The 143,246-nt window shown below is 48.0% G+C and overlaps 4 protein-coding genes and 1 long non-coding RNA gene across 9 annotated transcripts; 3 read left to right on the top strand and 2 right to left on the bottom strand.

Annotated features, from left to right (window-relative positions):
• The first annotated feature begins 8,081 nt into the window (after positions 1–8,081).
• LOC135912930 (uncharacterized) lies at positions 8,082–13,953 on the top strand. Its single transcript, XM_065445543.1, has 3 exons — positions 8,082–8,168; positions 8,722–10,606; positions 13,510–13,953. Exons 2-3 carry the CDS (start codon positions 8,727–8,729, stop codon positions 13,814–13,816), a joined length of 2,187 nt encoding a protein of 728 aa, XP_065301615.1. The 5' UTR covers positions 8,082–8,168; positions 8,722–8,726; the 3' UTR covers positions 13,817–13,953.
• A 3,263-nt stretch (positions 13,954–17,216) lies between these two features.
• On the top strand, positions 17,217–18,875 carry LOC139048519 (uncharacterized). The gene is made up of 2 exons (XR_011507748.1): positions 17,217–17,360; positions 18,750–18,875. It is a non-coding gene; the product is annotated as an uncharacterized lncRNA (long non-coding RNA).
• Positions 18,876–33,569: 14,694 nt separating this feature from the next.
• On the bottom strand, positions 33,570–128,510 carry LOC135912931 (uncharacterized). 4 transcript variants are annotated; one of them, XM_065445546.1, is made up of 16 exons: positions 128,438–128,510; positions 72,885–72,914; positions 71,960–71,989; positions 69,718–69,747; positions 68,330–68,359; positions 60,564–60,683; positions 57,558–57,677; positions 54,548–54,667; positions 53,579–53,698; positions 52,785–53,004; positions 50,886–51,051; positions 49,606–49,712; positions 48,388–48,532; positions 40,811–40,987; positions 38,495–38,626; positions 33,570–33,848 (listed from the first exon to the last, which is right to left on the bottom strand). In XM_065445546.1, exons 1-16 carry the CDS (start codon positions 128,439–128,441, stop codon positions 33,627–33,629), a joined length of 1,773 nt encoding a protein of 590 aa, XP_065301618.1. In that variant the 5' UTR covers positions 128,442–128,510; the 3' UTR covers positions 33,570–33,626. The 4 variants fall into 4 exon arrangements, with proteins under 4 accessions (XP_065301618.1, XP_065301617.1, XP_065301619.1 ...); XM_065445545.1 differs by lacking the exon at positions 128,438–128,510 and adding an exon at positions 73,859–73,932; XM_065445547.1 differs by lacking the exon at positions 71,960–71,989 and having other exon boundaries at positions 128,438–128,456.
• LOC139048881 (uncharacterized) lies at positions 33,724–81,680 on the top strand. The gene is made up of 2 exons (XM_070523790.1): positions 33,724–33,857; positions 81,336–81,680. The coding sequence occupies exons 1-2, from the start codon at positions 33,802–33,804 to the stop codon at positions 81,640–81,642; spliced, it is 363 nt and encodes a 120-aa protein (XP_070379891.1). The 5' UTR covers positions 33,724–33,801; the 3' UTR covers positions 81,643–81,680.
• On the bottom strand, positions 83,492–122,829 carry LOC135912934 (uncharacterized). Of its 2 annotated transcripts, none has more exons than XM_065445551.2 (9): positions 122,370–122,828; positions 118,730–118,870; positions 117,938–118,166; positions 116,016–116,178; positions 108,786–108,892; positions 107,546–107,690; positions 96,719–96,895; positions 86,499–86,630; positions 83,492–83,738 (listed from the first exon to the last, which is right to left on the bottom strand). In XM_065445551.2, exons 1-9 carry the CDS (start codon positions 122,419–122,421, stop codon positions 83,529–83,531), a joined length of 1,356 nt encoding a protein of 451 aa, XP_065301623.1. In that variant the 5' UTR covers positions 122,422–122,828; the 3' UTR covers positions 83,492–83,528. The 2 variants fall into 2 exon arrangements, with proteins under 2 accessions (XP_065301623.1, XP_065301624.1); XM_065445552.2 differs by having other exon boundaries at positions 83,729–83,856; positions 122,370–122,829.
• Positions 128,511–143,246: the final 14,736 nt, after the last annotated feature.

Genomic DNA, 143,246 nt, shown 5'->3' with positions numbered 1-143,246 from the left:
GTAACCAGCTCCGCCCCCCTTTCATCCCCCCAGCGCTAGCAGCGACCGACTGATACCGCTTTCGTGAGTCCGCTACCGCACTCACGAAAGACGTCGTGCACTTCCTGCAACTCGCATTAACCGTCCATCGATCCACACCGATGTTAGTAGTGGGGGACTTTAATGTTGACATAAAGACAAACAGCAATTTCCTAACACTTATGCGGGAGAACATCCCGTTCCTCTCGCTCGTAACGCGTCCCACGGCTGTGACAGCCTCGCGAGGCACTTGTATAGATCTCGTCTTTGAGAATCAAGCATTGGTGTACCAAGTCGAACATATATCAGTCTATTTCTCCGACCACAAAGCTTCCTTCATGACTGTCAAGAACTGTTAGTGGAGTCTTTGTTAAAGGAATACGTGTGAAAAAAAAAAAAAAACTTCTGTGATACCGCATACATGTGTTGCTCGATTTCTTTGCCTCAATCTATCGAAAAGGTGAAACAGCTTATTTGCTGCGCTCAAATTTCGCATTAGGAAGTAACGTAATCGTCGGTAATTTTTTTCTTTCTTTTCTTTATGTCGCAGCGTTAAGAATCTGTGCTTACATTTTAGGGGAATTTTTAGTAAAAGCTAAATCACAAATATGCTGCCCGACTCGCTCAAATATCCCTTTCTCTCTCAAATACAACAAATTTTACTGAAATCCGTCCGGTGGTTGTCTCAAAAAAGCATTTTTCGCGTTTCGCATGCATTTGAATAGGGTAATCGCAGTTGGCTTCCTCATGCATTTTTCATGTAGCCCTATGTACCTACATCGGTATTCTCTCTGACCAATTTCATTTATCTGTTTAAATTGTTTCTAATCGCTGGTAACGCTACCAATCGCTACTAATCATCTACATTTAAACTACTATAACTATTAAATGTCAACTCCGCAAAGTACGCATTTTTCTGCAGACACAAGGCATTAATTACACTTTTCGCGTGACGCGACGTGTGTGTGTGTGTGAAAACTTTTATTTTAATGAGGTCTGGAGGCTCGACTTCTCAAGCCAAGGCGGGCCGCTCCCACGTTGGTACTGTCAGGCCAAGCCTTTCAGCGACATCATGGGCCCTCTGGACTGCCCTTAGTTTGTCCTGAAACAATGGGCTTTCAATCCTTTTCTCCCACTGTTTTACTCGTCGAAGAATAACGCACTGATAAACTCGAAATCTTAAGCCACATCAACAGGTCCTTACCCGCTAGTACCTAATGACCGGTACATAAGCGCTCTTGCGCTTAAGTCCTATTACAAGCAGACACAGTGCACTCTGAAACAAATGCACACCCTTTCGCTCGTATCTTGCCACACAACAAAAGTCGTCGTCTGTCTTGCTTGCGTTCCCTGAAAATTCAGTGCCCGCTACTTCTCCGTCGAGAATGCTCTGTCACGCTGATACGGCATACAAACGGCATGCGCTGATCGCGCATGCCGTTCGTGACTTGGAAGTATACCGGGCTCGCAGTATTAAAGGACGATTATCGGTGTGCGGCAAGACCAGAGGGGCGTAATATTGCTCAAGAGTGTACGACCCAAAGTGTGTGATATTGCTTAAGAGTGTAGCGTACGGACGTTTCTTTTCAAGAGGGGGCGCCGACACTTGTACTAGTTGATATTTTTTGGGCGACCGCTTTTCACTGTCTAACAAATGTTATCGCTCAACGCGGGACGCGCCCGCATCTATCGGAAGTTTCCCGAATGTTATCGAGGTTTCTACTTGTTGTCGGTTGTCACCGAGCCGAACTCGAAAGTGCTGCGAACTTCCCAGCGCAACCGCGTACAGAGAGGCACCAATGAGTATTTAGAGCGTAAATTTAACATCGAGGACACGCGTAATGTAGTATACCATGTACAGGGTCGTCCTTTTTGAAAGGGAACACGCGAGCGCGTGGCCTGTGCTCTGCGGCGGCTGCCTAGAGCGCCGGTCAGTGGCAGCAAGAGGAAGCACGTCCGCTTTTGGCGTCATCTATTGACGGTCAGAATGACTAGGCATGGCCGATTGGAAGCGCCTACTGGACTCCCTTACCCGTATTACTGATTCGCAAGGAGCGGGGCCTGCAGCTAGCAAATCGCGCTCGCGCTGCAGGCCCCACTCCTTGCGCATCAGTAATACGGGTAAGGGAGTCCAGTAGGCGCTTCCAATCGGCCATGCCTAGTCATTCTGACCGTCAATAGATGACGCCAAAAGCGGACGTGCTTCCTCTTGCTGCCACTGACCGGCGCTCTAGGCAGCCGCCGCAGAGCACAGGCCACGCGCACGCGTGTTCCCTTTGAAAAAGGACGACCCTGTACCTGCACCTTCCCAATGGTTCCCAACAGAAGAAAACGCGCACCACACTAGAATGAACCATACAGGCAGGCAGTCGTAAGCAAACAAAGATAAAGCTGCGTACTTACGGGTGAAATGTTATTCCCGGCGTCTTCTCAAGACGATTTGTGCAGTCGAAAGCAATGCATGATTTCACCATGGCCTACTGAACAACTGCAATGCTCTAGAAGAGCATGTCACGATGACTAAACACCATTACCACAGCTACGCGGCAGCGCACTCCAAGATGGCGGCGACCAGCTTCACTTGACTTTTGGTGAGCCACCTGAGGCCCACTTCCACTCCAGAAGCTTTAGTAAACGTCTTTTCTCTTAGCTGCACCAAATTTTTAAAATTTGAAAAATATAAATCACGGTAACGTTATGTTTTCCATTCGAATGTACAGATTGGCGGCCTCTAGACATACAGGGTGATTTCCGCAATTACGGGCGTAATTAGCGAACTTACGGTAATTAACTTTCGAATTATCAACAATAGCAGGCTACAGCAAATGAGTACATTGAAGCCCGTCCTCGAAATTACGCATCCCAGCGGTTAAATCTTGAATAGCGCATTTCATGTGGGAGCTACGCGAACAATTTCGCCTTTGCAGGCTCCTTGAAACCGAAACTGGCTGGAAAAAGAACGTCTGTATCGTCCATGTCGCCCCCCCCCCCCCCACCCCCTTGCCTTTCGTCACGTCTCCGAGGTCACCACCGGTACGGCCCCGCGAGCACTGCAGCTTGCGTTATCTCCTTGCTGTCTGCGGCGTCGGCCTAGCGCTTCAGTGCCGCCAAATTTACTTCGTCATTCCGTTGGGCGCCACGTGTCCACTTCCGCCGACGAAATGCCGTTTCAGGGGCCCAAAAGGAATGACGAAGTAAATTTGGCGGACCGCCGGCACTGAAGCGCTAGACCAACGCCACAGAAAGCAAGGAGATAACGCAAGCTGCTCGCGGGGCCGGTTGAGTTGAGTTGAGTTGTTGTAGGCTACTGGTGGGATTAGCCTTGCAGTTGCTGCCGGCAATTGCTCCACCGTAGCGACACTTAAATAAGTCACATAATCCGACACAGACCTCCCAATTACAAATGTTCACTCCTCAGTTCACCATGTGGAAGCCAAATCCGTGTCCTGTAGGTAATATTTTAACAGATAGGTGGTGAACTCGGAGACGCGACGAAAAGTGGGGGTGGGTGGGGGGGGGGCAAAATCGACGATACAGACGTTCTTTTTCCAGCCAGTTTCGGTTTCAAGGAGCCTGCCATGGGGAAATTGTTCGCGTAGCTCCCCCACATGAAATGCGCTATTCAAAATTTAATCGTTGGGATAGGCAGTGTCGACTACGGGCTTCAAAGTACTCATTTGCTGCCGTTACCTATTGTTGATGATTAGAAACTTATATTACCGTAACTTCACTAATTACGCACGTAATTGCAGAAATTTCTCTGTATCTAGAGGCTGCCAATCCGTACACTCGAACAATAAACATGACGTCAGCGGGATTTACATTTTTCTAATTTTAAAAATTTGGTGCAGCTAAAAAAAAAACACCCTGTATAACCTCCTTAGTGCAGCCAGCAACGACGACCAATGACCTGCAGCTTACGACGCCCACGAGGTAACTTCAAATACAGTCTCTCTACAACTCTCTTGGCGACGCGCACGGAACACATCGAAAACGAAGCCGCGCCGAACTCAAGCGGAACTATTGAAGTCACGATGCCCGGTACAACGCTACAAACGATGGCACGCCTTCTAGAAAGGCAGTTGGGAACACCACCGAGCACGTTGAATGACAAAAGTGGTACAAGCGTTTCACTGCAAATAACGACAACACCGGACCTAACAGCAACTTTGCAGACGTACTCGAGAATCAGGTCGGACAGTTTTAAACAGTGAAAAACCAAGGTGGAATCGATGCGCCATCGCCTGTGCATGGACGGAGGCGGAGCGACGCAAAACGCAGGCATTTCACTGATTAGGAGCAGTGGCTTGGCATCAAACTACAGGTAACCAGTACAATGACTGGAGATCGCGAAGGACGGCGTTGAAAGATGAATTCGACAAGCCGCTACTATTTAGTCAATGGGTTGGCTTCGTTGACGCAAGAGCACAGAGAGAAAAGGAAAGTGTGACCGACTATACATGTATACAAGCCTACAACGCATAAGACACGGTTCATACAAACTGTCCGACGACGACGTGATCGACTGGCTCATACAGGGAGTGCTTTCAACAAGTGCAAAGCCTGTGTTGCCAGCCTTTCACGATCTCCGACGCGGAACCATGTTCTTGCGTTACGTGCAACAGGTAGGCCGGCGAGATGTTAGACTGAACGACGACAGAAAACATCCAACGCTCAGCAAAACTCGGAATCCGACCGAGAGAAATACAACTAAGTGGAAGTAGACGTCGAAGAGCCCCAAGAAGACATTGACATGGCCAGAGAAGAAGCGTTTGATAACAAAAATGGCATGACGGCCAAGCACGACAAACAGCACCCACCGCAGCACCATGAAGTGGGCGGTCAACTATGGTACGAGACTTGGGCAAAAGCTGGGAAGTTTGATCCTTGGATATGATGGATCACATGCAATAAGTAACCGTAACAAGGAAGCATTCACTATTGCCAGAACGAACTGCAAACGAAGAATAATCGCACAGAAACAAGGTTGGCTACCGCAATGCAATTAAAGTGCATAAAGACGACGCCACCCTAGCTACTCAAGCCTAGACGGTTGCCTGTGGCCGGCCTAGACGAAGAAGGCCACTTCGTTGGCCCGAAGATTTCGTGATAGATTAGCCATAGATCAGCGTAACGAACAGACTAGCGGACAGATAAGCCCGGGCTGCGTCTGAACTGAACCTGTCACCGTACCCTTTGTAACGGGTGAGTAGTATTCAAATCTACTCAGGCCAAAGAAAAAAGAAGAAAGAAAGAATGAAAAAGATAAAACAATGGAAGGATGGATGTTATGAGCGTCCCTTTTGGAACGGGGCGTGGGGTTGCGCCACCAAGCTCTTGCTATTATACTGCCTAATGTCCTACCTAGGTTAAACAAGAAAAAAGATACACTATGAACTCCCACAACCAAATTTTCTGATCCCGTATTGCGAACTATACTTTTGTACGTCTCCGTTTTTTGTCGTTTCCCTACTTCAACCAATCCTCCAACCACCTCTAATCCTTATTGCGGACATGTTTACATTTCCCTTGCTCTCGCTGAACACAAGGCATGGAGGAAGGAAACTCAGGAGAGGCCCTGACGTCACGCTTTGTGAAGCTAAAGTGAAGCCGGAAGTTGGCGTTGCTCACGGCGCTGCTTTGCCTATCGGGACAGCTCTCCTCTCTCGTTTACATCTCTCGCGAAACCACGCCCCGCTGCCCGCAACGGCGCTGCTCGGACGCGCGCGCACCACAGCAGTACTAAACAATCGCGATGTCTCATTGCATTACCGTAGCCGAAGTCATGTTGAAAGAAGTTCATCATGAACTTCGCAAATTGAGCCGTTAGGTCGAATTGGTTGCTTTTACCGGCTTTTATGAAAATAAACATGCCTTATAAGACCTGCCAACTGAACTGTTCTCATCAACCGCAGGTACCGGCCGCTGCCCAGTTCTTGCGTGTTTCTTTAAAAAAAGGTCGCCTTTATCGCTGCCTTCTACTTGCATTTCTCTGCTTTGGCTTCCTGGAGCTCTCAGACGGTCTTGCGAGCTAGACGTCTGGCGATACGAAAAGAATGTACGCATTCTCACTGCACTACAAGACCGCACTGGAGACACGTACGACACACCGACCCGTTTGCGATCCATTTGGAGTTTATGAGCACAAACACATATTCTCGCTGTGTCTTGAGGAATCGTCGTGCTTTATTGAGCAAACTTCTGGTGGCCGCACAGACTACGACAGTGTGCTGGCCAGGAGGCAGAATGTCATTTCTGACTCCGCGTTTAGATTCATAGACTGCGACGTGAGGTGCTTTCTTCCCACGGTAAGTGAAGCTTCACGGAACCAAAGTTTTGCGATAGCCGGCGCACGGTGCAAAACAGTACGCGCGTAGAACCGGCCTACGGGCGACCACAGAACAGCCGTTTCATGTGCTCCCGGGCGTACGTTCTCTGGAGCCTTGCTCACTCTCGCAGCGCATCCGCTAACCTTCACTTTCCTGCGCTTCTCGCGCGCACAGATAACATACGCCTGCGGTAGGGAGGACTCGTTCCTCAAGTCAAAGCAGCCGCTTCTTTCCCATCTACCAAGATAAAACATCGGCTGACCGGCGCACGGTGCCGAGGGCAGCAAATTGCACATATTCTGCGTAAGGCTCTATCAGCACGTGTATTGAGGTACACCTGTGCAGGTGTGCATGAACCTCGAACGCGTTCTGCTTAAAAGACTTCGTGCTCTCGCGAGTACTGCGAGGAACAAGCAACCGTTAAGCAACATGTGTTCTAATATTGTCACGTAGGTGACGGTGAGCTACCTGGCACGGAGGCAAACAGAAAAGGACACTGCGTCGGCGGTAGACTTAGAGTTTAATGGGCGAACTTGTGCTTGCCCTAAATCAAGCGAACAACTCGGTGACGGCAAAAGCAGCAAGCGCGTCTGGGACGTTCGTCGGACTGAGCGAAAGCGGTGGTCCCGTATTTACACATTTCGCGTCCGTGATCGAAACGCGTAAAGCAACGCCGCTTGCGTCGCAGCGACGCCGGTCGTGTCACAGCGACGTCAGCTGCGTCGCTACAAGCCGAAATGCACGTAGCAATATGCACAAAAGCAAGTCGTTACTGAGCACGAACTGTGCATTCATAACGCAAGTTATACGTGCCGCAAATGCACCACACGCTGTCAAAAGCAGGAATCAGTGGCCTGCAAGGCGTTCATTGTACAGATTCTGAAACGCATATGTTTCGGCCTGCGATGGCACGTTAGCACGATTCCGCCAAAGAGGGCAAAATTTCCCGCGGATGTTCCTTCATCCGTTGCCATTGCTGTGGCGCGGTACACTGCGTACAACGTTGCACGCGCGTTCATTTCACGAACTTTAGTTCCTCCTGTCCCACCTGGCCACAGCAACACCCGGGATAGCCCGGTCCAGATAACACAGCGCAACAAAAGACGGAGACCAACGCAGACCTGCCCGCACGGTGCCTTTGCCAAGGTACGAAACCTACGGAGCAACACCTGTCAGCGCACAGAACCATAACAAAGCCGCCATTGCGGCCCGAAAGGCGTGGCCGCTACAGCAAAGAAATGAAAAATAGCAAAAAAAGGAGAACCTACTACGTCATTTCTTTTTACACTTTTCTCCTAGCGCGCAGAGGGGGTAGGGCCTCTCCTCAGTTTCTTTCCTCTATCATGATGATGATGATGAAGCCTCCGTTAATGGCACAAACCCACTGTGGGGGATAGGCCACGAATCGGGTGGTAATATGATTCAATAAGTGAAATAAAATAAATTCGTTAATAAAAACAAATAAAACTATGCCTGGAACCAAAGTTCGCTCGCTTCACTTCGTCTTCGGTCAAACGAGCAACGTGATCCGCCCATACTTTACCAATCTGTCGTCGCTTTTAACGTGTCACGTAAATTGGTTTGGCGGTTAGAGGAATCTCCTCTGTCACACTCACAATAAATCCAACTCTTTCTTTTTTCTCGCTTTTCTGAATCACAAGTTTACAAATTAATCATGGGGCGAAACCTAGCTGGGCGACTCGGCAAGAGGGCTCATAGAGAAGAATACGACGAGGAAGAAGAATATTTCCTAGCACTTGTGTGGTCTGCCATTGCAAGTGGTTGCAATTACTGACGCCCTATTTTTTCGTGCTGAGGCAGGTAAGGGTCACTGTATCGATCTTACGTTCTTAATGCAGCAGGAGCAACATTGTTTTGAAATTCCCGGAATTCTCGCGCCTGTCAAGGATGTTACAACCAATGGCCCGATAGCACGAACTTAGCTTACTATCCGTCACAGCGCCATAAGAACTGTTGGGCAAAAGGAGGAAAGGGAGTCATGGTAAAGTGCAGCTTACATTCAACTAAGCGTTCCACTCACATGGATACAAGCCTCCATACTGGTAGCAGGCTGGAGCGCTCTTTGTCAGGCTGACCTCAGTGCCACCCTTGGAGCAATTCTACCCTTTCTCCTTCCTTCTGTCCCTGGATATCAACAAATCTGGGGGGGGGGGGCTGCAGTCACGTGATGCTTACATAACGCTGTCCAGGAAGAGCAAGCTATGATCGAACAATTAACGTTGCGTTGTGACTTGCCACCCACGAGCGTATGTCGGGCTGCATCCCTCCCACCAACTATAGCAGATGCTACCCGCTTGTTTTTTTTTTGCTGTTACACTAAATTGACGAAGCTTGACGCTCTTTCTGAACGTAGCTAAGATGGTCGACACCACTGGAGTTGCAAGAGAGGCAGTGCGACCAAACAGGGCGATGCCGAGCTTGCGCGGCGTTCGCCTGGCCGACCTCGAAGGAACGAGGGGCGTCTTCACCGGCTCAACCATAGACTACAGGTCGCCCTGTACGGCGGGCGAGCACCGGACATGCCGCATCGTCTGCCAGCTGTCCGTCTGGAACGACGTTCTCTCCGACGCGTACCTGGAACTGCGCAAGGATCCAGGCCGAGCAGGGTTCCTCTCTCTGGTGACCCTCGAACAGGCATACCCGTCCGCCGCCGAAGACCGCAAGCTGCACCGGTGCGCCACGCTCGTCTACTGGCTGCTCAAGACGCACCGCTGCGTCGCCAGCGTTGACGTCAACTTGCGCAGTCTCGGCGCGCACTACGCGCTCGTCTTCGCGGCACTTCGAGTGAACCCGTCCATCAAGCACCTGAAGCTCGGCCTGTGGACTTACTGGAGCGATCACCAGGAGCCCCGCGCCATCGCCTCCTGCCTGCAGAACATCGAAGAGCTCGAGTGCCGCCTCTTTCCCGACTGGCCGTCGCAAATTCTTTCTGTGCTGACGATCCTGCTCAGGGACGCGACGTCCTGCTCGCTGACCTCCATCAAGATTCCCAAGCTACCTCTGCGGAACCACGACGCCAGCGCGCTGTTGGAGGTGCTGGTGACGAACAAGGCGCTGAAGAAGCTGTCGATGCGCGGCTCCGACCTGACCACAGCTTGGATCAAGTACCGCCACAAGTTTCGGAGGCACCTGGTCAACACTGGCTCCTTAACGGCGCTGAGCGTCTCGGATATGGTCGAAATGCGCAAGGACGTCTTCAAGTGGCTTCTCGAATGTCTGCGGGAGAACCGGACGCTAACGCACGTCACTCTGCAACGCATCGTCGTCGACGAAGACAGCGCGACCGTCGTGGCGAAGATTCTCGCCGAGAACGGCGTACTGCGCTGCTTCAACATGTCAGAAATGCGAGCGGATTCCGAATCGCGGCGGGTAGACTTCTTCGACAGTTGGCTGCCGGCGCTCACCGATAACGAAACGTTGGAGGAATTCACGCTGCCCCTGAGCGCCTGGAATGAGCAGCTGTGGAAGCGGTTCTTCGGTACGTTACCGACGAGGAGAGTCACGAAGAAAATCACGATCGAAATAACTCAGGACGACTACCATTCCATGCCTACGGTGTACGGAATCCTCGAAGAAACGCCGGGAGTGGGGCGCTTGGTCTTCTTCAAGCGCCTGAACCCGCTGAGCAGTTCCGACACGATGTGGAACGAGCCTTCTCAGTGTCACGCCTGGTTGTTCCACAACACTCGGGACGTCTTCTCGGCGATTCTGCGGCAGCTGCCGTCGCTCAGTCACGTGACCTGCGCGCAGCTCCGCATATCCGCCGACCTCCTCGATCAAGCCACGTCTGCGACGATAACGTCCTACGTCCGGACGACCCACACTCTGAAGAAGCTCTGTCTCGGCTGCTTCTCCCTCGAAGCCGGCGCCGACAACGCGGTGGGCTTCTGGAGCGACGTTATCGAGTCGCTCGCCGCTAATACGAGCTTGACGACGGTGGCGCTGAAGCCCAGGTACATTACGGAAAGCGCCATTCAGAGCCTGGCGAACGTGATCAAGTCGAGTCGCAACATCCACACGGTGCAGATAGACTTCGAGGAAAGCGCGGACGCTGACGCCTTCGTGCGAGCTTTGTCTGCCGGACTGGCGGAAATGTACGTGCTGCTCGGCATCATCTTGAGCGGCTACTGCGACAGCCGAGTTCCGAGAGAGTGGTTCACCGTGCGTGACACTGTTCGCCGGAACTCCTGCTTGGTGGCGCTAGCTGCCGAATTCGTGAGCGGCCATCGACGCGACAGGTACGTGAAACGCGGGAATCGGGAGTAGCTTTATTTTTATGCGAAGCATATTACTAGAGCTCAACCCAGCTCCTCAGGCGCGGCGGTGTCGCCTTCAATACCACGTGACACCGTGACGTCATGACAGAGGAGAAACGGGGCTCCAACTCGCGCTGAGGTTAGCACTCGTTCATATGCTGTGTAACAGACGGCACAGTTTTAGTCCTTGAGCTTCGTTATACCAGAAGAAAAACAAAGCCGGAAATCGCACGAGAAAAATGAACTAGTCGTTTGTACAATATTATTTTAACGCTGTCGCGTTAAAATAAAGGCTAGTATGCTTCGCATCTTGGGCTTAACCTTAGCTAAGCCACAGCCAGTTTTTTTTTTTTTTTGCAGTGGAGCTGTTAAAACCGTGCCGAGTTTTTCTTGACGTCAGCAGTTCCGCCGAGCTGAGGGAGAGAGAGCTGTGAGAGTGAAAGCAGACTATAAAAATAGCCTCGCGCAGTACAGCGACACGGCGAGGGTGGGTGGAGCCTAGCGGGGAGAAGGAGGGACGCGTGCACCAGTGAGGAACGTGGCCCGGATGTGTGCCCTCTCCTGTGGGGGGCGAGGCAGGGGCGTCCGGTGAGGGAGGAGGGGCGTTCTCCAGCGGCTACTTCCACTCCGTACAGAGTGGAGACAACCGCGGAGTCTGCAACGGTGTTGGCCACGCCAATCGTGGGCGCCGTAGGGACGCGTTGCCGGCGCTCGTGTGATTTGTGTGTGATTTGGCACTATTTTACTGGCGTTCCTCCAGCTCCGCTCGTCTCTGGTGTTTGCGATAGCACAGCCGCGCATAATTTGTTTACAAATCTAAAGAAAACCAAGTGAGTGGGGATAAAATGGTAGTTTTCGCAGAATCACGTTGCACCACGCATTGCCTTTGCTATTATGTCGACCGGAAGGTTACCGTACCTTGCACATATGTTTGATAAGTTAGTGGAACTCCTTTATCAAGAGAACATTGCATCTAGAAACTATGCAAGTAGTATATTGTTCAACGAAACTTGAAGGGACCGAGGAATACGTTCCAATTAAAAAGAGTTCTGTTTACTGAGAAGGATGTGCAGAGGTGCAGCGCAATATGTCCTGCACCCTAATAACATTGTTAGACATGTTAGGAATAAAGAAAAGAACGTAACAGGGAGTTCGTCGCTTCGATTAAGCGCGCTAGGTGTATTCTGAATTGGCTAGGCTTCTCTGGTTTGGATTTCTACGACAAAGCGGCGACGTATCAACGCAATTACGTCACTCTTAGGGCTCGACTCGATGGCTGAATTAGCACGAGGTCGTATTGATGGAGTCGAAATTATCTAAAGGCGCACTGTGAGGTGTCCGAAATTTCAGGCTTTGTCATTTGGGGCTGTATAAGGCCGCCAATCTGTCGACACTGCAAGAACTTTCTATGCAGTGAATATTCACGAAATTCTTGCTTGCTCGAACCTTTGCCACTACTTTTTAAGGGCGGCTTCCTGCTTAGAATACATGTGATATAATATAAAAATATCAAATTTTAGTCTTTCCAGCAAAAATATTAAGAGCTTGCTTCTGTTGTTCCAGGTACTGAGAGCTCCGATATTTTTGGTTCTCATTAACGGGAGTTCCTTTTTTTCAATTTGTTTGCATTATCCAAATACAAGACCACCCAATATAAAAACTGTTCCGTTTAACCGGCAATTCAGTTCAAGCGACTTCAGCTTACTAATGTTCTACTTATGTGGAAGGGATGTCATTAAGTGTCGGCTTAATTCGTCACATCTCGTAGCGTGGGTGCACAAGAGAACATATACGCGCGATATTTCTTAACGCCAACGACCCCGGAATGAAATGGGCGAATTTATGACATTCAATCAACCGTTTTACGAAACTGTTGCTTCACTTAGATTCCAGGATTGAATGTCTTGATATTGGTGCCCAGTGACTTCGTTTCTCGAAATTGGTTCCTATAGTGGATACGGCTCGCGAAGTTGCCAGGTGCAAATCGTTAATTACAGCATATACCATGCAGTATTTAGCCAAAACTTAAATTATACAAATGAGCAGTTAATTTTTCTCGTGCAATTTCCGGATTTTTTTTCTTCTGGTATAACAAAGCTCAAGGACTAAAACTGTGCCGTCTGTTACACAGCATATGAACGAGTGCTAACCTCATTTAACGTTCTGACGGTTTTCCCTTATTCAATGGGTCGCGGGAGGCGAGCTGCTGTGTCCACGGGCCCCGAGCAAGTTGTGCGCACTCTCGCTGTTTTCAAACAACAACAACAACAACAACAACAACAACTACTACTACTACTACTACTACTACTACTACTACTACTACTACTACTACTACTACTACTACTACTGCTACTACTACTACTACTACTACTACTACTACAACGAGTACTACTACAACAAAACAACAATTACTACTACTACTGCTGACTACGACTACTGCTGCTACGACTACTACTACAACAACAAAACAACAACAACAACTACTACTACTACTACAACGAGTACTACTACAACAACAAAACAACAATTACTACTACTACTACTGACTACGACTACTGCTGCTACGACTACTACTACAACAACAAAACAACAACTACTACTACTACTACTACTACTACGAGTACTACTACAACAACAAAACAACAATTACTACTACTACTACTGACTACGACTACTGCTGCTACGACTACTACTACAACAACAAAACAACAACAACAACTACTACTACTACTACTACTACTACTACTACTACTACTACTACTACTACAACGAGTACTACTACAACAACAAAACAACAATTACTACTACTACTACTGACTACGACTACTGCTGCTACGACTACTAATACAACAACAAAACAACAACAACGCGTGCAACTCCTGCAGGTACTGCGCCGGAGCCCTGGAACGCGTGCACAGCCACCCCGCGCTGCTCGGACAGGTCGCCCAGCTGGCGTCCGTCGGCGACGTCGACGCAGCCGCCTTGGTGCGCGAGGCCCTGGAGAGCATCCAGGGCATCCACGCGTTCATGAGGCTCGCCGGTGTGGTCAAAGAGCGGGTGCGGTGCCGCCCCGGCACGGAAGCCGGCGGCGCACAGCTGGACGGCCTCGACGACAGCTGCTGGAGGCTCGTGAGGCGATACCTGAGGCTGGACGACGTCGTGGACATTGCGCTGTTGCCGTCGAGTTCGTAGGCCATCGTTCAAAGCCCAGCGGCGAGCGTCCGAGCTGGCACTCCCACCGGGCGCGTATTCTATTGGCTTACAGCTCTCTCACCCCTTCGTGTTTTTGTTTGTTCGTGTATAATAAAAGACAGACGCTTTGACCGACATTTACGAGTGTCGTGTACGGAGAACGCCTCGGCTACCGAAGGACTTCAGTCTCAGATTGTACGAAACCCTATAGATGTGGCATCCAAGGGGCACGCATTCTGCAATCCGCCCTGTTTCAAAGGAGATGCCAAGAAGCCGCCTTATCATCGCTGTCAAGAGCACGTGATGAATTGCGTGTCTTCGTCAGACGCGGGAGCCTGTACCATCTTGCAGCTGCTTCGCCGAATAGGAGACATCCGTGCAGAGCACGGGTGTCTCGTGCAACCTTTTGGAACAAAACGGTGCGCACCCTGTGGTGGAGAGGCGCTTGTAAATAAAGAAAAAGAAACCGAGCACCGAATGAAATAGCCCCCGCTATTTGACTCGTACTCAATTCACGAATTCCGCATTTGAAGCTGTCGGATATTCGTCTAGGATAAAGTCGCCGATGCCGCATCGTTAACAGCCGTAATTGAGTCGCTGAGTACGCATGTCTCATTTTGGGTAGCCTATAAATTCGCTCTCTCGATTTTGAAAGAAAGACGCAATCGATTTTTTTCCGAATCTCATCATGCTTGGTCTACATCTAAACGAGTTGCGGTGCTTTAGTATTGTCCTTAGCTCTTTCAACAGCACGATATGGTACTGCATGCACCTGAGACGTGCGGATCCTTTTTTTTCACTTTTTGTATTACTGTCATTACCACCGTGCTACAGACGTGATCGTACTTGGCTTTGTTTCTCATTTACAAGCTTCTCAGTTCACCTGACATCTAAGTGCTAGCGGCATTACACACGCATCACATGATGTAAGAACGCCTTTTGTGTCAGAGCAGACCCCGCAACACTTTTCAGTTCCCTTTCTTACTTTCATTTTTCAAGAAATCGAGAATATTCAATTCGATATTGAAAGGCTGGTTTTGTCAAACATTCGTGCTTGATTTCATCCCATGGTATTGCTATTAGAACAGTCCTATTTCTGCACTTTTGCCCGTGGACGGTATGGCTGACAGGAAAAGAACACTCCGGAAGGAGGAAGCGAAAAAAAAATTCACCGACGATTACGATACTCTTTAATGCGAAATTTGAGTGCAGCTGTATACGTATTTTTGTTTCGCGATATATTGGCTGGAGCGGACAATCTGTCTCGTGCGGCACGTTGAAAACAGAGCGATGTGTGGCGCGACTGCCTCACTAATAGTGAGACTCCGAGAGGTGGTGCGTGGGTGACTCGAGGGCGCAATTCACAACAGCTGTCGCAGACAGACGGCCGCTTATGCAGTGCTTCGTTTCTATATAGACGACGCGCGCTACTCTGGCGCCATCTCGTGCCCATAGTCGCCGCAAAGCCTGCCTTGCGAGGCACTACGCTTTTCTTCTCACGCTTTCGCCATACCTTCCTCCTCCGCTTTCCTCCTCACACTCTGTTCAATATCGCCAATCTGCCGCTGAGCTCTGCGTTGGCTTTCATCGTTCGCTGTGCTCGTTCGCTCTGTTACAAGGAACAACGCCGACGGTCTCCGCAGGAACGGGCGGGTAAGAGCTGCGATCTAAAACTTGCTTTTCAGGCTTTTCATTTGGGTCTTACTCCCAAAATTTCCTATTTTCCTGCGAGGTCGAGTTTAGCGTAGTTGAGGGAGGCGGCGCGAAGAGGTAGCCGCAGTAGCCATGGTTTATATAGACCGCCCAGCCACGGCGTCACTGGATCTCTGAATCGCCCGATTCCGTGGCCGCTCAGGTCGAGCCTGATCGTGTGTTGTTGCCTCAAAACCAGGCTAGCATGTTCTTTTCTCACACTACATGCAGATGAGCCCATCTTCTTTACCGGCTCTGGAAAGAGAGAGAGAGAGAGAGAGATAATGAACGTTTATACTGAGCCCTTAGCAACGGTTGGTGCGTGCTGGCACCAGATAGGGTGGAACCTTCTTCTCGGATCCCATATGTGCCCAGCAGTTCCTGGCCCCTAGCCGCCAGCGCGAGCTGGGTCGGTAGGTCGGGGCTGGACAACAAGGTCTCCCATCGCTCGGGGGTGTTGGGGCTGGGGAGGGTGGGGGGTAGGGATGGTGGGGGGTTCTTGAGCTTAGTGCACTCTGCAAGGATGTGTGCTAGAGTGCCTTTTGATCGTCTGCAAAACGGGCATGAAGTGTCATGCTCTGTTGGGAACATCTTGTGCAAGAGCACGGGATGCGCTAGCGACCCCGCTTGCGTGCGTCGCACGATCGTTTGCTGCATTCGGCTGAGTTGCGGATGCGGACGGGGAAGCCTACATCTGGCGCTTCTGTACATTTGCGTGACTTCTTTGTAGCTTGTCACGGGGTGCGGTAGCTCTGGCGCGTCCTCGGGCCGGGTAGACAGTTCTCGGGCATAGTGGTCGGCGAGTGCGTTGCCTTCCACTCCTCCAACCCATGACCTTGCCCACACAGGACGTGAGCGAGATAGGGCGGCGATAGTCGCGGCGCTACAGTAGTGTTTTGTGTCAGCATAGCTGATTAAGACAGTCGTTCGTCATCATGCAAGTTAATATGAAATGCTGATGTACGTTCGTATAGCATAAAGCACATTTCCCATAAGGGAGATGTGCTTCGTGGTTTTTGTGCTTCCCCATCTATAACTCCTTCGTCACTCAGTTTCGTCCTAAGGCATGAAAGTTGCTTTATCTCTCCATTCGATCTATTGATTTTCTTTCCTGGAAGCCTTTCTCTTTCCTTTAAGCGTATCTCTGTCCGCCCATTCGCTATCTGTCCTAACCTTTAGATAAGCTGTTCAGCTAGAGTCATTGCTGCATAGAGGAAATTTGGCTCGGAATAACCTATCTAAACGCATGGGAACGCGTAAATCCTTTTCTTCGACGACCAATTCGCAGATAAAGCGAAAGCTTTACTGGCGGCGAACTTGCGATTTCGCACGCCATGGCGGAGCTCCGAGGAGCCACATGACGTCACACCGCGTTCCTCTTCACACCGCCTTCCTCGTCGTTGCGCTCGCCTCCGCTCGCTTCGCCATGCTGCGTCGCATGCCTGATAGCATGTCGGAGGTTCGAAAACGAGAGCTCTCTAGCATAGAGAAGGAAAAAGACTAAGAGCGGACACTCCGAGAAATCTGGCCTCAGGAACTACGTCACGGCTACGTAACGAACTAATGCTCTCATCAAACGCCAGGGGACGCAGTCGCAATAAAAGAAAATGTTGTAATGAATTCTGCTCAATCGCTTTGCAAAATAATAATTATACACCCAAATTTGGCGTGTTTCTGATACATAAAAACAGAATTTATCGAAGACACCTTCCGTGCTTTTTGTTCTTCATTCGTACTGCCATCAACACCAATCACCATTCGTCCATCGAGAAGAAATCAACGACACCAGCGGCGTGCCAGCGGGAACGTCTCGTGAACGTCGGCTGCGGCGGTGTTCTTGTGTGTGAGAAAGGTGAGTCACGTTTTTAAGCGAAGCTTGGAGTAATTGACTTGTGAGCGCGACGAGGTTCGCTAAAAAAAGCAGTTTGCGGCTCTATATGAGGCGGCTAGACGCGAACAATGCGAAAAGCATGCCCCCTCAAGAAACGCGTAGCAAGAGGGCTGTACTAGCTGTACTTTCTTGCTATCCCCGCCGAGAACGGCATAATCTTTGTTGGTTGCGTTCCATGAATATAATCAAACGACGCGAAGCTGCCATTAACTTGCACCGGTTCACGGCTGTGCACTGCACTGCGATTCGCAGCTTGTCAGACGCCATCGAGACGCTGCGTCTCGGTTTGCGAGGGTAAACCGTTCTTGCCCAGCGCTGTTTGCGATAACCGTGGTATCGGCGTTCCATTGAAATAGTTCGTTTTGGCGGATTAAAAACGATCTGCTGGACAACGCTTAAGGTCAATATCATGAATTGCACATTTCAGGAAAATTCCGGTTTCGAGAAAATTGAATTCCTAAACCGCGTTTAAATGCTCGCTTCACGGTTGACGGTCTTTTCGTTGGCCCGTTCTAGAGGCTGACGAACGCTGGAAAGAACATAAAAGACGCCACGCTGATTCAGACCGAAAACGGCGTTCCGGGGACGGGCGCTACCTAAATAAAGAAAGCAGGACGTTAGGCACGCTGTAGCCAAGTTTTGCTTGCTCGTTTCCCTTATAGAGTAAGGGCTCCTGAATATTTTAACGATATTGCGTGCAAACAATGGCATGTGACATAAACAGCGAGCATAGCTTATTGCGTTTGGTACTTTAGCGAGGTGTGTATCTATGGCGCACGGACGAACGCTGGTGTATGCGTCCGTGCGGATTGTTTACACAGAAAAGTAACGGTGGGGAAAAGTCACCAATGACTACTGCATGTACTTATTGCGGCGGCCGTGTTGGGAAGTACTACGCATTCTAATAATTTTCGGTTCCTTATCATTTTTTGGTGGCGAAGACATTGCACAACGTATTGTCGCGTAGGCGTGGCGTGGCGCGCATTTCAACAAAGGCCTCTTATTTGGACGTTTCGAATGTATCTTTATCACGCTTATGTGAACTGCTATTTTGCCTACCAATGTACTCCTTATACTAAGTACGTACAGGGGTGTCCAAAACTTCACAGGCCGCGATGCCCTCCATGGGATTAAATAGGATGGCGGCCTGGGAACTTTTGAACACCCCTGTACGGGGTATTAACATTTCTCCTTGTAAGTCCGGGTTATATGGGTCAGAGGTCAGGATGTGTCGGTCGTTTTATATTGTGCATCGGTTCGCTATTCATTCAAAGCGGTTTCCTGGTACAGTTATGACGTGTACATATGTTTTTGGTAATTAACGAAGCGTGCACTTATCGATATTTTCAGACCGTGCTGATGCCATGCCGTCCGGCGGTCCAAGCCACGGCAGCTACTGCTGTGTGTCGTGGTGCTTTGACAACGGCAGAACCCAGAAAAAGCCTATCTTGACTTGGAATAAAAACATTGCGGAAACTCTGTCTCTTTGATACATATGAGCGCTTGTACCAGAACACAGAAGACAAGCGCGATGGATAAAGCCGTAGTGAATTATGATTACCTCTATCTCCATCTGTTACAACTTAATCGAAATAAAAATTGCGTCACTACCTCAATTCACACCAAATATTGAACTAGTCAAAAGAGTGAATCGCTAAATCAAAGCGAGAAATAAAAGCGTTGCCATTTGGGTGACGAAAAGTGGTCTGAAATGACAAGCTTCCGCTAAAGCCCAACGTCGGTTACGGGGGGTAATCCAAATTTCGCGCCAGCGAAACCGTAACAGGAAGTGCAGGCCAGTTGCTCTCATCAACCGCCAGGCGCGCTAGGGTCGATTGGGCCGCTGGGGGTGTATGGGAGTGTCCACTCTTAACTTTTTTTTCTTTCTCTATGCTCTTAGCACGATTTACTTTGGATCTAGCATTACGCAGCTACATTCGAAGCACATGGAAACGGATAAATCATTCTGAATGCGCAAGCATTGTTTGGGGAACGCCCCAGAAAAAGGTGTCCGCCACGCGAAAATTGTACTGCCTTGTATCTGCAGAAAAAAATCCGTAGCAGGCGAAGGCATTTACTGGTTATAATAGTGTAAATGGTGATGATTGGAAACTTTATAACCGATGAGCAATAATTGACACAAAAAAAATTCCCCGACGATTACTACAGCACCTAACAAAAATTTGTAGCGCAGCTCCATACATGTTCTCATTTCGCGATGTTTTGGCGGGCGCAGATGATCTTTCTCGTACGTTACGTTGCAGACGGAGCGAAGCGTTGAAAAACAAGTAACATTCAAGCACAACGGCAGCGGCGACCAGAGTCGGCGATCGTCGACAATCTAATCTGCGGGTCAAGCGCGTCGGCTTTAATACATTATTCGTCCGAGGTTCCAGTGTAATGGGAAGTGTCCGCTTGGCTTCCAGAAAGCACTACGCAAGGCGCGTCGCGGGCGTGCAATCAGATTACAAATACAACCGGCGCCATCTCGTAGCCTCCTGTGACACGCCGCTTTCCTCCTCGCTTTTTCCCCTTTCTGTCACTGAAACTTGCTCATCCACTTTCCTTCGCCCGTTCTCTTCCTGGTAGTCTCCTCCTGCGCTTTCCCCTTCTTTCACTGAAACTTCCTCCTCCACTATTCTTCGCCCGCTCTCTTTCCGATACTCTCCTCCTCCGCTTTCCCCCTTCTTTCACTGAAACTTCCTCCTCCACTATTCTTCGCCCGCTCTCTTTCTGATACTCTCCTCCTCCGCTTTCCCCCTTATTTCACTGGAGCTTCCTCCTCCACTATTCTTCGCCCGCTCTCTTTCCGATACTCTCCTCCTCCGCTTTCCCCTTCTTTCACTGAAACTTCCTCCTCCAATATTCTTCGCCCGCTCTCTTTCCGATACTCTCCTCCTCCGCTTTCCCCCTTCTTTCACTGAAACTTCCTCCTCCACTATTCTTCGCCCGCTCTCTTTCTGATACTCTCCTCCTCCGCTTTCCCCCTTATTTCACTGGAACTTCCTCCTCCACTATTCTTCGCCCGCTCTCTTTCCGATACTCTCCTCCTCCGCTTTCCCCTTCTTTCACTGAAACTTCCTCCTCCAATATTCATCGCCCGCTCTCTTTCCGATACTCTCCTCCTCCGCTTTCCCCTTCTTTCACTGAAACTTCATCCTTCACTATTCTTCGCCCGCTCTCTTTCTGATACTCTCCTCCTCCGCTTTCCCCCTTCTTTCACTGAAACTTCCTCCTCCACTATTCTTCGCCCGCTCTCTTTCTGATACTCTCCTCCTCCGCTTTCCCCCTTATTTCACTGGAACTTCCTCCTCCACTATTCTTCGCCCGCTCTCTTTCTGATACTCTCCTCCTCCGCTTTCCCCCTTCTTTCATTGGAACTTCCTCCTCCACTATTCTTCGCCCGCTCTCTTTCTGATACTCTCCTCCTCCGCTTTCCCCCTTCTTTCACTGGAACTTCCTCCTCCACTATTCTTCGCCCGCTCTCTTTCTGATACTCTCCTCCTCCGCTTTCCCCCTTCTTTCATTGGAACTTCCTCCTCCACTATTCTTCGCCCGCTCTCTTTCTGATACTCTCCTCCTCCGCTTTCCCCCTTCTTTCACTGGAACTTCCTCCTCCACTATTCTTCGCCCGCTCTCTTTCTGATACTCTCCTCCTCCGCTTTCCCCCTTCTTTCATTGGAACTTCCTCCTCCACTATTCTTCGCCCGCTCTCTTTCTGATACTCTCCTCCTCCGCTTTCCCCCTTCTTTCACTGGAACTTCCTCCTCCACTATTCTTCGCCCGCTCTCTTTCTGATACTCTCCTCCTCCGCTTTCCCCCTTATTTCACTGGAACTTCCTCCTCCACTATTCTTCGCCCGCTCTCTTTCTGATACTCTCCTCCTCCGCTTTCCCCCTTATTTCACTGGAACTTCCTCCTCCACTATTCTTCGCCCGCTCTCTTTCCGATACTCTCCTCCTCCGCTTTCCCCTTCTTTCACTGAAACTTCCTCCTCCAATATTCATCGCCCGCTCTCTTTCCGATACTCTCCTCCTCCGCTTTCCCCTTCTTTCACTGAAACTTCATCCTTCACTATTCTTCGCCCGCTCTCTTTCTGATACTCTCCTCCTCCGCTTTCCCCCTTCTTTCACTGAAACTTCCTCCTCCACTATTCTTCGCCCGCTCTCTTTCTGATACTCTCCTCCTCCGCTTTCCCCCTTATTTCACTGGAACTTCCTCCTCCACTATTCTTCGCCCGCTCTCTTTCTGATACTCTCCTCCTCCGCTTTCCCCCTTCTTTCATTGGAACTTCCTCCTCCACTATTCTTCGCCCGCTCTCTTTCTGATACTCTCCTCCTCCGCTTTCCCCCTTATTTCACTGGAACTTCCTCCTCCACTATTCTTCGCCCGCTCTCTTTCTGATACTCTCCTCCTCCGCTTTCCCCCTTCTTTCATTGGAACTTCCTCCTCCACTATTCTTCGCCCGCTCTCTTTCTGATACTCTCCTCCTCCGCTTTCCCCCTTCTTTCACTGGAACTTCCTCCTCCACTATTCTTCGCCCGCTCTCTTTCTGATACTCTCCTCCTCCGCTTTCCCCCTTCTTTCATTGGAACTTCCTTCCTCCACTATTCTTCGCCCGCTCTCTTTCTGATACTCTCCTCCTCCGCTTTCCCCCTTCTTTCACTGGAACTTCCTCCTCCACTATTCTTCGCCCGCTCTCTTTCTGATACTCTCCTCCTCCGCTTTCCCCCTTCTTTCACTGGAACTTCCTCCTCCACTATTCTTCGCCCGCTCTCTTTCTGATACTCTCCTCCTCCGCTTTCCCCCTTCTTTCATTGGAACTTCCTTCCTCCACTATTCTTCGCCCGCTCTCTTTCTGATACTCTCCTCCTCCGCTTTCCCCCTTCTTTCACTGGAACTTCCTCCTCCACTATTCTTCGCCCGCTCTCTTTCTGATACTCTCCTCCTCCGCTTTCCCCCTTCTTTCATTGGAACTTCCTCCTCCACTATTCTTCGCCCGCTCTCTTTCTGATACTCTCCTCCTCCGCTTTCCCCCTTCTTTCATTGGAACTTCCTCCTCCACTATTCTTCGCCCGCTCTCTTTCTGATACTCTCCTCCTCCGCTTTCCCCCTTCTTTCACTGGAACTTCCTCCTCCACTATTCTTCGCCCGCTCTCTTTCTGATACTCTCCTCCTCCGCTTTCCCCCTTATTTCACTGGAACTTCCTCCTCCACTATTCTTCGCCCGCTCTCTTTCTGATACTCTCCTCCTCCGCTTTCCCCCTTCTTTCATTGGAACTTCCTCCTCCACTATTCTTCGCCCGCTCTCTTTCTGATACTCTCCTCCTCCGCTTTCCCCCTTCTTTCACTGGAACTTCCTCCTCCACTATTCTTCGCCCGCTCTCTTTCTGATACTCTACTCCTCCGCTTTCCCCCTCTTTCACTGGAACTTCCTCCTCCACTATTCTTCGCCCGCTCCCTTTCTGATACTCTCCTCCTCCGCTTTCCCCCTTCTTTCACTGGAACTTCCTCCTCCACTATTCTTCGCCCGCTCTCTTTCTGATACTCTCCTCCTCCGCTTTCCCCCTTCTTTCACTGGAACTTCCTCTTCCACTATTCTTCGCCCACTCTCTTTCTGATACTCTCCTCCTCCGCTTTCCCCCTTCTTTCACTGGAACTTCCTCCTCCACTTTTCTTGGCCCGTTCTCTTTCTGTTTTCGTCTCCCGCTGCCATCCGCGTTCGCTTTCATCGTTCGCTGTGCTCGTTCGTTTGATTACGCCGAGGTACGATGTCAAGACACGCCGACACTCAACGCAGGAACTGGAGCCCAAAGAGCTGCACTCTAAAAAATGGATGTTTTGTACTCACATGCTGGTTGCAGCACTGCCCAACGGACGAGGCGTACACAGTATATTGGCGGCGAGGAGTTACGGAGTCGCCATCTATCGGAAGCGCCTCGCTGGCGTAGTATGAGGGATCACGTGGCACGCTCCTCATAGGTTTTGCTGTCAGCGGTCACTGAAAACACCACTCGCGAGCTCTCCCGGACATTTTTGTAAGTACTTTCGAAACGAGAGAAGTTTCTTAGTGTCTAAATAATAATCTTGGGCAAACTGAAAGCACACAATCGTTTACAGACGCTATCTCTTTACCGAATACGTACAGTGAACGCCACTGCGCGTGGTTGCCGCGATGGAGTCTCCCGAACCGGCTTCTTGCGTGAAAGGTAGGTAAACGCCGAGAGCAAACTATGTGAAATAGGTTCTTATAGTGTTTGTATAACTAAATGGAGCGTAATAGAACGAAGCCCCAATGCAGCGATCGCGCAGATTCGCAGCGACCGACTGCGCGTCTGCATGCTTGTCCGCGCACTGTTTCAATTTCTCCGCACGCGCGTTTTCTCACCGTGCCATGAGCTTTAGGCCGCAGAATATGAGCATTTGACAGTATACAAGCAACCATTGTTGCGTGGGCGCTATCAGAGCTGTTCAAAAATAATTTCATTGTAGGGACTTCGACGCCTACGGGGACTGTAATGTGCCGTCGCGACGATTCAATCTTTCTTTCTTCTAAATTCTTTGACCTTTCAATATTATTCCTCGAGTTGCGTCGCACTGTATGTTTATCGGTGTTCTCAGCGTGCAATTTCCCGCTGCTCCTTTTTTGTAATCCAGTGCATTAATTCATAACACAAACATGACCATATGCCATGCTTTTTTTAAATGTGCTTCTAACCGCTGCCTTTCCACTCCACTGAACTTGCCAGTATCTATAGCATCGACAAGTTCATAGACCAAACCGTCATGACATTAGTCGGGCAGCGGACTCGGGCGAGCGTCTCAGTGCGCGTTTTCAGAACATCGCAGACCCGGCGCCGTAGCAGAAATCTTCCTCGCGTCTGTGCTTGCTGCATACCCGAGTTGTAGCCGATGACTGTTTACCGGTTTTATGTTTCGCGAGCCAAGCTTCACGCAGCTTCTTGTCCTGCGGCTACGCGTGAATAAGGCTGACACCGGCCTCCGTTACGCGCGTTCGGCCCTGCGGCACTGAGCAGTAGCCTACTATGTTGCGCGCCTTCAAAGGCAGCCACTACCTATTGTAGTGCTTTGAAGTGTTGTGAAGGAGACACTCGAAGCGGGGAAATTTCGCCACTAAATGAGGACCGCAGCGTACGAGGGAATTTAAAGTCGTTTTCAGTTCGCTTCGGCGCGCCCGAAGCAGCCGACGCGGCCGCTATGTCCACGTGATCCCTCCTAGCACGTCACGCCGACGGTGGCGCGAGCTTCTCCAGTGGTGGAGCTCGAGGCCAATAGTTCCGGGCGTAACTGGCTGATTATTGGCTACAGTACAGTGTTTTATTCTTGCTCGCTACATGATACGGTACAGCGATAGGTGGCGTGTTAGGACCTTCGCGCATAGACGGCGTATACCGAGAATTACTGTGACAGCTACAGCCGCGGTAACCGTAATGGCCACCTTAACCGTGGCAACATGGCAGTGTCCATAACGCTCCCACTACGCGCTTAGATCTGAATTCGCGTTTGTTACTGGCTCTCCACCCCGTCAACAAGAAACAGGCGGAAAAATCCGTAAAAGCCTCATCTCAAGCTGAGGTCAAATCATTAGGCACGTTTTGTCGTAATTATTTAGATCGGCTGTTTGTTTTCACGCTCTAGGACTACAGACACGGCACCGAGCCGTAAAAGTGCTTTGATTTCTAGTTAGCAAATGACACCACAGAATTAGTATTGGTGATGCGTTGACGATGCGGAATGCTATAGATGCCCGATTGTTCAGTGGATGATTAATTTAATTCCCCACTCTAGCATGGTACGGGATGATGAAAGCGAGCAAACGCCAAAAAGACGCCGAACAGACTATGTGGCGCAGGCGAGCATTTGTAAGGGCATTCGCCCGTGCTACTTGCTGAGGAGGCGGCAAGGTAACTGCAGGGAAAGGGTACAGGTAACGCGAAGCCCTGCTGTCGCATGCGTGTAAACGCAGCTTATTGTTACGGCGTCAAAAAATTGTCTGGCTATGGATGGCAAGAAAGCCGTCGGCAGTCACGTTCTTTACTTTGTTATTGTGTTCTTGTAGCCGGTCATTTATGCATCTGCGTGCTGCCATCCATTGGCAGAGGTGCAAATACAAACCTAGATTTAAAGTAACAGTCACCATGAGCAGAAGCAGGTGTGAGATTACACGCTTGATAATAGAAGCTAGACACATATCAACGTTTAGTGACACATGCGTCAGTAAACCTTCCGTTTGATTATCCACAAAAGAGCTCGATTTTCTTTGTTCGCGTTGAACGTGTACATGTCTGTTAATCTGTGCGGCAAAAAAGTGCTTGCGCGTGGTTCCCTGTTTTTTGTTCATGTTTACCAAGATTTTACACGTGCTGTATGAAGTTTCGAGGGTGTATATATTGTCACGCAGTAGTGGCGGTGAAGAAAGCAGCAAAACTGTAAATGACGAAACTAGCGTTTTATTTGGCGAACTTGTGCCCTCAAAAACAGGCTGCACTCAAAGAACGGCGACAGCGGGGAACACAATCGGGGATCATCAAAAATCTGATCAGCGGGTCAAGCGCGTCGGCTTTTATACATCATTCATCGAAGGTTCCAGAGTAATCGCTGATGCCCGCGTTAAAAAAGTTCTACACCATTCGCGTCGCTCAAACATGAAATCAGATTACACAAGGTTTGGGGACAACAGACGCCGGATAGAAGCATCGATAACACTCGAGAAACTTCCGATGCACGCAGGCGCGTCCTGCGCTTTGCCGTAACATTTGAGGAAATTATGGTAGGTCAAAAAAGAACCGACTGCTTCGTTTGAGGTGAACAAAACAACTAAACTTTATTTCGATAGGGATGCCCGTCGCCGAGCGAGTTCGGAGGAGTACAGGGTTGCCCGTTGACGAAAAGAATGAGGCTAAAGTTGGCAGTTTCTTCATACTCCCTTCGGAATGAGCTTCAGGTCATTCGTCCATGTATTCCATTGGGTACAAGAGTTGAATCGGTCTTCTCAATGTGGTTCCATTAGGCATGCGCACCATGCAAGCTCTGATTCTTCCATCTCGTCCGAGAAGAACTTCTGACACTTGTCCAGTTTTCCAGAGTTGCCTTGGTTGATACTGTTCATGGACCAAAACGAGAGTTCCTTTCTTCAGTGCGCTTGACGAATTTGGAACAGCGAAATGTGCTGACCGAAGACTCGTCAGATACTCCTTTTGCCAGCGACGCCAAAATTGGTCGACCATCCTTTGTCGGTAGTGCCAGCGACGAGTGAGTTGACCAGGGGGCTGAGCCACCTCTGTAGCGGAACCACTGTCAGGAAGAGTGGTCAGTCGCTTTCCCACTAGAAAGTGCGATGGTGCTAGAGGTTCGGGTTCGCTCGCCTCCGTGTAGACGTAGGTCAAGGGTCTAGAGTTGATGACAGCTTCGATTTCAGTTAGGATTGTCGTGAGCTCCTCGAAGTTGCAGTAGCTGTTTCCCAAGACCTTCTTCAACGATGTTTTTACGGACCGAACCATTCTTTCCCAGAATCCTCCCCACCAAGCAGCTTTCTCAGCTATAAATTTCCAGCGGATCTGGTGGCTTGTGAAGAAGTTGCGAATTTCTTCTCCTCTTATTGTTGTCCATAGTCGCCTTAGATCCTTAGAAGCGCGCTGGAATGTCCTGGCGTTGTCAGAAAAGATCACTCGACAAACTCCTCTTCTCGAGATAAATCTTCGGAACGCCATCAGGAAGTTTGAGGTGGACATGTCGGTCACCAATTCAAGGTGTATTGCCCTGGTCACTGCACATGTGAAAATAACTATGTAAGACTTCCGGTTATTTCCTTGATCCTTTGTGTTCAGTGGGCCAGCAAAATCTACACCGGTAACATCAAAGGGTGGAGCTTGTGTCACCCTCTCACGAGGCAGAGGAGCGACTGGCTCAGTAGCAGCTCGGCTGTTGAAACGGTTGCAAGTCACACATTTCTTAAGCACCCTTTTCACCATTTGCCTTCCCCGCACGATCCAGTACATTTCCCTCAGTTCGGTAAGAGTCTCCAGTGCGCCTGCATGCAGGAGACGGCGGTGGGTTGCGCTGATCGTTAGCTCTGTGAAGGGATGTCTTGACGGTAGGATGACAGGATGCTTCACGTTGTAGGACAAATCGGCTGCACCAAGCCTTCCTCCCACTCTCAGCACTCCATCGTCGTCGTGGATGACGCTGAGATCACGTATCGGGGAATCGCTTGGCATGCGTGTCGAGCGGCGAAGACACTGGAGTTCCTCTTGGAAGGCCTCGAACTGTACTTGAAGAATCAAACAAGTATGCGCCTTTTGAACTTCCTCGGTTGTAATAGGTCCCTCGTATTTTTGTCCGGCGTGCTTGGCGTTGTGGAAAAATCGCAAAACCCAGGCTGTCACTCGAACCAGTCTAGAGAGGGAGCTATATTTCTGCAGAGGCAAAACAGATTCCTTTACAGTCACGTTGTGAACGCGAAGGGTTCTTTCCTCCTCTGCGATGATCATGTCAGCGGTGCCTTCATGCCTTGGCCAGCAAGTAGATGGCTTCGAAAGCCAACCAGGTCCATTCCACCAAAGTGAGCTCGACTTGAGTACCTGAGGTGTGACTCCCCTTGTCAAAAGGTAGGCGGGATTTTCGATCCCAGAACAGTGATTCCAGATGTCTGGATCCGATCGCTGCTGAATTTCCAACACTCTGTTGGCGACAAAGGGTTTCCATTGTTGTTCGGTACCTCGCACCCAATGCAGCGCAATAGATGAATCAGTCCACAGATACCACTTGGCTATTGGAAGGTTCAGTGACCGCTCCAAATATTCCTTCAGTCGAGCACCTATCACCATGCCCATCAATTCCAGTTTTGGAAGAGAAATTCTCTTAATTGGCGCTACTCGGGACTTTGAGAGGACCAGAGTAACCTTTGCTTCCTTGACCCCGGAGATGCGCAAATATGCAACTGCGCCGTAAGCTTTGGGGCTGGCATCTGTGAAGATGTGTACTTCATTCCAGCTATCGTTGGGTAAGCTACCATATCGTCTTGGCACCGTTATGCCCGTTAAATGGTGTAGCTTGGTGTGCCACTGCGTCCAAGCTGCTTTGACTTCTTCAGGCAGAGGGGCGTCCCACTCAATACCCAATTCCCACAGTGTTTGAAACATCAACTTGGTTGTAACTGTGACCGGAGAAATGAGGCCAAGTGGGTCATATATACGAGCCGATGCCTGAAGAATGAATCGTTTGGTGTTGCTGTTTCGGTCTAGGAAATCTAAGATGGCCTCCATGGAAAATGCTAGGTGATCTCTGTCCTTATCCCATACAAGTCCGAGGACCCGTGAGACACTTGTTGTTGGACATTCCACGTAGCCAAGGGCGCATCCGGTTCCTTCGTCGTTGAACAGCTGTTGCAGCTTCTTGGAATTTGAATTCCACTTACGCAGTGTCATGCTTGCTCGATTCATGACATTTAGTGCCCCTCGGTAGAAATCTGTAGCCTCCTCCACTGTATTCGCTCCTGTTATGAGGTCGTCCACGTAAAGGCTCTCACTGATGGTTTTTCTTATTTCTGGATAACCTTTTGTCCTGGACAGATGGTGGCGCACGGTGGCTGCGAGGAGGAATGGACTACTTGTCACACCAAAAGGGACACGTGTCATTCTCCAGACTTCAATAGGAGGTTCTGGGTCTTCCTTCGTTGGAAGATGTGCATACCAGAGAAATCGGAGGGCATCGCGATCCGCTGGTTGCACAGAAATTTGCAGAAATGCCTTTTCAATATCTGCACTTAATCCAATACGATGAATTCTGAAGTTCAGCAATACCTTAAGTAAATCTGGATTCAAGTTCGGTCCTGGTTCTAGGGCTTCGTTCAGAGATATACAACCTGCATCGTGAGAAGATGCGTCAAAGACGACTCTAATCTTGGTCGAAAGGCTGTCAGGCCTAAAAACTGCACGATGAGGCATGTAGTATAATCTGCTTACATCGTTGTTGCTTTCTTGCGATGGAAGTCGTTCTGCGAACCCTTGTTCCAGGTACTGACGGATAGCCTCGTCATACTTGATCAGTGTCGACTCATTTTTCATTAACTTCTTTGTGAGGTTAGTCAAGCGCTTCTTTGCAACAGCTTTGTTGTCGGCGAGTTGCATGTTCAAAGGTTTCCAGGGCAGTGCTACCTCATAGCGCTTGTCCATTTTCTCTACCGATGCCGAAAATGTGCTCATGACTTCTTCGCTTTCTTCGTTCGTTTGGGCACAAGAGTCGATAATTCCAATGCTCTCAAGTTCCCAGAACGATTTAAGCTCCTTGGACAAGCTGCTGGTGTCGGCGAACACTCCGGCACGAAGCACTGCCACGGTTGAGCAGTAGGCAGCTGAGCTACTGCTGGGAATCGCTCCTTGTAGAGTCCAGCCAAATTCGGTCTTTATAGCAACTAGTGCACCTTGCAGCTTCTTGACTTCACCACACACCAAAGTCCAGTAATAGTCAGCACCGATAAGAATGTCGATCCCGGTTCCCATCAAATGGGCTGGCGCAACAGTCACGTCTGCCAGTTCATCCATGTCCGCTTGCACTTCTTTTAGGATGTCATCAGGAACATGAAGCCGATCAGAGCAGATCTCCGGTATTTCCAGAGCTTCGATAGAGTGCTCTTTACGGTCGTATTGACTTCTTAGCCAAATTTTTACTCTTCTGCGCTTCTCTTTGATAACGTTTCCTGCTCCTCCGAATGGGTAGATCGTGATGTCCTCTTCACCTACAACCTCTAGTTGCAGTTCCCGTGAAAGTCTTTTAGTGACAAAGCTTCGTTGGCTACCTCCGTCAAAGAGTAGACGAGTGAGCGCTCTTCTTCGTCCCTCTGCCCATACTTCAGCGGTTTGGAGCAGCACAGTTGGTATCTTTTTAGATTTCTTTTCTGTCCAAGAGTGCAACTCTGTGGCTTTGTTCTCGAGTGGCTTCCATGTCGGGTCACACATCTAAGTCAGATGTCTTCTGCCACATTCCTTGCATTTTACTCTTTTGTTGCGGCATTCCCTTGAAGTATGCCCTTTTATGCAGCATCGGAAGCACCGGCCAGCTGCAGTGAGCCTTTTCTTCTTTTCATCCAATGAGAGCTTCGCCTGACAATTTTGAGTCGCATGATCTTTTGCAGCACAGAATGCACATGGATCGGACTGCTTCGAAGTACCCGCAGAAAAAAGAGAAGCTGCTGACCCTTTTTGAGGTTTGCTCTTTTCTTTGTCTCGATGTTTTGATTCTCTGGCTGCGAGATTACCAGGTTGCAGTGCCTTTTCCCGGCTCTCAACTTCTGTTTTAAGAAAAGCTTGCAAACTCTTGATGCTGATCGCGTCATCTTTGCTTGCAGCAGAAAGTCCCTTATGGTATCCGACAACAAGATCGGTTGGCAGCATTCGCAGGAGTGCGGAGGAGAGCAGGGCGCCGTAACTGTCTGTCTTGACTCGGAGCGCCGTGAGACCAGCGATATTGCGTTGCAGGTGGTCATAGAGTCGACGTAGGCCGATGTGCACCTTTTCGTTCTGTACAGTTGGCAAGTCGAGTAACTGAGTCAGGTGTTCTTGAATCAGCACGTCTCGTCGACCGAAGCGCTCTTTCAAAAGTTCGATGACAGTGGTGTAATTTGCCCCAGTCACATGAATGCCGGCAATGGCCGCTGCGGCTTTTCCCGAAAGCACCGATCGCAAGTACAGAAACTTCTCTGCTTTGGAGAGGCCGTCGTTTCCGTGCACCGCTTGCTCGAACTGCTCCCAGAAGGACTGCCACTCCGTGGCGGCGCCGCTAAATCGTTGTAACTCGAGCTTCGGCAGTTTCACTTTGCACTTTGCCCCCGCCGGAGGGCCGTCGGTCTGCGCCCGCGTCGCCGCCATTTCTGCTTGTTTTGTTAGCAGGTCTTTTTCTGCTTCTTGGCGGAGTTTTGCCATGTGTGCGACGATACGGTCGTTGTATTCTATGGTCCGCTCATAATTTAGCTCTGCGTCTTGGTCTTGCACTAGGGGCTCGATGGCGGCGTCCACCTCGTTTAGCTGTATTTGGAGGGCGCTAAGCCTTGCAGACAATACATTAAGAGCTCCTTCGTCTGCATGACTCTCCAAGAATAAGTCCGCTTCAGAAATCAGTTTAGTGACTTGAGCTCTCAATGCACTTCTTTTCAGTTTGAGCCGTTCCATCGTGGCATCAATGTTTAGAGTTCGCTTACCGCGATGGGGCTTGAGTCGTGGTGTCGGTTTCAGTTGGGTGTGGCGTCGTTAGGCCCAGTTGTTGAAGGCGCGCCTCGTCGACCGTTTTCTGCCCGAGGATCGTTGCTGGTTTTCCCCGAGCTCGTTGTGGTGTCGACGTCTGTTGACCTCGTTGCCTCAATGGTAAGTTCGATCGTTTCTCCCGGGTTTCGGCACCAAATATTGAGGAAATTATGGTAGGTCAAAAAAGAACCGACTGCTTCGTTTGAGGTGAACAAAACAACTAAACTTTATTTCGATAGGGATGCCCGTCGCCGAGCGAGTTCGGAGGAGTACAGGGTTGCCCGTTGACGAAAAGAATGAGGCTAAAGTTGGCAGTTTCTTCAACATTTGTTAGGCGGCAAAACGTGGTCACGCGATAAATATAAACAAGTACACGTGTCAGTATAGCGACGAGAACTGGAAATAAACCTGTTGTTGAAAGTTGGCGCTGTGTGTGTCAGATGCGCCTTTCTGTTGCCTTGTCGTCCAGCTTGCGACGTGCCATACCAACAAGCCCTATACCTTTCCTCATCGATTTCTTGGACTTCGCGCTTTCGTTTCCGGAATCTAGCCGTCGTGGTGTGACATTTTTTTTTCAACAGCGAATCTGTTTACGGCTAGGGTTCCGTGCATTTTTCGTGTCTGTCAAAAAATCTGCGTGGGCAAATATTATCATCATCTGCAAGGGTTCGTGCCACTGCTCGCGCGTTCTTCGTTGTCGTCGTCTTATTCCCCAGCCGGCTCCGTTGCCGCTCATCGTGCCAGCGTTCCCATAGCTGCCCCTCCCTCTGCGAAGACGCTGGCGGCACTGGCTCACTGCCAGTCGGCCTGGTGGTCTCCGTCTCAAGTTCTTTGCCTCAATACATCGCGAAACGAAAACACGAATGTATCTAACGTCCTTCACCAGCGAACGGGACTGGGACGAGGCCACATCTAGTACGGAACTCAAGCTCCAGTCCGTGGCCGTCCGGAGGGCCCGTGAAAGAGCGGAGAGGCTTGGCCTCCCGATTCCGACATGGGAGCAGCCAGCGGCGAGCCGATGGCCCCAACGGGTCTCCGCCAGCTAGTCTCTCAGGGCCTCAATAAAAGTTCATTGTCTGTCTGTCTGCCTGTCTGTCTGCCTGTATCTAACGAATGTATTACATGAATGAAGGCGGATATATAAAAAAAAATGTGCGCATGTACCTTTCGTCACGATGCTCAGCGATAAAGACAGCAAATTGGTTCGTACCTTTGTTCAAAATTCTGCGTCACTTCTTTGTCACGTGCTACGCAGCTTCGCCGGTCATCCACCTTCACAGAGTGGAATGGCTCATGATTTTTCTTGCGATAGTAGTGTAAGGATAGCCCCGGCGCAGGCACCAGCTTGGAGCAAGCCTATAGGTGTCCTCCCTTTTATTCCGACCAGCACTGTCGGAACAAGCAATGACAACGCTTAGAGCCAAGGTTTTGTCAAGAGCAACTGCCTTTGATGTGCGGGCTCTGAGGAAGGCAAGTACAGCTTGGCGCCAGGCTGCGGCTTCCCTTTTACGTCCTGTGTTGATCGATTCGAGTATGTAGCGCCTGTGAGACCTTTGTCTTGTGGATAAGTGTTGACTTGTCTCTTGAGACCTCTAGCCTAAATTTCAGCGACAGGAATATTCCTGCTGTAAAGAACTTTCTGCGCAACACGACAAGGTGCTCATGTACCGTGACAAGGTGCTCATGTTTTAGTTTCTTATTTTTTTGGCGGGTAACGTTTTTTAAGGAAAACGGTCACAGGTTGCCGCTCGCGAAAACGAATGTAACGAAAACTTTTTATAGCATTAAGCCCTCATATCTTTGCAATCTTACTACCCTCGTACCTTACCTAGGTATCGCTGTGTAGAGGAGAGAAGCGATTGCGCAGAGTCGTGCACGTATCGCGTCTACCGCAGCTGTCGGACCACCTTCGTGCACCGACCGTTCCTATCTTTTATTCCCATCTCGGCGCGCATACGTTCGCCGAAAATCACGAGACGCCGACGCAGCCTTCGTGTATGCTGTCATCCGGGTGTACCCGGTGGAGGAAATCGTGCAGCCTCAGCAGGAAGCGCAACCGAGACCAGGTACCGTTGATCCACTCGGGGTCGCACTTCGTGGATCTGCGGTCGTAGTTGACGTCGTACGCGGCCAGGCCCAATCTCATGTCCGCAGCTGAGGGCGTCGCAGGCGTCGCCCAGGCGTCGCAGATCTGCGCAAGGTATGTGCACGTGGTTCTCTCGAATCGCTTCTGTCCCTCAGACGTCGCCGACATTGCTCCCAATTCTGAGTGCTCTGTACGCAGCTGGCTGCGTGCCCTTGTCACGTCTCTGTGAAGAGCAATTTTTATTCTTGCACAGGCTTCTCCTTCCTTTGTGTTAATTGGATAGTTTTGTTATTATTATCATTATTATTATTTTATTGGCGTCGCCGACACCAATGTTGCCTGGTTTCAATATGATTCAACCGGTTCAACGTCACAAATCAACACAGAAGCTATCAGCGACGCCCTCCGTTTAATAGCATTTTTCGGCTTTGTAGCCAGAAAGTGCTAATTGGTGTTGACCTCGTCTAGCTTCTTAACAAACACTGAAATATCAACTTGTACTTAGTGTTCGCGCTGGTTCGTCAAGTCTGTTTGGTCTGTCGTTTGTAGACTCGAGATGTCTATCGCCACGAAAAGCTTTACCTACCGCGGGAAGTCGTATTTAGCGTTGGTACTCGCTTCAGAACGTAAGTAACCTATAACTATAACCTATAACTGCTTCTGAAGCCTCTCGTGTACGACATACTACGGAGGCTTCAGAAACAAACGTTACCAGCGAGTGCTATCACCATGTACAACTTCTGTCTAATCTGATCAAACTGTTTAATCAGTGAGAAAGTAAATTGATGAACAAGAAAACAAAAACGAATACGCGGCGACTGAAATCTCGGAGGCAACAGCCATCATTCACCGACTGTGTAAGAGATGGCGCTACAATGCGGGCTCTCTTAGAGTTACTGTATGTGCTACCGCAGGTAGCATATACAGTAACTCTAGGCTCTCTAAATGCAGCATATATTAGCCTGCACAGTAACTCTAAAACCGCGGTAATCACAGAAGCATTAAGGTAAACTGCAACAAAGTTGCGGGTGGTGTAAGAAGTCTCGTTTCAGATAGTGTAGTTACAGCGCAGCCTCGGTGCTAAACTTTACGTTCGAAGTACGAGTGGCTGCTTTAAAAAAAAGAAAACTGAATAAAACAATACCGCAACTGGATATCGAAACTGGATACCGAAACTGGATACCGAAACTGGATACCGAAACTGAATACGGAAACTGAATACGGAAACTGAACACGGAGACTGAATACGGAAACTGATACCGAAAATGATACTGAAACTGATACCGAAACGGAATAAAACTCCGCCATCACTGCTCGCCGGAAGTGACGCACGAGCGAGAAGGTTGAGAAGCAGCGCGGCTTCTCGCTACGACTTCGGAAGTTGGCTTGCGCTCGGTGCGCTGAAAAAAAATTTTCAGCGGGAGGGCGGGGGGGGGGGGGCCTCGCTGGGGTTCACGTAACATTCAGTAAATACATGGAGGACAACAATCTTTATCCATCAGAAATGGTAGGTTTTCGAAAATCTCTCTCATGCCAAGATATCATGCTTCGAATGAAGCATGACATCATTACACCTAATAACAGTCTAGATACGCAAGCAATTCTCAGTCTGGACCTCCACGGAGCTTTCAATAACGTTTCACATTCCGCCATCCTCCGAGAGCTTAATCTCATTGGGGTTGGCGGAAAGACATATGACTACATATGTACCTTTTTATCCAACCGTACCGCAACGATACACATAGGCACAGAGCAATCCCTTTCATACGATTTAGGTAGCTACGGCACGCCCCAAGGCTCTGTGCTGTCCCCTTTTCTTTTTAATCTTTCTATGATGCCGATGGCGCAAGCATTTCGGTCTATTCCCGAGCTCAAATTTTCACTCTACGCCGATGATATCACTCTTTGGACGACTGGCGGTTCTGATGGAGAGATTCAAGACACCCTACAGGCCGCAGCAGACGCCGTCGTGGCTCATGCCGGGGCTATGAATCTCACATGCTCCCCTCAAAAATCCGAGCTGCTGCTTCTACCATCCCACCGGGGGGCAGGAAAACACATGTCTAGTATAGAGGTAATCCTAAACCACATCCCTGTTACTAGAGTGGACAGGCTCCGGGTGCTCGGTTTACACATTCAAAGCAACCGGCTCAACACATATACCCTACATACACTCCACACCACAGTCGATCACACCCTGCGCCTTCTAGGGCGAATCTCCAATAAACATGGCGGACTAAAGGAGGCCGAACTTCTCCGCTTGATTCAGGCCTTCGTCATCAGCAAGATTACATTCGCAACACCATATCTACATTTCCTTAAATCAGAATCAGATAAGATCGACACTCTTTTACGCAAAATATATAAATTCGCTCTGGGAGTCCCCATACGTACCTCCACCGAAAGGCTAATGCTTACTGGAACTTTCAACACACTTACTGAACTCACAGAAGCCCACCTCACATCCCAATATAGCAGACTTTCTAACACCGCAACAGGTCGACACATTCTACAAACTCTTTCTATCACTCCGGCACCCATCATCAAGACTAAATACACCATTCCACATCACATACACGAAAAACTCTGCATCCCCCCACTTCCTAAAAACATGCACCCTGTGCATCACAAACAGCGCAGGAGGCAGCGAGCAAAGGCTCTCCAAAAACAATTCTCCACCTCTAAAGACGTGCTCTATGTTGATGCCGCCGAATATGGGAACAGAAATCATTACGCAATATCAGTCATTAACTCTCACGGCCAGGTCGCTGCGGCCGCCTCCATTCCTGGCTCTTCCTCGGAGGAGGCGGAGGAAGCGGCCATAGCCCTGGCCCTCACAATTCCAAATTCATCAGTTATCGTTAGCGACTCCAAAGCAGCCATACATAACTTCGGAGCGGGTAGGGTCTCTAAGCCAGCCCTTTCTCTCCTCTTGGCCCATCCTTTCCAGCAAACTGTGGCATTAATCTGGACTCCCGCGCATGCGGGCCTTGCCGGAAACGAGGCGGCTCATGCCTGTGCCCGAGGATTTACTGTCCGGGCTCAGGCATCAGATGTGTCGGACCTCGCCACGGAGGAGGCACCGTTTACAGCGCGGGATCGACTTATTACTTACCACGACATCTGCGCACACTACCGATTAGACCGCTTAACCTTTCCGCCACTCATGGGCAAATCCCCGCGTAGGTGTGAAGTTCTGTGGCGACAGCTGCAGACTCGCACCTTTCCGTCCCCTTACCTCCTCCACCGCATTCATCCCGCCATTTACCTTTCTCCCTCTTGTAAATTCTGTGTCTCTCCCAAAGCAGACTTAAACCACATCATGTGGGGGTGCCCTAAGCACCCCCTTCCCCCTTTCCTTAAGCAATTAATATCTAGTGAGGAGCAGTGGGAGGCTGCCTTGCGCAGCTCCAGGCCCGATCTTCAGGAGGCCATCCTGGAGTGGGCTGAGAGGATAAAGGAGGCCTACTTCAAGTAGTTCCTCCCCCACCCTCTTTTCCATTGCCCCCTTCCCTTTAAAGAGGGATAAATAAAGTGTTTCATCATCATCATCATCACTAACCACCAGGTGCACAGGTCGTTCGCTTAGGCGCTGTTTAAAGGTAGTTAGTAAAGAAATTTCACAATAACCACGCCCTGCAGCAGCGGCAAGATTTATTTAACAGGTTATCCTGCGCCACACATTCACAACAAATTTAGTGAAAGGGAAATTTAATTGCAGTCGACTTGTGTTAACTTATGTAACTTTATTAACTTGTGTTTGACGGCTTCACCGTCTAACACAAGTTAATAAACATGCACATAGTGCAGCGATTGACCAGCAAGAACAAGTGCATTCGGCGGTACCTTGTGCAAAAAGGTACCTCAACTTCTTTAGACGTGTGCTTATTACTATTTTTTTAAAGAGTTCGGTTTTCGCTCCTCTTTACTAAGTTTTTCTATTTATTATAACTGGGGCATTTAGTATAACGTGGCCATCGGGTAACGTAAAGCGAGATACAGGGGGTTTACTTAGTGTTTGGTAGTCGTAAAGATTGATCTTCGTTGAATTTCTCAAAGCTGGTAGTATTTGCAACTTTCGTTCCAAGTTGACCTGCTACAAAAACTCTGCCTGGGCTAACCTGCCTAGAAATTCACATTCAAACAAGAACGCAAAGAAAACGCACAAAGGACTATTCTTAAGTCCTCGAACGAATGTGAATTTCCACCCTGATTACTTAAGATGATTTCGCAATTCCATCTCACACTGTTCAGTACTTGATAGCCCACTGGCATGGATTCGTTAGTCTCAACAGCTGTCAGAAGGAGATTAGCCCAAGGCTAATGAACTACTTCTAATTAGTTAAACCTTAAGTGCTACTTTTTTGTGCAAGTGGTATCAACTTTCTCTTTGAGTCCACATCATGCACTAGAATCGCGCTGTCTGCCTCAGGCTAGATTTAAAATTACACGAGTTACATCGCCTGTGGCTGTTGAGCTGACTACAGGCTGGTGTGTTAAATCCTTGGTAAGCCATAACATCCAACTGGGTGAGAAATTAAAAGTAAGCAACTGTCATTCTCAAACATCCAGATGTAGTGCGTGCCGTGAATGCCCCGTGAACCATACCACACAGCCGAAGAACAGATAGGGTGAGAGCGCGGAATAGCCCGCACACTTTTGACAAAGACTGTAGTACATATCGGTGCCACTCTTCGACGGTGTGTAGCACATTCTAGATGGTCCACTATACACGGCACCGTTATACTCACCTTCTCACGTAAAGACACTCGGTTCTCAAACGTTATGGCGAAACCGTCCGCATGGTCGTAAGTGATCGGGGACTGCAACGTGTCGTCGTAGTTTATGTTCGTACTGTACCCAGAATTCGGCTTCTCGCAGATCTAGATTTAAGAAAGGAAAGAAAGTATGTGGTCAAGATAAGTAGTTAACCATAGACCTGAAATGATTAAAGTCAAACATTGTTCTACGCCCGCATCGCATATTTGTTACTCAACTCTATGGATGAGTCACGCGCTATCGCACACCTGCACTTGTTTTGTCTAATTGTGTTCGACGGGACATTTAGTGAATGAGACAGGGAATGTTGACTTGGTGTAGGCGGTTCTAGCATCGGGTATCGCTGGCAGTTGTCGAGTTTATGAGGAACCAATGCAAGAAAACGAAAGGGCGTTAACAATAGATACTAAGAAAACCAATACTAAGATTATGTATTGAAAAGAAAGCCCACGTCAACTTTAATATGGTAATGGCAACATGAGGGACTCGATCTGCTGCGGCAAGTTAATAAAAAAAAATAAGATGGCAGTTAGTTGAAGCAATACTAAACCACATTTCGAAGGGACATGTGATTCGGTCACAGTTGAGAAAAACGAAACTTGGAGGATGCTTAAGCTTCACCTTCAAGAGTGAAACGCGATAGCGTTATCGCACCCCGTTCGCACCGCCCACTCATTCGCTGGGCATGCTCTTGAGTCACACAAAGACGAAAGTGCGCCTGAGCAAGCGGAACGAACCAAAGAACTCGGCGTCTCAGAGGGAGAAACGATCTACGCGAGCCAAACGTCTTGATCGGCACGGTCAGCCGGGCAGTGACGCGCCATGAAGGCGGACGCGATCATGGGGCTGACGCCTCGATGGGATCGTCCTCTATCTCACTTGGGAGCACCACGCAGACGCACGAATTCTCGCCAGAAGCACGGCACACATCGTAGGGGACGCTTCCCACCAGACGCGCTACGGCGCAGCGACCACACCAGAGGCATCGGACACTGCACCTAGGAATCGCGCTGTGAGCGGAAAGAGGAGCCGCGTCGCCTAAACACGAGGCTTCGAGTGACGCACGCTGGAAGTTGGAAGGGGAGAGAGCGAGAAAACTTATTAAACGCAAGGTTATTGGGACATCCTCGCACCGGTCCCAGCACGGCCCCAATGCGCTCAAACGAGACGAAGGGGAGAAGCGGGCGGGTGAGAGGCGTAGCGGGATAGCACCTTTCGGGGTAGCACCATACATTGCAAGGAGCGGTCTTCGGTGTTTGTCGCAAGATGGCTCTGCGTGTGCACCAAGCGCAGAAGAAATGTAGCGGAAACGTACTTCGCTACGTATTTAACTGCGACTTCTGTAATTTACATACTCATAATTACCGATATACACCGCAGTATAACTTTCTACGGCACGTTTCTAAGGCAACACCGCATTCACTAGAGGTGTTTATGTCGCAATTTGAACCACCGAACTCATGGCTGAATAGTAGCGTCTCCGTCTCACACTCCGGAGACCCTGGTTCGATTCCCACCCAGCCCATCTTGCAAGCTGTTTTTATTTATGAATTGTCTTCCGCCATGTTTCGCTCACGGCCAACGCCGACTACACCGGCTTTTCTGCGACACGATCTCCCTAACGCTGTCGCGTTAAAATTGCCGCCGAAGGTACCGCTGCGGCCTTAAGTTGAACTACCCACGCCAAGACCAACGAGTTGGCGTAATTAATCCCCCACGAAACGTTCTTCATTTGCCGCAGTCAATTATTGGGCCAGTGTCGACATCGCATGAGAGTTACTATAGTTAAACAACAGTTGGCGTCACATTCGATTTTTTTTTCAGTTTGGTCGTTTTCTTCCTCGAAAAAGCTCTGTTCATGGCTACCAATTCATCCTAACAGAAGCCTATAATATTTCGATCTAGTTCGTCCTAATATTTTCTGTTGGTGTCACATTAATTAAAAGGTGCCAGCTTGAATATTCAGTTTTCAAAATATTTACAATACTCAACAATTTCTGTAGAAAAAGATCCATGGCCAATTGTTAAAATTCGCCCACAGATAAAGTTAGGTTTAGATTCTTTTTTTTTTTCTCTCGAAACGTACACCTTCAAATTGGGTGCAATGGCTGCAGGGGAAAACGATGTCACCTTCCACGCGTAATTCAGATGGCAACTCCCGAGGTTGTGCAACCAATTAATGCTTACTTTTCGTTCTGGATTGCGTCGATCGCGTTCAGAGAGTGGGCGTTGATTGCCTACGATACGAGAGCTATCGCCGTAGAAGCAGATACACAATGCGCGCCTACCTCTTGAGCCGTAATCCGTTGTTCGTACGCGCCAGTTTCGCAGTCGCTGTAGAACTGCGGCTCTCCCTCGATGCCGTCTTTAAGCTTGTACCGACGCGCTTGCATGGTGACGGACAGGGACATGCTGATGCGGACGTTGCGTTTCCACAGACAGGCCGCAGCCTCCACGGCGTCGCTCTGTGCAACGAAAACACCGCGCGTGCTGATCAGAAAATTAATAAAGACTACAGAGAACCAAATCAAAACTTATCTCTGCCACGGAGTAAAGGCAGTTCTCTTCTTTTTTAAGAAAGAGAGAGGGAATATCTTAGTAGCTCTTATCAATGAACAAATTAAGTTTCTTTTTTTTTTGAGGAGCTGAAATTATTCGTGCTTTCCTAACGCGGAAGAACGAAAACTTCTTTAAGGTATTCGCAGCCCTAACGTACCCTCGAGCAGATTACAACTTATGTTTTCTCCCTTTCTATAATATTATTCTCCCGCCCTCAGCACAGATGAAGAAAGATTTTTTCGTGAAATTGATTTAAACATCTCGATAAACGTGACAGTCAGGAACGTATTGGGTTCAGGGATGAAGTGGCAGTTTGTGTTACAGTTCTTTACCAGTAAGCACGTTGCCTCCATGACGAGTCTGGGATGCTGGTATGCCACAAACATCGCGAGAGCGAAAGGTTGCAAGCGATATGCTAAACCATATTTCGGGCGCTAGCTGTCTTCCACGCTACGAATTTTGGGAGCGTGGTATCGGTACTGTAGTCGGGCATTTGTCAATGGGAGAGGGCGAAACCCTGCATTCTATACCATGCGAGCTCTTAACCATAACCTGTGGCTAGCTTTTCCCGCATGAAAAAAAAAAGGAGGGCCGAGCGATATACCGAGAATAGGCACAAATAAATCGCTGACGTCAATAACACCACAGTGGTCTTTGTTTGGGCGGAAAACCGAAACGTTTCTCTAGGCGTTTTCCCGTTCATTTTCAACTTCATTAATTCAATTAAACGTTGATGAAGTTCTGAAAGAATACGTTCTTAAGCCGCATAACCGTATATAAAGTTGTGAAAAGAAAAGAATATATTACGGGTATTTCTAGAAAGATTGTGTGCTTTTCTAAGCTCTCGCTTTGAAACAGATGCTCAGAATTTAACGCTCTATACAAATAAGGCTATGGCTTAGAAAACGCCGTTTACGGAATGCTGGAATGCTGGAACGCCGGAAACGGAAGCATCAGCGGTCGTAGCGATATCTTGCGGCGTTTTATTTAACTACCATGCGTTACAACATCCCTAGGTAGCAACAAAGTAGCACATTCTTATGGAAAGAAATTGGGGCGTCTTCGGCACCTTAGTCTGGCGACGGCTTCTCCTTTTGGCTGATCAATAAAGAAGCGAAATATTTAAATTATTCACGCATTTATTTAAAGAAAACATACCAATAGGTAGCGATGCATGAAACCAAAGCTTTCGCGAAAACTTGCAGCTGAATCGAAGTGGATGTCGTATAGATACACAAGTACGCATCACGCAGACGCGGGAATGGGTGTTGTCTCGAAGAAACGCCACTTGCACAGACGGGTATTTGCATGGCATCCGAGATCAGCAGCCAACCCCGGAGGTCATGTCGTGAGTGGTGTGGCTGAGCTCAGTGTCACAAGATGACACAACCAGCGCAACCGACCCTTTTATGCGAAGCATACTAGCCGCACAACCGCGCTCTTCCATGCTGCGCCGCGCGCGGCCGCGTAGCTACCATTGAGGATATAAGCCATTGTTCATTGCTGCACGTCTCATATGTGGGTCTATTCTCTTTTAAGTTTGCTATGTTTGTTCTTAAGCTGCTTCTATTATGCGAAGCATACTAGCAGCACAACCACGCCGCCGCGTAGCTACCATATGACGTCATAACAGCAGCAAAAGCGGAGGCTCAACTCGTGCGCTCGCTTGCGGCCGCGTAGCTACATAGCCGGGTCTCAGCTCGTGCGCTCGCCTGCATGAGTTGTTTCTTCGTCTAGCCGAACCAAATATAGCCAAGCAACAGCAGTTCGCCAGGCTAAACAGTGGTTCAACAACTAAAATAAAGGCTAGTATATGCTTCGCATCCTGGGCTTAACCTTAGCTAAGCCACAGCCATTTTTATTCTTACCAACAGGCTTCGCAGAAGAATTCGGATGAAGCCCTCTGGAGAAACACAAGTTACAATAGTCTATAAATTTACAGAACCTTCCAGCTGGCATCAGTTTTGCTGCAAAGTTGGAATGCTCGAAAAGTGAATGTTATTGCCCAGTGCAAAAAAAAATAACAACAACACATGGTGCGCTTTCGACACATGGCGCACTTTTCCTTATATCTGAACACCTGAGGAATATGTGCCTCCAATAAACTATGCGACAAAATACCTCCGTTTTCTTGGCTAACTTGACTTTCAAAAATACATGACCGGAAGTTTTCGGGGGTCATGAATGCACTGCTGCCACAGCGCGGACAAAGATGGTCTTGTAATAGGATATGCAAACAAGCTAGACCCTCGAAAACAGACCGCTAAACAAAATTGTGCTGTTCCCACGCACTGCGGGAATCAACATTACTCGAAGTATGCTTTGCGGTTCCGCAAAGCGATACCAGGCGGAGCTTTATTTTTGTGTCACTTGAGTAAGTGTGTGTGTGTGCGTGTGGGTGGGTGGCGAGCGTACGTCTGCGTGAGCACAGCAGCACGATGATGACTGCGATGAAGGCGATCGCACGGCGACAACGGCGCGATTTCAACGCCGGCCGTTCGACAGCGAACTTACGGCAAGGCGATTGTCGGATCGTGCGAAGGTTGGGGACGAGTCGTAAGCGAGACAAGCACGGACTGTGACGTTGACGCGCGACAACGCCTTGCATAGTCGTACGCACCTAAGGGCTATGTCACGCGGGGTACGTTGAAACGACGACGGGATTTGTACTCCGGCGAAGAGCGCGATTAAAGCCCAAACCCGATGAGCGAAATTTTGTGCGCGACAGCGACGAGCGACGGCTTGGCACGACGGATCGGGCCGTCGCTTGAACCGATCGCTCGGTTTTGTCGCGCGATCGCTCGGTTCTGCAAATCTAGAATTCGTCGCTCGTCGACCGGAAGTGCTATGAGTGACTAGCCAATAGTAAGCTGCCGGAACGGGATGTACATTAGTGACGTACTACCGGCTTGCGCACGTGCGCGCTTCTCAGTATGCAAACGGAACGAGCAAACTACCAAATTTTGATATGTAAACAAAATAAACCTATTGCGAGACCTTCAGAAATACTTTGTGTTACTTTTCTTTTATTTATTTATTTATAAATACTGCGATCTTAAACAAGATCTTAGCAGCGTGGTACACGAATAAGTTCACGAAACAATATAAATACAACAATGGGGAATTTCACTCAAAAATTCCTCAAGCCAGCGTTTCACACAAGCGCAGAAAACAGGCGCAGAAAACACAGGCGCAAACAAAAAACACAGGCACAAAAAAAACACACAAGCGCAAAAAACAAGCGCTTCAAGGTTACATCGGTGATCTTTCCCAATCATACAGTAAAACAGTGCTATCACTGACAATCTCAGCATATGCCCCCCCAAAAAGTTAAAGATATGTTTCAAAAAGTGATAGTGAGTCCTGTGTTACAGTTTTATCGGCCAGCTTATTCCAATCTACTATAGTTCTTGGAAAAAAGGAATACTTGAAGCAGTTGACACGTGTTGTAAATGGTGTTACAGCTAGTGAGTGTCGCTGTCTGGTAGCGTAACCTGTTGCATAGGTGATAATGCGAGACGTGTCGATGTTGTAGTGACCATTTATTATTTGGAAAAAGAACTTTAAACGACATGCACGATTTCTGTCACTTATAGAAGGCAAGCCGCTCCGAGATAAAAGGTTAGTAATAGAACTACGCCCATATGTATTGTAAATGAATCGAACTGCTTTTTTCTGTAAGCTTTCTAGCTTTCCAATATCGCTTTTAGTGAACGGGTCCCATATAACTATAGCATATTCTAAAACGGGGCGGACTAGTGTTTTGTATGCCAATAGACGTACTGTTGGTGTGGAAGATTTTAATACGCGTCTTAGAAAAAACAACTTGCGGCGACAATTTGCTATTACTGTGTCAAGGTGCTTTGACCAGGAAAGATCCTTTGTTATGTACAAGCCAAGGTACTTATATTGTGTTACCTCTGCCAAAAAAGCGTTTTCTGTGCCATAGCGATATACCAGTGGCTTCTTTTTTAATGTTATCCGCATATATACTGTCTTTTCGAAATTAATGCTCATTTGCCACTGTCTACACCACTCAACTACCTTATTAAAGTCCGTGTTTAACCTAAGTTGGTCTTCTTCCGTTGTTATTTCATCGTACAGAACGCAGTCGTCAGCGTAAAGCCTGATTTTAACAGAGAGGTTAGTGACAATATCGTTTATATATAACAAAAAGAAAAGGGGGCCAAGAACGGATCCCTGTGGGACACCAGAATTTACAGCAGCTATATCAGAGGTTGTTTTATTTACAGTAACAAACTGATGGCGGTTTGTAAGGTAGGCTTTAATCCATGCTAGTATTTTATCATTTTTAAGCACAGCTCTTAGCTTATGAAGCAATTTAACATGAGACACCCTATCAAATGCCTTGCTGAAATCCATGAATATCGCGTCTGTTTGTTTCCCTTTGTTTACAGTGTTAGCAAAGTCATGTATGATTTCAACTAGCTGAGTAGTCGTCGATAGGCCACTTCTAAAACCATGCTGCATGTTTGTGAAAACGTTATGTTCGTCTAGAAATCCAGTTATATGTTTATGAATTATATGTTCTAAGAGCTTACAAGATGTTGATGTCAGTGAAATCGGTCTGTAATTATTGATGCGTGATTTATCCCCCGATTTATGTAAAGGTTTTATTCTAGCAATTTTCCAGTCTTCCGGTAGTGATCCTTCGTTAATTGACTTCGCAAATAGAATGTACAGATATTTTGCACACCATTCAGCATAACGCTTTAGAAAACAGTTCGGAATATCATCTGGTCCTGGAGACTTCTTAATGTCAAGCTTTAACAATAAATTTAGAATACCCTGTTCCGAAATAACAATGTCGGGAAGGGAAGGCAGTTCAGCAGAAAACCATGGTAAACAGCCATCATCACTTGTGAATGCACTTTTAAAGTGGTTATTAAAAGCAGAACACACAATTTTCTCATCCCGCACACTTTCACCGTTAATAAAAAAGGTGTCGGAAGACGAAGAGGAGGGCGTCACAACCCTCCAGAATTTCTCGGGAGATGATCTGATAAAGTCTGGTAGTAATGTGCTGTGATAATACTCTTTATCTTTGACAATCTTTTCGTGAAGTTTTTCAGACAAGTTATCAATATCGGCTTTAAGTTCTTCGCCGTCCTTCATTAGGGCGCGTTTCTTTTTTAATCGCTTAAGTTTCCGCCTCATCTGTAACGTCTCCCGCGTAATCCATGGATTGCGGCGCTCCGACTTCTTCACTATTTTAGGAACGAAGCGTTCCACGCAATCAAAAATGAGGTTTTTAAAGAAAAGCCAGAGGTCGTTTACACTACAATCAAGGCCTTGAAAGTGATCGTAGTTAAAAGCTAACGCATCTATTATAGAGTCATCCTGTGCTCTTGAAAAATTTGGAAAACGTTGAACGTTATTGGTTCGATTTATTAAAGCACTTTTCAACGTCAGGACAACTGCTTTATGATCAGAAATACCAGATGTTACTGTATGTGAGATGCAGTCTTTAATGGTGCCACTTACAAAAAACAAATCAAGAATGGACCTTGAATCATTTTGAATTCTTGTGAAATCCTGCACAATTTGCAGTAGATCAAAAGTAAAAGCTATATTAGTCATAACACTTTCTGCACTTTGAATTGGATACGAAGAAAAAGTTTCCCAATTGATATTTGGTAGGTTGAAATCACCGGTTAATATTAATTTATCTTCTTGCGTTACATATGAATGCATATAAGTTGACAAGCGCTCCAAGTAATCAACAGTGGAGTTAGGAGGTCTGTACAAACCTGCAAGGATATATCTAAAATTATTGACATATAATTTACAAAATATGCTTTCTACATCCGGAACATCAGGCATTGTCTGCAGCATAATGGAAGATTTATACAGTATAGCAATACCTCCCCCTCTTCTATCCCGGTCCCTACGTAACACTTTATAATTCTTTGGTACGAATTCACTGTCAAATATATCATCGCTTAACCAAGTTTCAGTTAGTACGGCCACGTCGGGTTCTAGTGAAAAAAGCATGCTCTCAAGCTGGACAGTCTTATTCACGACACTGCGGCAATTCATGTTAAGAATTGTGAAAGGCCTGCTGTTTATCTTCTCAATTCATTTCTTTTTAGTAATTTTAAAGCGCTTATCTTTAGCTTCGTCCCAGCCAAATATTACGCCGTCCACGCTTAACTTATCAAAGAACAACTTCACCTTAGCATTATTTTCTTTTTCCTGTTTCGCACTTAGCCACAATTTTTTTCGTATTTGACGCACTCTGAATGAAAAGTCTTCTGTTACGGAAAGGTTTGTTCCTTTTAACTTTGAACAAGACCTGAGAATTGTTAGTTTCTCACGATAATCCAAGAATTTAATTATCACTGGGCGGCCTTTTCTGCTCTTTTTGCCTAGTCTGTGACATCTCTCCATGCCACTAATACTGAGTCCCAGCTTATCCTTGAAAAGATCGTCTTGTAGTATTTTTGTTAGGCTATCCGTTGTTTCATTGTCATGTTCCTGTATCCCGTAAATGATCAGGTTGTTCCGTCTACCTCTATTTTCTTGGTCATCTAACTTATTCTGTAAATATGACACCTGTGTTTGCAAAGTAGCGACAGATGACTTCACGTTTTTAAATTCTTGTTCTAAAGATTGCAGAACAGACGAGTTACCCTCTAGACGAGTCTAGTTACCCTAGACGAGTACAGCCAGACAAATAAACTTAAATAATTATAGCAAGTGCCACGCCAGGTTTGGCGCTAACTCGACCCCTAATACCGGCAACACTGGAGAGCCGTCACGCGAAGCGGTCGCTCGCTTGGAGTTTGACTTCTGGGCGACGAGCGAGCGCGACAGCCATCTCCATCGCATCGCTTGTCGCTGTCGCGCAAGAAATCGCTTGCATGGAGTTTATACTTAACTCGAGCGGTCACGAAGTTGGCATCGAGTCGCACAGTTTCTGCGTGGCGTGCTACGAGGAAAGTACCGAGGGAAGTGTGCCGATCCCGGAGGCAGTGCACTCTGACACAGCGCCTCAGAGCGCGAGCTCCCGCAAGGAAAGGTGACGAGGAAGTGATGCGGGGCAGGGGCAGCTCTGCTCGACGGTTTCATTGTCGGTGACGTATCTTCCTTTTTTTATAAACTAAAGCAAGGCAAGGCAGGAACCTACCCAGCCATAGCTACCTAACTGTAACAAAGTGGCAAGAATGAGGCAAATAACGCTTCGCAATAGAAGGTCCTGCAGCGCTTGTACTCACAGGGAGTTTTCACTGTGAAGCTAAGATGCGAAAACAGCGCGTGCCCTGTTGCTTGGTGCGCGGCTTACCATGCAGTGACCGTATAGGATGCCGGGATTCTGACCGCGTGGGTTGAAAAGGTTCACAGGCGGCATGATGACACAATCCGACCTGGTGTTATCGCTGTAAGACAGGTGCCCCAAGAGAACAATACCAGTCGGAGTGAAGATGTTCCTGCGAAGCGGAAGAGAGTGGCGTAGGGGGGAGGGGATGTTGCGGATATGTATATGGATAGACAGCCTATATGTGCTATTGTATCCTATCAGTACCCACTGCTCGAAAACTGCTGCGCCTTTTCGCAAAACGTTTTCTCTGTACATTTGCCAAGCCCATAGGAGGTGTATAAGGGAAGTCACTGACATTACATTGGGTGGGCTGTTGCGATTCATAAATTTATTAGTTGGATTCTAGCGTGAACTCAGTAGACACATTCGTAAAAAAATATGGAAGAAGAAAGAGAGAAAGCGGCAGGCCAGATGCTTCTTACGGTCAGTATACTAATGAGCCTTCTGAAAAAATTTGCACAGAGATATTCAATAGAATCGTAGAGTACCAGATCTCTGTTGTTTCTATAAAATGTCTGAACAACTTGGAAAGGCTACGTGCGTGACCCGAAGAGTATAAATTTAGTAGAGACAGAGCTCGTTGTCGCAATACATTTCTTAGTTTATGACTCGAAAATTGAGCTTTAGAAGGGACGGTCACTTTTTGTTTAGGACAATGACACAACAAACAAGCACAAACACACACAACCAACTTGTACGGGATGCACGTTGAAAACTCTGTTGCGTTGTATGAGCGCATGCATTAAGCTGTGTCGAATACACATGTAAGCGACCTGGTTTCTTGGCCTTTATCGCGGACTAGAGACTTGTAAAGAAATTGCGAACATCATTTGGTCCTGCCTTTTTCTTCTTTCCCGAATTCTTTTGTAAGGCTTTTATGGTCTAAGAAAACCATCCAGTATATGTAAAAACTTCTGCTTTCTTATACTTTATTTGAAATTCATGCAGGTAAACTTGCGTGAACTGCGACGAACGATACGTTCGTCTATGTTTATGGCACATGAGGCAGAAGAAGCCTCATAACTCACACAATCGCATAGGACGCGCTTACGGGCATCTTACGTTGAGCTCGATAAGAAGCCAAGCGCAGTGAGTGACAACATTCAAGTGCCCGAAAACTCTTGTCATTACGCTTCCGGCCCGCGTATCGATATTAGCGTACAAGATGGCAGCCACCCTCACTTGATATAAGTCGAAATTGCGTCGCAGACTGGCTCGTATCTCTGGTAGATTCCCAAAAACGTGCGGGGCCACTGGACATTCTTTGACATTGCGTATTCGTGCATCTCCTGAGGTGAAACGAAGCAAAAAAAAAAAACAACGAATGAATGTTTAGCACATCTGCGCAAAACTCGAGGTAAGCATTCAACGAGCAGATCGTCATGCGAGGGCAAGCTCCTGAATACCTTGAAATATTTCCAAAAAAAAAACGCCGGTATCAAAGAAATATTTGTGAACTAACCGATGCTCTGAACACTAATGAACGTCCATAGAAAGTCGTAAGAAACTAATCTAAACCAATACTAAAAAGAGAGATGAAACGAGAGCTCGAGGTATTTTCGAAAACATAAATAGCATGGCTCGAAGATGCTCTCTGCCTTAGTTTTGGCTCTTTTATATGGCAGCCTGTATTTTGCAACGTTTTTGTATTGAGCAGTATTTTCTGTTATGTATCGTTGTTGGTTTCATCGTAGGCTACTTATAGTTTACCGGTAAGTATGTATGTACTTTGTGTGTGTGTTTTTAATTTGCGTTATGCTTGAAGTAGGAACTGCTCTAACGAACGCGTTCCCCTGCGGGGCTTGCTTTTTTCCATACAGCCTCTGGCTACGTGTCTGAATGTAGCGATGCATGTTTTATATATTGTACTAGAAAACAACATGCAGTCAAAAGCTTTGTGACAGTAAACATGGGAGCTCGTGTGGCACTGTAGAGGCACAGCGCTCTAGCGCGAAAGAAAGAAAGGAACGAAGAAAGGGTGAAAACGTGAGAAAAGAAAAGCTAGAGAAACAATAAAATTGGTAGAAAAAACAAACGTCAGGATAGGAAAAGGTGTTTCGATAAATAGATGAAATATAGACAAATGTGACAAAAGGACAACGAGAAATCAAGACGGACTGACTGACAGACAGACAGACAGACAGACAGACAGACAGACAGACAGACAGACAGACAGACAGACAGACAGACAGACAGACAGACAGACAGACAGACAGACAGACAGACAGACAGACGGACGGACGGACGGACGGACGGACGGACGGACGGACGGACGGACGGACGGACGGACGGTCAGACGGACGGACGGTCAGACAGACAGACAGACAGACAGACAGACAGACAGACAGACAGACAGACAGACAGACAGACAGACAGACAGACGGACGGACGGACGGACGGACGGACGGACGGACGGACGGACGGACAAAAATAAATGAAAATCTTTTCTCCTAAGCGCTCACGTTGAGGGTGGTCAGCGCGGAGATGACATCTTTGCCCAGCCTCGCTCCGACCTGGAGCTCGTCCATGGAGAGGAAGCCCCAGTCGTGGACGCTGTATGTCCAGTAGCTCTCGTAATCCGCCTTACCCTTGGGTGTGCGGAACGCATCACTGAAGTTCTGAGCATCGCTGCGATATAAGGGGATGTTTTTCCATAAATTTACATTATTACACTCATCGCGTAGTTAGGAGCACGTAGTTATTGCTGCAAGCACCTAGAAAAGTGTGTCTGCAGATCTCACTGCAACGCACAGGATCGAATTCCGCGAGAATGTTTGCAGCTGCAATCCGGCAACCACGGCTGTACGTGACGTACAGCGTAGGCCATTGTTGAGGAAAAAGTATTCTGGTGCCGATTATCGCCAAGCTACAGAAACCTGCTGAAATTCGTTTTCTTTACGGATAGCGCATAATGTATCAGAACAGCGAGCTTTTACCCTTTGGGTTCGAAGAAATGCTGCAGTTCTGTCGGCTTTATTACCAGTTGACTGCCGTAACACTGTGGCATTCTGATCGAGAATTGACACATACGCACCGCTGAAAAAAAGCCACCGTCCTTGGTTCCCCCTCGCACTCTTTCAGTCGTACCTATAGCGCACGACGCAGGGCCACGGTGTTATCGCATTTCAACTTTATGCCGAACATCACGGGCGACGGCGACGGCAGAAATGCGCCTAGAGTGTCCATGCAATTGGCTATCGCAATAAAAGCGCGGAATTCGCTCATTAGCAAATGACCGTGCTTGTGTGATAAATATGAGAGAAAACACCGAGTTTCTTTTTTCGAAGTGATCACACGTCACAGTCGAACTTGACACGCGAGTGTAACGCACCCTACATATTGAATGCTGCGTTTAATGCTGAGTGACAGGTATACGTGACACGCCCAGCTACAGCGCTGGCTCGTTCGCCCTCCAATTTCGCACGGAGGTGCAATATCGCGACGCATGAAGTTTAAGGAAAGTTTGGAGGCAGAAGTTAGCCGTCTCGTCAGGAATAAACCACAATATCGTGTCGTGTACGGCGATGCTAGGACAAAGAGTTTTGATTTTTCTTTAGCCAAAGCCGCCCTTCCCCCGCCGCCCAAACTTCGTAAAAGAACAACGCCCACAAAAAAGAAAAGAAAGAGACATTTCGGTGAGAAGTATCTCTACACACCAACATTTTTCCCTTCTCCACGATCCGTGGCACCCCTATTGGCCAACTGGCGTCACGTGGGAAGGGCGCGCGGTCTTCGCTTGTTCACTCTCTCGCTGCGTCGCCATTTTCGCGGTGAAATCGTGAAAATCGTTAGTGTTTTGCACGGCACGGGTTGCGCGCCTCGTGGCTTTGATATTTCATGACGACAACAACCGTGGTCGTTCTTGCCGCGGTGTTAATGTGTTCGTGCTGTTCCTATAGTCGTCGTGACCTGCACTCTACCTTCACATGCCAGAACCGATTCGGCGGAAACAGGAAGCTCTTCGCGATACCACTCAGCAAGCGTGATACTGCGAGAATGATTACCTCGGATACACCAAACTGACCGGAAAAAACATCAAGCTCTGACACACGTCGCGAGTGTGCGAAGTAATCGTGCGAAGTAATCGTGCGATTACTATGAAGTAACAGTATATTTGTCGGTTGGAATTTTTAGCTGTGCGTTATTACCTTTTGGTTGTCATGCCGTTGTACGTTTAGCATGTTCCTTACAACGATACCATCTGCGCGTTCACAGGAAGAAAGCGTGTGAGCATGTTACAGCGTACGCCGAACAAGGCGACGAGAACCTGCCCAGTGAAGGGACATTTCAGTGAGAATATCGTACCGCCGGTGCTGCCATGTATGTGCACGTACACCATGTGTATAGTGCGAGCTGCTCACCTGAAGGACACGGACATGCCGTATCGTGTTCGTTGGCCAGCTTGTCCCTGTTTGACGAAGCTATGCACGGCGGAACTCTGTCGCTCGACCGCGAAATCGTTGTTTTCGGGAGACACTCCCAGCGAGTCGAAAAACACGAAGTCGCAGAGGCCGTCGTCCGGGAAGTACAAGGGTTCTGGACCATCCACCACGGTGCACACCGTCAATGATCGGCCGTCAACTGTAACAGCCGACGTTGATGACAAATCAGGTGAATCCGCTCTGCGGAAATTGGAAAAGCCGATGTATGTTTTACAAAAGCGAAAAAGGGAATGGGCCCAGATCATAGGAGGACAGTGGCCGGAGTGAAGCGATAGCTTTCCGGCAAAGCTGCTTATGCTCCACCGATGCCTGGTTACTCTATCGCTACTCTTGAAATCAATTTACGCATTAGATGCTTGTGCCACGAAAACTTATATAACATCCCGATTTTGCAAAAAATAATTGTTCGTTGTAAATGAACAAAACCAGTAGTATGTTACATTTCATATTTCTGTCATCAGCGATGCTGAAATTTACTACGCAATCATCCAACGGAGGTTTCTCTCAAATCGTCATTGAGTCTCGTGAGGTAAGGTTCCGTTCCCGATCACTTAATCACAGCTCGGCTACATTCTTGACTATATTATGTTTTCTGCGCGCTTGTCTGCCTTGATCATGGCCACTTCAAGGAATCTTGCGAGTTTTTTTTTCATTTTTTTTGGTACGTGAAAACCCTCGTGCGATGACACTGGGGGCAGAGAAGATGTGCCTACCGGTTGTGGTCGACGGTGTCTTCGCTGTGTAGATGACCTCCGTGACGACGTCTCCTTGACCACTGCCGCCTCTGTCACCACTTAGCACATCGTCGTCGTGGTCGTTTCCATCACCCGTTGCTGCAATAACGACCGCGAGAGAACGAATCCAACATCCAAGTTCGCATTCACCAAAGGAACCTTAATGACCACTCGAAACCACCCTAATAAAAAGTGATCAAGAGAAACGCTCAATATATGAAGCTTTGATAGATGTTCACCGCTCTGAAAACCTCGAAGGGTTATTCCTTCTTCTCCTTCGTTTTTTTTTTTGACTGCCAGGAACCACTCGGTCTAAGAAGCGTTTGTACTAATACAGGCTCACTTTTTTTTGCCTTTCGGCAATGTTGTCTTAACTATTGAGAGCCGTCAGTTGGAGGCAACAAACCACCGAATCTCTGAAGGCTTCAATACAGTAAGTTCAAATAGTATGGATCGCGGTGTTATTTCACTGTGAATTTGTCATTTCTTTCAGCTAGGTAGCTTTCCGGCAAAGCTGCTCAGATACGGTGCTGCTCCATCAATGCCTGCTTACTCCATCACTACTCTTGAAATCAATTTACGCATTAGATGCTTGGGCTATGAAAACTTATATAACATCCAAATTTTGCAAAAATAATTGTTCGTTGTAAATAAACAACACCAGTAGTATGTTACATTTCATATTTCTGTCATCAGCGATGCTGAAATTTACTACGCAATCATCCAACGGAGGTCTCTCTCAAATCGCCATTGAGACTCGTGAGGTAAGGTTCCGTTCCCGATCACTTAATCACAGCTCGGCTACATTCTTGACTATATTATGTTTTCTGCGCGCTTGTCTGCCTAGATCATGGCCACTTCAAGGAATCTTGCGAGTTTTTTTTTTCATTTTTTTGGTACGTGAAAACCCTCGTGCGATGACACTGGGGGCAGAGAAGATGCGCCTACCGGTTGTGGTCGACGGTGTCTTCGCTGTGTAGATGACCTCAGTGACGACGTCTTCTTGACCACTGCCGCCGCTGCCACCACTTAGCACTTCGTCGTCGTGGTCGTTTCCACCACCCGTTGCTGCAATAACGACCGCGAGAGAACGAATCCAACGTCCAATTTCAATTTGATTTGATTTATTGATTTCCATTTACGCCACACATGTACAGAGGAGTGGTAAATGGAGGTGGGTGAGGGAAAAAAGCCGCACAGACACGGCTTGAGGTAACCTCATCCCCTTAGTTACAATATGGCTGCATGGGGTAACACATCAAGCGCGATATAAATTACATTTATCTAGTTGCCATAAAACATTGCAGTTATACAATATGTGAAAGAACAGTGAAACATTTCCACAATAACAGTGCAAAACACACTGCGGCGTTGAAATAAATAAATGATATACACTTGGTAACATAGACAAAAAAGAGGAACATAACACACATTATTGATCCTTCAGAAACGTGCTCTAAAGAGGTGAAAGCAATAGAGATTTAAATTCTGACAGTGATAAATCCTGTAAATTGAAGCCTGCTCTGTCGTATAAATTCAGTAATCTTGGAAGGTTGTTATACAACATTTGACAACCATAGCTAGTTCTAGAGCGCGGAACCTTCCAGACTTCAGGTGTACAAGTTGAATAACGGTATGAATTGACGGATAGATTTGCAAGTTCTACAAGTATTGTTACGTTTGGTATTACAGTAACACTCGCGTAACAGGCTGCAGTTATACATATTATGGGCTGTCGCAATGTTGTATTTCTTGAACAGGTTTTCAGTACGGGCGGGAAGTGGTACATTTAGCGATGACACGTATTATTTTCTTCAGCATACGAAATCATTTACTCAAGTTACATTCAGTTGTGGTGCCCCATACAAGATGGCCATAATGTATGTGAGACACGAATAAGGCATTAAAAATTAATAATTTTACAGAGACGGGTAAGGTATATCTGTAGCGATTTAAAACACCTGTTATGCGGCTAAGTTTTTGGAGTACAAAGCTTACATGGTCGTCCCATTGCATGGTACTCGTGAAGTGTACCCCTAACACCTTAGCAGAAAGAGTGAGTTCTATATTTGTGGATCTATACGCTAATGTTAGATCTGGAGGAAGAAGACTCATGCCTTTGGTATGAAACATTACGGCCTTATTTTCGCTGTATTTACTTTTAGACAGTTCTCAGTGGACCAATAGGATAGGCTGCGCAAGAAGTCATTTGCCATACAAATTAATTGGTACAAAAACCGGACTAGATGAAAACACTTGTGTCATCTGCGTAAATTATAAATTTCGCTTTTTCGTAGATGGAAGTAATATCGTTAGCATATAAGTTAAATAGCAACGGGCCCAAAATGCTACCTTGTGGGACACCACAAAGTATTTCTTTGGTTACCGATGTATTGTGGCCTACAGAAACAAACTGGCGTCTTTTATTAAGATAAGATTTTAATAATTGAAGTGGAATGCCTCTAATCCCATATTTCTCTAGATTGTAGAATAAAATGTTGTGAATAATATGATCAAACGCCTGTGTAAAGTCGAAAAATATGCCTATTGTTAATAGCTTATGTTCGAAGTTCTGCAATATAAGTTCCTTTTTGTCGAGGAGAGCTAATTCAGTCGACCAGTTTTTACGGAAACCGTATTGAGCATTTGAAATTATCTTGTACTTTTCACAGAACGAAGACAACTGAGTTCGAATAACTTTTTCAAGACCTTTTGAAAAAACAGGCAGGATCGAGATCGGGCGATAATTTTTTATATCTAGTTTATTACCCTTTTTAAATAATATTACTACCTAAGCAACCTTCATATTTTCTGGAAATACGCCTGTGGAAATGCACAAATTATCAGTATGTGTCAAAATGGGGGCTCTATTATATATAACAAATTTTATAGGTGGAATCGGAAGACCATCGGCATCGCAGCTGCGAGATGTCTCGAGTCTTAGGTACACAGAACATACATCCGAAGGCATGAGTGGCTGAAAAAATATTGTGTTTCCGTTTGGAGTAACGTGCACATAGTGCGGCATGGGATGATTGAGGTCAACGTCTGTGTGTACAAAATAACCATTGAAAGCGTTTGCCAAATCCTCCTTTACCAACAATCTTTACCAACAATAACGACCGCGAGAGAACGAATCCAACGTTCAAGTTCGCATTCACCAAAGGAACCTTAATGACCACTCGAAACCGCCCTCATAAAAAGTGATCAAGAGAAACGCTCAATAAATGAAGCTTTGATAGATGTTCACCGCTCTGAAAACCTCGAAGCGTTCTTCTTTCTTCTCCTTCGTTTTTTTTTTGCTGCCAGGAACCACTCGGTCTAAGAAACGTTTGTACTAATACACGCTCACTTTTTTTTTGCCTTTCGGCAATGTTGTCTTAACTATTCAGAGCCGTCAGTTGGAGGCAACAAACCACCGAATCTCTGAAGGCTTCAATACAGTACGTTCAAATAGTATGGATCGCGGTGTTATTTCACTGTGAATTTGTCGTTTCTTTCAGCTCGATAGCTTTCCGGCAAAGCTGCTCAGATACGGTGCTGCTCCATCAATGCCTAGTTACTCCATCGCCAGTCTTGAAATCAATTTACGCGTTAGATGCTTGTGCTACGAAAACTTATATAACATCCCGATTTTGCAAAAATAATTGTTCGTTGTAAATAAACAACACAGTAGTATGTTACATTTCATATTTCTGTCATCAGCGATGCTGAAATTTACTACGCAATCATCCAACGGAGGTCTCTCTCAAATCGCCATTGAGACTCGTGAGGTAAGGTTCCGTTCCCGATCACTTAATCACAGCTCGGCTACATTCTTGACTATATTATGTTTTCTGCGCGCTTGTCTGCCTAGATCATGGCCACTTCAAGGAATCTTGCGAGTTTTTTTTTTTCATTTTTTTGGTACGTGAAAACCCTCGTGCGATGACACTGGGGGCAGAGAAGATGCGCCTACCGGTTGTGGTCGACGGTGTCTTCGCTGTGTAGATGACCTCAGTGACGACGTCTTCTTGACCACTGCCGCCGCTGCCACCACTTAGCACTTCGTCGTCGTGGTCGTTTCCACCACCCGTTGCTGCAATAACGACCGCGAGAGAACGAATCCAACGTCCAATTTCGATTTGATTTGATTTATTGATTTCCATTTACGCCACACATGTACAGAGGAGTGGTAAATGGAGGTGGGTGAGGGAAAAAAGCCGCACAGACACGGCTTGAGGTAACCTCATCCCCTTAGGTACAGTATGGCTGCATGGGGTAACACATCAAGCGCCATATAAATTACATTTATGTAGTGGCCATAAAACATTGCAGTTATACAATATATGAAAGAACAGTGAAATATTTCCACAATAACAATGCAAAACACACTGCGGCATTGAAATAAATAAATGACATACACTTGGTAACATAAACAAAAAAGAGGAACATAACACACATTACTGATCATTAACAAACGTGCTCTAGAGAGGTGAAAGCAATAGAGTTTTAAATTCTGACACTGATAAATCCTGTAAATTGAAGCCTGCTCTGTCGTATAAATTCAGTAATCTTGGAAGGTTGTTACCCAACATTTGACAACCGTAGTTAGTTCTAGAGCGCGGAACCTTCCAGACTTCAGGTGTACAAGTTGAATAACGGTATGAATTGACGGATAGATTTGCAAGTTCTACAAGTATTGTTACGTTTGGTATTACAGTAACACTCGCGTAATAAGCTGCAGTTATAGATGTTATGGGCTGTCGCAATGCTGTATTTCTTGAACAGGTTTTCAGTATGGGCCGCAAGTGGTACATTTAGCGATGACACGTATTTTCTTCTGCATACGAAATCATTTACTCAAGTTACATTCAGTTGTGGTGCCCCATACAAGATGCCCATAATGTATGTGAGACACGAATAAGGCATTAAAAATTAATAATTTTACAGAGACGGGTAAGGTATATCTGTAGCGATTTAAAACACCTGTTATGCGGCTAAGTTTTTGGAGTACAAAGCTTACATGGTCGTCCCATTGCATGGTACTCGTGAAGTGTACCCCTAACACCTTAGCAGAAAGAGTGAGTTCTATATTTGTGGATCTATACGCTAATGTTAGATCTGGAGGAAGAAGACTCATGCCTTTGGTATGAAACATTACGGCCTTTGTTTTCGCCGTATTTACTTTTAGACAGTTCTCAGTGGACCAATAGGATAGGCTGCGCAAGAAGTCATTTGCCATACTAATTAAATTGGTACAAAAACCGGACGAGATGAAAACACTTGTCATCTGCGTAAATTATAAATTTCGCCTTTTCGTAGATGGAAGTAATATCGTTAGCATATAAGTTAAACAGCAACGGGCCCAAATTGCTACCGTGTGGGACGGCACAAAGTATTTATTTGGTTACCGATGTATTGTGGCCTACAGAAACAAACTGGCGTCCGTTATTAAGATTTTAATAATTGAAGTGGAATGCCTCTAATCCCATATTTCTCTAGATTGTAGAATAAAATGTTGTGAACAATATGATCAAACGCCTGTGTAAAGTCGACAAATATGCCTATTGTTAGTAGCTTATATTCGAAGCTCTGCAATATAAATTAATTTTGATCGAGAAGAGCTAATTCAGTCGACCTGTTTTTACGGAAACCGTATTGAGCATTTGAAATTATCTTGTACTTTTCACAGAGCGAAGACAACTGAGTTAGAATAACGTTTTCAAGACCTTTTGAAAAAAGAGGCAGGATCGAGATCGAGCGACAATATTTTATATCTAATTTATTACCCTTTTTAAATAATATTACTACCTTAGCAAGCTTCATATTTTCTGGAAATACGCCTGTGGAAATGCACAAATTATAAGTATGTGTCAAAATAGGGGCTATATTATATATAACAAATTTTATAGGTAGAATCGGAAGACCATCGGCATCGCAGCTGCGAGATGTCTTGAGTCTTAGGTACACAGAACATACATCCGAAGGCATGAGTGGCTGAAAAAATATTGTGTTTGCGTTTGGAGTAATGTGCACATAGTGCGGCATGGGATGATTGAGGTCAACGTCTCTGTGTACAAAATAATCATTGAAAGCGTTTGCCAAATCCTCCTTTACCAACAATCTTTACCAACAATAACGACCGCGAGAGAACGAATCCAACGTTCAAGTTCGCATTCACCAAATGAACCTTAATGACCACTCGAAACCACCCTAATAAAAAGTGATCAAGAGAAACGCTCATTAAATGAAGCTTTGATAGATGTTCACCGCTCTGAAAACCTCGAAGCGTTCTTCTTTCTTCTCCTTCGTTTTTTTTTTTTTGACTGCCAGGAACCACTCGGTCTAAGAAACGTTTGTACTAATACAGGCTCACCTTTTTTTTTTGCCTTTCGGCAATGTTGTCTTAACTATTCAGAGCCGTCAGTTGGACGCAACAAACCACCGAATCTCTGAAGGCTTAAATACACTAAGCTCAAATAGTATGGATGGCGGTGTTATTTTACTGCGAATTTGTCATCTCTTTCAGCTCGATAGCTTTCCGGCAAAGCTGCTCAGATACGGTGCTGCTCCATCAATGCTTGGTTACTCTATAGCTACTCTTGAAATCAATTTACGCGTTAGATGCTTGTGCTACGAAAACTTATATAACATCCCGATTTTGCAAAAATAATTGTTCGTTGTAAATAAACAAAACCAGTAGTATGTTACATTTCATATTTCTGTCATCAGCGATAATGAAATTTAATACGCAATCATCCAACAGAGGTCTCTCTCAAATCGCCGTTGAGTCTCGTGAGGTAAGGTTCCGTTCCCGATCACTTAATCATAGCTCGGCTACATTCTTGACTATATTATGTTTTCTGCGCGCTTGTCTGCCTAGATCATGACCACTTCAAGGAAACTTGGGAATTTTTGTTCATTCTTTTGGTATGTGAAAACCCTCGTGCGATGACACTGGGAGCAGAGAAGATGCGCTTACCGGTTGGGGTCGACGGTGTGTTCACTCTGTAGACGACCTGAGTGATGACGTCTCCTTGGCCACTGCGGTCGCTGCCGCCACTTAGCACCTCGTCGTCGTAGTCGGTTCCATCACCCGTTACTGCAATAACGACCGCGAGAGAACGAATCCAACGTTCAAGTTCGCATTCACCAAAGGAACCTTAATGACCACTCGAAACCGCCCTTAGCAAAAGTGATCAAGAGAAATGCTCAATAAATGAAGCTTTGATAGATGTTCACCGTTCTCAAACACTCGACGCGTTCTTCTTTTTTCTCCTTCGGTTTTTTTTTCTGCCAGGATACCACTTGGTCGAAGAAACATTTGCAGTAATACAGGCTAACTTTTTTGTTGCCTTTCGGCAATGTTGTCCTAACTATTGAGAGCCGCCAGTTGGAGGCAACAAACCATCGAATCTCTGAAGGCATAAATACATTAAGCTGAAGCGGCCCGGATCGCGGTGTTATTTTACTGTGCATTTCTCCCTCCTTTGAGCTGAGATTCCAGCTGAGTCATCTCTATAGTCATCGTACAGGAAGTCTCGACATTTTGCCAGCTGCCCCGTAAACAGCTATCGCTCTAACAACTATCTCTGTAACAGCTATCGCTGTAACATCTGTCTCTGTGAAACGCTTTCCGCGATGTTCCCGCAGGTAGCGCATACTCACGCACCCAATATGTTGCTACACCATGGCTGGGCACCGCGTCAAGTTCCGAGCGTGGAACAACGGAGACATTCGCAATAGCGAACGAGGAGCCTTGCAAGCACTTCGAGGGACCCAAACATTCCCGTGATCTGAAGAATCTTGGCTTACCATACGGGAACACCAGCGCGAAGAGAACGTAACTGTACCTTGTGCCATCTGGTGTTTGTATCGTTTATGTCCAAGCCGAGGCAATCCATTGGAACCTAATGCATCGCTTTCATAGCAGCTTGCCAAACAATGTTGGAAATTGGCTTAGGGACTTGCCCAAGAATTGTGGCTCAATGGAATTGCGAGGAAGCGAAGGACTACAACGCTATTCATTCACGATCCGTGATAGCATGAGTGCTGCTATAATAGGTAAATAGAGAAATAAGTGATACTGCACCGAAGGCAACAGACGACGCTATCCGTGCAAGTCATTTTTTATCTCCGACGGCAAGTTATCCCTAGGGTTTTTACTGGTTTGTCAAGAATCTTGTCTGAAGCTGTTTGTGTGTCATATGAGCCTTAGAGATGTGCCATCAGTTGGAATTTTATTTGCGATAAAAATAAATATGTAATGATAGCACTCGCTCATGTCATGTTATCCGAAGGATCTTTGGCTGCTTAACCGATTATTTATGTGCATAAGCATGTGTGCCAGGGCTACCACGTGCAAGAAAATTATTTCAGTCGCACTTTTATGAGAAGAGTCGACTTTCGTAGAGCGTGGATCCTGTTAAAATACGGACGATATACAGTGCATCCAATGTCTTTATATAAGCAAATACGACGATTTTTTCTGCGTATGATATCCTAAATCTGTTTAATAATTAGCGTAGCACCGAGTAATTAAAATGTCGTCTTTTATAGTTCTTGTGAGCGTAGCGCAAAATGTGTTTGCTCTCAACTTTTTTTTTGTGGCTGAATAAATTCTTACAATAGCTCACACGGTTTCACGAATATTCAACACGACAGCAAAGCAAGGCGTTGTGGTGTGCGTTTATTCAACATGTCTACTTTAACTGTCAAACCTACCCATGGTTTCAAGGCCGTTGAAAACAAAACAATTCATTAGGCCCAACGTGGCGTTTGCATGCCAAGGCGCCTATTGAGGCTTGTGGAAGCCACGATTGCCGCGAACGATCTTGGAAATTGGGTCTGCCAGCCATTCGTAACTTGCGACTCAAGTACGTTGAGGGAAGGTGGAAGATTTATTCACAATTATTCGGCGATGAGCGACAACCAGAGCGTAGCAACATCGTGTATTCCCACTAAAGAGGCAGCCATGGATGACGACATGTTTCACAACGCTGCTTCTTGGCTTACGTTAACAATAAGTACGTACGCTGAACTCGGCAAATATTCTGTTACACGCTCGTTACAGATATCGCTTTATCCGAACTATTGCTTTATTCAAACATTTCTGGTTTTCATACCAGGGGCATGCACTTCACTTCGGATTACTCGATGTGCATTGGCGGTGGACTGCGCTTAATTGAGAGTTGTACAAAAGCATTTCCGACCCAACGTAAGTGCATTACGTATGTAAAGAAATAGTTTTGGCCTCACTGCGTATGTTCCGTACGCGTTATTGATTTCTGCGAAGTACGCACGTTGTGCTAACCTACGTTGTTTGACGAGTTTAACCAAATTGGCTGAAGTTATGCTTGACAACATAAGAACTAGTGTTGTCGAACATGGAGGACACCCATGGCTCCCACTACAGCTTGAATTCCCGTGATGGTTGCGCTTTCGTTACCGTTTCTCATTAGTAAAAGTTCAAATGAGCTTTCTTTTCCTCTAAACTCACCCTAAAAGTTTTGAGTGCATAGCGCATCCTATTTCCGAGATCATTTGACCATTCCGGCATCTGTAGGATTAATGATATGCGCCGACAAGAAAGGGCTAATGGATTGTCCTGCTTTGGATATGTCTAGCACGAGACACCAGTTCGCGGCCCGCATTTTAGGGCCTTCCTTATAATTTCGCTCCTGTACCTTAAACTAAGTGTCTTGAAGGGACGCGAAGCCCTGAGGTATAGCAAAGGCACTACCGTTTATCGTACCAGGCGACAAACGCTAATCTGAAACTGTCAAAATACGAAGTGCGAAGCCGCAAAACACGCACGACAGTGCACGGGGCAGCACACACGGTAATTCTTCGCGTTGTTTCGTTATCCACTCGGAGAGGCAAAAACCGCTGTGATGCCTACACCAAATCTTGCAAGATATTTTTTATTCATGAAGTCCCCCGCGGGGATTTATCACTCACGGCCAACGCCGCCGACGACACCGGCTTTTCTACGACACGAGCTCCTTAACACTGTCGCGTTAAAACGGGACGGCAGCTCCTTGAACCTATCTTACACGTGACGAGCCCCGACAGACAAGGAAGCTGCGCTCACGGGCGTAATCAGAAGTTTCGCTGATATCCTAACTGCCGAGCGCGATGCGTTTCCAACATGCGTCTTGCGAACTCCCACACTCTCGGAGTGCCCTCTGCCCTACTTTGGTTCCTGTGAACCCATGCGAGTTCAGCAATACACCACCTATGACGATGTAGTACATTTCAGGTCCCGATGACTTTTTTATGACGAGCGTTTACTCTACGGGTTGGTACGACACAGTCGCTGATGTCACAAAAGAGTAGCGAATCACGTGACACAAGATAACACGAACCCACACCGCGCAGCTCGGCGTGTGTGCCTCTCTTCTTTTGCCTTAGTGTACGTTCGTTTAGCATATGTGGTCCAGGGAAAGGAAGCAAGCCCGACGCATGCGCGTTGAGGTCGACGCGCTACTTCTGCTCGCAAGAAAAACATTTGTGTTTGCTTGCCTATAAGCGCTATTTTTAAAGAAGGAAAGCCCACTAATCGGCAGTGTTGCTGCTTACGTTCAATGCTGAAGATCACCATGGAGAAAATGGCGGCTATCAGCGTGCACATGGCGAGGGTACCAATGGCTGCAATCAGCCACCACTTGCGATTGTTCTGCTTGGAGCTGGAGGAACACGAATTGAAGGGGGTGTGTTCTGAAGGCCTCTCGTTATAACACGTGAGAGAAACATATAAGATAAACAACCAAGAGCTTGCAGCAAAAAGTGCGTCACGACAGAAGTGAATGCAGGTATACTTACTCCGCATCTGCGCAGCGTAGAGGAAAAAGGGAACGCCATTAGTGATGCGGTTTCTGCGAGCCACACTGTACGCTCGATTCCGTTTCTCTGCAAGCAATCAACGCATGTAGAAACGGTCGACAAGACATTCACGGCTTGTATGTTGTCGAGCATTTTGTCGATCAATTTCAGTCCTGCGAAGATGGGCTGCCATTTTCGTGAAGCTTGACGCTTCTTAGGAGCCTTCTTTAGGCGCGTCTCGAGTGGACGTAATCGACGACGACTGTAGCGACTATGCTGCCCAAGGGACGCCAGGTTTTCCTACTTCGCTCCAATGTGGCTACATTTGAGATCTCTTAGATAAAATGCCTTTTTGACTTCAGTAAGAGATTAATGTTTGGAACGCTTCCGGTATCAGCAACGAGTACCTTCTCTTGCGACTGCGGGTCCGAAGATGCTGTATATTCTTTCCGGTCCACGGAGGAGTAAGGGAACGTGGGGCTGGGCCCGGATATCCAGGGCGCTTTACGCACAAGTCTATGCCACATATTTAGAAGTTTCAGAGAAGTACAGAAAGATAAGTTCACGATGAAGTTGCAGCAGCCGATGACTCCAGCAGGCCGTCGCTGTTTTTATGCCCTGCGTGGTGATTGTTCAGTCGCCTCCCCCAATCCGGCGTCAGGAGACCGATCACCTCAAGGTACTCCGAAGGGAGCTTTGTCGGAAACATACGCAAATCACTGGGCACAAACAAGGGATGGGGGATAGCACACTGACCACGTCTCCGGCGCGGACGCGCCAATTCGGCTGGCTGAGAGGTGAAGAACCGTCGCCTCGCTAATTGCCCAAGCCTCTCCTGACAGGGGCACTCCAGTCGTTGCCGTAAATCATCCCATTTGAGAACAATTTTGACGAGGCCAACGGCCCTGCCCGTTCCCCATAATCGCACTATCCGTGACCGGAGGTTGTCGCGGGGTGAACGGCCGATTATAACACTTCCTATTACAAGTAATTCCTTTTACTTCCTATTACACTTCCTATTACAAGTTTGAGTGGACCTGAGCGATTCTTCGTCACTGTGTGCGGTCACGTGAGCTAGCGGCCGTCAGGGCGAACTTGTTGCCGGTGAGCGTGTGTGGAAGCGAGTGGGGACGCGAGTGTGGTTGTAAACGAATTGGTCAGTGCCCGCTTACAAATTGCAGAGATGTATGCCGAAGTCACACCAGCGTTAGCCGGCACGGATATAAAATATTCCTCCTCTGTAGTGAATGGCGGCAGCTTGCCTGATTAGCTACTTGGCTATGTCTCCTTCAATCTCTATTCTGCGCGGACTAGTCTTTTCTTCTTGGTCATTATCAGAGATTATGTAGACTAGTCTTTTAGCTTTGCGTATATGAAAACCCTACCGCTTCCCTTTCTTGTGTTTCCCACTGTTGACATCCTGCCCATTCAACGCTCGCGCTCACGCACTCTCGTCTCTTTTTTTAAAATATAGCGGGCAATGTAATTTAGAAAAGAAGCTTACCGAATGTTTCATCTGGAAACAGACAATGGGGAACCACCGGTTTATAGTTGTCCATGTTGTTTCGCAAGAGACAAGACAATCAAAATGGCGGGTAGGAGGTGTTCCTGCCTTTCCACGATTCCGAGTCTCTGAACTAAATCACTGTGGGTGGCATTTTCTAAACATGCACAAGTAACCAGAAAATGCGAGAACGCCACCAAACTGTAGTTGGAGACCTTTGAACTGACCAAGCTGCCCCAACCCTACCCCAACCCGTTCAACAAGAAAAAACCTGCAAGTTGGAACAAAGCGCCTTCCAACTATGCAAGCGTGAAATACGTTCCTACAGTGCTGAGTAATTTCCAAGAAATATTAAAAATGTGTTAAACTTCAGAGCGAATGCCCAAGCCAATGAAGAGCGACGGAAGTACTCTGCCCATTCTCGAGGTCATTGCACTCGTAGGGGGTCGCCTTTTCGTGGGCTTGCGCGATTGCATCATCTCCTGTGTGGAGTTCTAAAAGAAAGCAGGCGTTTTGCTCCAAAGCAGATCCTCGCTGCATCGCACCCACATTGCCAGAGCCCTCGCTTTCCATTCGCGCACAGCCCATAACACTGCGACGCGAAGGCAATCCACCAATCACCGAGCGACGCGCCCATGACGTAGCTAGGCTCGGCGGGGTGACACTGGCGGCGAGTGTTGTGTGCGGAAACAGCAAGCGGTCACCCTCTGGCTCAGTTCTTGGCTGGTTAGAACCCATACTCACAAAAACTAACGCCCTAATCAGGGTTTCTTCACGAGATGGCAACTTTTAACTTTATCGGGGCAAAATTTGCTTGTCGACAATAGACGCCCAAGACAATTAAACGCCGGCGTTTATTGTCTTGGGCGTCTATTGTGGACAAGTTGTTTATTTATTTTACAATATGTACCACATAGCGAATACTATAAATGATTAGCCCTGGTCCAGAAGATAAATGAACTAATCAAGGAAGATAAAGAAAGATACAAATTTTAAAGGATATTTTCAACACGGATTAGAAAACTCCAACAATTTCCCGGGGAAGAACATTCCATTCAGAAATCGTGCGAGGTCGGGAAAAGGTGAACATTAAAATGCGTTAATGCCACACTTGTACGCACACTTTTTTTTTTTTACTACTGTCCCTCCTACTGGAAATATAATGTGCGGCTTTGAAATATTTGCTTTTCTCGACGCCTGTTTGGTGGTGGTAAGATCATAAACAAAAGTTTTAGGCGAAGCATCTTCCGACGCTATGCCAACCGAGGTCCTGGACGATGTCACAGCTTCTAACGCAAAAAATTACAATTGCCAGTGACGAACCTTGCGGAGCACTTCTGAACCCTTTCTAGTTTGTCTCTAGGGATTCCGGTACTCGGGTCCCATCTACGCATTCATATTCAACTATTGGCCCTAGTAAGAGTAAAATGCACTGTCTCATTTTTCTACACCACGCCCTTTCTGGTAAGATCACTTAGACGAAACTCTGGTCCTTCCTCGTAAGCAAGTGCTCGCACGGCCGCAGTGCCACGTTGGGATGGATGCAGCTGAAGATACGGGTGATTCGGTGGAATTGACAATGCCTTGGCTCGTATTGCCTTCAAAATTACATCGCGAAAGTTGCATTCTCGCCCGAAAGGTGAAGCATCGATTACGATAGCAGATCAGTGGAGAGCTTTACGAAGTAACGATAGCGGTTTTATCTGCTGTAGAAACTTGCAAACTGAAGCATAACAACTAAATTAAAAAGCGTGGTGTAACGCGCGCACGAGCAAACACGAACAAATCTCACTCGATGAGCGCGGAAAGTCGGCTCAAAACGCCGGAGCGAGGAAGCGCGGCAGCAGCAGCGAGCGAAGGGACCTTCGTGCTGCGTCTCACATCAACGTGAACTAAGCCGCGGAAACACAGCACGCGCCGGTCTCTGTGCCCGTCGCAGATGGCTTTCATGATACATCGGTACGGGTGTCGAAGTGGAATGCGCCTCCCCCTCCCGGCGCTCACCGTGGGGCCTTGCGCGCGACGCAAGACGGCGCGCTTGCTCGCCGCTTCCCTCCCTTGCGTGTGCGGGGTTAAGCCCCGAACGCCGGCTCACCCTAGCAAGCTTTCCTTCGCACACAGAGCAGACGGCGCTCGGCGACGATTGTATCGCCCTTGGACTTAATACGGTACCTGACGGCGACGGCGACGGCAGAAATTCGCCTCGTTTCGCCATATATTTGCTATCGCAATAAAAAAACATCTCTAAGCGAAAGCTGTCTTACAACAAATTATTCGCAAATCTTTTGGTTCTTGGCTTACTTGCTGTTTAAATAAATAGGTGCGAGGACGCGCGAGAGAATAATTGGAGTCCGTGGTCTTGTAGATCCGACACGCCTTTTCAACAAATCTTAGCACAGGACAACATTCTTGCCACTTACTCTCTATTGGGGTCGGTACTGTCGCGGGATCTGAAAGATGAACAGTATTTTGCAGATCGAAGCAAGCAACTTCCAGTAGAGTCGGTCAAATAAAGCTTACGTGGAACCAGAACACACGGCTAAATACACTGATAAGAGTGCCCAAGCGTTGGTGAAATCATCGGAACAAAACCTAGCTTGTGCTTGACACGACAGACTGGACAAATATAAAAATGAAACCTATAACACAAAGGAACCAAACATGCCGTTTAACGTTTTTATTTTGTCATCATCATTTCAGCTCATAAAGGGGCACCACAACATTGATACATCGCGCTTTATCACTTTCTCTACTGGTTATGCTACACGTCATCGACACTCAGACAATACCACCGTTAATTACTAAAAAGAATTGCTTCAAATTTTCCTTTTTCCCCAGAACTATTGTTGAATGGAATAATCTTATTGATGACTTTGTAACTCAATGCTCGTTGCCATTATCTGAGTCGCACCTATGTTTGTGTAGCGAGTGATTTACTGTGTGTTATTCAGTAACTGCTTGCATTTGTACATCGCGAGTGACCTATATATGTATCGCTGTATATTTACTTGGATGTTTTTCACTTTGTATGCACCCTGCTAAGGTCCTGGAAACAGGACCGCAGTATCAATAAATAAATAAGCAAACAAATAAATAAATAAAAAAGAAACCCGGTAGATAAGCTATTTTCAAGCTGCCACGCCAACACCACTTCACCTTCGCGGCGCCGCAGCTTTGGGAGCGTCGGCGCTTGTGGACGAAATGAAAAACGATGGTGATGAATTCAAAACTAAGTAATAGATTGCGCCAGAAGCTTTTCTTCTGAAACTGCCGGCATGAAACATGCTCGAATTTCCGAAAAATACTGCTAATTCCGCGACACCGGCTCGATGTCATCAGCACTTTGGTTTATGCACGATATCAAGAAAAAATATGTGAGACCTTTGTCCCTAATTCTCTCCCTTGAAAACGCCTAAAAATGTGCAAACATCCCCATGAACGAATCATCTTTCGGTTGACGATCACTATGCTTTCACGTGAGATTCCGTATGGAGGCCCACAATACCCGCAATTTAGATACCCCATTAAAATTTTAGAAATGAACACCGCACTGTGGCCATTTACACATCGAACTGGTCGCTCCGCCATACTGAGCTGAAGATTGAAAAAAGAGAAAGCAGAGGCGGCACAGTTGGTCACAGTGGAGAAATCATGATGTGCGTCAAGCCTGCGTTTGAATGCGACTCTACAGCTCTACGCCACGCAATCATAAAATATCCCTGCGATTAAACGCCTCTGCCCCAGTGTGCATTTAAATAGTTGCTCGTAATAACACTGCTGCACTACAAGTATTGAACGATTTACTTACTCGGGAACCCAGTGGGGGCGTAGGGGGCATCTGTAAACGAAAAGGCGGGGCGAATCGTTAAAGACATGCGTCATAGAAATGTATTTCCTTTTCCTAACTTCTGCGAACCTTGTTTGCAGCATGTATATATATATGGTACGTCCACTCTCATAGGAAACAGTGTGTTGTTAGCTTACCTCCCTCAGGCTACATTTGATGTTACATCGGAAATATTCAGCCCTCTTTCTTCAAAAATTCAGTGTGTTTTAGGACGAAAGGAAAGGACAGGTGAGGAAATTCGTAACTTTTGAGGACTTCCTATACGGGGGGGAGGGGGGAGGGGAGGTCGTACCATTATGGTCTAACTTTCATCCTGCCGTCGACCTGCTGCAGTGGCGGCTCTGTGAAAAACCACTTTCTACTTCGGAACACAAAGTCGGTGGTTCGATTCCCGACGGTGGTAGGCAGTTGTCCGACGACAAACAGTTTTATAACTGTGCAAACAAACGTCTACGGAGAAAGGGCTCACAGGGACAGACGCAGTGTCCTTCAAGGACTGCGTCTGCCCTTGTGTGCTCTCTCTCTCTCTGTAGTAGTAGGTTCTCCTCTTTTTTGCTGATTTTTTAAAATTTTTTTTGCCGTGGCGGCTACGCCTTTCGGGCCACAATGGCGGCTTTGTTTTGGTTCTCTGCGCTCACACGTGTTGCTCCGTAGGTTTCGTACAGTGGCAAAGGCGCTGTGCGGGCAGGTTCGCGTTGGTCTCCGTGTTTTGTTGCGCTGCGTTAGCTGGACCGTGCTCTCCCGAATTTCGATGTGGCCAGGTGGGACACGAGGAACTAAAGATCGTGAAATGAACGCGCATGCAACGCTGTACGCAATGTACCGCCCCACGGCAATGGCAACGGACGAAGTAATATCCGCGGGAAATACTTCCCTCTTTGGCGGAATCATGCTAACGTGCTAACGATTGTTTAGTACTGCTGCGGAGCGCGCGCGTCCGAGCACCGCGGTTTCGCGCAGCGTGGCGTGGTTTCGCGAGAAATGTAAACAAGAGAGGGGAGCTGGCCCGATAGGCGGAGCAACGCCATGAGCAACGCCAACTTCCGGCTTCACTTCAGCTTCACAAAGAGTGACGTCAGGGCCTCTCCTGAGTTTCCTTGCTCCGTGGGTACGGGTGTCGAAGTGGAATGCGCCTCCCCCTCCCGGCGCTCACCGTGGGGCCTTGCGCGCGACGGAAGACGGCGCGCTTGCTCGCCGCTTCCCTCCCTTGCGTGTGCGGGGTTGAGCGGCGAACGCCGGCTCACCCTAGCAAGCTTTCCACCGCACACAGAGCAGACGGCGCGCGGCGACGGTTTCTATCGCCCTTGGACTTAAAGGCCAGAATACATGGAGCGAACTTTCACGACGATATTCGGGCGGCAGAAAATCAGCCGCGGCGCGACACCGTATGTTCGTTGGGCTGCGCTACATGGAGCGAAGACACGGCGGCCGCCGCCGGCGAGCCGCTGCGTTGTTATCAGTGTGGCTAGATGAGGCAAAAGCGCTGTAGTGAAACACATGACAAAAAAAAAACTTTAACGACAACTATTCTTTCTTTTGAATTGCGGAACACTCTAAAAACGCGTAAAATTTTGTTTAGAAATGTCCCACAGGATGGCACGCTTCTGAACAGCCGAAATTAATTTGTCGTTAAATTCCAGCCGCGCCTCTTTGGATACCACGAACACGAAAAGCGGGAGACCAGCGCGAACGATAGAGCGGGATCGGGATACACGGACAAGCGGGGAAGCCAGGTCGGAAGTCGGGGCGGATAGTGAGACCTGATTGGCTCGCTTTGGGGCGCCGCTCGTTTGCCGCTTCCGGTATCGCCGACGCCCGACGAACTTTTCTGCGCCAGCTGGATCGGCGGCGAACGACGATTTCTCCGCCGCCGCGCGTCGCGCGTACGCCGCCGGGCGTCGAACGCCGACTATTCGTCGCATATTCGCTCCATGTATTCTGGCCTTAATACGGTACCTGACGGCGACGGCGACGGCGGAAATTCGCCTGGTGTCGCCATATAATTGCTATCGCAATAAAAAACATCTCTAAGCGAAATCTGTCTTACAACAAATTCTTCGCAACTATTTTGGTTCTTGGCTTACTTGCTGCCGAAATTATTAGGTGCGAGGACGCGTGAGAGAATAATTGAAGTCCGTGGTCTTGTAAATCAGACAAGCTTTTTCAACAAATCTTAGAACAGGACAGCATTCTTGCCACTTACTCTCTATTGGGGTCGCTCCTGCCGTGGGATCTGAAAGATGAAAATAATTTTGCTGATAGAAGCAAGCAACTTCCAGTAGAGTCGGTCAAATCAAGCTTACGTGGAACCAGAACACACGGCTAAATACACTGATAAGAGTGCCCAAGCGTCGGTGAAATCATCGGAACAAAACCTAGCTTGTGCTTGACACGACAGACTGGACAAATATAAAAATGAAAACAAGAAAGCCGGTAGAGAAGCTATTTTCAAGCTGCCACGCCAATACACCTTCACCTTCGCGACGCCGGAGCTTTGGGAGCGTCGGCGCTTGTGGACGAAATGAAAAACGATCGTGATAAATTCAAAACTAAGTAATAGATTGCGCCAGAAGCTTTTCTTCTGAAACTGCCGGCATTAGGGAGGTTCAAATTTCCGAAAAATACTGCTAATTCCGCGACACTGGGTCGGTGTCATCAGCACTTTGGTTTATGCACGATATCAAGAAAAAATAGGTGAGACCTTTGTCCCTATATTCTCTCCCTTGAAAAACACCTAAAGATGTTCAAATATCACCATGATCGAATCGTCTTTCGGTTTACGATCACTATGCTTTCACATGAGGTCGTATGGAGGCCCACAATACCCGCAATATGGATATCCCAATAAAATCTTAGAAATGAACACCGCGCTGTTGCCATTTACACATCGAACTGGCCGCTCCGCCATACTGAGCTGAGTATTGAAAAAAGAGAAAACAGAGGCGGCACAGTTGGTCACAGTGAAGAGATCGTGATGTGCGTCAAGCCTGCGTTTGAATGCGACTGCATAGTTCTACGCCTAGCAACCACAAAAGATCCCTGCGGTTAAACGCCTCTGCCCCAGTGTGCATTTCTATAGTTGCTCGTAATAACACTGCTGCACTACAAGTATTGAACGATTTACTTACTCGGGAACCCAGTGGGAGCGTAGTAGGGATCTGTAAACGAAAAGGCGGGGCGAATAGTTAAGGAAATGCCTCATAGACATGTATTCCTTTTTCTTAACTTCTGTGATCCTGGTTTGCAGCATGTATATATACATGGTACGTCCACTCTTATAAGAAACAGTGTGTTGTTAGCTTACCTCCCACAGGCTACATTTGATGTTGTTACATCGAAAATCTTCAACCCTGTTTCTTCAAAAGCTCAGTGTATTTTAGGACGAAAGGAAAGGACAGGTGAGGAAATTTGTGATATTTTATGACTTTCTATAGGGGGCGGGGGAGGGCATTATGGTCAAACTTTAATCCTGCCGTCGACGTGCTGCGGTGGTGGCTCTGTGAAAACCACGTTCTACTTCGGAACACAAAGTCGGTGGTTCGGTTCCCGACTGTGGTAGGCAGTTGTCCGATGCCACACAGTTTTATAACTGCGCAAACAAACGACCATGGAGAGAGGGCTCACAAAGACAGACGCAGTGTCCTTCAAGGACTGCGTCTGTACTTGTGTGCTCTCTGTCTCTGTGATCGTTCATTCGCGCAGTTATAAAACTGCTCGCTAATATGCACCAGGTCACCGAACAATAAGTTCTTCTAGGCTACATTTGTCCGATGACGTTGATTCGACTCACTGAGCGCGCGCCATCCTGACGTCGCAAGCTAAAGAAACCCATCCCAGCTTGTAGAAATGGATCGGGAACCTTCCAATTACGCGTGTCTAAATATAGCCTACTGTCAGCTTGATACGTCACAATCCTACTCAACCTCCGATGAAATAAACGAACTAATCAACCAAAAGTGCCAACGCACGCCCTCAACGAAGTCCCAGTGACAGCAGTAAAGAGGCGTCCCCGACTACGAGACGTGTGCCCGAAAACAGCCTGAACTGTTTCAAAAAAGGGTCTTGAATGACAAACGGCTAATATTGCGAAAACAGCACGTACCCATCTCGCTGAATGAAAGGCGGTTGTAGCAGGCTTGGCTGACTCGATAACAATGGCTTCCGCTTCTTGGCCCTTCGTCTTCGTTATTGTCGTTGGGTTTCTTTTAAATTTGGCACGTGCCCACGAGACATGGTTTTGCCAAACGTTCGCCATCGAAACAGCATAAAATTATTTTTCTTTTTGCCGCCAGCTTGATCCTAAATAGTACAATTGGGAAAAGAAAAATTTGAAAATAAACCTGAATGTAACGGACAAACGCTGCTACTTTGGGATGGTGATGACTGTTTCGTCGGTAGGTTCAAAGTGAAACCAAATGCAGCCCACATTGAGGGGATGACCAGGACAGGGGATTCCATGCATGATCTTAATCCCTGCCACTGTTTCCAAAACTCTCGTTTACCGCACACCTGAATAGAAACAGCATGGTTGGACGTGAAAAGAAGAAAACAAGGAAAGCTATGGAAAGGTTGGCAATGAGCCCTGGTGAATGTATCTCACAAGCCGTTTCTAGTCATTTATCTCATTTGATGTAAACCAACTGCCCAGCTCCTGTACCAACGCAAACACTTGATCCTGAGCACCAAACTAACCATGAAAGATCAGACGCCAATCCTTGCAATAATGATATTGGACTTTCAAATCCCTCTTCTTTGGGCCCTACAACATGTAATCTGATTAATACAGATTTGGAGATGACAGAGGTAAAACAAAATGCTCGAGCATATGAAAGAACCATGTCGTCTATTAGTGAAGACTCCTCCCCCGGTCCTCACTCAAAAGCGAAGAAAAGTCAGTCCAATGTTGTGCTAAAGGATAACATTTCGCAGAAGGCAGTTTCGACTGCGGCACTTTCCAAAAAATAGGATCACTAAAAGTGCTTCAGTGGAACTGCCGCTCTTTATATTCTGCATCAGTAGATTTAACTTGTTTAACTTCTCAACTTAATCCTGATTTAATTATGCTACAAGAAATGTGGCTAAAACCTGAGAAATCTTTTCAACTGAAATTCTACAGGTCGTTTCGATTAGACCGTTCTACAAGAGGTGGCGGGTTGCTTACAGTTATCTCATCGAAAATTTGCCATAAGGCGAAAATTTCATTTCAAGTTTCTACTCCAGAGTGTGAAATCCTAGCTATAAAACTGGTTCTCCCGGGATGTTGTCCTTTTACCGTAGTTAAAGCATATTTTCCATCTGGCGTACAGGACACTAGCACACTGGATAGTGTTATTAACTCTGTGGACGTGACATTGTAATCTCAGGTGATTTCAATTCTCACCATATTTCATGGGGTTTAAGAACAGATTTGTGCGGCACCCGATTGTGGAACTGGTCGTTGGACAATCGCCTCACGTGTGTAAACTCCGGATCTATTACGTTTGTTAGAGGCCGATCTTACTCTTCACTAGATCTTACATTCTCTGGCCCGAGTCTATCCGTAACATCTTGGTCGACTATTGATTGTTCGACAAGCAGTGATCACCTTCCAATAGTATTTGACGTTGCACGTCCCGTAATATATATAAGTGATCAGGTTCGAACCTTCATAAATTACAACATTTTCAAAAAATGCTTACGAAATGTTCTTTCATCTCTGTCTGATGCGCCTACAGAACAAAAAACTACGATTATCTGTTCCGCTTTGGAAAGTTCTCAAAAAAGGCTCAATTTGAGATTGGATTGAATAAAAGAAATTCTTACAGTCCTTGGTGGAATGAAGAATGCACACGAGACTACAGAAAGAGAAAAGCTGCTTGGAAAAAATTATTGCATAACCAGAGTCCCCAAAATTGGAATGACTATAAATTCTTTCGAGCTGTCTTTAAACATACAGTTTCTAAAGCCAAAGATGAATTCGACTGTAAGCAATTTGATTTCTTATCTAACAATAAAAATAAGCGTGCATTGTTCCGCTTTCTGCGCAGTAGAAAAATTCTTCCACGTCAAATTGATATTGACTCTATAATCTTAAGTAGCGATGAAATGAAACAATCACTAGAAGAAATCGTGAAGGGATTAGAAATTAGATTTTCTTCTGTCTTGTCAAGTGGTTCTCGCTTATGAAGGGCATCAGATGATTTTACAGAAATCTCCATGTTAGAATTGGCTGAAATCGTGGAGCGACTTCCAGATTCAGCTCCTGGTGTGGATGGGGTAACATCTACTATGATAAGAATTTTATTTAAGGAACTCCTGATGACCTTTTAGCTATTGTAAATTACTCAATTCGCTTCTCATGGATTCCGTCTGCGTGGAAAATTGCTAAAATCATCCCTATTCTTAAAAATCATGGGGAAGGATATACAATAGATAACATTAGGCCAATTGCGCTAACTTCAAATTTGGTTAAATTAATTGAAAGAATTTTATATGCCCGCATGATTAAATATATACAGAACAAGGACTTGCTTAGCCCCTGCCAAATTGGATTCCGACCATCATGTTCAATTTGGCATGCTCACGTGGACCTAGAAAGTAGAATAAAATTAGCACGGCGACAGAGGCAAATAGGTGCTCTTGTGACATTACACATTTCCAAAGCCTACGACAGTGTATAACACTTAATTTTATTAGATATATTGCGAAATCTAGAGATTCCAAATTATTTTACAAACGGGATTGGTGAATTTTTAAATGGAAGAACATTTTACTGCAGTCTGAGAAGCGTTTCCTCGAGTATATATAATCAATCACGAGGTGTTCCTCAAGGAGCTGTCACTTCACCATTACTATTTAATATTCTGATGTGTTCCATTCCTCTTCATCAAGATGTACAAACATACGTATACGCGGATGACATTGCTTTCTTCGCATCAGACAGTGATATTCACTCTCTATATTACCGACTACAAAACTACCTCAACGCCATAGAAACCTGGTTAAACGAAATTCGCCTTTCACTTAACGCTAGAAAATCCTCGATATTGGTTTTCCCTCTTAACAATCCCGTTAATATATAGATATCCTATCGCCTCGAGACTATACCTCAAGTGGAGTCGGTGAAATACTTAAGTGTAGTATATGACGGTTCCCTGACGGTGCAGTATATGACGGCACGGGGGTCAGGCGAGGGAGGAGGGGAGTTCTCCGGCAGCTACTACACTCCGTTTCAATCAGGGGGGTATTCTGTAAGAGTCTACCTAGTGGACTGTCCATTTCGGTCGCTTCTGATTGCGTGGGGCCGTTTGTCTCCTCCGCGCTCGTACAACTGCATCCAATCAGCAATGGCAGAAATGGATAGTCCACTAGGTGGACTCTAACAGAATACCCCCCCCCCCCCAGGTGCAACGCTCTGGAGGGTACGGTAGAAGTTCGGTGGCCAAAATGTATCACTACGCGCGTTCTGTCCATGCCTCGCTGGACGCCAAAGGCGTATGCTCGAGCGAGCGTGCACATGAGACTGCCGCATGGGGTTGGCAATAAAAAAAACCCGAAAAGAAACGCAGTTAAAGACAAATTGATCTAAAACGATGCATTAGATAACCGTATACCACAGTTTTTTTTTCGAAGTATTAAAACATTTTTCATTCAATGCTGAGCCACATTAAAGAACAGTTTCGCAGAATTACGATCAAGAACGTCAAATTATTTCTCAGTGGGCCTCCACAGCATTGCAAGTGATGTCTCAAACGGAGTAGAGTGTGCCTTGCCGGCACTCCGTACAGAGTGGAGACAACCGCGGCGTCTACAGCGGTGTTGGCCACGAGAATCGCGGATGCCGTAGGGACGCGTCGCCGGGGCCCGTGTGTCTTATGTTTGGTTTGGCACTACTTTACTGGCCTTCGCCCAGCTCCGCTCGTCTCTGGTGCCTGCGATAGCACAGCCACATAATTTTTTTTTTTGCAAATCTAAAGAAAGACCATTGGGGGGGGGATAAAATGGTAGTTTTCCCAGAAGCGCGTTGCACCACGCATCGCCTTTGCTATTATGTCGGCGGGAAGGTTATGGCACGTTGCAACCGTTATCATACGTTGCACATATTTTTGATAAGTGAGCGAAACACTTATCCATTAGGAATAGTTAGGAATAAAGAAAAGAACGCAATAGGCAGTTCGCCGCTTTGATTTAGCGCGCTAGGAGACTTCTGAATTGGCTAGGCTTCGCTAGGGTGGATTTCGATGACAAACCGGCGACGTGTCAATGCAAGGACATCGCTCTTAGGGCTCGACTCGGTGGCTGAATCAGCACGAGGTCGTAATGGTGGAGCCAAAATTATCGAACGGCGCACTGTGAGGTGTCCGAAATTTAAGCCTTTGTTATTTTGGGCTGCATAAGATAGTAGCGGTGTTGCCAAGCTATCGGCACTGCACGAACGTTCTGTGCATTAAATATTTACGAACTTCTTGCTTGCTCGAATCTTTCCCGCTGCTTTTTAGGGGCGGTTTCCTGCTTACAATACAGGTGATACAAAATGAAAAATCAAAGTTTAGCCTTCCCTGAAAAAAAGACAAAAAACTTGAGCTTCCTTTTGTTGTTCCTCTTACTGAGAGATCCCACCTTTTTGGTTCTCATTAACGGGAACTTCTTTTTCAAATTGTTTGCATTATCCAAATACAAAAGCAAACAATATAAAAACTGCCGTTCCGTTTAACCGGCAATTCAGTTTGAGTTATTTCCGCTTACTTATATTCTACTTACGTGGAACGAATGTCATTAAGCCTTGTCTCTTCCTCGTTCGTAGTATCTTGCTTCTGCTGTTATAGCCCATATACCATCTCAGATCGCATTCCATATAGGTTCCACTGTATGTGTAGTATACTCCTCCAAAAATGTGCCACCCACATAGTCGCACCTATGTGTACCTAGGACAGCAGTGTTTTACGAGGCTTACGCCAAGGTTGAAGTGGCTAGAGACCTGAAGAATTAATTTTTTTCATTTGAATCCATAATTACAAAGACATGCAGGATGCCGTAAACAGATACTTGTGACAAAACAGCTCACAGTCTACGCTTACTTCACCTAAATGTAATCAATCAGGGGGGGGGGGTAGGGGGGCACGGCGGTGCACTGAGACGATGTCGCTGCAATAACCACTAACGTCATCTAATGTTTTGCAACCTAACTGCCGTAGTAGGAACGCACGCACAACGGTGTATTGCAGTATTTGCAGTATGCACAGTTTTGCAACAGTGCGGGATGTGAACCATTCACGTGTTTTCGTGCGATTCGTCAAAATGTGGTTTTTGTCATCAAGAGCGCGATTTTGACCAATCACGTGAGGGCAAACGAACGTTTCGGCTTCTGAACCATCACAAGATCGAACCGCACGTTTCTTCGCCTACTGATGTCAACAGCGTTGTGTTACTTTCTTTTAGACTGGAGCTTTGCTCGCTCATCTCTAGACTTAGTAAGCCCGCACTCGGCAGTCCTGTTCACGAACGTTCACCATTAGTAGCATCGCCCTTTACTTTCGACATCTGATCTTGTGGTTATAGGCAAGGGTGCTTGTTTATAAGCTGTAAACTGAGTTGCCCGCTTAAGAGTTCTTTCTGACTGTAACTCAGACCCTTACACTCTTTACGGGAGTAAGAGCGGGATACATAGGCCGAATTGCCCCCTTGAGGACCCTTAAGGATGAGAATAGGTGTGACAGTGTAGTCTTCCATTTGTCTCCTCCTACCTCATGACATCGTACCTGACTTGAGTCGCCGTTCGCTGTCAATAATGCTTGGAGCGTATACACATACATCCTTCAGGCGTAATAACGGTTCACGTTGCATTGCGAATGGTTTGTCGAATTGCGAGTATTGACTGTTTACCTAACCACTTCCGTGGCGACTCATACTTAATTGTGGGTCCAAATTCTAGACCTGGTAGCTTCGCAAAAGCTGCCAAAGATATTCCTTATTCCACTGTGGCAGATAAGACAATTCCAGTCCTTGAGCTGGATTTTTCGTGGAGGTGGACATTACTTGCACCCGAAATCGAAATACATATTGCACGGATTAACACAGTTTCACTAACTAAGCTTTTGACTAATTACTTTACGGTGCATATTGGGATTTACGAAAGGTATCAGGTGATATCGCAAGGCGTACAAACTTGGAATGAATTCCGACGATGATACCTATTTCTGTATATGCCCCACTGCTCAGAATTTCGCGTTGCTTATTAAAGCGCCACTTATACCCGCCGTGGTTGCACAGTGGCGATGGTGTTGGGCTGCTGAGCACGAGGTCGCGGGATCGAATCCTGGCCACGGAGGCCGCATTTCGATGGGGGCGAAATGCGAAAACACCCGCGTACTTAGATTTGGGTGCACGTTAAAAAACCCCAGGTGGTCAAAATTTTCGGAGTCCTCCACTACGGCGTGCCTCATAATCAGAAAGCGGTTTTGGCACGTAAAACCCCATAATTCAACGCGCCACTTCGGCATTGAAGCACAAAAAAAGAAACAAATATTCAGGTGAACCCATCTCACGATCGCTGTCGACAATATTCAGTTTAGCATTGAAGCAACCTAGCAATACACCGTATTGGCAGATTCGTCCCATCTGTGTCACCGTTTGGTTCGGTTTTCTGTCACCGCCATTTTTTTTCACACTCTTTAGCAGCTCTACACAGTCCGATCCCACTTCAATCCGCTTCGTTCACCACACTTGGCTGCTGCTTGTCGTGTACGCTTTCATAGTCTTTTGGAACCCTCCCGCATTTTCGTGGCTGCCGTCGCTGTCTTGACGAATAGCTAGCTCACGCTTAAAACAAACTGAACTGAGGCAATTACGTGCGCAGAAGTGGTTTTGAACATCCGCCGCAATCACTCGTATACTTCTGTCCTGCCAAGGCCAACCAGATCCTATAAGGTGATCGCCGCATGCGTCACATTTCGTAGCATGGGTTCCAGGAAAACATACGCGGGTTTTCTTAACGCCTACGACACCGGAATGAAATGGGTATATTTGTGACATTCAATTAACCGTTTTACGAACGCGTTGGCTCACGTAGATTTCAGGACTGAATGTTTTGACATTGCTGCCTTGGTTCGTCGTACTCCCAATTGGTTCCTATAGTGGATACGACTCGCGAACTTGCCAGGTACAATTGGTTAATTGCAATATATGCCATGCAGTGTTTAGCTAAAACCGTATATTATACAAATGAGCAGTTCTTTCTTCTCGTGCTATTTCCGCCTTTCTTTTCGAGTATAACCAAGCACAAGGAGTAAACTTCTGTTACACAGGAGATAAACAAGTACCGACTTCATCTCATGTTTTCCCTACATACAAAGGGTCACGGAAAGCGAGTTTCTGCGTCCATGGGCCCCGAGCAAGTTGCGCACTTTCGCTGTTTTCTAATAACGACAACAACAATGACGACGACGACTACTACTACTACTACTACTACTACTACTACTACTACTACTACTACTACTACTACTACTACTACTACCACTACCACTACTACTACTACTTTACTACTACTACTACTACTACTACTACTACTACTACTACTACAACAACGCGTGCAACTCCTGCAGGTACTGCGCCGGAGCCCTGGAACGCGTGCACAGCCACCCCGCTCTACTCGGACAGGTCGCCCAGCTGTCGTCCGTCGGCGAGGTCGACGCAGCCGCCTTGGTGCGCGAGGCCCTCGAGAGCATCCAGGGCATCCACGCGTTCATGAGGCTCGCCGGTGTGGTCAAGGAGCGGGTGCGCTGCCGCCCCGGCACGGAAGCCTGCGGCGCACAGCTGGACGGCCTCGACGACAGCTGCTGGAGGCTCGTGAGGCGATACCTGAGGCTGGACGACGTCGTGGACGCCGCGCCGTTGCCGTCGAGTTCGTAGGCCATCGTCCAAAGCCCAGCGGCGAGCGTCCGAGCTGGAACCCCTAGCGTGCGCGTATATTCTATTGGCTTACAGCTCTCTCGCCCCTTCGTGTCTTTGTTTGTTGGTTTGTAATGAAAGGTAGACGCTTTGATCGACATTTACGAGTGTTACGTGTGTCGCGTACGGAGAACGCCTCGGCTAATGAAGGCCTGTAGTCTCCGATTGAAGGGAACCCTCTAAATATGACACCCAAGGGGCACGCAATCCGCAATCCGCCCCGTTTCAAAGGAGATGCCAAGCAACCGCCATCATCATCATCGCTATGGAGAGCATGCGAGGAATTGCGGGTCTGTGTGACAGACGCGGGAGCCTGCACCATCTCGCACCCTTTTCAGCATGCCACCAGTGAATGGCTACATCTTCACGGCAGATTGAAAAATCCTGATAAAAATCGTCGACCCTTCCAGACCGGAAAGATGATCGAGCAGCGAAGCTGTGTTAGTTACACCGAGTGTTACACCCTGCAAGTCAAACTTCGCAAGCAGTCTACGTTGTAAATCTTTTGTTTCACCATTCTTTCACCTCATTTTCGCTTCTGCGGTAGGCAGATTCTTTCTCAGGAGCATGCACTACTCGAGGTGTGCACATAGTTGTAGCTTCGATGAAATGTTCGGATGCATTATTATTCAAAGCTCCATATTTTGGGTGCAAGGCCCACCACTACCACCGGATATGCGGGGTGCTGCAATCGTTTTGACGATTGGTTGGATTGGTTTGACGATTGACGTGGCTACCAGCTAGGGCTTCTTCGGCCAGCAAGAAGATCCGTTCCATGCAAAGAACAGACGTCCCATGCAGAGAACAGACGTCACAAGCAAAGAACAGACGTCACAAGCAAAGAACAGACGTCACACACAAAGAACAGACGTCACACACAAAGAACAGACGTCGCCAACCTGCACGGTGTGCAGCGCGGCATCGAACACAAAAGTAAAGGACGCGAACGCGGTCGCGGGCGCTGATTTGATCTCGATCGTGCAACGGCGCTCTTCTTTGCCTGTTCAGCAATATGCGCTTTCCCTGTGGCACACCAGGCGTCGCATCATCGATTCCAACGTATATATCTGCGCTTACAAGTTGACATAGGCGGCTTTACGCTCCCGGCACCGCTGAGTCCGCTACCTTGTATTCTAGTACACTGTAGCTTGCTGCTAGCAACAAACAAATTTCGCCGCCGTCTATAATTTCTGCACCGCCAAAGCATCCGGACGCTTTGACGAAAATCAAAGCATGCATCAGCTGCTTCCTCGTGCTGCTTCATTTCACCAGCTTGGAGCAAGCCTAGGTGTCATCGTTATTATTCCAACCAACATTGTAGGAACGCAATGGCGACGCTTCAAGCCAAAGTTTTGTCAAGACGAACTGCCTTCGATGCTCTGAAGAAAGCAAGTACAACTTGGAATCAGACTGCGGCTTCCCTCTTACGTCCTGTGTTGATCGATTCGAGTATGTAGTGCCTGTGACACCTTGGTCTTGTGAGTAGGTGTTGACCTTTCTTCTGATTCTTCTTGCCTTGGTTTCAGTGACAGGAATACTGCTCCTGTAAAGAACTTTCTACGTAAAGCGACAAGGTGCTCATGTAACCGTTTTTCTTTTGCGGGTAACTTTTATAAAGAAAACGTTCACAGGTTGTCCCTCGCGAAAAACCATGTAACGAAAACGTGTTATAGCATTATTCGCGCATATCTTTTCAATCGTACTGCCCACGTACATTTCTTAGGTCGGTACCTAAGATATTTACCTTTTCGATCCTTTATTTATGATTTAAGATTTATTTAAGTATAAGATCTTTACCTTGAGACCTTTTCGATCCTTTATTTCCATCTCGCCGCCCATACCGCAAATCACGCGATGCGGCTGCATGCATCGTATATGTTGGTCACGGGGCGGTGCCATTCGAAGAAATCGCGTATCATCAGCAGGAAGCGCAACCGAGTCCAGCGACCGCTTATCCACCTGGAGCTGCACATAGTGGACCTTCGGTCGTAGTTGACGTCGTACACGGCCAGGCTCAATCTAATATCCCTAGCTTCGGGAGTCCAGGTGTGGCAGATCTGCGCAAGGTATGTGCACGTGGTTCTCTTGAAGCACTTTTATCCTTCAGACGTCGCCAATGATGCTGTCAGAGCTGAGTGATCTGTACGCAGATGGCTGCGTGCTCCTGTTGCGCGTCTGTGAAGAGCAATATTTAATCATGCACAGCCTTCTCCTTCGCTTGTGTGGGATAGTTTTGTTATTATTATTATTATAATTATTATTATTATTTTGTTGGCGTCGCCGACAGCACTGTTCCCTAGTTTCAATATGATTGAACCGGTTCAACGTCACAAATCAACACAGGAGCTGTCAGCGACGCCCTCCGTTTATATGGCAGTTTTCCGCTTTATAGCCAAAAACTGCTTATGGGTGTTGACCTAGCCTAGCTTCTTAACAAGCGCTGAAATAATAATGAAGGGAAAATCAGACATCCACCCATTCGTAGGATTTGCTACAAGGAAAACCCATACGGGTTCCTCGAAAGAAAAGCCTCGCAAGAAAAATTCATCCTGGTCAGGGACTCGAACCCGGGACAACCACCTTTCCGGGGCAGCCGCTCTAGCATCTTAGCTAACCAGGCGGTTAGCAGACAGCAGGGCCAAGTCGAATTTTTCAACAACTCGACGAAAAGGCAAGAGTTTGACGTAATAGTTCTGCGGAAGCCCGCAAGGTGGAGTCCAGGACCAGGACGAATTTCTCTTCAACTGCGAGACTTTTCTTTCAAGGAACCCGTATAGGTTTACTTTGTAGCAATTGCTACGAAGGGGTGGATGTCTGGTTTTCCCTTTATTAATTACTTCCCTCCACCTTGCGGGTATCCGCAGAACTATTATTACGTCAACCACTGAAATATCGGCGCGTATGTCCTTTTACTTCAAGTTGTACTCAGTGTTCGCGCTGGTGCCTCAAGTTGCTTTTGCCTGTCGTTTGTACACTCGAGATATCTATGGTCACGGAAAACTTTACGTACAGCAGGATGTCGAATTTAGTGTTGGTACTCGCTTCATACCCTAACAGTTTCTGACGCCTCTCGTGTACGACATACTATGGAGGCTTCGGAAACAGACAATACCAGCGAGAGCTCTCACAAAGTACAACTTTCCGTCTAATCTGCTCAAATGGTTTGATCAGTGAGAAAGTACACTGGGGAACAACTGAAATATCGGAAGTAACAGCCGTCATTCACCGACTGTGTACGAGATGGCGCTACAATGCAGGCTCTCTGAATGCAGCATATATTAGCCTGCACAGTAACCCTCAAGCCGCGGTAATCACAGAAGCAATGAGGTCAACTGCAACAAAGTTGCGGACCATGTAAGAAGTCTTGTTTCAGATAGTGCAGTTAAGCCACCGTGCCTAACTTTGCGTTCGAAGTACGAGTGGCTGCTTCAAGAAAAAAAAAGAAATCGAATGCAACAATACCGAAACTTAATACCGAAACTTAATACCGAAACTAATACTGAAACTGAATAAAACTCCGCCATCACTGCTCGCCGGAAGTGACGCACGACCGAGAAGGTTGAGAACCAGCGCGGCTTCTCTCTACGACTTCGGAGGTTGGTTTGACCGTGGTGCTCTGACAAAAAATTTCGGTGGGGTGGGGACACTGGGTGGGGAGGGCACTCGCTGGGGCTAACGTAACATTCACTAACCACCAGGTGCACGGGCCGTTCGCTTAGGCGTTGTTTAAAGGTAGTTAGTAAAGAATTTGACAATAACCACGCCCTGCAGATTTGGCAAGATCTCTTTAACACGCTATACTGCTCCACTCATTCATAACCAATTTAGTGACGTGCAATTGGCTTCGCCGTCTAACACAAGTTCGTAAACTTGCACATACCGCGGTTACTGATGAGCAAGAGCAATTGCGTTCGGCGGTATCGTGTGCAAAAAGGTACCTCAACTTCCTTAGACGTGAACTTTCTTTCTGATAAGAGTTCGGTTTTTGCTCCTCTGCACTAAGTTTTTTTTATCGAATATAACTTGGGCATTTAGTGTTACGTGACCGTTGTGTAACGCAAAGCGAGATAAAGGGATTTACTTCCTGTTCAGTAGTCGTAAAGATTGATCTTCGTTGAATTTCTCAAAGCTTGTAGTAATTGCAAATTTCATTCCAAGTTTATCTGCTTCGGAAACTCCTCCTGGCCTAACCAGTGCAGAAATTCACATTCAAACAAGAACGCAAAGAAAACGTACAAAGGACGATTTTTAAGTCCTCATATGAATGTGAATTTCCGCCCTGATTAGCTGATTTTGAAAATTTCATCTCACACTGCTCAATACTTGATAACCCACCGGCATGAATTCGTTAGTCCCAACAGATGTGTCATGAGGCGATTAGCCGAAGGCTAATGGAATACTTCTTATTAGCTAAACCTTAAGAGCTACTTTTTCGTGCAAGCGATATCCACTTTCTCTTTGCGTCCACATCATGCGCTAGAATTGCGCTGTCTGCCACAGGCTAGATTTAAAATTATGCGGGTGACGTCGCCTACGACTGCTGAGCTGACTACAGGCTGGCTGTGATAAATCCTGCGTAAGTCATAACATCCAACTCGGTGGGAAATTAAAAGTAAGCAACTGTCATTCTCAAACATCCAGATGTAGGACGTGCCGTGAATGCCCCGTGAACCATACCACAGAGCCGAAGAACATATAGGGTGAGAGCGCGGAATAGCCTGCACACTTTTGACACGACTAGCATATATCGGTGCCAATCTTCGACGATGTGTAGCGCATTCTAGATGGTCCACTACACATGGCGTCGCTGTACTCACCTTCTCACGTAAGGACAGTCGGTCCTCAAACGTTACGGCGAAACCACCAGCATGGTCGTAAGCGATCGCGGACTGGAACTTGTCGTCGTGGTTTATGTTCGTAATGTACCCAGAATTCGGGTTGTCGCACATCTAGATTTAAGAATGAAAAGAAAGTATGTGGACAAGATAAGTAGTCACCCATAGACCTGAAATGATTAAAGTCAAGCATTGTTCTACTCGCGCATTGCATAATTGTTACTCAACTCTGTGGATGAGTCACGCGCTATTACACGCCGGCACTTGTTTTGCCTGACTGGGGTCGACGGGACATTGAGTGAATGAGAGTGAATGTTGACTTGGTGCTGGCGGTTACAGCATCGCGTATCGCTGGTAGTTAAGTGTTGTGAGGGATTCCTTCGCGGTATACTATGGTCTAACAAGTGACGAATTAACCCGAAGCCTAGCACGTGACAAGTGATGAGTCTCCTTCTCGAAACGTTGGTTCCGAGCTGCCTATTGCGTGTGGTACAGACTATATATATATATTGCGAGCATTATATTCTCCTTCATCTTCTTAATCTATATATATTCATCATCACGGCCAGCGTCATCGTCTTCAGCGCGCGAGCTGCGAAATAAGCCGTCCAGGCTTAACAGCTGTCTCGCAAGTGGAGGAGGCTGCTTTCGATCCCCTTGGTCCTCTACGCCTTCGAGTTTCCCTGGAGCTTAGTTCAGGCCGCCGCTTGCTCAGCCTTTCCGCCAGCATGCCCCAAGAGGATCCTCCAGGAGCCTCCGGCGTCATCGTCTCTTCCCCACCGGCCGTTCCTTCATGGACCGTTAGCACGCGGCAGCGCGATCCCACCATGTTTGCTGGCCTTCGAAGTGACGACGTTGATGACTGGCTGGATAATTATGACCGCGTGAGTGAGTCGAACCGGTAGGATGACACGCACAAGCTTCGCAACGTCGCATTCCACCTCACTTACGTTGCCAGGACATGGTTTCTCAACCACGAGAGCACCTTGCCTGACTGGGCGGCATTCAAACACCAGCTTCGGCAGATTTTTGGCGCTCCCAACGTTCGCTCTGAGGTCGCCAAGAAAAAGCTTGATGGACTCACGCAACTTCCCGGGGAAACATACACCTCTTATATCGAGGACGTCCTCGCCCTTTGTCGCCGTGTTGACACCACAATGACAGAATTTGATCGTGTTCATGACATGCTAAACGGCATTGCCTACGTCGCGTTCAACGTACTGGCGATCAAGAATCCAAATACCGTAAACGATGTGATCGCGACTTGTCAACACCTGGACGCATGGCAGGCCATCCATTTACAACCTCTCGCCGGTGACGCGCCTCCTTCATCGGATACCGACCTGCGTCTACTGATTCGGACTCTCATACGCAAAGAGTTCCAAGCGTGTGGCCTGCTCAGTCCTCCCGTTCTCCAGTCTCAGCCTTCGGTTGCTGGCCTGCGCGACATCATCAAAGAGGAGATGTCCTCCATGACCTGCGCTGCGAGCTGTGGCCCTCCTTCGCCATCCACCTCGTATGCTCAGATTGCGGCTATGCAACCAGCGTCCGTTCGGACAGCGCCTCCTGCTCCTTTTACTGGCCCCAACCATCTGGTGACGCTACCACCCCGTCCGCCTGCCACATGATTTTGCACTACCCGGCCTACGCCCTTCCCCATTTGTTGTTGCAGTATCCGGGGGCACATATCGCGTTTTTGCCGAAGACGACAAGACGAACGCCGTGGCTACGATATTTATGAGAGAGACCCTTTGCTTCCTCCGAGTCCTTACCAGCACCGGCTCTCCCCACGCTCACTTTCTCCACCTCGCGAGCCGCCTCGCCACTACTGTCCAGGTCGCCCCAGCTCGCCCTCCCCTCTACGACGCTCGACATCAGCCCTGCAACTAGCCACCCGCACTCCTGACTACCGTTCGGAAAACTGCAGGTTTTCCCGCTCAATTTAATCCAAACGCCATTGAAAATAATCCAGGTGCCAGCCAATTTAATCTGAGCGCCAGCATTTTTACTCCAAGTGCCAATAATTTATACCAGGCGCCACCACATTTAATCCCAGTGTCATCCGAATTAATCCACGTGCCAACTCATTTAATCCTTGCGCCAGTCATTTTAATCCAAGTGCCACACATTTTAATCCCAGTGCCAGTCAATTTAATCCTGTTGGAAATTGATTGAGAAACAAACAATTCTTGCAGAATTGGTCGTAATAGGCGTCATGGATGCCGTCTATTCATTGATGTGATCACTATATAGGAGTCAGCACTATAGGAGCACAGTTTCCTCGCTACCGGTGTCGTCAGGGCTGCTTAAGAAACACTTCCGTGTCTTACACCGCTCGCTCATTTCCTCATTTTCGAGTCGCATTTCCGAGTGACAAGAGTGACTCACATAAGTGGGTCAGAATCGTGACGGATATTATGCGACCTGGGTTGCAATCACGACATGCGATTTCCTTCCCTATTGTCTTGCATATCGATCGACATCGTTCGCAAGGGTAAAAACTTTCTCACCATTACTCAGGCACTTGACATAATCACTAAGCGATTCAATATAGCTCACTAAGCTTGTATCTTTCATGCACTCTTATGCTTCCAACATGCATATCAAACAAAATGGTTCTGAGACTAACAGCTTATTCTTGAGGGACATGATTAGGTCACTAGTGACCTACTTGCCATCGCACCTCTCCTAACCTGCCAACATATTGACACGTGTACTTATCTTTATCTTTATAACAAATGTTATCGTGCAGCGCAGGACGCGCCTGCATGTAAAAGAAGTTTCTGGAATGTTATCGATGGTTCCGTCCACTGTCTTTCACCGCAACTTGTGTAATCTGATTGCATGTATGCGCGACGCGAATAGTGTAGAACTTTGTGGAAGACACGTGGGTCCCATCGGTTAATCTAGAACATTCGACGACTGCTCTGTAAAAGCCGACGCGCTTGACCCGCTGATCAGATTTTCGACGATCGCCGAGCGTGTTCGCCGCTATCGTTGTGCTATAAGTGTAGCCTTTTCTGTGGGCACAGCTTCGCCCAATAAAAGTTAGTTTTGTCGTTCACAGTACTGCTACTGTGTTATTCAACGTCACGACCACGTGACATCTGGTGGAGGTGCTTGTGTGTTCATGTACCGAACGCCCCCGCAAAGTCGAGATCCAAGCCCGAAGCCCGAGGACAAAACCAACGTCGCCCAAGACCAGCGAGCTAGCCGCCGGCTGCAAGGACTGCCCCCAGAGCACGGACTCCTACCTGAGACGAGCAGGAAGATTGCCACCAAGTCCTCCCCAATGGCAGCCCCAGCATCCCCCATCGTGCTGCAGCAGCCCAGGGAGCCCCCCACGTTCCGCGGTTCAACATTCGAGGACCCAGAAACCTGGCTCGAGACGTACGAGAGGGTCGCTGCATTTAACAGCTGTAACAGCGACGACAAACTGCGACATGTCTTCTTCGCATTGGAAGACGCTGCCAGGACGTGGTTCGAGAACAGAGAAGCCACGTTAACGACCTGGGACCTTTTCCGAAGCGGCTTCCTGCAGACATTCACAAGCGTCGTACGCCGAGAACGAGCCCAAGCACTACTGGAAACCCGAGTGCAGCTACCCAACGAGACCACCGCGATTTTTACAGAAGAAATGAGCCGCCTAATTCGCCACGCCGACCCGGAAATGTCAGAGGAAAAGAAAGTCCAGCTACTAATGCGTGGTGTTAAGGAGCAACTTTTCGCCGGTATGGTACGAAACCCAACGAAGACTGTCGACGAGTTTCTTCGCGAGGCCACTAGCATCGAGAAGACTCTCGAGATGCGGAACCGGCAATTCGACCGCCGCTCCAACGCTACAAACTATGCCGGAGTTCAATCACTGGCCTCCGAAGACCTGCGCGAGGCTATCAGGGCAGTCGTACGAGAGGAGCTTCAGAAGATCTTCCCGTCGTCGCAGCCTCAAGTGGCCTCGATCGCTGACATCGTCAAAGATGAGGTTCAGCGGTCGCTTGGAGTTCCGGAGGTGCAACCTCAATTACCGCAACCCCAATCCGAAGCGATGACCTACGCCGCCGTCGTACGCCGTCAAGGCCCTCCTCCGCGACCGCGCCAGGGCCCTGTAACGCCGCAATTCCGTCGACCACCGCCGCAGCCGCCGACAGTGCGCCCACCCATCGCCCAGCGGAGCTACCCGAGGAAGACCGACGTTTGGCGCGCTCCTGACCACCGCCCGCTCTGCTACCACTGCGGGGAAGCGGGTCACGTCTACCGACGATGTCCATACCGGGAAATGGGACTGCGAGGTTTCGCCGTCAACGCTCCGCGCCCGCAGCAAGGTGAACGCCCTCGCGATATCGCTGACTACCTCGCGGCTACTCAGTGGAGCTCTCGACGACCGTCGCGTTCACCATCACCAGGCCGCTACCTCTCGCCGCAGCGCCGACCATACACTGGCCCAGCTCGGGGCCGGTCAGCGAGCCCATATCCGGAAAAATAAAAGCAGCAACCGATAGAGGTGCGGTTGCTGTCCGTCGAACTGTCGAAGATCCTCCGCCGCCGACGAAGACGCCGAAGAAACTACCTCGACGACATAACGACACGCCGCCGTCCCGATGAAGTCTGGAAGGAAAGAATGCGACGACGAAAGACGACCTGACGACGTCACATACCAGCCACAGGTCAACGCGACGCAGTCGTGATCCGACGCCAAGACCGAACTGTAATGCAAGACAAAGAGCCACCGACCTCGACGTGCTTCTCGACGGCCACGCAGTCACCGCCTTAGTCGACACAGGAGCTGATTACTCCGTCATGAGTGGACACATCGCCGCCCAGTTGAAAAAAGTTAAGACTACGTGGGAAGGCCCTCAAATTCGTACCGCCGGAGGACACCTCATAACGCCGACTGGAATGTGCACGGCAAGAATTACCATTCACGACCGGACTTACCCTGTCACCTTCGTTATCCTCCAACAGTGTTCACGAGACGTCATTCTCGGCATGGACTTCCTCAACCAACACGGCGCAGTCATCGACCTGAAGTCGAAGTCAATAACTCTGTCGGAAGACCATGCGATACCGTCGGAGAACCCTCGAAGTCACCACGCCTTGAGTGTGCTCGAAGATCAAGTGAGCATCCCGCCTCGCTCCAGCATTGTTATTTCGGTCGGCACCGAAACACCCGCTGACGTAGAATGTGTCATCGAAGGCGACCAATGTCTACTGCTATACCGTGAAATTTGCGTCGCAAGAGGGATCGCTCGACTGCACGGAGGAAACACGAAAGTGTTGCTGACAAACTTCAGCCAGGAGTTCAAGCACATCAACAAGGGCACGACGATCGCATACATCGAGGAAATTCTGGAAAACAGCAATGCGTTTGTCCTCTCGGATTCCGCCGCATCTACCCCGACGACCATGGTTGTCGAACCAGACTACGACATTAATCCAAGTCTCCCCGTGATTAAGCAACAGCAGCTCAGAAGTCTGCTCCGGCGATACAAAGGCTGCTTTTCGACGTCATCGAGGATTCGACAAACACCAGTCGCCAAGCATCGCATAATAACCTAGGAGTACGCTCGACCACTTCGCCAGAGCCCTTACCGAGTTTCGCCGCGAGAACGTGAAGCTATAAGAGAACAAGTCGACGAAATGCTGCGCGATGACATCATCCAGCCGTCGAAAAGCCCGTGGGCATCTCCTGTTGTGCTGGTGAAGAAAAAGGACGGAACCCTTCGTTTCTGCGTCGATTATCGTCGTCTGAGCAAGATCACGAAGAAGGACGTATACCCTCTCCCACGGATAGACGACGCATTGGATCCGCTCTGCAACGCTAAATACTTCTCCTCGATGGACCTCAAGTCGGGCTTTTGGCAAATAGAAGTCGACGAAAGAGATCGTGAAAAGACCGCCTTCATCACCCCAGACGGCCTCTACGAGTTCAAGGTTATGCCATTTGGACTGTGCTCGGCGCCTGCAACGTTCCAGCGCGTGATGGACACGGTTTTAGCAGGATTGAAGTGGCAGACCTGTCTCGTTTACTTGGATGACGTCGTTGTATTCGCCGAAAGTTTTGACGATCACCTTAGGCGGCTTGCCACAGTACTAGAGGCCATCAAGTCATCAGGCCTCACTCTGAAGCCAGAAAAGTGCCGCTTCGCTTACGATGAGCTTCTATTCCTAGGCCACGTCATCAGCAAATCCGGAGTACGCCCCGACCCGCAGAAAACAGCTGCCATCGCAAAGTTCCCGCAGCCCACCGACAAGAAGGCAGTGCGTAGATTTCTTGGCATGTGTGCCTACTACAGGCGATTTGTCAAGGACTTTTCGCGCATCGCTGAGCCGCTGACACAGCTAACTAAATGTGACGTCGAGTTCAAGTGGGAAACGCCGCAGGCCGACGCATTTCAAGAACTAAAACGACGTATGCAGTCGCCGCCCGTACTTGCGCACTTCGACGAGCACGCCGATACCAAAATACACACTGACGCCAGTAGCCTAGGCCTCGGTGCCGTCCTAGTCCAGAGAAAAGATGGACATGAACACGTGATAGCTTACGCTAGCCGATCATTGTCAAAAGCAGAAGGCAATTATTCTACAACCGAAAAGGAATGCCTCGCCATCGTTTGGACCACAGCGAAATTTCGCCCTTATTTATATGGCAGGCCATTCAAGGTGGTCAGCGATCATTACGCGTTGTGTTGGCTAGCTAACCTAAAAGACCCTTCAGGACGGCTGGCACGGTGGAGCCTCAGGCTACAAGAATACGACATCACTGTAACCTAAAAGTCCGGACGAAAACACTCAGATGCCGATTGCCTATCCCGCGCCCCCATTGACCCGCCGCCGCAAGATGACGAGGATGACGACGCCTTCCTTGGAATAATAAGCGCGGAAGACTTCGCCGAACAACAACGAGGAGACTCGGAGCTAAAAGCCGTAATCGAGTATTTGGAAGGGCACACCGACGTTGTCCCAAGGGCATTTAAGCGTGGATTATCTTCGTTCACGCTTCAAAACAACCTACTCGTGAAGAAGAACTTCTCACCAGTCCGCGCCAACTACCTTCTTGTTGTTCTGTCGGCGCTACGTCCAGAAGTACTGCACGCTCTACATGACGATCCGACCGCTGGGCACCTCGGTTTCTCCCGGACGCTATCGAGGATACAAGAAAGGTATTACTGGCCGCGCCTAACCGCCGATGTCGCCCGTTACGTCAAGACATGCCGCGACTGTCAGCGACGCAAGGCACCACCGACAAGACCAGCGGGATTACTACAGCCGATCCAGCCTCCTTACCGACCTTTTCAGCAGATCGGGATAGACTTGTTGGGTCGGTTTCCGACATCAGCTTCCGGAAATAGGTGGATTGTCGTGGGGATGGACTATCTCACCCGCTTCGCTGAAACTAAAGCTCTACCGAAAGGCAGCGCAGCCGAAGTGGCTAATTTTTTCGTCGAGAACATCCTGTTGCGACATGGTGCTCCAGAAGTCCTCATCACCGACAGAGGAACGGCCTTTACAGCGGAGCTCACTCAAGCCATGCTGAACTACAGTCTGACAAGGCACAGGAGGACAACGGCCTACCACCCGCAGACGAATGGTCTTACGGAGCGGCTGAATAAGACCCTCGCCGACATGCTAGCGATGTACGTCGACGTCGAACACAAGACGTGGGATGCCTCCTGCCATACGTAACACTCGGTTACTACACGGCGGTGAAAGAAACAACACAGATCACGCCGTTCAAGTTGGTTTACGGCAGGAACCCGACGACGACGCTCGACGCCATGCTGCCCCACGTCACTGACGAAGAGAATGTTGACGTCGCTAGCTATCTCCAGCGCGCCGAAGAAGCCCGACAGCTCGCCCGCCTGCGGATCAAGAGCCAGCAGCGTACCGACAGCCGACACTACAACCTCCGACGACGCTTCGTCGAGTACCAGCCCGGCAACCGTGTTTGGGTATGGACCCCGATACGCCGACGAGGACTGAGTGAGAAACTACTGCGACGCTATTTCGGACCCTACAAGGTCATCCGACGTATTGGCGCACTGGACTATGAGGTCGTGCCAGATGGCATTTCGCATTCACAGCGGCGCTGCGCACGACCTGAAGTAGTCCACGTGGTGCGTCTTAAACCGTTTTACGGACGCTAACGAACTTCCCTTATTTTGTTATTTTCTTTGCTACGAGTGCTTATTTATTACTTTCGTTTGTTTGCAGCATCGGGTCGATGCTTTTTAAGAGGGGGGTAATGACACGTGTACTTATCTTTATCTTTATAACAAATGTTATCGTGCAGCGCAGGACGCGCCTGCATGTAAAAGAAGTTTCTGGAATGTTATCGATGGTTCCGTCCACTGTCTTTCACCGCAACTTGTGTAATCTGATTGCATGTATGCGCAACGCGAATAGTGTAGAACTTTGTGGAAGACACGTGGGTCCCATCGGTTAATCTGGAACATTCGACGACTGCTCTATAAAAGCCGACGCGCTTGACCCGCTGATCAGATTTTCGACGATCGCCGAGCGTGTTCGCCGCTATCTTTGTGCTATAAGTGTAGCCTTTTTTGTGGGCACAGCTTCGCCCATTAAAGTTAGTTTTGTTGTTCACAGTACTGCTACTGTGTTATTCAACGTCACGACCACGTGACAATATATCAAAAGAAATCGCTTTCAAAGCTTAAAAACCTGCTCACTATCACTGACTCAAGTGACGTGATCACTAGTGACTCTCGTAACGTCACCACGCTTCTCACGCATGCACTATCCTAAACTGCCGGTATGCATGTAAACCGACGTGGCTTATAAAGGGTAATAACCGGCTTACTATCACCCAGCAAATGAGGTGATCACTAGTGACTCACATTACGTCATCACGTTTCCATCACAGTAGAGTGCATGGTTGGGTGAAAAACCTTGGTAACGTCACGTGAGTCACTCGTAATCACTTCATTCTACTTTGTGATAGTGAGCAGGTTGTTTCTCTTTGAGAGCCATTTCGTTTGATATGCATGTCGGCAGGTTATGAGAGTACATGTTTGTTTTAGAACCCTGATGACGTCACGTGAGTCGCTCGTCATTACCTCATTCGACTTTGTGATAATGAACAGGTTGTTGCTATTCAAAAGCCACTTCATTTGATATGCATTTCGACAGGCTAGGAGAGTGCATGGTTGGATGAGAAACTAAGTCGGATGTGATAGTTGTGAAAATTTCACCTTCTAGAGCTGCTGAATCCGAGAAATTAATTTACAAGTTGACCACTTCATTTATGTGATGTTGTTACGATGCTTACATATGTTCAGCAAATGTCCCACTCCGGAATCAGTTGTTTATTTCATGATGGTGTATAGTCCGTCAATTTACTTCGCTCTAATGCCTCAATAGGAGCTTTCTGTAAAATAGTCATACTATTCAATATTTTATTGGGAATCTAAAGCAAAAAGCATCAACTCGGACTATGTCGATACATTACACCTCCATAAGGCTCTATAGTCTACATTCCTTTGTCATTTTTCTTTCGGGTATATGAAGCCTGTGATGCGTAGAAAATTGCCGCCGAAAGTGCCACTGTTGCCCCTTAATTTGAACTACCCGCGCCAAGATGAACGAGTTGACGTAATTAACCCCCCACGAAACATTCCTCATTTTCCGCACTCAATTAATGGGCCAGTGTCGACGTCGCACGAGAGTTACCATAGTTAAACAACAGGTGGCGCCACATCCGGATTTTTCTTGTTCAGTTTGGTCGTTTTCTCCCTCAGAAGAGCTCTGTTCAAGGCCACGAATGGGAATTCGTCATAACAGAAGCCTATATTATTTTGATCTAGTTCGTCCTAATATATTCTGTTAGCGTCCCTTTAATTACAAAGGTACTAACTTAATTATTCAGTTTTCAGAATATTTACAATACTCAACAATTCTGTAAAAAAAGTATTCATGACCAATAATTAATATCCGCCCACAGATAAAGGTAGACCTGATTTTCTTTTGCACTCTCACAAGAAACACCTTCAAATTAGGCGCAGTGGATGCCGGGGAAAACGATGCCGCCTTTCACGCGTAATTCAGTTGGGAACTCCCGAGGTTGCGCGACCAATTAAAGCACACTTTTTTCTTTCTGGATTGCGTCGATCGCACTGAGGGTGGACGCTGATTGCCTACGCTACGAGAGCTATCGCCGTAGACGCAGAAACACAATGCGCGCCTACCTCTTGAGCCGTGATGCGTTGTTCGTAGGCGTCGGTTTCGCAGTCGCTGTAGAACTGCGGCTGTCCCTGGCTGCCGCTTTTAAGCTTGTACCGACGCGCTTGCATGGTGACGGACAGGAACATACTGGTGCGGACGTTGTGTTTCCAGAGGCAGGCCACAGCCTTCATGGCGTCGCGCTGTGCAACGAAAACAGCGCGCGTGTTGATCAAAAAAGTTATAAAGACTACAGAGAACCGACTCAAAACTTATTTCCGCCACGGAGTAAAGACAGTTCACCTTTCTTTTTTTAAAAAAAAAGAGAGGGAATATCTTAGCAGCCCTTATAAATGAACGAATGAAGTTTTCTTTTTTTTAAGGAGGGGAAGTTATTCGTGGTTTTCTAACGTGGAAAAACGAAAATTTCTTTAAGGTATTCGCAGCACTAACGTACCCTCGAGCAGATGACAACTTATTTTTTCTCCCTTTTTGTAATTTCGTTCTCCTGCCCTTAGCGCAGACGAAGAAGGATGTTTTCGTGAAATTTATTTAAACATTTCGATAAACTTGATATTTAGGAACGTATTGGGTTAAGCGATCAAGTGGCAGTTTGTGTTACAGTTCTTTACCAGTAAGCACGTCGCCTCCGTGATGAGACTGCGATGTTGGTATGCCACAAACAACGCAAGAGCGAAAGGCTGCTAACGATATCCCACCCCATATTTCGCGCGCTATCTGTCTTCTACGCTACGAGTTTTGGGAGCGTGGTATCGGTACTGTAGTCGGGCGTTTGTCAATGGGAGAGGAAACCCTGGATTCTAAACCGTGCGAGCTCTCAACCATAACCTGTGGCTAGCTTTTCCCGTATGAAAAAAGGGAGTGCCGAGCTATATACCAAGATGTACAAATAAATCGCTGACGTCAATAACATCACAGCGGTCGTTGTTTGGGCGGAAAACCGAAACGTATCTCTAGGCGTTTTTCCTTTCATTTTCAACTTCATTAAATCAATTAAATGTTAATGAAGTTCTGAAAGAATACGTTCTTAAGCCGCATAACCATATATAAATATGTGAAAAGAAAATATTTTACCGGTGTTTCTAGAAAGATTGTGTGCTTTCGTAAGCTCTCGCTTTGAAACAGATGCTCAGAATTTAACACTGTATACAGATAAGGCTATGGCTTAGACATCGCCGTTTACAGATGCTGGAACGCGAGAAATGGAAGCATCAGCGGTCGTAGCGATATCTTGTGGCACTGCCTCACGTATTTTTCTCTGAATGTGCAGTTATCTTGGCCAGCTTCCTATCAACCTTCGCACCGCACGTGGAAATCAAGCACTCGGATCCGTGGACGACAGCTTCCTGCAAGCCCAACAGGTCTTGTCGGCTTCGTTGAACACCGCTCATAAGAAGCACGACCATCACCGAGGCTTCACTGGTGGCAGCGACGGCGCAGCAAGCACTGCCTCACGTATTTTTCTCTGAATGTGCAGTTATCTTGGCCAGCTTCCTATCAACCTTCGCACCGCACGTGGAAATCAAGCACTCGGATCCGTGGACGACAGCTTCCTGCAAGCCCAACAGGGCTTGTCGGCTTCGTTGAACACCGCTCATAAGAAGCACGACCATCACCGAGGCTTCACTGGTGGCAGCGACGGCGCAGCAAGCACTGCCTCACGTATTTTTCTCTGAATGTGCAGTTATCTTGGCCAGCTTCCTATCAACCTTCGCACCGCACGTGGAAATCAAGCACTCGGATCCGTGGACGACAGCTTCCTGCAAGCCCAACAGGGCTTGTCGGCTTCGTTGAACACCGCTCATAAGAAGCAGCACCGTCACCGAGGTTTCACTGGTGGCAGCGACGGCGCAGCAAGCACTGCCTCACGTATTTTTCTCTGAATGTGCAGTTATCTTGGCCAGCTTCCTATCAACCTTCGCACCGCACGTGGAAATCAAGCACTCGGATCCGTGGACGACAGCTTCCTGCAAGCCCAACAGGGCTTGTCGGCTTCGTTGAACACCGCTCATAAGAAGCAGCACCGTCACCGAGGTTTCACTGGTGGCAGCGACGGCGCAGCAAGCACTGCCTCACGTATTTTTCTCTGAATGTGCAGTTATCTTGGCCAGCTTCCTATCAACCTTCGCACCGCACGTGGAAATCAAGCACTCGGATCCGTGGACGACAGCTTCCTGCAAGCCCAACAGGGCTTGTCGGCTTCGTTGAACACCGCTCATAAGAAGCAGCACCGTCACCGAGGTTTCACTGGTGGCAGCGACGGCGCAGCAAGCACTGCCTCACGTATTTTTCTCTGAATGTGCAGTTATCTTGGCCAGCTTCCTATCAACCTTCGCACCGCACGTGGAAATCAAGCACTCGGATCCGTGGACGACAGCTTCCTGCAAGCCCAACAGGGCTTGTCGGCTTCGTTGAACACCGCTCATAAGAAGCACGACCATCACCGAGGCTTCACTGGTGGCAGCGACGGCGCAGCAAGCACTGCCTCACGTATTTTTCTCTGAATGTGCAGTTATCTTGGCCAGCTTCCTATCAACCTTCGCACCGCACGTGGAAATCAAGCACTCGGATCCGTGGACGACAGCTTCCTGCAAGCCCAACAGGGCTTGTCGGCTTCGTTGAACACCGCTCATAAGAAGCAGCACCGTCACCGAGGTTTCACTGGTGGCAGCGACGGCGCAGCAAGCACTGCCTCACGTATTTTTCTCTGAATGTGCAGTTATCTTGGCCAGCTTCCTATCAACCTTCGCACCGCACGTGGAAATCAAGCACTCGGATCCGTGGACGACAGCTTCCTGCAAGCCCAACAGGGCTTGTCGGCTTCGTTGAACACCGCTCATAAGAAGCACGACCATCACCGAGGCTTCACTGGTGGCAGCGACGGCGCAGCAAGCACTGCCTCACGTATTTTTCTCTGAATGTGCAGTTATCTTGGCCAGCTTCCTATCAACCTTCGCACCGCACGTGGAAATCAAGCACTCGGATCCGTGGACGACAGCTTCCTGCAAGCCCAACAGGGCTTGTCGGCTTCGTTGAACACCGCTCATAAGAAGCAGCACCGTCACCGAGGTTTCACTGGTGGCAGCGACGGCGCAGCAAGCACTGCCTCACGTATTTTTCTCTGAATGTGCAGTTATCTTGGCCAGCTTCCTATCAACCTTCGCACCGCACGTGGAAATCAAGCACTCGGATCCGTGGACGACAGCTTCCTGCAAGCCCAACAGGGCTTGTCGGCTTCGTTGAACACCGCTCATAAGAAGCAGCACCGTCACCGAGGTTTCACTGGTGGCAGCGACGGCGCAGCAAGCACTGCCTCACGTATTTTTCTCTGAATGTGCAGTTATCTTGGCCAGCTTCCTATCAACCTTCGCACCGCACGTGGAAATCAAGCACTCGGATCCGTGGACGACAGCTTCCTGCAAGCCCAACAGGTCTTGTCGGCTTCGTTGAACACCGCTCATAAGAAGCACGACCATCACCGAGGCTTCACTGGTGGCAGCGACGGCGCAGCAAGCACTGCCTCACGTATTTTTCTCTGAATGTGCAGTTATCTTGGCCAGCTTCCTATCAACCTTCGCACCGCACGTGGAAATCAAGCACTCGGATCCGTGGACGACAGCTTCCTGCAAGCCCAACAGGGCTTGTCGGCTTCGTTGAACACCGCTCATAAGAAGCACGACCATCACCGAGGCTTCACTGGTGGCAGCGACGGCGCAGCAAGCACTGCCTCACGTATTTTTCTCTGAATGTGCAGTTATCTTGGCCAGCTTCCTATCAACCTTCGCACCGCACGTGGAAATCAAGCACTCGGATCCGTGGACGACAGCTTCCTGCAAGCCCAACAGGGCTTGTCGGCTTCGTTGAACACCGCTCATAAGAAGCAGCACCGTCACCGAGGTTTCACTGGTGGCAGCGACGGCGCAGCAAGCACTGCCTCACGTATTTTTCTCTGAATGTGCAGTTATCTTGGCCAGCTTCCTATCAACCTTCGCACCGCACGTGGAAATCAAGCACTCGGATCCGTGGACGACAGCTTCCTGCAAGCCCAACAGGGCTTGTCGGCTTCGTTGAACACCGCTCATAAGAAGCACGACCATCACCGAGGCTTCACTGGTGGCAGCGACGGCGCAGCAAGCACTGCCTCACGTATTTTTCTCTGAATGTGCAGTTATCTTGGCCAGCTTCCTATCAACCTTCGCACCGCACGTGGAAATCAAGCACTCGGATCCGTGGACGACAGCTTCCTGCAAGCCCAACAGGTCTTGTCGGCTTCGTTGAACACCGCTCATAAGAAGCAGCACCGTCACCGAGGTTTCACTGGTGGCAGCGACGGCGCAGCAAGCACTGCCTCACGTATTTTTCTCTGAATGTGCAGTTATCTTGGCCAGCTTCCTATCAACCTTCGCACCGCACGTGGAAATCAAGCACTCGGATCCGTGGACGACAGCTTCCTGCAAGCCCAACAGGGCTTGTCGGCTTCGTTGAACACCGCTCATAAGAAGCAGCACCGTCACCGAGGTTTCACTGGTGGCAGCGACGGCGCAGCAAGCACTGCCTCACGTATTTTTCTCTGAATGTGCAGTTATCTTGGCCAGCTTCCTATCAACCTTCGCACCGCACGTGGAAATCAAGCACTCGGATCCGTGGACGACAGCTTCCTGCAAGCCCAACAGGGCTTGTCGGCTTCGTTGAACACCGCTCATAAGAAGCAGCACCGTCACCGAGGCTTCACTGGTGGCAGCGACGGCGCAGCAAGCACTGCCTCACGTATTTTTCTCTGAATGTGCAGTTATCTTGGCCAGCTTCCTATCAACCTTCGCACCGCACGTGGAAATCAAGCACTCGGATCCGTGGACGACAGCTTCCTGCAAGCCCAACAGGGCTTGTCGGCTTCGTTGAACACCGCTCATAAGAAGCAGCACCGTCACCGAGGTTTCACTGGTGGCAGCGACGGCGCAGCAAGCACTGCCTCACGTATTTTTCTCTGAATGTGCAGTTATCTTGGCCAGCTTCCTATCAACCTTCGCACCGCACGTGGAAATCAAGCACTCGGATCCGTGGACGACAGCTTCCTGCAAGCCCAACAGGGCTTGTCGGCTTCGTTGAACACCGCTCATAAGAAGCAGCACCGTCACCGAGGTTTCACTGGTGGCAGCGACGGCGCAGCAAGCACTGCCTCACGTATTTTTCTCTGAATGTGCAGTTATCTTGGCCAGCTTCCTATCAACCTTCGCACCGCACGTGGAAATCAAGCACTCGGATCCGTGGACGACAGCTTCCTGCAAGCCCAACAGGGCTTGTCGGCTTCGTTGAACACCGCTCATAAGAAGCAGCACCGTCACCGAGGTTTCACTGGTGGCAGCGACGGCGCAGCAAGCACTGCCTCACGTATTTTTCTCTGAATGTGCAGTTATCTTGGCCAGCTTCCTATCAACCTTCGCACCGCACGTGGAAATCAAGCACTCGGATCCGTGGACGACAGCTTCCTGCAAGCCCAACAGGGCTTGTCGGCTTCGTTGAACACCGCTCATAAGAAGCACGACCATCACCGAGGCTTCACTGGTGGCAGCGACGGCGCAGCAAGCACTGCCTCACGTATTTTTCTCTGAATGTGCAGTTATCTTGGCCAGCTTCCTATCAACCTTCGCACCGCACGTGGAAATCAAGCACTCGGATCCGTGGACGACAGCTTCCTGCAAGCCCAACAGGTCTTGTCGGCTTCGTTGAACACCGCTCATAAGAAGCAGCACCGTCACCGAGGTTTCACTGGTGGCAGCGACGGCGCAGCAAGCACTGCCTCACGTATTTTTCTCTGAATGTGCAGTTATCTTGGCCAGCTTCCTATCAACCTTCGCACCGCACGTGGAAATCAAGCACTCGGATCCGTGGACGACAGCTTCCTGCAAGCCCAACAGGGCTTGTCGGCTTCGTTGAACACCGCTCATAAGAAGCAGCACCGTCACCGAGGTTTCACTGGTGGCAGCGACGGCGCAGCAAGCACTGCCTCACGTATTTTTCTCTGAATGTGCAGTTATCTTGGCCAGCTTCCTATCAACCTTCGCACCGCACGTGGAAATCAAGCACTCGGATCCGTGGACGACAGCTTCCTGCAAGCCCAACAGGGCTTGTCGGCTTCGTTGAACACCGCTCATAAGAAGCAGCACCGTCACCGAGGCTTCACTGGTGGCAGCGACGGCGCAGCAAGCACTGCCTCACGTATTTTTCTCTGAATGTGCAGTTATCTTGGCCAGCTTCCTATCAACCTTCGCACCGCACGTGGAAATCAAGCACTCGGATCCGTGGACGACAGCTTCCTGCAAGCCCAACAGGGCTTGTCGGCTTCGTTGAACACCGCTCATAAGAAGCAGCACCGTCACCGAGGTTTCACTGGTGGCAGCGACGGCGCAGCAAGCACTGCCTCACGTATTTTTCTCTGAATGTGCAGTTATCTTGGCCAGCTTCCTATCAACCTTCGCACCGCACGTGGAAATCAAGCACTCGGATCCGTGGACGACAGCTTCCTGCAAGCCCAACAGGGCTTGTCGGCTTCGTTGAACACCGCTCATAAGAAGCACGACCATCACCGAGGCTTCACTGGTGGCAGCGACGGCGCAGCAAGCACTGCCTCACGTATTTTTCTCTGAATGTGCAGTTATCTTGGCCAGCTTCCTATCAACCTTCGCACCGCACGTGGAAATCAAGCACTCGGATCCGTGGACGACAGCTTCCTGCAAGCCCAACAGGGCTTGTCGGCTTCGTTGAACACCGCTCATAAGAAGCACGACCGTCACCGAGGTTTCACTGGTGGCAGCGACGGCGCAGCAAGCACTGCCTCACGTATTTTTCTCTGAATGTGCAGTTATCTTGGCCAGCTTCCTATCAACCTTCGCACCGCACGTGGAAATCAAGCACTCGGATCCGTGGACGACAGCTTCCTGCAAGCCCAACAGGGCTTGTCGGCTTCGTTGAACACCGCTCATAAGAAGCACGACCATCACCGAGGCTTCACTGGTGGCAGCGACGGCGCAGCAAGCACTGCCTCACGTATTTTTCTCTGAATGTGCAGTTATCTTGGCCAGCTTCCTATCAACCTTCGCACCGCACGTGGAAATCAAGCACTCGGATCCGTGGACGACAGCTTCCTGCAAGCCCAACAGGGCTTGTCGGCTTCGTTGAACACCGCTCATAAGAAGCAGCACCGTCACCGAGGTTTCACTGGTGGCAGCGACGGCGCAGCAAGCACTGCCTCACGTATTTTTCTCTGAATGTGCAGTTATCTTGGCCAGCTTCCTATCAACCTTCGCACCGCACGTGGAAATCAAGCACTCGGATCCGTGGACGACAGCTTCCTGCAAGCCCAACAGGGCTTGTCGGCTTCGTTGAACACCGCTCATAAGAAGCACGACCATCACCGAGGCTTCACTGGTGGCAGCGACGGCGCAGCAAGCACTGCCTCACGTATTTTTCTCTGAATGTGCAGTTATCTTGGCCAGCTTCCTATCAACCTTCGCACCGCACGTGGAAATCAAGCACTCGGATCCGTGGACGACAGCTTCCTGCAAGCCCAACAGGGCTTGTCGGCTTCGTTGAACACCGCTCATAAGAAGCAGCACCGTCACCGAGGTTTCACTGGTGGCAGCGACGGCGCAGCAAGCACTGCCTCACGTATTTTTCTCTGAATGTGCAGGTTAGTTGCGTTAAATCTTGCCTAATTTTTGTGTGTGACCTGTTCGCTGTCACTGCTGCCACAGTTACTTTTTTTCCTTTTGTGCTCTTATGTGTGAAGCTGTTTGGTTCGTGCTTTGTTGCGAAAACAAAATGCCGACAAATTCAGAGCTTGCCAAGAGGATTGAAGCAATTCAGACTAAACTGGAAACTGAATGCACCCAATTCGCTGACGACATTCTCGGTAAATTTCTGTTAACGTTCCAGTCCACTGGGCTTGATGCTGTTGAACTCGAAAAGCAGGTTGAAAGCCTGGAAGCAAGTATCGGTGTCAAATAACATCGTTGAAAAAATGCGCGACGAAAAACTCAAGCTTAGAGCTGACAACAACAAGCTCATCTCAGCGAACAAAGCACTGTCTGAAAGGGTGGCTGAGATGGAACAATACTCTAGAAGAACAATGTTGAGGTAAGGGGCGTCCCCTGCACCCAAGGGGAGGACTGCATCGCAGTCATGCAAACCATTGGCTCTAAAATTGGGTTCCCGGCAATGGCTGCTGACATCGATGTCGCTCATCGGGTCCCTACAAAAGTACAAGACAAGAAAAACATCGTGGCTAGATTCTGTTCCCGCAAAAGGATGAATTTGCCAGCAAGGCACATAAGGCTAAGCTTCACCTAAGTGTCATCGGGGTGAAAGCTTCTGTTGACAGTGCGGTCTACGTCAATGAGCACTTGACAGCACGAAATAAAGCGCTCTTTTCAAAGGCGCTTGCTTTGAAGAAACAATACAAATGGCAATTTCTCTGGATCAGCAACTGCCAAATCAAGATTGGAAAAGCCGAGAAAACCAGAGTGTACCGCATTGCTGATGATTCAGGCCTAATGGTCATTAACTAATCGGCTTAAAGTTTGTGCCTTCCTTAACCTCTTATCTTCCATCATGTCGTCATATTACACAACGAGCGAGTTAAATTACTTCCTTCAAAATAGTAATCACTTTCTTATTCATTTTAATGAATAAGAAAAGTTTACACCATTCGCGGCAGACGATGAAATCACATAACATAAGGTTCGGTGACAACATACAGCGAATAGAAGCATCGATAACTTTCCAGAAACTTCGAATACATGCAGGCGCGTCCTGCGCTGTGCGATAACACTTGTTAAGCGGCGAAACGTGGTCGCCCGATAAAGATAAGTACACGTGTCAATATTCTTTGTCATACATGTGTCAATACATAACTATATTTAATATTCTTTCACCTGACCAATTTGGATTTAGATCCGGTTACTCTACTGACCTAGCACTTGCATCTCTTACTGATCAAATAAAGAAAGCCATTGACAATGGTAAATTCGCAGCATCCTTGTTTGTAGACTTTTCAAAGGCATTTGACAACATTGACCATGAAATTCTTTATCCTAAACTAGATTCAATTGGTATCACAGGTCCTCCTTTACTACTATTGCGCAGCTACTTACGAGACAGATACCAGGTTGTTAGTGTGTCCGACGCTCATTCTAAACCTAAAATGATTAAGTTAGGTGTACCACAAGGATCCATATTGGGCCCGTTACTCTCTTTACTTTATAATAATGATCTAGCTAACTGCCTCACATCTTCTAAATGTATACTATATGCCGATGATACAACTACTAATTCTGGAGAATGTCTGTCAACGGTAATAACCAAGCTTAATAGTGATCTTTATAACTTGTTAGAATGGTGCAAAATGAATAGACTTACCATTAATCCTACTAAAGGTAAACTTATTTTATTCTCATCCCTGAATAAATCATCACTATGCATTCCGCCCATTTCCATTGGTGACCATTTATTACAAGCAAGTGAAGAATGCACGTACTTAGGTGTTATTATTGACTGTAACCTAAAATTTCATCGCCATATAACGCATATTAAAAAGAAGTTATCACATGGAATACGCATTCTCTTCAGGGCGCGTCCATTTTTTTCACGACCTGTGTTGCTCTCACTCTATTTCGCGTTTGTACACTCCCACATTAACTACTGCATAACCTCCTGGGGTAACACGTACACTACTCACCTAAGACCGATACAAACCATCCAAAACCAGGCAATCAGAATAATCAGGTCGAATCCACATACCGCCAGTGCTAAACAGTTACTACAAGCAAATAAAATTCTAGACGTTGAAGCTCTTGTCAAATACAGCCTTGCCACTCTTCTTTTCAAAATAATAAATGACAAAATATCATTATCGCTAATTCCTATATCATCTCTAACAAACACTAACTCAACTCGTTTTGCGCTGCATAATAACTTCATTCTGCCCAAAGTGCGCACTAATTACGGGAAACAGACAATTGACTTTTATTTATTTATTTATTTATTTATTTATTTATTTATTTATTTATTTATCTATCTATTTATAAATACTGCGATCTTAAACACGATCTTAGCAGCGTGGTACACAAGTAAGTTCACGAAACAATATAAATACAAAAATGGGGAATGGCACTCAAAAATTCTTCAAACAAGCGCTTCACACAAGCGCAAAAAACAGGCGCGAAATACACAGGCGCAAAAACAAGCGCTTCAACGTTACATCAGCTATCTTTCCCAATCGTACAATAAAACAGTGCTATCAGTGACTTTGCAGCCATATCATCATGGAATACATTACCATTTATAATAAAACTCCTGAAACCCCATCGATTTTATCTTGAACTGAAAAATGTTCTGTTATATGAAATGTAAGTGACACTATGCATCGTATAATCGGATCTTGCTTTTAGACCTGCCATTGTTATGTACTCCAACATGTAATTAATTTCTATTTTCTTCAATTTTTTTCTCTTTCTTCCTTTTTACTTTCGTTTTCTCTAGTTTCGCAATATTGCTTGCTGTCGTTATATTGTCTATTAATTACTTCATCTACTTAGATTTGTATGTCATTATTTCTTATTACTGGAATTGTACCAATTGAGCTGTTGTTGCGTACTAAACGAACTTTTATGTTAACCATGAAAAGGAGGTCCCAATTCAGTTTTGACTATGGGACCTCCTTCTGTATACTTCTATCTGTATATTATTTTTATGTAACAATAAATTTGATTGATTGATTGAATGTGAAGCTAACATACGAAAACACCACGTGTCCCGCTGCTTGGTGCGCGGCTTACCATGCTGTGACCATAGCCGATGCCGGGTTTCTGAGCGCGTGGGTCGACAAAGTTCACCGGCGGCATGATGACGCAATCGGATCTGGTGTTATCGCTGTAAGACATGTGCCCCAAGACAACAACACCAGTCGGAGTGAAGATCCTCCTGCGAAGCGGAAGAGAGGAAGGGGGGGAGAGGGGGGCGGGTGTTGCGGATATGTATATGGATAGACAGCCTATATCTGCTATTGTATCCTATCAGTAGACTGGTCGCAAAGCGCAGCGCCTTTTCGCAAAACTTTTTTTCTGTAAATTTGTCAAGCTAATAGGATGTGTATAAGGGAAGTCGCTGACAACAATATATTGGGTGGGCTGTTGCGATTCATAAATTTATTAGTTGGATTCTATCGTGAACTCAGCAGACACATTCGTAAAGAAATAGAAAAAGAGAGAAAGTGGCAGGCCAGATGCTTGTTACGGTAAGTATACTAATAAGCCTTCTAAACAAATTTGCACAGAGATATTCAATAGAATCGTAGAGTACCAGATCTCTGTCGTTTCTATAAAATGTATAAAAAACTTGGAAAGTCTACATGCGTGATACATTTAGTAGAGACAGAGCTCGTTGTCGCAATACATTTCTTAGTTTATGACTCGAAAATTGAGCTTTGGAAGGGACGTTCACTTTTTGTTTAGGACAATGACACAACAAACAAGCACACACACACACAACAAACTTGTACGAGATGCACTTTGAAAACACTGTTGCATTGCTTGACCGCATGCATTAAGCGGTGTCGAATACACATGTAAGCGACCTGGTTTCCGGGCCTTTATCACGGACTAGAGACTTGTAAAAAAATGTCGAACATCATTTGGTCCTGCCTTTTCCTTTTTTCCCGAATTCTTTTGTAAGGTTTTTATGGTCTAAGAAAACCATCCAGTATATGTAAAAACTTCTGCTTCCTTATACTTTACTGGAAATGCATGCAGGTAAACTAGCGTCAACTGCGACGAACGATACGTTCGTCTAAGTTTATAGCACATGAGGCAGAAGAAGCCTCATAACTCACACAATCGCATAGGGACGCGCTGGAGTTGTGCAGCCGGAAAGTGCGCCTCCACTTTCCGGGCATTTTATGTTGAGTTCGATAAGAAGCCAAGTGCAGTGAGTGACAACATTCGAGTGCTCGAAAAATCTTGTCATTACGCTTCCGGCCCGCGTATCCATAGTCGCGTACAAGATGGCAGCCACCCTTACTTGATATAATCCGAAACTGCGGCGCAGACTGGCCCCTGCCTCGGGTAGATTCCCAAAAACGTGCGGGGCCACTGGACAATCTTTGCCACTGCGTATTCTTCCATCTCCTGAGGTGAAACGAAGCAAAAAAAAACGAATGAAAGTTTAGCACATCTGCGCAAAACTCCAGGTAAGCATTCAACGAGCAGATCATCATGTGAGAGCAAGTTCCTGAATACCTTGAAATATTTACCAATGACGAAGAGGCGAGCAGTAAGAAGATGACGACGACGATTGGGGGCTAGCGCGGGCTGTTGCCTCTTGGCCAAGTGCAGCGTAATACGCTGTAAATATACTTGTATATAGCTTTTCATCTGCATCTTCTTACGTAACATATCTGGTGGAGGTGAACGTTCCCTGTACCTCGTCACGGAGCTTCGCAGTGGACGGTACGTCGAGCCTAGCTTCATGGCTCCCAGCGATGAGAACTTGACTCAGCCGCCTCCGACACCTGCTGCCACTTCGACGACCTACATCACTCTCCCTGCTCCTCGTGATCCTGGCGTATTCTCGGGCAAAGATGGAGAAGACGTCGAGGACTGGATCAGCCTGTACGAACACGTCACCCGCAATAACCGGTGGGACCCTACTATCATGCTCGCCAACGTAGTCTTTTACCTCGGTGGCACACCTCGAGTTTGGTTTCGGACGCGCGAAGATTAGCTCAGCAGTTTGGATTCGCTCAAGCAAAAGCTCCGAGACTTGTTCGGCAACCACTACGGTCACAAACTTGCCACGCAGAAGGCGCTTTCCGGCCGTGTGCAGACGTCAACAGAGCCCTATGTCACGTACATTCGGGACGTCTTGGCTCTCTGCCGCAAAGCTGATGCACACATGACTGAGTGAGACAAGGTATCCCACATCCTCAAAGGCATTGCCGATGACGCCTTCAACTTGCTCGTATTCAACAAAGTCGCGATGGTGGATGCTGTTATAAAAGAGTGCCGCCGCCTGGAACACGCTAAAAGCCGAGGTATCGACCAGCAGTTTGCCCGTTTGCCCAACACCCCAGCGACGTCTTCCTGTGCCGACGCTCCTCGTCCCAACAACACTGGCGATATTACCAAAATCGTCCGGCGTGAGATTGAGGCCGCCTATCCGGCTGCCTTCGACTCCAGCCCCACCAACGCACCTGCAGTCACGGTTTCCCTGATCCAGGCAGTTATCCACCAGGAGTTCGAAAACATGGGCCTTCACACCATCTGCTCGGCCCATCGCCCTGATACCGATCCGGCTTCTTCAATTCCGTCCCATCCCGCATCTTCTTACCCACCACGCTTCCGCAACCCATCTGAATGGCGCACTGCTGACGACAAGCCCACTTGTTTTCACTGCCATCGCGTCGGGCACATTTCTCGGCACTGTCGAAGTCGCTGGACTTCCACGACCCGGTCTGCTTATACTACCTACTCTCGCCCCTCAGGTGACCCTTCTCGTCCCTATGCCGCACGCTCCGATAATGCCGCCACTGACTCTCCTGCGCCGAACCGCCCCTATTCTCGTTCACCTTCGCCCGAGCGACGACTATCTCGCTCTCCCCAGCCCCGTCGTTCCTATTCGCCGACTCCCTTCGGACGCCGCTCCCAGCCGGAAAACTAGATGATGCAGCGCCTCGAGGTGACGCTGCATTGCTCCCTACGCCGCCTAATCCTCTACTGACGTTGCCCACTAATATGAACCTTCTTGACGTGCAAGTCGACGGTGTTCCTGTATGTGGTCTTATAGACACTGGGGCGCATTTGTCGGTAATGAGCGCTGACCTTCGTACCCGCCTGAAAAAAATAATCACGCCCGCCACGACGCATGTTGTCCGTGTCGCCGATGGCGGAACAGCCCCCGTAATTGGTATGTGTGCCGCCCGTGTCTCCTTCGCCGATCGCTCCACAATTGTGCTACTCACAGTCATCGCCCACTGTCCCCACGACATCATCCTCAGCTTAGACTTCCTCTCCGCACATTCTGCTCTCACCGATTGTTCCCCCAGTGCTCTCCGCCTTGACCTGCCTGTTCTGGATCCCGCTGAACCACACCCCAGTCGCCTAAATTCCGTCGACTTTGCTTGCCACCTTCGGCACTGACTTACGTTGACCTAGTGTTATCCCCACCAGTGCCCGACGGTCACTATATCGCGGCTCCTATGCAAGACGTCCTCCTTACACACGGCATCACGGTATCTCATACCGTTTTATCTATTACAGTGAATTGCCTCTGCCTGCGAGTGGTCAATTTTGGCTTGACGACACAAGTGCTGCCACGCGGGATGTCTCTGGCCCAGCTTTGCTCATTCGAGGATCACTCAATAGCACTATTGAGGTAGACGACAATTCAGCCGATCCTCCTCTATCATCGCAGTCGACAACTTGTACCATCGCCGACTTACAGAAAATGATTGCGCCCGACATTCCGTCCGAGCACGCTCGAGAGCTCTACCGCGTTCTGTTTTCCTACAACGATATTTTTTACTTTAACGATCGTCCTTTGGCCCAAACTACAACTGTTAAACATCGCATTAATACCGGCGATGTCCCTCCTATTCATTGCCGCCCGTATCGAGTGTAACCGGCTGAGCGTCAAGTTATTCACGCATAAGTTCGCAAAATGCTTGCCAAGAACATCATAGAACCGTCATGTAGTCCATGGGCGTCACCTGTTGTACTGGTAAAAAGGAAGAATGGGTCATGGCGCTTTTGCGTGGAATATCGGCAACTTAACAGGGTTACGAAAAAGGACGTGTATCCCCTACCTCGGATCGATGACGCCCTTGACTGTCTCCATGGTGCTCGCTACTTCTCCTCGATTGACCTCCGCTCCGGCTACTGGCAGATTGCCGTGGACGATCTCGACCACGAGAAGACTGCTTTTGTAACTCCGGACGGTCTTTATAAATTCAAAGTGATGCCGTTCAGTCTATGTAACGCTCCTGCCACTTTTGAACGCATGATGGACTCCCTTCTTCACGGTTTCAAATGGTCCACATGCCTGTGCTACTTGGACGACGTTATAGTATTCTCCCCAACGTTCGCTACGCACCTCGACTGCCTCTCGGCAGTCCTAGTCGTTTTTCGTCGCGCCGGTCTGCAACTGAACGCATCGAAGTGCCAATTCGGCCGTCGCCAGATTACCGTCCTTGGGCATCTCGTTGACGCGAACGGAGTGCAACCGGACCCAGGCAAGATCCATGCTGTTACGCATTTCGCTGTTCCGAAGTGTGTCAAGGATGTGCGCAGCTTCATCGGCCTTTGTTCCTACTTCCACCGTTTCGTGAAAATTTTCGCAGCCATAGCACAACCACTAACCGAGTTTTTGAAAAAAGACGCCCCTTTCCAGTGGAGCGATAACGAGGCCTCTGCATTCTCGCTTCTAATCGACCTTCTCACAACGCCTCACGTTCTGACCCATTTCGATCCTTCTGCGCCTACCGATAGTCCGTACTGATGCCAGCGGTCACGAAATTGGCGCAGTACTGGCACAACGCCAGCGTGGCCACGACCGTGTTATCGCTTACGCCAGCAGGCTCCTACTATTTCATCACTGAGCGTGAGTGTCTGGCCCTAGTTTGGGCGGTTGCGAGGTTCCGCCCATACTTATATGGCCGACCCTTTTCCGTTGTCACAGACCATCACGCGCTCTGCTGGTTACGCTCATTGAAAGATCCTACAGGAATACTTGGTTGCTGGGCCTTACGCCTCCAAGAATATTCATATACTGTCACCTACAAATCTGGCCGACTACACAAGGACGCTGACTGCCTGTCTCATTTCCCGGTAGATGAGCCTGACGACGCCGACAGTAGTACCGCCAACGGCATTTTCTCTGTGTCTGCCTCCGCTAACATCGCCGATGAGCAGTACCGACACCTATCGCTGCGAGCACTTATCGAGCTTCAGCGCTCTACACCTACCGACGCATCCGTTCGCCGATATGTACTCCAGGGCGGCATTCTGTACCGAAGGAACTTCCTCCCTGACGGCTCTGATCTTCTTCTTGTCGTTCCAAAACAGCTACGACAGACTGTGCTCTTTGAGATGCATGACGCACCCACTGCAGGACATCTTGGGGTAACCCGCACGTACGACCGCGTCCGCCGCCGCTTCTATTGGCCTGGTCTCGCTCGCTCCGTCCGACGCTATGTTGCTGCCGGTGATACCTGCCAGTGTCGGAAAACACCTCAGATGCTACCTGGCGGTCATCTCCAGCCGATCACCGTCCCTGTGGAACCATTCTTTCGTGTTGGATTAGACCTCCTCGGTCCCTTTCCCACGTCATCCTCTGGGAACAAATGGGTAGCCGTCGCAACTGATTACGCCACCCGATACGCTATCACGCGGGCTCTCCCTACCAGTTGCGCCACTGACTTCGCGGACTTTCTCTTGCGTGACATTATCTTAGTGCATGGCGCCCCGCGACAGCTGCTCACTGACCGTGGTCGTAACTTCCTCTCGAAAGTTATCGCCGACATTGTGCGTTCCTGCTCCACTCAACGCAAGCTGACTACCTCATACTATCCTCAAACCAATGGCCTGACAGAGCGGTTAAATCGTACTCTTACCGATATGCTGTCCAAGTGTGTTTCCAAGGACCACCACGACTGGGACATTGCCCTTCCTTACGTCACATTTGCTTACAATTCTTCCCGGCACGACACCGCCAGATTTTCTCCCTTTTATCTACTCTACGGTCGCGAACCGACCTTGCCCCTTGACACGGCACTTCCTCCTGCTTCGGTCATAACAAGCGAGTATGCGCGCGACGCCATCGCCCTCACCGACTATGCACGCCAGCTTGCCCGTGCTCGACTGACGGACTCGCAAACCACTCAGCGGCGTCAGTACAACGCCAGCCACCGTGACGTACAGCTTTCGCCTGGTGCGCTCGTGCTCCTGTGGTCGCCCTCCCGTCACGTGGGACTTTCAGAGAAGCTCCTTTCGCGATACACAGGGCCCTACCGCGTGCTGCGCCAGGTGACGCCTGTGACGTACGAAATTGCTCCTGTGGGTTCAACCTCGTCCTCTCCTCTGGCAGTTACTGATGTCGTGCATGTCAGTAGGCTCAAGGACTACTACACTGCTTCCGAGTCTGATCTTTAGTCGCTCCGGGACGGCGCTTTTGCGCCGGGGGTAGTGCTAAGGAATAGTATTACCAATGACGAAGAGGCGAGCAGTAAGAAGACGACGACGATGATGATTGGGGGCTAGCGCGGGCTGTTGCCTCTTAGCCAAGTGCGGCGTAATACGTTGTAAATATACTTGTATATAGCTTTTCATCTGCATCTTCTTACGTAACAATATTTCCAAAAAGAAACGCCGGTATCAAATAAATATTTGTGAACTAACCGATGCTCTAAACACTAATGAACGTCCATAGAAAGTCATAAGAAACTAATCTAAGCCAATACTAAAAAAAGAGATGAAAAGAGAGCTCGAGGGATTTTCGAAGAAATATGTTTCAACTATGGCGCTGTTAGCATGCTTTATTTACTCAAAAGATTATTATTCGCGCATTTAAGGTACAGCAATCGCTTCCTCATTATATTTTTATATCTTCTAAAGCTTGTATGCGTGACCTGCACTCCACAACCGTTTTCTTTTATTGCATTTGCATATGTCCCTGTTTCTGTAATTGGTAAATGACTGTTGTCTTGCATCGCCTGGTGAACGGAAATAACTACTGTGGTAGAGAAAGCCCAGCAAAGCACTGCCTTCTTTTTCTGTCCACCTATAAGCGCAATCTTTCCGCGCACGTATCTAGACTTGAATTTGAAGCTTTTTTAAGGTTGCTGAGGTGTCCACAGAGGTTACTCAAGTCGGTACAAGCCTTCACGAGTGTCGTTAATTAGACGCACAGAGAAGACATTCCTCACGGTAGGAAGCAGGGCTAAAGTCTTCTGGCAGAAAAAAAATGCGTTTTCATTCACTTGGTCGAAAAGGATCGATTTTTTACAGAAGTAGAGACCTGAATTTCGCACCCGATCCCCAGCACCGGTATTTTGTATTTTCTCTATGTTCGTCGTTTTGGCGCCGAAAGTCGCAACTATAGTGTACTAGAATAATGTACACATTCTATGTGTACATGAATGAAAAGTGTACATTATTCTAGTACACTACAGTCGCAACTAAGCCGCTTGGGTTGCAGTCCTCCTCAAATGAAAGCCGACCAAGCGGACCCGACCGGAAGCTTCCAAAGTTCCCAACGTTGTCACAACGTTAGCTCAGAGATTGGGGGCCGCTTGGTGCAGGAAGCTGACGGTATCGTCGCCACTAGTATTTCGCTTGTGCGCTTCTTTCTTTTAATTCTTCTTTGGGGGGAGGGGGGGGGGGGCTGGCCCATGTAGCTGTATTGGTTTTGCAAGATGGCAATTTACTAGCGAAAGCCGATGTTATAATCGTGTTTATTGTTCCTGTAGCACAGGTGACGCTACCGCGTCTCACACTCGACAAGTTAGGCGCGAAATATAAATAGCGTGGCTCGAAGATGCTTTCTGCCTTAGTTTTGGCTCTTTCAAATGGCAGCCTGTATTTTGCAACGTTTTTGTATTGAGCAGCATTTTCTGTTATGTATCGCTGGTTTCATCGTAGGCTACTTATAGTTTACCGGTATGTATGTATGTACTTTGTGTGTGTGTTTTTAATTTGCGTTATATTTGAGGCAGAAACTGCTCTAACGAACGCGTTGCCTGCGGGGCTTGCTTTTTTCCATACAGCCTCTGGCTACGTGTCTGAATATAGCGATGCATGTTTTATATATTGTCCTAGAAAGCAACATGCAGTCAAACGCTTTGTGACAGTAAACATGGGAGCTCGTGTGGCACTGTAGAGGCACAGCGCTCTAGCGCGAAAGAAAGAAAGGAAGGAAGAAAGGGTGAAAACGTGAGAAAAGAAAAGCTAGAGAAACAATAAAATCGGTAGAAACAACAAACGTCGGGATAGGAAAAGGTATATCGATAAATAGATGAAATATAGACAAAGGTGACAAAAGAACGAACAGAAATGAAGATAGATAGATAGATAGATAGATAGATAGATAGATAGATAGATAGATAGATAGATAGATAGATAGACAGATAGACAGATAGACAGATAGATAGATAGATAGATAGATAGATAGATAGATAGATAGATAGATAGATAGATAGATAGATAGATAGATAGAAAAACAAAAATAAAATGAAAAGCTTTTCTCCTAAGCGCTCACCTTGAGGACGGTCAGCGCGAAGATGATATCGGACTGCCTCGCTTCGACCTGGAGCTCGTCGATGGAGAGGAAGCCCCAGTCGTAGACGCTGTATGTCCAGTAGCTCTCGTAATCCGCCTTACCCTTGGGTGTGCGGAAGGCATCACTGAAGTTGTGAGCATCGCTGCGATAGAAGGGGATGTTTTTCCTTAAATTTACATTGTTACACTCATCGCGGAGATAGGAGCACGTAGTTATTACTGCAAGCACCCAGAAAAGTGTGTTTGCAGAACTCGCTACAACGCACAGGATCGAATTCCGCGAGAATGTTTGCAGGTTAAATCCGGCAACCACGGCTGTACATGACGTAAAGCGTAGGCCACTGTTGAGGGAAAGAGTATTCTGGTGCCGATTATCGCCAAGCTACAGAAACCTGCTGAAATTCGTTTTCTTTACGGATAGCGCATAATGTATCAGAACAGCGAGCTTTTAGCCCTTGGGTTCGAAGAAACGCTGCAGTTACGTCGGCTTTATTGTTACCGGTTGATTGCCGTAACACTGGGACATACAGATCAAGAATTGACACAAACGCACCGCTCAAAAAAAAAGCCACCGTCCTTGGTTCCCCCTCGCACTCTTTCAGTCGTACCTACAGCGTACGACGCATGGCCACGGTGTTATCGCATTTCAACTTTATACCGAACATCACGGGCGACGGCGACGGCAGAAATGCGCCTAGAGTGTCCATGCAATTGGCTATAGCAATAAAAGCGCGGAATTCGCTCATTAGCAAATGACCGTGCTTGTGTGATAAATATGAGATGAAACACCGAGTTTCTTTTTACGAAGCGATCACACGTCACAGTCGAACTTGACACACGAGTGTAACGCACCCTACATATTGAATGCTGCGTTTAATGCTGAATGGCAGGTATACGTGACACGCCCAGCTCCAGCGCTGGCACGGAGGTGCAATGTCGCGACGCATGAAGTTTAAGGAAAGTTTGGAGGCAGAAGTTAGCCGTCTCGTCAGGAATAAACCACAGTATCGTGTCGCGTACGGCGATGCTAGGACAAAACGTTTTGATTTTGCTTGAGCCAACGCCACCCTTCCCCGCCGCCCAAACTTCGTAAAAGAACAACGCCCTCAAAAAAGGAAAGAAAGAGACATGTCGGTGAAAAGTCCGTCTACAGTCCATATTTTTCCCTTCTCCACGATCCGTAGCACCCCTATTGGCCAACTGGCGTCACGTGGGAAGGGCGCGCCATCTTTCCTTGTTCACTCTTTCGCTGCGTCGCCATTTTCGCGGTGAAATAGTGAACGGGCAAATGTGACGCCCTTGTGGTTCGTTAGTGTTTTGCACGGCACGGGTTGCGCGCGTCGTGGCTTTAATATTTCATGACAATAACAACGGTGGTCGTTCTTGCCGCGGTGTTAACGTGTTCGTGCTGTTCCTACAGTCACCATGACCTGCACTCTGCCTTCACGTGCCAGAACCGATTCGGCGGAAACCGGAAGCTCTTCGCGATACCACTCAGCAAGCGTGATATTGCGAGAATGAATACCTCGGATACACCTAATTTACTGACCGAAAAAAACATCAAGCTCTGACACTCGTCGCGACTGTGCGAAGTAATCTTGCGAATACTATGAAGTAACAGTATATCTGTCGGTTGGAATTTTTAGCTGTGCGCTATTACCTTTCGGTTGTCATGCCGTTGCACGTTTAGCGGGCTCCTTACAACGATACCATCGCCTCACTGAGGGAAATGTTTCCCTACTCTGCGCGTTCACGAGAAAAAAGCGTGCGAGCATGTTACAGCATACGCCGAACAAGGCGACGAGAAGCTGCGCACTGAAGGGACACTTCAGTGAGAACATCGTACCGCCGGTACTGCCATGTGTGTACACGTACGCCATGTGTGTAGTGCGAGCTGCTCACCGTAAGGATACGGACATGCCGTATCGTGTTTGTTGGGCAGCTTGTCCCTGTTTGACGAAGCTATGCACCGTGGAACTCTGTCGCTCGACCGCGAAATCGTTGTTTTCGGGAGACACAGCCAGTGACTCGAAAAACACGAAGTCGCACAGGTCTTCGTCCGGGAAGTACAAAGGTTCTGGACCATCCCCAACGGTGCACAACGTATATAGTAGGGCGGGACCTGTAACAGCTGACGTTGATGACACATCAGGCGAATCCGCTCAGCGGAAATCAGGAAAGCCGTTGCATGTTTTACAAAAGCGAAAGAAGGAATAGGCCGAGGTCATCGGAGGACAATGGCCGAAGTGAAGCGATAGCTTTCCGGCAAAGCTGCTCAGATACGGTGCTGCTCCACCAATGCCTGGTTACTCTATCGCTACTCTTGAAATCAATTTACGCATTAGATGCTTGTGCCACGAGAACTTATATAACATCCCGATTTTGCAAAAATAATTGTTCGTGGTAAATAAACAAAACCAGTAGTATGTTACATTTCACATTTCTGTCATCAGCGATGCTGAAATTTAATACGCAATAATTTAACGGAGGTCTCACTCAAATCGCCATTGAGTCTCGTGAGGTAAGGTTCCGTTCCCGATCACTTAATCACAGCTCGGCTACATTCTTGACTGTCTGCGCGCTTGCTGGCCTTGTTCATGGCCACTTCAATGAATCTTGCGAGTTTTTTTTTCAGTTTTTTTATACGTGAAAACCCTGGTGCGATGTCACTGGGGGCAGAGAAGATGCGCCTACTGGTTGGGGTCGCGGTTGTGGTCGGCGGTGTCTTCGCTGTGTAGATGACCTCAGTGACGACGTCTCCTTGACCACTGCCGCCACTGCGGTCGCTGCCGCCACTTAGCACCTCGTCGTCGTAGTCGGTTCCATCACCCGTTACTGCAATAACGACCGCGAGAGAACGAATCCAACGTTCAAGTTCGCATTCACCAAAGGAACCTTAATGACCACTCGAAACCGCCCTTAGCAAAAGAGATCAAGAGAAATGCTCAATAAATGAAGCTTTGATAGATGTTCACCGTTCTCAAACACTCGACGCGTTCTTCTTTTTTCTCCTTCGGTTTTTTTTTCTGCCAGGATACCACTTGGTCGAAGAAACATTTGTAGTAATACAGGCTAACTTTTTTGTTGCCTTTCGGCAATGTTGTCTTAACTATTGAGAGCCGCCAGTTAAAGGCAACAAACCACTGAATCTCTGAAGGCATAATTACATTAAGCTGAAGCGGCCCGGATCGCGGTGTTATTTTACTGTGCATTTCTCCCTCCTTTGAGCTGCGATTCCAGCAGAGTCATCTCAATAGTCATCGTACAGGAAGTCTCGAGATTTCGCCAGCTGCCCCGTAAACAGCTATCGCTCTAACAACTATCTCTGTAACAGCTATCGCTGTAACAGCTATCGCTGTAACATCTGTCTCTGTGAAACGCTTTCGGCGATGTTCCCGCAGGTAGCGCATACTCACGCACCCAATATGCTGCTGCACTATGGCTGGGCACCGCGTCAAGTTCCGAGCGTGGAACAACGGAGACATTCACAATAGCGAACGAGGAGCCTTGCAAGTACTTCGCGGGACCCAAACGTTCACGTGATCTGAAGAATCTAGGCTTACCATACGGGAACACCAGCGCGAAGAGAACGTAACTGGACCTTGTGCCATCTGGTGTTTGTATCGTTTATGTCCAAGCCGAGGCAATCCATTGGAACCAAATGCATCGCTTTCATAGCAGCTTGCCAAACAATGTTGGAAATTGGCTTAGGGACTTGCCCCAAAATTGTGGCTCAATGGAATTGCGAGGAAGCGAAGGACTACAACGCTATTCATTCACGATCCGTGATAGCATGAGTGCAGCTATAAATAAATAGGTAAATAGAGAAATAAGTGATACTGCACCGAAGGCAACAGACGACGCTATCCGTGCAAGTCATTTTTTATCTCCTACGGCAAGTTGTCCCTAAGGTTTTTACTGGTTTGTGAAGAATCTTGTCTGAAGCTGTTTGTGTGTCATATGAGCCTTTGAGATGTGCCATCAGTTGGAATTTTATTTGCGATAAAAATAAATATGTAATGATAGCACTCGCTCATGTCATGTTATCCGAAGGATCTTTGGCTGCTTCACCGATTATTTATGTGCATAAGCATGTGTGCCAGGGCTACCACGTGCAAGAAAATTATTTCAGTCGCACTTTTATGAGAAGAGTCCACTTTCGTAGAGCGTGGATCCTGTTAAAATACGGACGATATACAGTGCATACAATGTCTTTACATAAGCAAATACGACGATTTTTTCTGCGTATGATATCCTAAATCTGTTTAATAATTAGCGTAGCACCGAGTAATTAAAATGTCGTCTTTTATAGTTCTTGTGAGCCTAGCGCAAAATGTGTTTGCTCTCAACTTTTTTTTTGTGGCTGAATAAATTCTTGCAATAGCTCACACGGTTTCACGAATATTCAACACGACAGCAAAGCAAGGCATTGTGGTGTGCGTTTATTCAACATGTCTACTTTAACTGTCAAACCTACCCATGGTTTCAAGGCCGTTGAAGACAAAACAATTCATTAGGCCCAATGTGGCGTTTGCATGCCAAGGCGCCTCTTGAGGCTTGTGGAAGCCAGGATTGCTGCGAACGATCTTGGAAATTGGGTCTGCCAGCCATTCGTAACTTGCGACTCAAGTACGTTGAGGGAAGGTGGAAGATTTATTCACAATATTCGGCGATGAGCGACAACCAGCGCGTAGCAACATCGTGTATTCCCACTGAAGAGGCAGCCATGGATGACGACATGTTTCACAACGCTGCTTCTTGGCTTACGTTAACAATAAGTACGTACGCTGAACTCGGCAAATATTCTGTTACACGCTCGTTACAGATATCGTTTTATCCGAACTATTGCTTTATTCAAACATTTCTGGTTTTCATACCAGGGGCATGCACTTCACTTCGGATTACTCGATGTGCATTGGCGGTGGACTGCGCTTAATTGAGAGTTGTACAAAAGCATTTCCAACCCAACGTAAGTGCATTACGTATGTAAAGAAATAGTTTTGGCCTCACTGCGCATGTTCCGTACGCGTTATTGATTTCTGCGAAGTACGCACGTTGTGCTAACCTACGTCGTTTGACTAGTTTAACCAAATTGGCTTAAGTTATGCTTGACAACATAAGAACTAGTGTTGTCGAACATGGAGGACACCCATGGCTCCCACTACTGCGTGAATTCCCGTGATGGTTGCGCTTTCGTTACCGTTTCTCATTAGTAAAAGTTCAAATGAGCTTTCTTTTCCTCTAAACTCACCCTAAAAGTTTTGAGTGCATAGCGCATCCTATTTCCGAGATCATTTGACCATTCCGACATCCGTAGGATTAATGATATGCGCCGACAAGAAAGGGCTAATGGATTGTCTTGCTTTGGATATGTCTAGCACGAGACACCAGTTCGCGGCCCGCATTTTAGGGCCTTTCTTATAATTTCGCTCCTGTACCTTAAACTAAGTGTCTTGAAGGGACGCAAAGCCCTAAGGTATAGCAAAGGCACTACCGTTTATCGTACCAGGCGACAAACGCTAATCTGAAACTGTCAAAATACGAAGTGCGAAGCCGCAAAACACGCACGACAGTGCACGGGGCAGCACACACGGTAATTCTTCGCGTTGTTTCGTTATCCACTCGGAGAGGCAAAAACCGCTGTGATGCCTACACCAAATCCTGCAAGATATTTTTTATTCATGAAGTCCCCCGCGGGGATTTATCACTCACGGCCAACGCCGCCGACGACACCGGCTTTTCTACGACACGAGCTCCTTAACACTGTCGCGTTAAAACGGGACGGCAGCTCCTTGAACCTATCTTACACGTGACGAGCCCCGACAGACAAGGAAGCTGCGCTCACGGGCGTAATCAGAAGTTTCGCTGATATCCTAACTGCCGAGCGCGATGCGTTTCCAACATGCGTCTTGCGAACTCCCACACTCTCGGAGTGCCCTCTGCCCTACTTTGGTTCCTGTGAACCCATGCGAGTTCAGCAATACTCCACCTATGACGATGTAGTACATTTCAGGTCCCGATGACTTTTTTTATGACGAGCGTTTACTGTACGGGTTGGTACGACACAGTCGCTGATGTCACAAAAGAGTAGCGAATCACGTGACACAAGATAACACGAACCCACACCGCGCAGCTCGGCGTGTGTGCCTCTCTTCTTTTGCCTTAGCGTACGTTCGTTTAGCATATGTGGTCGAGGGAAAGGAAGCAAGCCCGACGCATGCGCGTTGAGGTCGACGCGCTACTTCTGCACGCAAGAAAAACAATTGTGTTTGCTTGCCTATAAGCGCTATTTTTAAAGAAGGAAAGCCCACTAATCGGCAGTGTTGCTGCTTACGTTCAATGCTGAAGATCACCATGGAGAAAATGGCGGCTATCAGCGTGCACATGGCGAGGGTACCAATGGCTGCAATCAGCCACCACTTGCGATTGTTCTGCTTGGAGCTGGAGGAACACAAATTGAAGGGGGTGTGTTCTGAAGGCCTCTCGTTATAACACGTGAGAGAAACATATAAGATAAACAACCAAGAGCTTGCAGCAAAAAGTGCGTCGCGACAGAAGTGAATGCAGGTTTACTTACTCCGCATCTGCGCAGCGTAGAGGAAAAAGGAGACGCCATTAGTGATGCGGTTTCTGCGAGCTACACTGTACGCTCGATTCCGTTTCTCTGCAAGCAATCAACGATCGTAGAAACGGTCGTCAGGACATTCACAGCTTGTATGTTGTCGAGCATTCTGTCGATCAATTTCAGTCCTGTGAAGACGGGCTGCCATTTTCATGAAGCTTGACGCTTCTTAGGAGCCTTGTTTTGGCGCGTCTCGAGTGCACGTAATCGAAGGCGACTGTAGCGACTCTACTTTCCAAGGGACGCCAGGTTTTCCTACTTCGCTCACATGTGACTACATTCGAGATCTCTCAGATAAAATGCCTTTTTGACTTCAGTAACCGATTACTGATTGGCACGCTTCTGGTATCAGCAACGAGTACCTTCTGTTGCGACTGGGGGTCCGAAGATGCTGTATATTCTTTCCGGTCCACGGAGGAGTAAGGGAACGTGGGGCTGGGCCCGGATATCCAGGGCGCTTTACGCACAAGTTTATGCCACATATTTAGAAGTTTCAGAGAAGTACAGAAAGATAAGTTCACGATGAAGTTGCAGCAGCCGATGACTCCAGCAGGCCGTCGCTGTTTTTATGCCCTGCGTGGTGATTGTTCAGTCGCCTCCCCCAATCCGGCGTCAGGAGACCGATCACCTCAAGGTACTCCGAAGGGAGCTTTGTCGGAAACATACGCAAATCACTGGGCACAAACAAGGGATGGGGGATAGCACACTGACCCAGTCTCCGGCGCGGACGCGCCAATTCGGCTGGCTGAGAGGTGAAGAACCGTCGCCTCGCTAATTGCCCAAACCTCTTCTGACAAGGGCGCTCCAGTCGTTGCCATAAATCATCCCATTTGAGAACAATTTTAACGAGGCCAACGGCCCTGCCCGTTCCCCATAATCGCACTATCCGTGACCGGAGGTTGTCGCGGGGTGAACGGCCGATTATAACACTTCCTATTACAAGTAATTCCTTTTACTTCCTATTACACTTCCTATTACAAGTTTGAGTGGACCTGAGCGATTCTTCGTCACTGTGTGCGGTCATGTGAGCTAGCGGCCGTCAGGGCGAACTTGTTGCCGGTGAGCGTGTGTGAAAGCGAGTGGGGACGCGAGTGTGGTTGTAAACGAATTGGTCAGTGCCCGCTTACAAATTGCAGAGATGTATGCCGAAGTCACACCAGCGTTAGCCGGCACTGATATAAAATATTCCTCCTCTGTAGTGAATGGCGGCAGCTTGTCTGATTAGCTACTTGGCTATGTCTCCTTCAATCTCTATTCTGCGCGGACTAGTCTTTTTTTCTTGGTCATTATCAGAGATTATGTAGACTAGTCTTTTAGCTTTGCGTATATGAAAACCCTACCGCTTCCCTTTCTTGTGTTTCCCACTGTTGACATCCTGCCCACTCAACGCGCGCGCTCGCGCACTCTCGTCTTTTTTTAAAAAATATAGCGGGCAATGTAATTTAGAAAAGAAGCTTACCGAATGTTTCATCTGGAAACAGACAATGGGGAACCACTGGTTTATAGTTGTCCATGTTGTTTCGCAAGAGACAAGACAATCAAAATGTCGGATAGGAGGTGTTCCTGCCTTTCCACGATTCCGAGTCTCTGAACTAAATCACTGTGAGTGGCATTTTCTAAACATGCACAAGTAACCAGAAATTGCGAGAACGCCACCAAACTGTAGTTCGAGACCTTTGAACTGACCAAGTTGCCCCAACCCTACCCCAACCCGTTCAACAAGAAAAAAACCTGCAAGTTGGAACAAAGCGCCTTCCAACTATACAAGCGTGAAATACGTTCCTACAGTGCTGAGTAATTTCCAAGAAATATTAAAAATGTGTTAAACTTCAGAGCGAATGCCCAAGCCAATGAAGAGCGACGGAAGTACTCTGCCCATTATCGAGGTCATTGCACTCGTAGGGGGTCGCCTTTTCGTGGGCTTGCGCGATTGCATCATCTCCTGTGTGGAGTTTTAAAAGAAAGCAGGCGTTTTGCTCCAAAGCAGATCCTCGCTGCGTCGCACCCACATTGCCAGAGCCCTCGCTTTCCATTCGCGCACAGCCCATAACACTGCGACGCGAAGGCAATCCACCAATCACCGAGCGACGCGCCCATGACGTAGCTAGGCTCGGTGGGCTGACACGGGCGGCGAGTGTTGTGTGCGGAAACAGCAAGCGGTCACCCTCTGGCTCAGTTCTTGGCTGGTTAGAACCCATACTCACAAAAACTAACGCCCTAATCAGGGTTTCTTCACGAGATGGCAACTTTTCACTTTATCGGGGCAAAATTTGCTTGTCGACATAGACGCCCAAGACAATTAAACGCCGGCGTTTATTGTCTTGGGCGTCTATTGTGGACAAGTTGTTTATTTATTTTACAATATGTACTACATAGCGAATACTATAAACGATTAGCCATGCTCCAGAAGATAAATGAACTAATCAAGGAAGATAAAGAAAGATACATATTTTAAAGGATATTTTCAACGTGGGATAGAAAACTCCAACAATTTCCCGGGGAAGAACATTCCATTCAGAAATCTTGCGAGGTCGGGAAAAGGTGAATATTAAAATGCGTTAATGCCACACTTGTACGCACACTTTTTTTTTTTTACTACTGTCCCTCCTGCTGGAAATATAATGTGCGGCTTTGAAATATTTGCTTTTCTCGACGCCTGTTTGGTGGTGGTAAGATCATAAACAAAAGTTTTAGGCGAAGCATCTTCCGACGCTATGCCAACCGAGGTCCTGGACGATGTCACAGCTTCTAACGCAAAAAATTACAATTGCCAGTGACGAACCTTGCGGAGCACTTCTGAACCCTTTCTAGTTTGTCTCTAGGGATTCCGGTACTCGGGTCCCATCTACGCATTCATATTCAACTATTGGCCCTAGTAAGAGTAAAATGCACTGTCTCATTTTTCTACACCACGCCCTTTCTGGTAAGATCACTTAGACGAAACTCTGGTCCTTCCTCGTAAGCAAGTGCTCGCACGGCCGCAGTGCCACGTTGGGATGCATGCAGCTGAAGATACGGGTGATTCGGTGGAATTGACAATGCCTTGGGCTCGTATTGCCTTCAAAATTACATCACGAAAGTTGCATTCTCGCCCGAAAGGTGAAGCATCGATTACGTTAGCAGATTAGTGGAGAGCTTTAAGAAGTAAGGATAACGGTTTTATCTGCTGTATAAACTTGCAAACTGAAGCATAACAAATAAATTAGCAAGCGTGGTGCAACGCGCGCACGAGCAAACATGAACAAATCTCACTCGATGGCCGCAGAAAGTCGGCTCAAAATGGCGGAGAGAGCAAGTGCGGCAGCAGCAGCGAGCGAATGGACCTTCGTGCTGCGTCTCCAATCAACGCGAACTAAGCCGCGGAAACACAGCACGCGCCGGTCTCTGTGCCCGTCGCAGATGGCTTTCACGATACATCGGTACGGGTGTCGAAGTAGAATGCCCCTCCCCCTCCCGGCGCTCGTCGTGGGGCCTTGCGCGCGACAGAAGACGGCGCGCTTGCTCGCCGCTTCCCTCCCTTGCGTGTGCGAGGTTGAGCCCCGAACGCCGGCTCACCCTCGCAAGCTTTCCGTCGTACACAGAGCAGACGGCACGCGGCGACGATTGTATCACCCTTGGACTTAATACTGAACCTCACGGCGACGGCAACGGCGGAAATTCGCCTGGTGTCGCCATATAATTGCTATCGCAATAAAAAACAGCTCTAAGCGAAAGCTGTCTAACAACAAATCCTTCGCAAATCTTTTGGTTCTTGGCTTACTTGCTGTCGAAAAAAAATAGGTGCGAGGACGCGTGAGAGAATAATTGGAGTCCGTGGTCTTGTAAATCCGACAGGCTTTTTCAACAAATTTTAGAACAGGACAACATTCTTGCCACTTACTCTCTATTGGGGTCGGTACTGTCGCGGGATCTGAAAGATGAACAGTATTTTGCAGATCGAAGCAAGCAACTTCCAGTAGAGTCGGTCAAATAAAGCTTACGTGGAGCCAGAACACACGGCTAAATACACTGATAAGAGTGCCCAAGCGTGGGTGAAATCATCGGAACAAAACCTAGCTTGTGCTTGACACGACAGACTGGACAAATATAAAAATGAAAACAAGAAAGCCGGTAGAGAAGCTATTTTCAAGCTGCCACGCCAATACACCTTCACCTTCGCGACGCCGGAGCTTTCGGAGCGTCGGCGCTTGTGGACGAAATGAAAAACGATCGTGATGAATTCAAAACTAAGTAATAGATTGCGCCAGAAGCTTTTCTTCTGAAACTGCCGGCATTAGGGAGGTTCAAATTTCCGAAAAATACTGCTAATTCCGCGACACTGGGTCGGTGTCATCAGCACTTTGGTTTATGCACGATATCAAGAAAAAATAGGTGAGACCTTTGTCCCTATATTCTCTCCCTTGAAAAACACCTAAAGATGTTCAAATATCACCATGATCGAATCGTCTTTCGGTTTACGATCACTATGCTTTCACATGAGGTCCTATGGAGGCCCACAATACCCGCAATATGGATATCCCAATAAAAACTTAGAAATGAACACCGCGCTGTTGCCATTTACACATCGAACTGGCCGCTCCGCCATACTGAGCTGAGTATTGAAAAAAGAGAAAACAGAGGCGGCACAGTTGGTCACAGTGAAGAGATCGTGATGTGCGTCAAGCCTGCGTTTGAATGCGACTGCATAGTTCTACGCCACGCAACCACAAAAGATCCCTGCGGTTAAACGCCTCTGCCCCAGTGTGCATTTCTATAGTTGCTCGTAATAACACTGCTGCACTACAAGTATTGAACGATTTACTTACTCGGGAACCCAGTGGGAGCGTAGTAGCGATCTGTAAACGAAAAGGCGGGGCGAATAGTTAAGCACATGCGTCATAGACATGTATTCCTTTTTCCTAACTTCTGTGATCCTGGTTTGCAGCATGTATATATACATGGTACGTCCACTCTTATAGGAAACAGTGTGTTGTTAGCTTACCTCCCACAGGCTACATTTCATGTTGTTACATGGAAAATCTTCAACCCTGTTTCTTCAAAAGCTCAGTGTGTTTTAGGACCAAAGGAAAGGACAGGTGAGGAAATTTGTGATATTTAATGACTTCCTATAGTGGGGGGGGGGGGCATTATGGTCTAACTTTAATCCTGGCGTCGACCTGCTGCGGTGGCGGCTCTGTGAAAACCACGTTCTACTTCGGAACACAAAGTCGGTGGTTCGATTCCCGACGGTGGTAGGCAGTCGTCCGATGACAAACAGTTTTACAGCTGCGCAAAAAAAAACGACCATGGAGAGAGAGAGCACAAAACGACAGGCGCAGTATCCTTCAAGGACTGCGCCTGTCCTAGTGTGCTCCCTGCCTGGAGTCGTTCATTGGCGCAGTTATAAAACTGTTCGCTAATATGCACCAGCTCGCCCAACAAGAAGTTCTTCTAAGCTACATTTATCCAATGACGTTGATTCGACTCCTTGCGCGCGCGCCGTCCTTACGTTGCAGGCTAAAGAGACCCATCCCAGCTTGTCGAAATGTATCAGGAACCTTCCACTTAAGGGCCTCTAAATATAGCCTAGTGTCAGCTTGATACTTCACGATTCCACTCAACCGCCGATGAAATGAAGCAACGAACCAACTGAAAGTGCCAATGCACAACCTCAACGAAGTCCCACTGACAGCAGTAGAGAGGCGTCCCCGACTATGAGACGTGTGCGCGAAGACGGCGTCAGCTGATTCAAAAATTGGCCTTGAGTGACAAACGGCTAATATTGCGAAAACAGCACTTACCCATCTCGCTTGGAAAGAAAGGCGATTGTAGCAGGCCTGGCTGACTCGATAACAATGGCTTCCGCTTCTTGGCACTTCGTCTTCGTTATTGTCGTTGCCTTTCTTTTAAACTTGGCACGTGCCCACGAGACATGGTTTCGCCAAACGTTCGCCGTCGAAACAGCATAAAATTATTTTTCTTTTTGCCGCCAGCTTGATCCTAAATAGTACAATTGGGAAAAGAAAAAATATGAAAATAAACCTAAATGTAACGGACAAACGCTGCTACTTTGGGATGGTGATGACTGTTTCGTCGGTAGGTTCAAAGTGAAACCAAATGCAGCCCACATTGAGGGGATGACCAGGACAGCGGATTCCATGCAATGATCTTAATCCCTGCCACTGTTTCCAAAACTCTCGTTTACCGCACACCTGAATAGAAACAGCATGGTTGGACGTGAAAAGAAGAAAACAAGGAAAGCTATGGAAAGGTTGGCAATGAGCCTTGGTGAATGTATCTCACAAGCCGTTTCTAGTCATTTATCTCATTTGATGCAAACTACCTGCCCAGCTCCTGTACCAACGCAAACAGTTGATCCTGAGCACCAAACTAACCATGAAAGATCAGACGCCAATCCTTGGAATAATGATATTGGACTTTCAAATCCCTCTTCTTTGGGCCCTACAACATGTAATCTGATTAATACAGATTTGGAGATGACAGAGGTAAAACAAAATGCTCGAGCATATAAAAGAACCATGTTGTCTATTAGTGAAGACTCCTCCCCCGGTCCTCACTCAAAAGCGAAGAAAAGTCAGTCCAATGTTGTGCTAAAGGATAACATTTCGCAGAAGGCAGTTTCGACTGCGGCACATTCCAAAAAATAGGATCACTAAAAGTGCTTCAGTGGAACTGCCGCTCTTTATATTCTGCATCAGTAGATTTAACTTGTTTAACTTCTCAACTTAATCCTCATTTAATTATGCTACAACAAGTGTGGCTAAAACCTGAGAAATCTTTTCAACTGAAATTCTACAGGTCATTTCGATTAGACCGTTTTACAAGAGGTGGCGGGTTGCTTACAGTTATCTCATCTAAAATTTGCCATAAGGCGAAAATTTCATTTCAAGTTTCTACTCCAGAGTGTGAAATCCTAGCTATAAAATTGGTTCTCCCGGGATGTTGTCCTTTTACCGCAGTTAATGCATATTTTCCATCTGGCGTACAGGACACTAGCACACTGGATAGTGTTATTAACTCTTGTGGACGTGACATTGTAATCTCAGGTGATTTCAATTCTCACCATATCTCATGGGGTTTAAGAACAGATTTGTGCGGCACCCGATTGTGGAACTGGTCGTTGGACAATCGCCTCACGTGTGTAAACTCCGGATCTATTACGTTTGTTAGAGGCGGATCTTACTCTTCACTAGATCTTACATTCTCTGGCCCGAGTCTATCCGCAACATCTTGGTCGACTATTGATTGTTCGACAAGCAGTGATCATCTTCCAATAGTATTTGACGTTGCACGTCCGGTAACATTTATAAGTGATCAGGTTCGAACCTTCATAAATTACAACATTTTCAAAAAATGCTTACGAAATGTTCTTTCATCTCTGTCTGATGCGCCTACAGAACAAAAAACTACGATTATCTGTTCCGCTTTGGAAAGTTCTCAAAAAAAGGCTCAATTTGAGATTGGATTGAATGAAAGAAATTCTTACAGTCCTTGGTGGAATGAAGAATGCTCACGAGACTACAGAAAGAGAAAAGCTGCTTGGAAAAAATTATTGCATAACCAGAGTCCCCAAAATTGGAGTGACTATAAATTCTTTCGAGCTGTCTTTAAACATACAGTTTCTAAAGCCAAAGATGAATTCGACTGTAAGCATTTTGATTTCTTATCTAAGAATAAAAATAAGCGTGCATTGTTCCGCTTTCTGCGCGGTAGAAAAATTCTTCCGCGTCAAATTGATATTGACACGTATACTTATCTTTATCGGGCGATAAGTTTTGCCGCCTAACAAATGTTATCGCACTGCGCGGTACGCGCCTGCATGCATCCGAAGTTTCTGGAAAGTTATCGATGCTTCTGTTGTCGCTGAACCTTGTGTTATCTGATTTCATCGCTTGACACGAATGGTGTAGAACATTATAGAAGGCATGCGGGTCCCAACGTTTAGTCTGGAACATTCGACGATTGCTGTATAAAAGCCGACGCGCTTGACCCGCTGATCAGATTTCCGACGATCGCCGAGCGTGTTCGCCGCTGTCGTTGTGCTTTAAGTGTAGCCTGTTTTGTGGGCACAGGTCCGCCCAATAAAAGTTAGTTTTCTTGTTCACAGTATTGCTACTGTGTTATTCATCGTCACTACCACGTGACATCTGGTGGAGGTGCTTTACGTTCATGTACCGGACGCCCCCGACAAGCCGTAATTCAAGCCCGGACCGCAAAGACAACACCAGCGCCGTCCCGGAACATCGAGCAAGCCGCGTCTTCAACAACTGCCCCCGGAGCACGGAATTTTACCTGAGACCAAGAAGATTGTGTCCAAGGCAACTCCAATGGCAGCCCCAGCGTCCCCCATCGTGCTGCAGCAGCCCAGGGAACCACCGACGTTCCGCGGTTCCACATTTGAGGACCCGGAAAGCTGGCTGGAAGCGTATGAGAGGGTCGCTAAGTTTAACAGCTGGGCAAACGAGGACAAGCTGCGACATGTTTATTTCGCATTGGAGGATGCCGCCAGGACGTGGTTCGAGAATCGCGAAGCCACCTTGACGACGTGGGACCTGTTCCGAAGCGGCTTTTTGCAAACATTTACAAGCGTCGTGCGAAAAGAGCGAGCCGAAGCTCTACTGGAGACCAGAGCGCAGCTGCCGAATGAGACGATCGCTATTTTCACTGAGGAAATGAACCGTCTGTTCCGCCACGCCGACCCGGAAATGTCCGAGGAGAAGAAAGTCCGCCTGCTGATGCGTGGTGTAAAGGAGGAACTTTTCGGCGCAATGATACGGAGCCCACCGACGACCGTAGAAGAGTTCCTTCACGAGGCCACCAGCATTGAGAAGACACTCGAAATGCGGAACCGGCAATTCAACCCCCGCACGAGCTCGACAAACTACGCCGCAGTTCACTCACTGGCCACCGCCGACCTGCGCGAGACCATCAGGGCAGTCGTACGAGAGGAGCTTCAGAAGATCTTCCCGTCGTCGCAGCCTCAAGTGGCCTCGATCGCTGACATCGTCAAAGAAGAGGTGCACCAATCGCTAGGAGTTCCTGAGGTGCAACCACAATTACCGCAGCCCCAGCCAGAAGCGATGACTTACGCCGCCGTCGCACGCCGTCAAGCTCCCCCTCCGCGACAACGCCAGGGCCCTGTAACGCCGCAATTCCGTCGACCACCACCGCCGCCGCCGACAGCGCGCCCACCCGTCGCCCAGCGGAGCTACCCGAGGAAGACCGACGTTTGGCGCGCTCCTGACCACCGCCCGCTCTGCTACCACTGCGGGGAAGCGGGTCACGTCTACCGACGATGTCCATACCGGGAAATGGGACTGCGAGGTTTCGCCGTCAACGCTCCGCGCCCGCAGCAAGGTGAACGCCCTCGCGATATCGCTGACTACCTCGCGGCTACTCAGTGGAGCTCTCGACGACCGTCGCGTTCACCATCACCAGGCCGCTACCTGTCGCCGCAGCGCCGACCATACACTGGCCCAGCTCGGGGCCGGTCAGGGAGCCCATATCCGGAAAACTAAAAGCAGCAACCGATGGAGGTGCGGTTGCTGTCCGTCGAACAGTCGAAGATCCTCCGCCGCCGACGAAGACGCCGAAGAAACTACTTTGACGACATAACGACACGCCGCCGTCCCGACGAAGTCTGGAAGGAAAGAATGCGACGACGAAAGACGACCTGACGACGTCACATACCAGCCACAGGTCAACGCGACGCAGTCGTGATCCGACGCCAAGACCGAACTGTAATGCAAGACAAAGAGCCACCGACCTCGACGTGCTTCTCGACGGCCACGCAGTCACCGCCTTAGTCGACACAGGGGCTGATTACTCCGTCATGAGTGGACACATCGCCGCCCAGTTGAAGAAAATTAAGACTACGTGGGAAGGCCCTCAAATTCGTACCGCCGGAGGACACCTCATAACACCGACTGGAATGTGCACGGCAGGAATTACCATTCACGACCGGACTTACCCTGTCACCTTCGTTATCCTCCAACAGTGTTCACGAGACGTCATTCTCGGCATGGACTTCCTCAACCAACACGACGCAGTCATCGACCTGAAGTCGAAGTCAATAACTCTGCCGGAAGACCATGCGATACGGTCGGAGAACCCTCGTAGTCACCACGCCTTGAGTGTGCTCGAAGATCAAGTGAGCATCCTGCCTCGCTCCAGCATTGTTATTTCGGTGGGCACCGAAACACCCGCTGACGTAGAAGGTGTCATCGAAGACGACCAACGTCTACTGCTAGACCGTGAAATTTGCGTCGCGAGAGGGATCGCTCGACTGCACGGAGGAAACACGAAAGTGTTGCTGACAAACTTCAGCCAGGAGTTCAAGCACATCAACAAGGGCACGACGATTGCATACATCGAGGAAATTCTGGAAAACAGCAATGCGTTTGTCCTGTCGGATTCCGCCGCATCTACGACGACGACCATGGTTGCCGAACCAGACTACGACATTAATCCAAGTCTCCCCGTGATTAAGCAACAGCAGCTCAGAAGTCTGCTCCGGCGATACAAAGGCTGCTTTTCGACGTCATCGAGGATTCGACAAACACCAGCCGCCAAGCATCGCATAATCACCGAGGAGTACGCTCGACCACTTTGCCAGAGCCCTTACCGAGTTTCACCGCGAGAACGTGAAGCTATAAGAGAACAAGTCGATGAAATGCTGCGCATTTCATCCAGCCATCGAAAAGCCCGTGGGCATCTCTTGTTGTGCTGGTGAAGAAAAAGGACGGAACCCTTCGTTTCTGCGTCGATTATCGTCGTCTGAACAAGATCACGAAGAAGGACGTATACCCTCTCCCACGGATAGACGACGCATTGGATCGACTCTGCAACGCTAAATACTTCTCCTCGATGGACCTCAAGTCTGGCTATTGGCAAATAGAAGTCGACGAAGGAGACCGTGAAAAGACCGCCTTCATCACCCCAGACGGCCTCTACGAGTTCAAGGTTATGCCATTTGAACTGTGCTCGGCGCCTGCAACGTTCCAGCGCGTGATGGACACGGTTTTAGCAGGATTGAAGTGGCAGACCTGTCTCGTTTACTTGGATGACGTCGTTGTATTCGCCGGAAGTTTTGACGATCACCTTAGGCGGCTTGCCACAGTACTAGAGGCCATTAAGTCATCAGGGCTCACTCTGAAGCGAGAAAAGTGCCGCTTCGCTTACGATGAGCTTCTATTCCTAGGCCACGTCATCAGCAAATCCGGAGTACGCCCCGACCCGCAGAAAACAGCTGCCATCGCAAAGTTCCCGCAGCCCACCGACAAGAAGGCAGTGTGTAGGTTTCTTGGCATGTGTGCCTACTACAGGCGATTTGTCAAGGACTTTTCACGCATCGCTGAGCCGCTCACACAGCTAACTAAATGTGACGTCGAGTTCAAGTGGGAAACGCCACAGGGCGACGCATTTCAAGAACTCAAACGACGCATGCAGTCGCCGCCCGTACTTGCGCACTTCGACGAGCACGCCGATACCGAAATACACACTGACGCCAGTAGCCTAGGCCTCGGTGCCGTCCTAGTCCAGAGAAAAGATGGACATGAACACGTGATAGCTTACGCTAGCCGATCATTGTCAAAAGCAGAAGGCAATTATTCTACAACCGAAAAGGAATGCCTCGCCATCGTTTGGGCCACAGCGAAATTTCGCCCTTACCTATATGGCAGGCCATTCAAGGTGGTCAGCGATCATCACGCGTTGTGTTGGCTAGCTAACTTAAAAGACCCTTCAGGACGGCTGGCACGGTGGAGCCTCAGGCTACAAGAATACGACATCACTGTAACATACAAGTCCGGACGAAAACACTCAGATGCCGATTGCCTATCCCGCGCCCCCATTGACCCGCCGCCGCAAGATGACGAGGATGACGACGCCTTCCTTGGAATAATAAGCGCGGAAGACTTCGCCGAACAGCAACGAGGAGACTCGGAGCTAAAAGCCCTAGTCGAGTATTTGGAAGGGCACCGACGTTGTCCCAAGGGCATTTAAGCGTGGATTATCTTCGTTCACGCTTCAAAACAACCTACTCGTGAAGAAGAACTTCTCACCAGTCCGCGCCAACTACCTTCTTGTTGTTCCGTCGGCGCTACGTCCAGAAGTACTGCCCGCCCTGCATGACGATCCGACCGCTGGGCACCTCGGTTTCTCCCGGACGCTATCGAGGATACAAGAAAGGTATTACTGGCCGCGCCTAACCGCCGATGTCGCCCGTTACGTCAAGACATGCCGCGACTGTCAGCGACGCAAGACACCACCGACAAGACCAGCGGGATTACTACAGCCGATCCAGCCTCCTTACCGACCCTTTCAGCAGATCGGGATGGACTTGTTGGGACCGTTTCGGACATCAGCTTCCGGAAATAAGTGGATTGTCGTGGCGACAGACTATCTCACCCGCTTCGCTGAAACTAAAGCTCTACCGAAAGGCAGCGCAGCCGAAGTGGCAAAATTTTTCGTCGAGAACATCCTGTTGCGACATGGTGCTCCAGAAGTCCTCATCACCGACAGAGGAACGGCTTTTACAGCAGAGCTCACCCAAGCCATTCTGCAGTACAGCCAGACAAGCCACAGGAAGACAACTGCCTACCACCCGCAGACAAATGGTCTCACAGAGCGTCTCAACAAGACCCTCGCCGACATGCTAGCAATGTACGTCGACGTCGAGCACAAGACGTGGGACGCGGTCCTGCCGTACGTAACCTTTGCATACAACACGGCGGTGCAAGAAACAACACAGATCACGCCATTCAAGTTGGTTTACGGCAGGAACCCGACGACGACGCTCGACGCCATGCTGCCGCACGTAACTGACGAAGAGAATGTTGACGTCGCTAGCTATCTCCAGCGCGCCGAAGAAGCCCGACAGCTCGCCCGCCTGCGGATCAAGAGCCAGCAGCGTACCGACAGCCGACACTACAACCTCCGACGACGCTTCGTCGAGTACCAGCCCGGCGCCCGTGTTTGGGTATGGACCCCGATACGCCGACGAGGAGGAGGAGGAGGAGTCGATTTTAATGAAGAGAAAGGAGGAGAGGTCGGCCTGGAGAGCGTGTCTCTAGCCTGCTACTAGAGTGAGAAACTGAGTAAGAGTGAGAAACTACTGCGACGCTATTTCGGACCCTACAAGGTCATCCGACGTATTGGCGCACTGGACTATCAGGTCGTGCCAGACGGCATTTCGCATTCACAGCGGCGCCGCGCACGACCTGAAGTGGTCCACGTGGTGCGTCTTAAACCGTTTTACGGACGCTAACGAACTTTCCTTATTTTGTTGTTTTCTTTGCTACGAGTGCTTATTTATTACTTTCGTTTGTTTGCAGCATCGGGTCGATGCTTTTTAAGAGGGGGGTAATGACACGTATACTTATCTTTATCGGGCGATAAGTTTGGCCGCCTAACAAATGTTATCGCACTGCGCGGTACGCGCCTGCATGCATCCGAAGTTTCTGGAAAGTTATCGATGCTTCTGTTGTCGCTGAACCTTGTGTTATCTGATTTCATCGCTTGACACGAATGGTGTAGAACATTATAGAAGGCATGCGGGTCCCAATGTTTAGTCTGGAACATTCGACGATTGCTGTATAAAAGCCGACGCGCTTGACCCGCTGATCAGATTTCCGACGATCGCCGAGCGTGTTCGCCGCTATCGTTGTGCTTTAAGTGTAGCCTGTTTTGTGGGCACAGGTCCGCCCAATAAAAGTTAGTTTTCTTGTTCACAGTATTGCTACTGTGTTATTCATCGTCACTACCACGTGACAATATTGACTCTATAATCTTAAGTAGCGATGAAATGAAACAATCACTAGAAGAAATCGTGAAGGGATTAGAAATGAGATTTTCTTCTGTCTTGCCAAGTGGTTCTCGCTTATGAAGGGCATCAGATGATTTTACAGAAATCTCCATGTTAGAATTGGCTGAAATCGTGGAGCGACTTCCAGATTCACCTCCTGGTGTGGATGGGGTAACATCTACTATGATCAGAATTTTATTTAAGGAACTCCTGATGACCTTTTAGCTATTGTAAATTACTCAATTCGCTTCTCATGGATTCCGTCTGCGTGGAAAATTGCTAAAATCATCCCTATTCTTAAAAATCATGGGGAAGGATATACAATAGATAACATTAGGCCAATTGCGCTAACTTCAAATTTGGTTAAATTAATTGAAAGAATTTTATATGCCCGCATGATTAAATTTATACAGAACAAGGACTTGCTTAGCCCCTGCCAAATTGGATTCCGACCATCATGTTCAATTTGGCATGCTCACGTGGACCTAGAAAGTAGAATAAAATTAGCACGGCGACAGAGGCAAATAGGTGCTCTTGTGACATTAGACATTTCCAAAGCCTACGACAGTGTAGAACACTTAATTTGATTAGATATATTGCGAAATCTAGAGATTCCAAATTATTTTACAAACTGAATTGGTGAATTTTTAAATGGAAGAACATTTTACTGCAGTCTGAGAGGCGAGTATATATAATCAATCACGAGGTGTTCCTCAAGGAGCTGTCACTTCACCATTACTATTTAATATTCTGATGTGTTCCATTCCTCTTCATCAAGATGTACAAACATACGTATACGCGGATGACATTGCTTTCTTCGCATCAGTGATATTCATTCTCCATATTATCGACTACAAAACTACCTCAACGCCATAGAAACCTGGTTAAACAAAATTCGCCTTTCGCTTAACGTTAGAAAATCCTCGATATTGGTTTTCCCTCTTAACAATCCCGTTAATATATCGATATCCTATCGCCTCGAGACTATACCTCAAGTGGAGTCGGTGAAATACCTAGGTGTAGTATATGACGGTTCCCTGACGGTGTAGTATATGACGGCACGGGGGTCAGGCGAGGGAGGAGGGGAGTTCTCCGGCAGCTACTACACTCCGTTTCAATCAGGGGGGTATTCTGTAAGAGTCTACATAGTGGACTGTCCATTTCGGTCGCTTCTGATTGCGTAGGGCCGTTTGTCTCCTCCGCGCTCGTACAACTGCATCAAATCAGCAATGGCAGAAATGGATAGTCCACTAGGTGGACTCTAACAGAATACCCCCCCCCCCCCACCAGGTGCAACGCTCTGGAAGGTACGGAAGAAGTTCGGTGACCAAAATGTATCACTACGCGCGTTCTGTCCATGCCTCGCTGGACGCCAAAGGCGTATGCTCGAGCGAGCGTGCACATGAGGGTGCCGCATGGGGTTGGCAATAAAAAAACCCGAAAAGAAACGCAGTTAAAGACAAATTGATCTAGAACGATGCATTAGATAACCGTATACCACAGTTTTTTTTTTTCGAAGTATTAAAACGTTTTTCATTCAATGCTGAGCCACATTAAAGAACAGTTTCGCAGAATTACGATCAAGAACGTCAAATTATTTCTCAGTGGGCCTCCACAGCATTGCACGTGATGTCTCAAACGGAGTGCCTTGCCGGCACTCCGTACAGAGTGGAGACAACCGCGGCGTCTACAGCGGTGTTGGCCACGCGAATCGCGGATGCCGTAGGGACGCGTCGCCGGGGCCCGTGTGTCTTATGTTTGGTTTGGCACTACTTTACTGGCCTTCGCCGAGCTCCGCTCGTCTCTGGTGCCTGCGATAGCACAGCCACATAATTTTGTTTTTGCAAATCTAAAGAAAGACCATTGGGGGGGATAAAATGGTAGTTTTCCCAGAAGCGCGTTGCACGACGCATCGCCTTTGCTATTATGTCGGCGGGAAGGTTATGGCACGTTGCAACCGTTATCATACATTGCACATATTTTTGATAAGTGAGCGAAACACTTATCCATTAGGAATAGTTAGGAATAAAGAAAAGAACGCAATAGGCAGTTCGCCGCTTTGATTTAGCGCGCTAGGAGACTTCTGAATTGGCTAGGCTTCGCTAGGGTGGATTTCGATGACAAACCGGCGACGTGTCAATGCAAGGACATCGCTCTTAGGGCTCGACTCGGTGGCTGAATCAGCACGAGCTCGTAATGGTGGAGCCGAAATTATCGAACGGCGCACTGTGAGGTGTCCGAAATTTCAGCCTTTGTTATTTTGGGCTGCATAAGATAGTAGCGGTGTTGCCAAGCTATCGGCACTGCACGAACGTTCTGTGCATTAAATATTTACGAACTTCTTGCTTGCTCGAATCTTTGCCGCTGCTTTTTAGGGGCGGTTTCCTGCTTACAATACAGGTGATACAAAATGAAAAATCAAAGTTTAGCCTTCCCTGAAAAAAAGACAAAAAACTTGAGCTTCCTTTTGTTGTTCCTCTTACTGAGAGATCCCACCGTTTTGGTTCTCATTAACGGGAACTTCTTTTTCAAATTGTTTGCATTATCCAAATACAAAAGCAAACAATATAAAAACTGCCGTTCCGTTTAACCGGTAATTCAGTTTGAGTTATTTCCGCTTACTTATATTCTACTTACGTGGAACGAATGTCATTAACCCTTGTCTCTTCCTTGTTCGTAGTATCTTGCTTCTGCTGTTATAGCCCATATACAATCTCAGATCGCATTCCATATAGGTTCCACTGTATGTGTAGTATACTCCTCCAAAAATGTGCCACCCACATAGTCGCACCTATGTGTACCTAGGACAGCAGTGTTTTACGAGGCTTACGCCAAGGTTGAAGTGGCTAGAGACCTGAAGAATTAATTTTTTTCATTTGAATCCATAATTACAACGACATGCAGGATGCCGTAAACAGATACTTGTGACAAAACAGCTAACAGCCTACGCTTACTTCACCTAAATGTAATCAATCAGGGGGGGGAGGGGGGCACGGCGGTGCACTGAGATGATGTCGCTGCAATAACCACTAACGTCATCTAATGTTTTGTAACCTAACTGCCGCAGTAGGAACGCACGCACGACGGTGTATTGCAGAATTTGCAGTATGCACAATTTTGTAACAGTGCGGAAAGCGGACCATTCACGTGTTTTCTTGCGATTGGTCAGAATATGGTTTTTGTCATCAAGAACGCGATTTTGACCAATCACGTGAGGGCAAACAAACGTTTCGGCTTCTGAACCATCACAAGATCGAACCGCACGTTTCTTCGCCTACTGATGTCAACAGCGTCGTGTTACTTTCTTTTAGACTGGAGCTTTGCTCGCTCATCTCTAGACTTAATAAGCACGCACTCGGCAGTCCTCTCAACAAACGTTCGCCATTAGTAGCATCGCCCTTCACTTTGGACATCTGATCTTGTGGTTATAGGCAAGAGTGCTTGTTTGTAAGCTGTAAACTGAGTCTCCCACTTAAGAGTTCTTTCTGACTGTAACTCAGACCATTACACCCTTTACGGGAGTAAGAGCGGGATATATAGGCCGAATTGCCCCCTTGAGGACCCTTAAAGATGAGAATCGGTCTCCAGTGTAGTCTTTAATTTGTCTCCTCCTACCTCATGACATCGTACCTGACTTGATTCACTGTTCGCTGTCAATAATGCTTGGAGCCTACACATACATCCTTCAGGCATAATAACGGTTCACGTTGCATTGCGAACGGTTTGTCGAATTGCGAGTATTGACTGTTTACCTAACCACTTCCGTGGCGACTCATACTTAATTGTGGGTCCCAATTCTAGACCTGGTAGCTTCGCAAAAGCTGCCAAAGATATTCCTTATTCCACTGCGGCAGATAAGACAATTCCAGTCCTTGAGCTGGATTTTTCGTGGAGGTGGACATTACTTGCACGCGAAATCGAAATACATCTTGCACGGATTAACACAGTTTCACTAACTAAGCTTTTGACTAATTCCTTTACGGTGCATATTGGGATTTACGAAAGGTATCAGGTGATATCGCAAGGCGTACAAACTTGGAATGAATTCCGACGATGATACCTATTTCTGTATATGCCCCACTGCTCAGAATTTCGCGTTGCTTATTAAAGCACCACTTATACCCACCGTGGTTGCACAGTGGCGATGGTGTTGGGCTGCTGAGCACGAGGTCGCGGGATCGAATCCTGGCCACGGAGGCCGCATTTCGATGGGGGCGAAATGCGAAAACACCCGCGTACTTAGATTTGGGTGCACGTTAAAAAACCCCAGGTGGTCAAAATTTTCGGAGTCCTCCACTACGGCGTGCCTCATAATCAGAAAGCGGTTTTGGCACGCAAAACCCCATAATTCAACGCGCCACTTCGACATTGAAGCACAAAAAAAAAGAAACAAATATTCAGGTGAACCCATCTCACGATCGCTGTCGACACTATTCAGTTTAGCATTGAAGCAACCTAGCAATACACCGTATTGGCAGATTTGTCCCATCTGTGTCACCGTTTGGTTCGGTTTTCTGTCACCGCCATTTTTTTTTTGTTCACACTCTTTAGCAGCTCTACACAGTCCGATCCCACTTCAATCCACTTCGTTCACCACACTTGGCTGCTGCTTGTCGTGTACGCTTTCATAGTCTTTAGGAACCCTCCCGCATTTTCGTGGCTGCCGTCGCTGTCTCGACGAATAGCTAGCTCACGCTTAAAACTGAACTGAGGCAATTACGTGCGCAGAAGTGGTTTTGAACATCTGCCGCAATCACTCGTATACTTCTGTCCTGCCAAGGCCAACCAGATCCTATAAGGTGATCGCCGCATGCGTCACATTTCGTAGCATGGGTCCGCGAGAAAACATACGCGAGAGTTTTCTTAACGCCTTCGACACCGGAATGAAATGGGCATATTTGTGACATTCAATTAACCGTTTTACGAACGCGTTGGCTCACGTAGATTTCAGGACTGAATGTTTTGACACTGCTGCCTTGGTTCGTCGTACTCCCAATTGGTTCCTATAGTGGATACGACTCGCGAACTTGCCAGGTACAATTGGTTAATTGCAATATATGCCATGCAGTGTTTAGCTAAAACCGTATATTATACAAATGAGCAGTTCTTTCTTCTCGTGCAATTTCCGCCTTTCTTTTCGAGTATAACCAAGCACAAGGAGTAAACTTCTGTTACACAGGAGATAAACAAGTGCAGACTTCATCTCATGTTTTCCCTACATACAAAGGGTCACGGAAAGCGAGTTTCTGCGTCCATGGGCCCCGAGCACGTTGCGCACTTTCGCTGTTTTCTAATAACGACAACAACAACAACAACAATGACGACGACAACGACGACTACTACTACTACTACTACTACTACTACTACTACTACTACTACTACTACTACTACTACTACTACTACTACTACTTTACTACTACTACTACTACTACTACTACTACTACTACTACTACTACTACTACTACTGCTACTTTACTACTACTACTACTACTACTACTACTAATACTACTACTACAACAACAACAACGCGTGCAACTCCTGCAGGTACTGCGCCGGAGCCCTGGAACGCGTGCACAGCCACCCCGCTCTACTCGGACAGGTCGCCCAGCTGTCGTCCGTCGGCGAGGTCGACGCAGCCGCATTGGTGCGCGAAGCCCTCGAGAGCATCCAGGGCATCCACGCGTTCATGAGGCTCGCCGGTGTGGTCAAGGAGCGGGTGCGGTGCCGCCCCGGCACGGAAGCCGGCGGCGCACAGCTGGACGGCCTCGACGACAGCTGCTGGAGGCTCGTGAGGCGATACCTGAGGCTGGACGACGTCGTGGACTCTGCGCCGTTGCCGTCGAGTTCGTAGGCTATCGTTCAAAGCCCAGCGGCGAGCGTCCAAGCTGGCGGCCCAACCGGGCGCGTATATTCTATTGGCTTACAGCTCTCTCGCCCCTTCGTGTCTTTGTTTGTTGGTTTGTAATGAAAGGTAGACGCTTTGATCGACATTTACGAGTGTTACGTGTGTCGCGTACGGAGAACGCCTCGGCTAATGAAGGCCTGTAGTCTCCGATTGTAGGGAACCCTTTAAATATGACACCCAAGGGGCACGCAACCCGCAATCCACCCCGTTTCAAAGAAGATGCCAAGCAACCGCCATCATCATCATCGCTGTGGAGAGCATGCGAGGAATTGCGGGTCTGTGTGACAGACACGGGAGCCTGCACCATCTCGCACCCTTTTCAGCATGCCACCAGTGAATGGCTACATCTTCACGGCAGATTGAAAAATCCTGATAAAAATCGTCTACCCTTCCAGACCGGAAAGATGATCGAGCAGCGAAGCTGTGTTAGTTACACCGAGTGTTACACCCTGCAAGTCAAACTTCGCAAGCAGTCTACGTTGTAAATCTTTTGTTTCACCATTCTTTCACCTCATTTTCGCTTCTGCGCTAGGCAGATTCTTTCTCAGGTGCATGCACTTCTCGAGATGTGCACATAGTTGTAGCTTCGATGAAATGTTCGGATGCATTATTATTCAAAGCTCCATATTTTGGGTGCAAGGCCCACCACTACCACCGGATATGCGGGGTGCTGCAATCGTTTTGACGATTGGTTGGATTGGTTTGACGATTGACGTGGCTACCAGCTAGGGCTTCTTCGGCCAGCAAGAAGATCCGTTCCATGCAAAGAACAGACGTCCCATGCAGAGAACAGACGTCACAAGCAAAGAACAGACGTCGCGAACCTGCACGGTGTGCAGCGAGGCATCGAACACAAAAGTAAAGGACGCGAACGCGGTCG

The sequence above is a fragment of the Dermacentor albipictus genome, chromosome 8 (assembly GCF_038994185.2).
Source record: "Dermacentor albipictus isolate Rhodes 1998 colony chromosome 8, USDA_Dalb.pri_finalv2, whole genome shotgun sequence".
In the NCBI taxonomy this organism is placed as follows: domain Eukaryota; kingdom Metazoa; phylum Arthropoda; class Arachnida; order Ixodida; family Ixodidae; genus Dermacentor; species Dermacentor albipictus.
This window is presented reverse-complemented; position numbering and strand designations above follow the sequence as displayed.

Coding starts and splice junctions, on each gene's coding strand:
- LOC135912930 (XM_065445543.1), top strand. CDS start 8,727: ATGGTCGACACCACTGGAGTTGCAAGAGAGGCAGTGCGACCAAACAGG. Junction 10,607..13,509: donor AGCGGCCATCGACGCGACAG/GTACGTGAAACG, acceptor CAACTCCTGCAG/GTACTGCGCCGGAGCCCTGG.
- LOC139048881 (XM_070523790.1), top strand. CDS start 33,802: ATGTCCGCAGCTGAGGGCGTCGCAGGCGTCGCCCAGGCGTCGCAGATC. Junction 33,858..81,335: donor GCGTCGCAGATCTGCGCAAG/GTATGTGCACGT, acceptor CAACTCCTGCAG/GTACTGCGCCGGAGCCCTGG.
- LOC135912934 (XM_065445551.2), bottom strand. CDS start 122,421: ATGTGCACGCTGATAGCCGCCATTTTCTCCATGGTGATCTTCAGCATT. Junction 107,691..108,785: donor GCAGTTTCGGATTATATCAA/GTAAGGGTGGCT, acceptor TCCGCTTCGCAG/GAGGATCTTCACTCCGACTG. Junction 96,896..107,545: donor TCGGCTATGGTCACAGCATG/GTAAGCCGCGCA, acceptor TTCGTTGCACAG/CGCGACGCCATGAAGGCTGT.
- LOC135912931 (XM_065445546.1), bottom strand. Junction 53,005..53,578: donor GACACCGTCGACCACAACCG/GTAGGCACATCT, acceptor CGGCTGTTACAG/TTGACGGCCGATCATTGACG. Junction 48,533..49,605: donor GCAATTTCGACTTATATCAA/GTGAGGGTGGCT, acceptor TCCGCTTCGCAG/GAACATCTTCACTCCGACTG.